The sequence below is a fragment of the Taudactylus pleione genome, unplaced genomic scaffold (genome assembly GCF_031769625.1).
Source record: "Taudactylus pleione unplaced genomic scaffold, aTauple2 ptg000386l, whole genome shotgun sequence".
Taxonomy (NCBI): Eukaryota; Metazoa; Chordata; class Amphibia; order Anura; family Myobatrachidae; genus Taudactylus; species Taudactylus pleione.
This window is the reverse complement of record NW_028284787.1, coordinates 6,718,401-6,862,579: the sequence shown is the minus strand read 5'-3', so window position 1 is coordinate 6,862,579 and position 144,179 is coordinate 6,718,401. Positions and strand designations below refer to the sequence as shown.

The window sequence follows — 144,179 nt, the reverse complement described above, 5'->3', positions numbered from 1 at the left end:
AGAGCCAAAATCACTCCCACTGACATCACTAGTGATGTCAGTGGGGCCGGCTTGAGACGGTAGGTGTTCCCATGGGAATGCCTCCGTCTGGCAGGCACGCCCCCGGCACGCCCACCAAAGGGGGCGTGCTGTCAATCAACATTGACAGCCCGCCCCCTTTGGTGTGAGACCAGGACCGATGGTGAGCCCGTCGCTCGCCGGGTCTCGCGCATGCGCACGACGGAGCTCCCTCCATCGTGCGCATGCACAGTGGGGAACATCGACCCGCTTGCGAGCGTCCTGCCGCTCGCGAGTGGGTCTGAATGACCCCCCGAGATTTTCTGCTTGTCAGCAATATCACTAACTCCAATGTGTCTGTCCTCCTGAATCAGACCTTCAATGCAGCTCAAATTATCATCTGTGGTGGACCTGCTTGACCGGCCTGATCGCTGCTCATCTTGAACGTCTGCCCTGCTGTTATCAGTGGTAGTGCACCAAACTCAAACCTGGTTCCAAGACATAACGTTATCACCATACTCCTCTCCAAGTAGGGCAGTGAATTCAGCTGCTGATGTGCCCTTTAGCCGCAGAAATCTGACCACACTATGCACCTCAATGTTTGACCATATTTCTGCAAGCCCCGCCATTTTACAACTGATGTTGGGACAGTATGACTGATATGAGGCGCAGTTTAATGGTTGTGGGGGGAAGCAATGACCTGCCTGCTCTGGCCTGGTGGGAAATTAGAATGAAATAGAGAACATTACACACATGAGAGGTCTTGTTACCTTACCTATTGAACCACCCTTGTAGAAACACTGTTTCAAAATTATGGTCACTGTCTCGTTAAGTGTTACTTTTCATTCGTTGCTGCATTAAAATGATATCGACAGGTGTAAAAACCCTCAAAATAAACAAATAAAAAAATGTGTATCTTTAAATGTGGTAAAAGGGAAATTGCATCTAAAAATGTACATATTTATCTTATGTTGGACTTGCCATATATGAACATATTACTCTAACATGTCTTTTTATATCCAAGAATTATTTCTGTGTTATATTGTTATGTGAACTTGACTTGCGGCAAGAGTTACATTAAAATAGCCAGATGGCCTAATTAACATAATTGACTAATTAACATAATCATGCAAAAAATGTATGCAAGGGATTTAAGCAGCTGTCTGTCTGTAAAGTTACATACCTCTTATGAAGCCGTGGCCATGGAGAAACATGTGAGGTGCCTTCACTTCCTTTTGCAAGCTATGAGGATTGCACCTATTTTAGTATCAACTACTTAGTATACTTACCACCGCTCCCCAGCTTCAGTAGGGGACACAGCAATTCACAAGGATTCCAGGAGACCTATACAACTGTGAAAAAGGATCACCTTGCTAATTGGGACTCCCCCTTGTCAAGTCCGGTAATATCCATTCAATTCATATGCTGGAGTTTGCTTCATGCGGTGTACTATCAGCTCCAATCCATTACCATTCAGAGTCACTGGGCTCCTTTATTGACTCATATGACCTCGCCATCAGCCAATGTATTGAGATTTAACTGCCCACAGAAGAACCTAGGCCTATGTAGGTTCTGTGGTTCCGCATGAAGCTGCTATTGATCCTCTGATTCTGCCTCCTGACTCCTCTCTGTCAGGAGGTGACGAGTAGCAAACATCAGGAAAGTGCTTAGCACAGAATAGTATTGATTGTTGGTCTGATGTTCTAAGGTGTTCTAAAGTTGGGCATTTGGTCGGTTTTACATCTGATTTCACTTTTGAAATGGCTGGTTTGCAAAACTGACGAAAAATCACCCCAAAACCGTCATTTAGTAAATATACACTTCAGACTCTCCCAGTTCGGATCCTGTCCTCCTTCTTAAAAAATATTTAGGAAACCATATTTTGGCCCAACAGGAGCTCGAGTCTGTCTTTGGATCTTCTACAAATGTGGTAAAGATGGTGGGATGGGATTCCCTAACTTTCAGAAACATTACCTTGCCTCCCATATTTCCTAGTCAGTTCTTGCATTCTCTTATTCTGATCCTAATGCTGCATACACACGGAACAACTTGAACAACCATAGATATCATTGATAATTTCCCTTCAACTTTCTGTAGTGCAAGTCAAACGATTTTGGTTGTACACACTGATAGATATCTATGATAGATTTTGGTTGTACACACTGATAGATACTGTATCTATGATAGATATCTATGATAGATATTTCAGTGAAGCTATCTTTTTACAGGCAAATCTTTACAAAATTGTCCAAGTTGGCCTGCATGCATGAAAGACCATAGATATCGTTATCGTTCATGTGGGAATCCGCATTGTTGGTCGTTGTCAGGCTAGTCAGGTTGGTGACTGCAAAAAAGTGAACGATATGAACGTTCTGAACGATATCATTCAAATTGCTCATAAAAGTCGTACCTTTTGTACGCACCATTAGAGTTTGGGCACATCTAGAGGCAGAATATCACAACATATTTTCCCTTATATCTAAATACAGGCCCATGCCTGGGCATCTTCTTCTCACCCAAATGGTGCATACACACAGTCAGATCTGTCTGATGAATGATGAATGATTGAACGATTGAACAATTGAACGATTTTTACCAACAATTTGAACAATTTGAATGATTTCAGACAGTATTAAAATGAATGTAATCGTCAAAATCTGACTGCAAACACAGACGTTGTCAGATATCGTTATCTGACATGCGGGAACGCGCATCGTTCACCATTGTATATCCACATGTCAGATTTTCTTTCAGATATTAACAATTGAACGATTTTTAAATTCGTTATCGTTCAGATCTGACACAAAATTTGACCGTGTGTATGCACCATTAGACTTACATGGTCTATCTAGGACTACTGTGCTATAGTCTTTCATTGTATCCGAAACCTTAATCATATTTCCCCACTCTAGAATAATCCACACATCCCCATTGACACGGACCCATCTTTATTTATCCACTGGACTAAGAATAATATTAAAGTTTAAGGAACATTGCACCATTGTGCTCCTTGGTTGATTTCCTAGACCTTCAGGATTGCTTTGGCATTCCACCCAACATCCGAAATAACAGTGCTCTGCACCCAGTGTTGAAGAATGTATCAGAGTTTAGGACATACTTGCCTACTCTCCCGGAATTGCCGTGAGTCTCTTGAATATCGAGTGGCACTCCTGGGCCACCTGCAAGAGAGGGCAAGTCTCCTGGCTGTCACCCGTAGAAAATCTTACCCTCCCTACCCTCCGCAGTCACCCACTTACTGAGTGAAAGTGGGCAGTCTGGGGAGGCCGAGGGCACAATTTGCGCTGAATCGCATTACGGTAGCCCCGTCCTCTGCTTTGCAATACCAGTAATCTCGGCATTGTATAGCATGGGTGGGGTTGTGGGGTTGCGCCATCAAATCCTGTTCCGCCCACCATTGCCATCGCCACACCCCCTGCAGCACCTACATGGCTGCCCCTTCCCAGAGGGGGCAACCAGAAAGTTGATAAGTATGGTTTAAGAGCTAGATTTATTAAGTGGCAGCTTGATTATCACCAGGTTTGACAACAAAATTTTAAATGGAAAAAAATATTGAATACAAAACTAGGCATACTTTACAAAACTGGGCATATTTTACAAAACTAGGCATATTTACAAAACTGGGCATATTTCACATTTAATATTATTGCCATTTTAAATATAACACTAAAGGCTGATTCTGAGTGGCGCGGTTCTCTATTTAGAAGAGCGCATTTTACAAATTTCCAGCCTATTCTGTCATCCACAACTTAGATGAAGATCTATTTTTCTGCAATAGAAGGTGTTTTGTGGTGGGAACTGGGTGGTGGCAAATTGACTGCACCTTGACTCGTGGGAGTGTAATGTCAGTGTAATGTGAATGTCATGGGTGGGAATCAATAGCTATGTGTGATTCTGAGTAATGCGCATGGGAAAGGGAAGCCTGTTTTAGACATCTCCTGTACTAGTGATGACGATTGTGTGCTACTCAGAATCAGCCCCTAAGTGTCACCTGGGCAGTGACTGTCACCAACCCACCTTTGCTGCTACACACTGTGGGCCTGATTTAGAGCTGGACGCTCTGACAGAGCGCTCGCTCTGAATCAGGGCGTCTTTTTTTTTTATGGAGCTGCCTCCTGGCCGCTCACATTGCTGTGGATTGCCACCCACAGCTAATGCGAGCGGCCAGGATGATGGTCGCGATGGTCAAGACCATCGCGACCATTGGGCTTGCGACGAGACCCTTGTGGTAGAGTCTTGTGGCTGCAAGCCCCAGAGAGCATTCGGCTCAAACAGAGCCGAAAGCTCTCCCACTGACATCACTTGTGATGTCAGTGGGGCCGCTCCCAGACGGTAGGCGTTCTCATGGGAACGCCTCCATCTGGGCAGCCACCCCCCGGCACGCCCACCAAAGGGGGCGTGCTGTCACTCAACATCGACAGCATGCCCCCTTTGGTGCGTGACCCGGAGCGACGGATTGCCCGTCGCTATCAGGGTTTCGTGCATGCGCACGACGGAGCCGGCATTCGCTCTGGGCCACCATCGACTCGGTTGCGAGCGCTCAGCGCCTGCGACTGGGTCTGAATCAGGCACACTATTTGCTCTGAATGTATCTGGTAGTGAAACCATTACATGTATTGAATGACTTTGACAATAGCTTCTGCTAGTCAGACATAATATCACAATAAGCCACTAGAGGTTGCCAAACTCCTAAACATAGTCTCCAGTGCAATCTCTTTGGTCAACATCATTATACAGAAATAATGCAAAAGCATCACACTTTGCAAATGGACCTCATCCTCAGCAATTATATTACAAAGAAACAGCTTGAGAGAAGCAGCCAAAAGCCTGTGTCATCTAAATTTTTGCTAAAGAACAATGTATAGTAGACCTCCATTTAGGATATTTCTCAAACTTCTTGTAGCAAAAGTAATTAACTACAGAAGGGCTGAATCTGAGGGGAGCAAAACAAAAGAGCAGGTAACTTTGTACCTTGACAAAACCATGCTGCACTGCAGGTGGGGCAAATTCATTTAAATGTGCAAAGATAATTACATTTGGGAGTACAGTGTGTCAAAACTTAAATTTCAATTGCAGTGTAAATATAAAGCTGTCCAGCATTTGTGGGCTACATGCAAAAGTTGCCAGTATTTACCCTGCATGCAAAAACAATACATATATTTTCACTCCTTCCAGTGTAACATTGTTTGTCCAAGAGCAAAGTTACTTGCTATTATTGCTTTGCTCCCAAATCAGAATCAGCCCCAGGTACTACAATACAGTTCTACAGTATGTGTCCTAACAGAAAGGCTGAGTGTGTTAAAAAATAAAAATAAAACAGCAAAGATCACTCCTGGCGCTCATCTCATAATATACAGCAGCCAAATCCTTAACCCGAGTGGTGATCACACAGTAAGGGGGGTATCCAATTAGCCGCGATCGGCAAAAAATGGGGATTTTTCACAGATTATCCCTGTTTTTTGCCTATGTTATTTTCCCCCCTATTCTAGCATTTCGGAAGAAATAATAGAATATTTCTCGTGAAAACACACAGGATCCGTGGTAAGTTCATGGAACTATGTGTTTTCACCATTTTAAGGTGAAAAAAAACGTCAATTTTCATGTTTTTTATCCTGGGACATATCAGGTCCCCAAAAAAAAGCCCAGATAAGTGGGTGGACATAGGGGCTAATTGGATAGCCCTGGGGGATCCATTAGCACCTGAACAATGGTCAGGGCTAATTGGATATCACCCTAATTAGGGATCCTTCCAACTTTGATTACACAGTCCAAAAATCAGAACAGAAAGGAGCCAACAATATAAAACTACCACTTCGTAAAGCAAAAACAAAGAAAAATTAATAAAGCATGCAGAATGTGTAGATGTAGATAATTTGGCTATCATTTAGTCTAAAGAATGCTTATTTTTAGATGAAATTAATGTATTATATAAGGGCTTAGGCTTTGTCCTGACAAGAGGAAGGCTTGTCTTTTGCTGGCCATACACCAGACCAACTTTCCTCCAACCACCCAACTAGTTGGTTGGTTAAATGAAAATCGGGTAATGCATGGGAGCAAATGACTATCAGCAATTTGCTCCCAAACACCAGAAAACACGAAAAAGGTTGTTCAGCCAAGCTGGTTAGATCTGTTTGATTTAAACAACTTGTCTGAACAACAGCTTTCATCCATTTTCTGGTGTTTGGGAGCACATGGCTGATTATCATTTGCTCCCATGCATTACTGGATTTTCATTCCAACCAACCAACTAGTTGATGGCTGGAGGAAAGTTGGTCTGGTGTATGGCTGGCTTTTGAAACTAAAATTTGAAAGTTTTGATTTTTTTAGATCCTTAAAATTGAAAGCATTTTGTTTAACAGTAATAATAATGATAAGAAAAACAGCAGAATCTATGGTAGAGGTTAAGGAGATCAATGCATCTCCTTAAAAAGGCAAATTTAAACCTTTGGTAAAGAAAATAATACTTAATAGGCACTTTTTGCAGTCTAGTTGAGAATGATTAGAATAATATAGTATGGAATACACCCATTGCTAGAAGAATTATATCTAGTAAGTAACGTCAGAATTCTAATGATGAATCAATAATAAGAAAGGCAGATAATGGAGAATCCCTTGTGGTATGGGATGAAACTAGTTATATATAAGAAGCAGACTGGGAACTTAATATTGAAGAACATTATATATTACTTAATGGGGATCCCAACTAAAACTTTTAAGAGGATAATAGATGGAGAAGTGGAGACCACAAGGTTAAATGGTATTATAGACCAGAAAACCAAAACTTTTTTTGCTAAATGAGAATCCAAAACTTTTTTTGCTACCTAGGGGTAAATTTACTAAAGCTCGATTTGGTATTCGGTTTTATGAATCTATAAAATCAACTGAAATCAAATTTAAATTTAACTGCAAAATCCCTTAACAAATCCCTCATTTACTAATTTTCGATTTTGCATTAAATTTTCAAATTGAATTCAATTTTGGTAGATTTTAAGAAGGGATTTTGTGTTCAGTTTATGAAATCCCTTCCAAAATCGAACCTCAAATATCCATTAAAATAGAATGCAAAATCGAACACAACTTCCTCATTACTTCCTATTGTACCACATGCACACTAATTAACAGGGGAAAAAATTGGAAACATTTGCGCACACTCTAGAAAATTGAAAGTGAATCATAATTTCTTCATAAATATAATATGCTCACCTTAAATAAATATATATATATAAGTTTATATATATATATATATATACATATATATATATATATATATACAGAATTTTCATATTTTGTCCTCTATTCACCACCACAATGGTTTTGAAATGAAACAAACAAGATGTGCTTTAACTGCAGACTTTCAGATTTAATTTGAGGGTAATTACATCCAAATCGGGTGAACGGTGTAGGAATTACAACAGTTTCAATATGTGCCTCCCACTTTTTAAGGGGCCAAAAGTAATGGGACTATCAACTCAAAAGCTATTTCATGGACAGGTGTGGGCTATTCCCTCATTATTTCATTATCAATTAAGCAGGTAAAAGGTCTGGAGTTGATTCTAGGTGTAACATTTGCATTTGGAATCAGTTGCTGTCAACTCTCAATATGAGATCCAAAGAGCTGTCACTATCAGTGAAGCAAGCCATCATTAGGCTGAAAAATGAAAACAAACCCATCAGAGAGATTGCATAAACATTAGGTGTGGCCAAATCAACTCTTTGGAACATTCTTAAAAAGAAAGAACGCACCGGAGAGCTCAGCAAGACCCGGAAGACCACGGAAAACAACTGTGGTGGATGACAAAAGAATTATGTCCCTGGTGAAGAAAAACCCCTTCACAACAGTTGGCCAAATCAAGAACACTCTCCAGGAGGTAGAGGTATATGTGTCAAAGTCAACAATCAAGAGAAGACTTCACAAGAGTGAATATAGAGGGTTCACCACAAGATGCAAACCATTGATGAGCCACAAAAACAGGAAGACCAGATTAGAGTTTGCCAAACAACATCTAAAAAAGCCATTACAGTTCTGGAGCAACATCCTATTGACAGATGAGACAAAGATCAACTTGTACCAGAGTGATGGGAAGAGAAGAGAAGGCAAGGAACTGCTCATGATCCAAAACATACCACCTCATAAGTGAAGCATGGTGGTGGTAGTGACATGGCGTGGGCATGTATGGCTGCCAATAGAACTGGTTCCCTTGTATTTATTGATGATGTGACTGCTGACAAAAGCAGCAGAATGAATTCTGAAGTGTTTCGGGCAATATTATATGCTCATATTCAGTCAAATGCTTCAGAACTCATTGGACGGCGCTTCACAGTGCAGATGGACAATGACCCGAAGCGTACTGCAAAAGCAACCAAAACGTTTTTTAAGGCTAAAAAGTGGAATGTTATGCAATGGCCAAGTCAATCCCCTGACCTGAATCCGATTGAGCATGCATTTCACTTGATGAAGATAAAACTGAAGGGAAAATGCCCCAAGAACAAGCAGGAACTGAAGACATTTGCAGTAGAGGCCTGGCAGAGCATCACCAGGGATGAAACCCAGCGTCTGGTGATGTCTATGCGTTCCAGACTTCAGGCTGTAATTGCCTGCAAAGGATTTGCAATAGAGTATTAAAAAGTGAAAGTTAGATTTAGGATTGTTTAGTTTGTCCCATTACTTTTGGCCCCTTAAAAAGTGGGAGGCACATATAGAAACCGTTGTAATTCCTACACCGTTCACCTGATTTGGATGTAATTACCCTCAAATTAAATCTGAAAGTGTGCAGTTAAATCACATCTTGTTTGTTTCATTTCAAAGCCATTGTGGTGGTGAATAGAGGACAAAATATGAAAATTCTGTCAATGTCCCAATATTTATGGACCTGACTGTATATATATGGATATATATACTGTATACATGTGTATATACATATAATTTTTTTAAACATCTTTTTTGTTTGCCTGACTATGTCAGCTGAACCCCACCATGGGGGGGGGCTCTGTGCAGCCATTATGCCTACAGCAAGCCTGCCCCACATGCTTTTGGTAGCTTTTAAAGGCATCACAATCAATTTCCAGCCAAAAGAATGGTGTTTAGAAGCTCAAGTTGACTGCCTCTCATTATTCTATTCATTTGAAGTTCAATTTTGTGTTTGATTTATGTTCGATTTGCAAATCGAATGTTAGTAAATGAAGGTATCCTATATTTGACTATGGAAAAACATTGATGTTTTGTCTATATTCAATTTTGAGTGAAATTATATTTTCTGGGCCTGATTCAGAGCCGCTCGTAAGCGGCCGCTCATTCGCTCTGAGCAATGTTCGCACAACTGCGCATGCGTATGGGTCGTAATGCGCATGCGCAAACCAGTTATTGAGGTCGGAAATCGTGCGCTCGCAAACAGCGAGGGGCTGCTAATTTGATTGACAGAATGTACCGTTTGTGGGTGGTGACAGGGGAAGGTGCTTGAAAACGGGGGGGTGTAGATCTGAACACAGGCGTGCAAAATGGTCAAAAGGGAGTTTAATGGGAGTGCATAATTAGTAAAGGAGCGTCATCGACCACATCACTTGGTTGTCTTTTAGCCTGAACTGCTCGCAGTGATAGCGGCAAGAAAAACCTGCCACAAGCACTGCGAGCAGTTCAGATGCCTTTCGATGTACCCGATTAATCTAATAAATACCGGAGATGACGTGTGTTGCAAACGGCAAAGGGGCGTCTTTACAAAATAGCGAGCACATTTTTCGTGCGCTCGCTCAGACATAGAGGCATCAACAAACCGCAAAGAGCGAGCCCTCAATTTAAATAGCTGGCCCCTTTTTTGGAACGATCATCCACAAATAGCGTCCGGCTCTGAATCAGGCCCTCTGTTCGATTTGACATTTGATTTTGGCTTTAGTAAATCTCCAGTATCAAAACCAAATGGAAATCGAATGGCTAGTCGAACAGAATCCAAAATCGATCTTTAGTAAATATATCCCCTAGTGTCCATAAGTCATTGACACCCGTGATTGCCCAATAGTATCTGACATTGGCTCCTGTTTGGAACCATTAGAGCAACACAGTGATTATTAAAAACATCACCATGGTGTTTTAGAGATACTACTGATTTACTTAATAGGAAAGATTTGAAATTTGTATCAGATATGTTATATTCTATAGATGTGGTGTCACTAAACACACAAATCCCTCATAATGAATGTATCATATAAGGTGTTGAATCTAAATATTGATAATAGTTGATTTATTGTATTTATATTGAATAAGATGGAATTATTCATAACCTGTAACTATGTCAAATGTAATGGAACCTGCATTTGATAATATATGTCAAACCTTGAGAAGAATCTATTTTCTTATGAAACCTTTTTGTCAGGATGTAAAGTAGTATAAGCTACATCAATAATTTTGTCATAATCAATAATATGGTAGTGGTATCCTAACAATATAAGAATTTGGAAAAAAAAAACACTTGCTGAAATCAAAACTCCACCATCAAATTTACGTATATTGTCGGGAAGGTAAGAGGGTAGAATATCTGGATGTCAGACTCTCAAATGGTGAAGGATAGTTAAGAAGCAATCTATATACTAAACCGATTGTTAACAGTGTCAGTTTCAATCAGATACTTCACATGTGAGACATTGGATAGAAAATTAGCTGTGGACATGGCAATGGGATCATAAGAGGAGGAAATGTGTCACACCCATCATTGGGATGCGGCGAAAAAATGCAAATGAATAGGAAAAGTCTGAGATCTATTTGCATAAACACTTTAGTGAATTTAAACATAACTATCACAAATTACATGTGTGTCTTAGAAGAAATAAATATTCCCCCCAGAGGTGGGGACAGAGGGCCAGTTACATACGTAGATCGAGCGATTGTTTGCCATTGTGCATGCGTATAAGCACGTGCGCATCGATCACATTGTGATTACCGATTCACAGAGGAATCCACTGCAAAGTGAGTGACAGGTTATCAGCGTTTGGGGGTGATAACAGGGGGGTGATCAGAAAAACGCAAGCTTGTCTGATCATTACATGGGAGTGCAGAAATTAGTCCTTGCGATCTCCTATGCAGCATGAGAGCCCTCTGCATGTCAGGAGAGCTGCAAGATGACCGCTCAATGTGCGTTGAAGTTACCGATCTTTACGCAGGTAAGCGAAGTCGCATGCAAATGAGAAAGCAGCAGTGGGCATCCCTATGCTTGGGTGATCTCTGCAACAATTAGCCATACTTGCCTACCTTTTGCTTCTCCTCCCCAGGAAAAGCCTGGGGAGGAGAAGCAGGTGGGTTGTGATGGGGGCGGGGCCTGATGGTTTGCGTCATTAAGCCCCGCTCCCTTTGAGACAAATTGCCGTGATTGGCTTAAATGTAAATGGGGCGGGCTAAATGATGCGATTCATGTAGAATTGCATCATTAGGCCCCGCCCCCTACATGGGGGCCCTCGATCGCTGTGGACATATCCCCATTCTGCCCACTTCACTAGGAAGTGGGCAGAATCAGGGAGAAGTGCCTATCTCTCCAGGAGTGAGGGGAGTTACCCGAAAAATTGTTAGCCTCCCACGAAAACCGGGAGGGTAGGCATGTATGCCATTAGCGATTGCATTAGTGTCCATCTCTGAATCAGGTCCAGAAATTACCTGTTATTAAAAAGAGAATGTTTTTGGATTGAAAAGAACCTTATACCCTAAAGGACTAATGATTGGTATCTTTTCCTCTAGGACAGTAACATTTGTGATCAGTACTGTATCTTTTGATAGGACATGTGAGAATGTCAACACGTGGAACTAAGAGCCTGATTCAGAGATGGACGCAATGTAGATTGACTGTTTGCCACTGCACATGCACTGCGATTGTCTTGAGATTCCGCATGCACAAAGAGCCCATTTGCAAAATGAGTGACAGGTAGTCAGCGTTTGGGGGAGGTAATGGGGTGGTGGTAAAAAAAACGGAGGTGTGTCTAACCGTTTAAGCTCTGTTAAGGCATGCATAGATTAACCATTGCAATTACATACACAGCATGAGAGCCCTCTGCATGTCAGCCCAATAAAAAAATGTATAGAACTATGAAGGGTTATGTTATCTTTATGATTCCTGCTTCTTGATGCTGTCAGAATTACAGTGGCAATGTCTTGCATTCATTTTTAGCAGAACAGTGCCTAAACTATAATTTCAAAATTTGTATAACAGAGAGGGGCGCAATGAGAAATGTCAGACACAGATACAAAGGGACAAAGGGGTCATGGCACATTGTGAATTTCAGGCAACTCCATTGGGGGGACGTAACCATAGCATATTGAATGTCCTGTGCCTCCTTAGAGTGTGGTATAAGAGATAGACAGTAATTAGTTACATCAGACACACCAAAGTTAGACATGTAAGAAGGTCGACAGGTACAAAAGGTCGACAGAGTCAAAAGTTTTACATTAAAATGGTCGACACAAAAATGGTCAACAATTTTTTGTTTTGTTTTTTAGCCCTAATCTTCACCCTAACCCTCCCTCCTGGTGCCTAACCCTAACTGTCTGGGTAAGTGCCTAACCCTATCCCTCCAGTAAGTGCCTAACTCTAAACGTAAAAAAAAAATTAAAAAATGTGTCGAACAGTTTTGTGGTGACCATTTTCACGTCGAACTTTTGACCTTTTGTACCTGTCGACCTTTTTACATTATACAAGACACAAATAAATATATACTTAGGGCGCTAGTCTATCTGGTGACAATAACTTCAAGTCAGATTGCAGCTTCCTACAGGGTATTGTTCCCTTATTCAATTCAAACATGACCAATTTCAGGAAACTTCATGAAAAAAGAAAGCACTATTTAACTTGAAAGAATAAAAATATTCAATTTATAAAAATTGTTATAAATAATAAAGAATAAAAATTATACAGACATATAAAGACAATAATTCATATTCACCATATAACACTGTATTTAATTAATATAATAATTTCTTTCAGCTAAGTGCTTCCAATATGCATACACAGTTAATTTCCAATAGTCTTAAAGATGGCCTGCAAAAGAATAAATTCCTTTTCCCAACTTATTAGTTGATATTTTCAGCCAGTAAGGGAAAAATTGTTTAAAAAAGCATGCTTATTATGCACAAAAAAATATACTTTAAAAAGGCCTTTTTATTGAAAAATAGACAGTCACTTTGTAACTATACACCAGCTATGTCCTTTTCCAAACTGGTTAGTTGTTAATCTGCACTTTAGCTATACAGATACCGTGTAGTTTCTGATAGTTTCCTTATGGTAACTGTACAAGGACACCATCCAGGCTCCCAGGGAGACAGCTGATTACTTGTACCACCTGCTGCTGGTTTGTAATACTGGATCATGCAGCCAATCTGGGGAGAAATATAACCAGTGTATGCTCTTTTCCTGGGTTTGGTATTCTGCTTATAGCTCCAACTGTGCAGCCTCCTGTAGATAATGGGGATAATAACGCATTTATCTGCCTACTTCTAGCGTCAGCTGCTCTTCAGATGTAAAAACTTGTCCCCTCTGTGTTGGTATTTATAGGGGGATTTATCCATCATCATAATTAATCGTACATGCGCTGCCCGCGCTATGCGTTTCAAGCCTCACTATGGACATTGTCCTTAAATAGACTCTGGTGGCCATCTTTAAATGTGTTTTGAGCCTCGTTTTAGAGCTCCGGTGGCCATCTTTGTTTCTCTGGAATCTGGTAAACTTGTTGTTTTCATATCCAGGATTTATAACAGCCATCTTTGTTTATCCTGGCCTATTATATTCACATAAACTTTATATTTATACCCGCAATTCTGCTTATAATAACCATTTTCCTTTTTCCATATGTAAATATATTTTTAAATACTTTTATACATATATATATATATATATATATGACTTTAGTACACATACATATTAAGAATTAAATACATCTAATCTCTAGATAATAAGGGATCTACTATCTTATCCCAAAAACACAGTGCTTTATTCCCATTATTTTTTATGTTAATTATCAATCTCATTACCTATATAATATAACATATGCCAAATATCTAATTATTCTTAATTGTCACCAGAATTATAATATACTCAATAATTACATACTTAAAACACTTTCTTTTCTTTATCAATTTACTAAAGACCAGACTATATCTATCCCCATAACTTCATTATATGCCATCTATCCTCATATGAACCAAAATCTAGGGGGGTATATGTACCAGGCACAGGGGAGGCTATACTGAATTCAGTTTGATGGTATCATTTAGTCCATAGGGGGACCAGTGTTTGTAACCTGAATATCCAGTATGCCTCCCTCCTACATAACCTGGCGTACCTATCCCCCTCTCTCATGGTTATCTCCACCTGTACAATCGCTGTAATACTAATTTTCTCAATTTCCCCTTGTAAACATTCTGTAGTATGTTTATAAAATGCGTTGTTTCTCATTTACTTTGTGATGTTCCGTTTATGTTCCATAAACCTAATATGCAAGGTTCTTGTGGTTCGTCCCACATATTGTAGGCCACAACCACAAGTCAACACATACAGTCAGGTGCATAAATATTGGGACATTGACAGAATTGTCATATTTTGGCCTCTATTCACCACCACAATGGTTTTGAAATGAAACAAACAAGATGTGCTTTAACTGCAGACTTTCAGATTTAATTTGAGGGTAACTACATCCAAATCGGGTGAACGATGTAGGAATTACAACAGTTTCAATATGTGCTTCCCACTTTTTAAGGGGCCAAAAGTAATGGGACTATCAACTCAAAAGCTATTTCATGGACAGGTGTGGGCTATTCCCTCGTCTAGAGCTTATTCTAGGTGTGACATTTGCATTTGGAATCAGTTGCTGTGAACTCTCAATATGAGATCCAAAGAGCTGTCACTATCAGTGAAGCAAGCCATCATTAGGCTAAAAAATCAAAACAAACCCATCAGAGAGATAGCAAAAACATTAGGTGTGGACAAAGCAACATTCTTAAAAAGAAAGAATGCACAGGAGAGCTCAGCAACACCAAAAGACCCGGAAGACCACGGAAAACAACTGTGGTGGATGACAGAAGAATTATTTCCCTGGTGAAGAAAATCCCCTTCACAACAGTTGGCCAAATCAAGAACACTCTCCAGGAGGTAGATGTATATGTGTCAAAGTCAACAATCAAGAGAAGACTTCACAAGAGTGAATATAGAGGGTTCACCACAAGATGCAAACCATTGGTGAGCCACAAAAACAGGAAGACCAGATTAGAGTTTGCCAAACAACATCTAAAAAAGCCATTACAGTTCTGGAACAACATCCTATGGACAGATGAGACAAATATCAACTTGTACCAGAGTGATGAGAAGAGAAGAGTATGCAGAAGGAAAGGAACTGCTCATGATCCAAAACATACCACCTCATCATTGAAGCATGGTGGTGGTAGTGTCATGGCGTGGGCATGTATGGCTGCCAATGGAACTGGTTCTCTTGTATTTATTGATGATGTGACTGCTGACAAAAGCAGCAGAATGAATTCTGAAATGTTTCGGGCAATATTATATGCTCATATTCAGTCAAATGCTTCAGAAATCATTGGACGGCGCTGCACAGTGCAGATGGACAATGACCCGAAGCATACTGCAAAAGCAACCAAAGAGTTTTTTAAGGCTAAAAAGTGGAATGTTATGCAATGGCCAAGTCAATCCCCTCACCTGAATCCGATTGAGCATGCATTTCACTTGATGAAGACAAAACTGAAGGGAAAATGCCCCAAGAACAAGCAGGAACTGAAGACATTTGCAGTAGAGGCCTGGCAGAGCATCACCAGGGATGAAACCCAGCGTCTGGTGATGTCTATGCATTCCAGACTTCAGGCTGTAATTGCCTGCAAAGGATTTGCAACAAAGTATTAAAAAGTGAAGGTTAGATTTATGATTGTTTAGTTTGTCCCATTACTTTTGGCCCCTTAAAAAAAAGGGAGGCACATATAGAAACCGTTGTAATTCCTACACCGTTCACCTGATTTGGATGTAATTACCCTCAAATTAAATCTGAAAGTGTGCAGTAAAATCACATCTTGTTTGTTTCATTTCAAAGCCATTGTGGTGGTGAATAGAGGCCAAAATCTGAAAATTCTGTCAATGTCCCAATATTTATGGACCTGACTGTATATAACAAAGATAGACCTACAGTTTATAAAGGTTTTTATCTTGAATTCCTCTAAGGATGTATAAGATCCAATTTCCAGTGTTTTATTTTTCGTGTGTTTACAGCTGTTACAATTTGATCTCCCACATTTATGGAAGCCTTTTGGGATCCAAATGTTATTTTTCTGGTCTAAACCATGGGACTTCCTACTAAAAAAACTGGGTGCTAATTCACATTTGAGATTATCTTATCTCCTTAATACTATTGTATCACTAAGTTCTGGAATCCTATTTAAGGTCTCATCAAGTTTCAATACAGAGAAATTCTTCTTAATCATTCTCTTGATCTTAAAAGCTTCACTATTATATTTAGTCACGATTACCATGGACCTATCTTTTCCCCTATCCTGATTCTGCCTAGTGTCACTTAATTATTTATTATTTATTTATTAATTAACAGTTTCTTATATAGCGCAGCATATTCCGTTGCGCTTTACAATTGTAAACATTAATAGAACAAAACTGGGTCATAACAGACAGATATATAGGTAGGAAGGCCCTGCTCGCAAGCTTACAATCTATAGGGAAATAGGCATTGATACACAAGGATAGGTGCTATATATTGCATTTGGTCCAGCCAGAATGCATAGTTTCTTGGTTGGCTGCATGATCCAGTCACACAGGAATGTCAACCAAATGTCATGAGGATGTGAGAGAAAGACAATGTGTGAGATTGTGTGTGGACTGTAAAAAGGGGATGTAATTAGATATGGAAGCTATGAAGGTTATGTGGGAGGTTCTGGAATTTCATAAGCTTGCCTGAAGAGGTGAGTTTTCAGGGATCGCTTGAAGGATTGGAGACTAGATGAAAGTCTTATTGTGCGAGGTAGTTCATTCCATAGAGTGGGTGCAGCGTGAAGAAAGTCCTGTAACTGTGAATGGGAGCAAGTAATGCATGGGGATGAGAGACGCAGATCTTGTGCTAAGCGGAGAGGTCGGGTTGGGAGATATTTTGAGATGAGTGAAGAGATGTATGTTGGTGTGGTTTGGTTAATAGCCATATGTGTAAGTGAAAGTATTTTGTATTGAATACGGTAGAAAACCGTCAACCAATGGAGGGACTAATAATATTATATTATATTATATTACTTAATAATATATTCCTATCAAAATCTCTGATCTCTTCCAATGCTTTGTCCAAAACCATTTTCGGATAACCCTGTTCCACAAAAGATTGATATAGATTTGCTGCTTGTTCTGAATATAGTTCAAACATAGAACAATTACGTTTTAGCCTAAGGAATTGACCCTTAGCAACGTTATTTCTCAATTGTTTCAAGTGGTTACTTGTTTAATTTATATATTTATTTTGATTTACCTTTTTAATATAAGTCTTTGTTATAATAGAATTATCCCTGACAGTGAGTGTGATATACAAGAAGTTAATTTCCACCGGGTGCGTATTACTAGTAATCTTAATTCCAAAGTCATTCTGATTTAATGTTTCCAAAAACAAATAACTTAATATTAGGTAATAATCTACTGCCTTTATACCTAATTCATGATCTATATTTGAATAAAGTGACTCTACATCACATGTGATAAATACATACTGTAGGTGGATTTCCACATCACCACATCTATCATTTTCAAAAATCATTTGGTATCCTTGATATAGGATCTTAGTTCTTTTACATATTTTTGCAAAAAACTATCCACAAAACATGAAAGGTGACTAGTTAAAGAACCTACCCCCGAAATAATTGGTCTCCCCGGTGGAAAACTTAAAGTCTTATGTATCTTCGGTAAATAATAAAATGTAGACGTGACCGGATGTGATATAAACAAAAAATTAAAAACCTCCTTGAATATCACACTAACTGCCAGGGCATCATCCAGAATCAATTTTAATTCCATCTGGAATACAATACCCGGATTTCCTGACAATTTTTTGTAGCACAGGGTATCATTTAATTGTCCAAAAGAAAGTGTTTTAAGTATGTAATTATTGAGTATATTATAATTCTGGTGTCAATTAAGAATAATTAGATATTTGGCATATGTTATATTATATAGGTAATGAGACTGATAATTAATATAAAAATAATGGGAATAAAGCACTGTGTTTTTGGGATGAGCTAGTAGATCCCTTATTATCTAGAGATTAGATGTAATTCATTCTTAATATGTATGTGTATTAAAGTCCTATAGAGATCTATATATACATAAAAGTATTTAAAAATATATTCACATATGGAAAAAGGAAAATGGTTATTATAAGCAGAATTGCGGGTATAAATATAAAGTTTATGTGAATATAATAGGCCAGGATAAACAAAGATGCCTGTTATAAATCCTGGATATGTAAAGAATGAGTTTACCAGATTCTGGAGAAACAAAGATGGCCACCGGAGCTCTAAAACGAGGCTCGAAATGCATTTAAAGATGGCCACCAGAGTCTATTTAAGGACAATGTTCATAGTGAGGCTTGAAACGCATAGCGCAGACAATGCATGTGCGATTAATTAATGATGGTGGATAGATCCCTCTATAAATACCGACACAGAAGGGACAAGTTTTTACATCTGAGGAAGCCGCTGACGCTAGATGTAGGTGGAGAAATGTGTTATTATCCCCATTATCTACAGGAGGCTGCACAGTTGGAGCTATAAGCAGAATACCAAACCCAGGAAAAGAGCATACACTGGTTATATTTCTCCCCAGATTGGCTGTATGATCCGGTATTACAAACCAGCAGCAGGAGGTACAAGTAATCAGCTGTCTCCCTGGGAGCCTGGATGGTGTCCTTGTACAGTTACCATAAGGATACTATCAGAAACTACACGGTATCTGTATAGCTAAAGTGCAGATTAACAACTAACCAGTTGGGAAAAGGATATTGTTGGTGTATAGATACAAAGTGACTGCCTATTAATCAATAAAAAGGCCTTTTTAATGTATATATTTTTTGTGCACAATAAGCATGCTTTTTTAAACAATTTTTCCCTTACTAGCTGAAAATATCAACTAATAAGTTGGGGAAAGGAATTTATTCTTTTGTAGGCCATCTTAAAGACTATTGGAAATTAAATGTGTATGCATATTGGAAGCATTTAGCTGAAATACATTATTATATAAATTAAATACAGTGTTATATGGTGAATATGAATTATTGTCTTTATATGTATATATAATTTTTATTCTTTATTATTTATAACAATTTTAATAAATTGAATATTTTTATTCTTACAAGTTAAATAGTGCTTTCTTTTTTCATGAAGTTTCATGAAATTTGTCATATTTGAATTGAATAAGGAAGCAATACCCTGTAGGTAGCTGCAATCTGACTTGACGTTATTTTCACCAGATAGACTAGTGCCCTAAGTATATATTTATTTGTGTCTTGTATATTGTATATTTATTGCTAATTAGGTGCAGCAGGTCTTTTTTAGGCCAAAATGGCCACTTTGAAAGGTATATCTAAAATGATTGAGAAGAGGAATTTATATCTTAAAGATGATGTGTCCATACAATCAGTAGAAAATAATGTATATTCAGATGATATGCATGCTTTATTTAATAAATTAAAAAATGTATGTATCAATGAGACCAGACACTGGTGGGACCAGAAATATTTACATCAAGGTTTAATACCTAGGGGATTGAGAATACTTAAAACATCCACATTTAAGGAGGATAAACAATTGAATGAGGATTGGAACCTAATATTAGACAACTGTTCGAAAAATCTGATAAGACTTCTTGTTAGATATCAGGAACATAAAGTAAAAGAGATACAAACAGAAATAGAGAAAGTTCAGGAATTATTAAAAGGGTTTACAGGCGAAAAAGAATTCCAGGAAAGAGACTGTAAAGTGAATATAAAAATAGAGGAGTTTGACATTTTTTTTAATTGTCAAGAAAAACAATAAATTAAATAGAGATAGAAAGGATTACGAGAAAAATGATCCTATAGCTTCACTAGATCACAGGACAGATGGAGATTAAAGATAATAGGCTTAATAAGGACTATCATTACAGACCAAGAGTCTCCAATAGAAATCCAAAACCCTAATGGGGGGGAAAAGCACCAAGAGAAATGTATATACCTGTGAGCAATAGATATGAGAGTCTGGCAGATACACCACAGAGAAATTATACATCAAAGTGGAAAAATGATAGAACAAATAGAACTATATGGAAGGACTCAGATGACCAACATGATTGGTCTCCTAAGAGGAGTAATTTTTTAGGGGTAACTCAGGGATTATAAAATCGTCCAAATCGAACCCAAACGAGACCAAAATTTTCAGTAAAAAGATCAAGGGATCTAGAAAGATAGGAACAAGAGGAGGTAGAGGTAAATCCCGAAAAAAGTGTATTCCTAAATTGAACACAAAAGGTACATTTAATCTCTCTTCTAATATATTAAGTGAAGACGAATTAAAATTATTAGGTAAATGACTAAATTTTGCCCCGACAAATAGGCCTAATTTATTTCATCTTTTCGTGGATCTAAATCGGTTCACAAGAACTCTTAGCAGAAAACGCTATTTTGCTTTAAAATCAATGAAAAGACAAGGAGAGACAGGGTCCCCTGTCGTCTTGGATTCCACTGATAATTTAGCATTAGGAATATTACAATCATTAGCTATAGAGTCTGAGGAACCAAATAAAGTCGAATTGAACTATGATGTCAAAGAAATTGATGTAAATAGATTCAAACCTAAGTTAGAATTATATCCCCTCCAATACAGAGGACCGTACATAGAGAGTTTCTACAAAAGTACCTTAGAAGAGTTTAGGAAACTATGTAGTGAGATTGAGAAATAACCTATGAGGAGTAATCTTGATAAAAAAAGAAAGAAAGGCCCTGAAAACATTGTCCAGTGATCCTATTATCATTAAGCAGGCAGACAAAGGGGGAGGGGGCGGATGTGATTTTAAATACGTCTGACTATCTGGTAGAATCTTATAGATAATTAAATGATACCCTGTTCTACAAAAAATTGTCGAGAAATCCAGGTATTGTATTCCAGAGGGAATTAAAATTGATTCTGGATGATGCCCTGGCAGTTAGTGTGATATCCAAGGATGTTTTTAATTTTTTGTTTATATCACATCCGGTCACGCCTACATTTTATTATTTACCAAAGATACATAAGACTTTAAGTTGTCCACCGGGGAGACCAATTATTTCAGGGATAGGTTCTTTAGCTAGTCACCTTTCATGTTTTGTGGATAGTTTTTTGCAAAAATATGTAAAAGAACTAAGAGCCTATATCAAGGATACAAAAGGATTTTTGAAAATGATAGATGGGGTGATGTGGAAATCCACCTATGTATTTATCACATGTGATGTAGAGTCACTTTATTCAAATATAGATCATGAATTAGGTATAAAGGCGGTTAATTATTACCTAATGGGTGATAGCTCTATAACAAAGGAAATGAGAGAATTTTTTCTACAGGTCATAAGATTTATATTATATCACAATTATTTTGTTTTTGATCACAAGTTTTACTTACAAATTGGGGGCACGGTGATGGGGACCAGTTTTGCCCCCAGCTTCGCAAACCTATTCATGGGGAGATTCAAGGAACACCATGTGTGGGGGAGAAGGCTCGGGGTGGGACTGGTCCTCTTCAGGCAGTATATTGATTATTTAATTTTTGTTTGAGATGAGGCACTATTACCTAGTTATTTGTTTTTGGAAACATTAAATCAGAATGACTTTGGAATTAAGTTTACTAGTAATACACACTCGGTGGAAATTAACTTATTGGATATCGCACTCACTGTTAGGGATAGTTCTATTGTAACGAAGACATATTAAAAAGGTAGATCAAAATAAATATATAAATTATAAAAGTAACCACTTGAAACAGTGGAAAAATAACGTCCCTAAAGGACAATTCCTTAGGCTAAAACGTAATTGTTCTACGTTTGAACTATATTCAGAACAAGCAGCGAATCTATATCAATCTTTTGTGGAACAGGGTTCTCTGAAAATGGTTTTGGTCAAAGCATTGGAAGAGATCAGAGATATTGATAGGAATATATTATTAAGTGACACTAGGCAAAATCAGGATAGGGGAAAAGATAGGTCCATAGTGTTCGTGACTAAATATAATAGTGAAGCTTTTAAGATCAAGAGAATCATTAAGAAGAATTTCTCTCTATTGAAACTTGTTGAGACCTTAAATAGGATTCCAGAACTTAGTGAAACAGTAGTCTATAGGAAAACAGATAATCTCAAACGTGAATTAGCACCCAGTTTTTTTAGTAGGAAGTCCCATGGATCCCACAAAAACCAAAAGGCTTCCACAAATGTGGGAGATCAAATTCCTAAACACACGAAAAATAAAACACTGGAAATTAGATCTTATACATCCTTAGAGGAATTCAAGATAGAAAACCTTTATAAACTGTAGGTCTACCTTTGTTATATATGTGTTGACTTGTGGTTGTGGTCTACAATATGTGGGCCGAACCACAAGAACCTTGCATATTAGGTTTATGGAACATAAACGGAACATCACAAAGAAAATGAGAAACAACGCACTTTATAAACATACTACAGAATGTTTACAAGGGGAAATTGAGAAAATTAGTATTACAGCAATTGTACAGGTGGAGAAAACCATGAGAGAGGGGGATAGGTACGCCAGGTTATGTAGGAGGGAGGCATGCTGGATATTCAGGTTACAAACACTGGTCCCCTATGGTGTAAATTATACCATCGAACTGAATTCAGTATAGCCTCCCCTGTGCCTGGTACATATACCCCCCTAGATTTTGGTACATATGAGGATTGGTGGGATCTAATGGAGCTATGTGTATAGATATAGCTGGGTCTTTAGCAAATTGATAAAGAAAGTGCTCCATTTATCTAAAGGAAGTATTTTGAGTGTTTAATTATTGATTATATTATTGATAAAAATATGACTTTGGTATACATGAGGATAGATGCCATATAATGGAGTTATGGGGGTAGATATAGTCTGGTCTTTAGTAAATTGATAAAGAAAATGTTCTAATTATCCAACAGAAAGTGTTTTAAGTATGTAATTATTGAGTATATTATAATTCTGGTGACAGTTAAGAATAATTAGATATTTGGCATATGTTATATTATATAGGTAATGAGATTGATAATTAATATAAAATATAATGGGAATAAAGCACTGTGTTTTTGGGACGAGATAGTAGATCCCTTATTATCTAGAGATTAGATGTATTTAATTCTTAATATGTATGTGTATTAAAGTCCTATAGAGATCTATATATATATACATAAAAGTATTTAAAAATATATTTACATATGGAAAAAGGAAAATGGTTATTATAAGCAGAATTGCAGGTATATATATAAAGTTTATGTGAATATAATAGGTCAGGATAAACAAAGATGGCTGTTATAAATCCTGGATATGTAAAGAACGAGTTTACCAGATTCTGGAGAAACAAAGATGGCCACCGGAGCTCTAAAACTAGGCTTGAAATGCATTTAAAGATGGCCGTCAGAGTCTATATAAGGACAATGTCCATAGTGAGGCTTGAAATGCATAGCGCAGACAGCTATTAATTAATGATGGTGGATAAATCCCCGCTATAAATACAAACACAGAAGGGACAAGTTTTTACATCTGAGGAGCAGCTGACACTAGAAGTAGGCTGAGAAACGTGTTATTATCCCCATTATCTACAGGAGGCTGCACAGTAGGAGCTATGAGCAGAATACCAAACCCAGGAAAGAGCATACACTGGTTATATTTCTCCCCAGATTGGCTGTATTATTCGGTATTACAAACCAGCAGCAGGAGGTACAAGTAATCAGCTGTCTCCCTGGGAGCCTGGATGGTGTCCTTGCACTGTTACCATAAGGAAACTATCAGAAACTACACAGTATCTGTATAGCTAAAGTGCAGATAAACAACCCACCATTTGGGAAAAGGATATTGTTGGTATATAGTTACAAAGTGAATACCTATTAATCAATAAAAAGGTTTTTTTAAAGTATATTTTTTGTGTGCACAATAAGCATGCTTTTTTAAACAATTTTTCCCTTACTGGCTGAAAATATCAACTAATAAGTTGGGAAAAGGAATTTATTCTTTTTGCAGGTCATCTTAAAGACTATTGGAAATTAAATGTGTATGCATATTGGAAGCATTTAGCTGAAATAAATTATTATATGAATTAAATACAGTGTTATATGGTGAATATGAATTATTGTCTTTATATGTACTGTACATAAAATTGGACTTTTTATTATTTATAACAATTTTAATAAACTGAATATTTTTATTCTTACAAGTTAAATAGCGCTTTCTTTTTTCATGAAGTTTCATGAAATGGGTCGACCTTTTTACATGTCTAACTTTAGTGTGTCTGACTTTTGTCCCTGTCAAACTTTTGTCCCTGTCTATCCATTTACTGTCTAACATGTGGTGTCTATCTAGACATTGTCTAACTAATTACTGTCTATCTATAGTTGGGAACCCGCCTCTTTAAAAGGCCTGGGGCCCAATACTGTATAACTATCCCTCCCCACCTTCCCTAAAAAACTAAACTTCAAGGATGTCACAGTTAGCCCATCCTAATTTTCCAAACTGAAGAATTCCACCTCTTCTGTTCACTTGAAAAAGTAATATGACTGGGTCAAATAGATCCCTCAAGGGAAATCAATCAAGTGGAAATTACTTATTTTATTTTTTTTTATTTTTGAAATATATTTTTATTAAGTTTTAGAAACAGACAAAGTCATAACAAAAAGTCCATAAGAATAATAGATATGGAAAAGAGAACATATGTATACAGCGACTGTAAACAATGTATGAAGTAGCGTTGCATAATATATCATAGACTTCTGTAAAACTTAAGGCAGAAAACATTACTAAAAACATGAGACAAGACATGGGAGAGAGGGGAAGAGGGTCAAAAGGGTAAAGTGAGGCATCTAGTGTATCTGAAAGCAATTGAGAAAATTCAAACAAACTAGTAAGGGTAAAGCAACAGGTTGCTGGAGACAATCATGCTTTAGCTTCCTTATAAGTTGTAGAGGACTTAAATTTCAACCAAGAACTTCTAAATTAAACTCCCGCTGTTTCTCAACCTTAAAAAGCCATCCATGGTCATATATAGGTCTATTCTAGTGAACCATTCCTTTATTGAAGGTGTGGAAATAGACCTCCAATGTACCGGGATAACTGCTTTCGTGGCTCTGTTAAGGTATTTAAGTAGAGATTTCTTTTAAGATGCCACTGAACCTGGATATAAATTTAACAGACAAAAAGAGGGATCTGATGGAATTTCACTGATCATGATTGGCGAGAAGAATTGGGCAATCCCACTCAATATGTATTAGGGAGCCTTCTACTGAGTTACATCTCCAACAGCTTGCTGACACTCAAGGGAAGAACTTTGTGAGAGCAAGGGGACATCGATAACAGCAGGAGAGTACTTTTATTGAGTTTCTATTACTGAATAACTTACAAAGCTGGTGAATATAGTAAGAAAGATCTTTTGCTGGTCATCCGTATCTAGTTGAACCCACAAACCTCATTCCAAAATCCCAAGGAATTTAGGAGGGTCCTGAAATAAATTGTTATACAAAAGTTTATAACCCCTGTAAAGAAAATGCATCGTGCATATGGGAGCCAGGCACATGTTGTCGAAAGGGGTTAGTGATCTTCTACAAGCCAGTCAAACCTCCCGGGTTTGAGCAAAGTGTTTAAGCTGCAGGTATTGTAATTTCTCGGCAGCCTGAAATGACACATTTTGCAGAAAGAAAGACACACCCCAACATTCACCAGCTGGCTGACTCATAAAATTTCCTTCTGTATCTATTTCACAAATTGTAGTACTTGAGATGTCTGGAGGGAAATCAGGATTGCCAAAAATTTAAAGTAAAGAAGAAACCTTGGGTTGTTTCCTTAATTTATTCCATCTAGCCAACGTAGGGCCAAAAGTAGGGTATGACACAATGGCAATGACTTGTGTGAATTTAAGATAAATGCTGCCTTTTGTCAGCTTTGTGTAATTGCCGACCAATATTACAAGTGTTTTCTTTAAAATTAAAGTAGCTCTGAGTATTTACTAATCAGAGTCAAGATTAATTAATTTAATAGCAGAATTAATTTAATTTAAATCACAGCCTTCAAAGCTGGGAATTTGTATATCAGAGATATGTTCTTCTTCATGGCAGACAGGCTACAGTAGAGAAAAGGGATGTGATGTACAGTACAAGAAAAGGGGTACCAGAATATCTTCAGAAAGTAATGATTATTTGTTAAGTCTGGAGTCTAATATGTACAGTATCTATAAAATCTAAAAGCTGATATTGTGATACAAATAACCAGAGAGCAAAAAAGCTCGAGAAGACTACTATTTGAATGGTTGTTAAATAATATTGATTAGTAAGTAAAATATCTTCAAATATGAATAAGCAATATTGTGTGTTTCAGTTGAAAAATGCTATTGTTCAAGACAGTTATTGTTAATATCTAATTATCTATCCATTTAAACAGGACTTAACGCTCAAAGAATTCCCCCCCTTCTCCAAAAAACAGGAAGAAGGGGATTGTGTTGGGGGTATACCACTAGCTGCTGGCTCAAGGAGGTGTCCTGACCTCTTTAACATAAGTAAATACACATAGCGGAGTCGAGCAAGTGCTCTGTGGTATAGGGATGTATTCTTCTCATGTATTTAGTATGTGAAAAATGTATCGTTAGATGTATAGTTAGAAATTAGAATTAATGTATAGCTGATTGAGTGAGTCTGTTAGGCAATAGCTGTGGGCAGGGTGTTCATCCTATAATACGGACCATAGTCTTGTCCCCAAAAAATGTCCAGAATAAAAAAGGGAAACTCTCATTTTTGGGGGGCACTCTGATACAAAAATATAAATCAAATTAATAAGTAACCTTTATTAAATATACATTAAAAGATGATACCCGCCACAATGCACACTTTCGGTGTAGTTCACGCCAAAGAGTATCAAAAAGCCAAAAACAGAAACAAAGGATTAAAAGTAATATCACAAGTTTAGAAAGCTAAGTGAAATATTACAAGGTGGTACCAGAAATACAGTAATGGTGTTATCATCAATTATATGTTTCTAAGGTGTTCATATATTCTAGTTTTTAGGGGTCTGGTCATTCTTCCTATATATTGGAGCTTACATGGGCACTCCAACAAGTAAATTATATTATCGCTATCACATGTGATTTTACCAGATACATGATATTCTTTTTGTGTCGATTTAGACTTAAAAGGTACTGATTGGCCTCATACTGTTGTAACCTAACTTACTGCAACCTGAGCATCTGCCACAATGGTAGAAGCCTTTCATTATCATGGATCCATCTGATGTTTTTTGTTGTAGATTGCTGTGAGATTTAGATGGCTGTGAGTTAGCTTATTCCTTAGATCTGGTGCTTTGCAGAACACCAGATCTGGTTTATCTGATAATACTTTACTTAATTTTTCATCCATTTGTAGAATGTGCCAGTGCTTACTAAGAATACCTTTGATCTTGTCACCACCCTCTGTACAGTCTGTAACAAAATAAACTTTGTCTCCTGTGTTAGTTGATGTTTTTGATGAAACTTTAAGTAGTCTTTCTCTAGGTGTGTCTTCTAATACTCTGAATGCTTCCTCCACTTCTCCCATGTTGTACCTTTTTTGTTTAAATTGTTCTCTGAGGTTGGTTCTCTGCATGATATAATCTTCCAATTTCGTGAAGTTGCTTCTAAGTCTAGTGAATTGGCCTTTAGGGATGCTCCTGATCCAGCTAGGGTGGTGGTTGTTGTCTGCCAGTAAATATCTGTTCACATTGACCTGTTTGTGATGAGTCTTTGTCTGAATCTCAGTGTTGAAAATAAAATGTCCATGTCAAGAAACTGAACCCTTTCTTTGCTATATGGCTGTACCTCTTTGATGTAGGAAGAACTCTTCCTCAAACCACATGTAATTGTGTTTTAAGATGAACTCTATTCCCTTCAGGATGAAGTTTGCCTGCTCCCACTTTTATTCTGGATCTTTCTCCAAAAAATATTTGATGCTCTCTAAACCTTGATGGTGGTTGATAATGGTGTAGAGTGAAGTCACATCACTCATTCCCAGCCAGTAGTCTTCCCTCCATGTGATGTTTTTTATGACATTCAGTGTTTGTGTGGTATTTCTAAGATAGGACTTCTGGTTTTCTATGTGTTCTTGCAAAAAATGATCTATATATTCGGAAAGTGGGGATGTGATGGAATTTATACCAGATGTTATAGGTCTGCCTGGTGGTTGTAATATATCCTTATGGATTTTCAGCAAATAATAAAAAACCAGAGTTACCTGATGAGCTGTGCTTAAAAAATGTAATTCTTGTTTGTTGAGGATACCGTGTTCCTTGCCCTCAATCAATAGGATATTAAGTTCTTTTTGAAATTTGTTGGTAGGGTCCCCTTTCAGCTTTTTGTATGTATCTTGATCACCTAGAATTCTCTGGGATTCTTTTAAATAGTTCTCTCTATTCAGGATTACTATATCGCTCCTCTTATCTGCTGGTTTAACTACCGTGCCTTTGACTTGTTGTAGTTCCCTAAGAGCCACTTGCTCTGCTTTGGTAATGTTTGGTCTTTTTGTTCCTATTTTAGGGTCCAATCTCTTTATATCTTTTAATACTGCATTTTCAAAAGTGTGCACAAAACTGTCCTTCATATGACTCGGGTTGAAGGTTGACTTTGGTCTCAGTTCTGTGTGTTTGTAAACAGTTTTGATTAAAGTTGTATCTGAATTTCTCCATGTGCTAACATTCTTATCCAAAAAATATTTGTTTAGGCTTAATTTCCTGGAAAAGTTTTTTAGGTCAAGGTAGGTGCTAAATTTGTCTAATTGATTGGTCAGGGTGAATTTCAATCCCTTATTTAGCAAAGTAATCTGGGATTCAGTCAGAGTTTTGTCACTCAAATATCCCATTGGTGGTTCTTTGTTTGTTGATCCATCTCTGTGTCTACTTTGCTTTTTTTTGCCCTACCCTGCATCCTAGTCTTGTGTGTCTAGTTTTCTTTTCCATTGTCAAACATATATATTTCAGTGAGTACCAGGGTAGAGGGGATTAGAGGAGATGATCATAATAAAGATGAAGCAGGAGGGGCCCGCACCACACACCATGCACCCATATTATTTAAAACTTACCTCACCTGTGTAGAAATACAATCCCTCCCTCACACTTGTATTAACACATTACCCTCACTCACACGCACCTATAGTAACTTATTCCCTTCCCTTATCTCTGGAGTAACACATTCCCCTCCCTCACCTCTGTAGCAACACATTAGCCCTGTTCACCCCTGTAGTAACACATTCCCCTCCCTCACCCATGTTGTAACACATTTCCTTCCTTCACCTGTAGTAACACATTTGACATTCCCATTCCTCACTATTCAAATAGGAGAGCCACACCAACTGCCAGTGATGTTTGGCAGCACTTGGCATGACAGTTGGTGTTTGAATATGAACTATGCCACAGCCATGATGAGACAGTCAGGCAGGACATTGCACAAGGAAACATTTTAGCCCTTTCCACCCTCTTAGGAGTCGAAATTTAGAAAAATTCCTTCTTAGTGGCCACCTATGTAATGGAAGGAATATACTCCCTGATTTTCATTTTTCTAGATCTAGGGGTGTCATGTTTGAGAGTTGGTTTGGGCTGGAAAGGGCATCAAAGGCTGAAGAGAAAACTTGGGAGGTGTGAATAAACCTGGGTGGCTAGAGCCGGGACTTCCTCATGTATTGCTGTGAGGAGGTAGAGGAGCTGCAGAGGATTTTCCTTGAGACTGGGAACTGCTCTCCTCTTCCTGTCAGCAAACTTTTTGTACCACTCAGAAGCCTTCACAAAGGAGCAGTGGATCTCTTTCCAAATCTTGGAGTAGTGCTGCAAGGTGCGGTCAGCAGCTGGAACCTGTGAGGCAGGAAGTGGCTGAAACTCAGGAACTCAAGGGTGGAGGCCATAAGTGGCATAAAAAAGGCATGGAACCAGATGAGGAATGGTACTGATTGCTGTGACAAAATTCCGTCCAAAGAAGCAGTTCAGCCCAGTTGTCCTGAGAGGAGGATATGTATAAATGAAGAAACGACTCCAGATCTTGGTTGATTCTTTCCATCTGGCCATTAGACTGGGGGTGGTAGGCAGTGGAGAAATTGAGTTTGACTTGAAGTGAAGAACACAAGGAATGCCAAAACTTGGTGACAAACTGTACTCCCCGGTCAGAGATGATTTTCAGAGGTAGTCTATGGCATCTGAAGATTTCTTGTATGAATAATTGACCCAACTTGGGAACAGACAGAAGACCGGTGAGGGGTATGAAGTGAGCCATCTTGGTGAACTGGTCAACTGCCACCAACTGGGAGGTCGGCAATGAAGTCCATCGACAGATGTAACCATGGTTGATGTGGAATAGAGGGGGGAAGTAACTGCCCAGCTGGAGACTGTTGATGCACTTTATGCTGGGCGCACTTGTTCCAAAAGGCAATAAAGTCTTGGATGTCTTGTCTGAGACAGGGCAATGAGTAAGACACAGAAATGAACTTGAAGGTCTTATGTATGCCTGCATGACCTGTGAAACGGGAAGCATGAGCCCAATGTAGAAGTTTTTTGTGTAATGCGGGCTTGACAAGAGTTTTCCCAACAGGTGGTGAGGATTCTACTGCAGAGAAAGCTACTGGATCAATGTTGAGATGCTTCTCAATGAACGTAGTCTCATTTTCTTGCTCCATGGAATGAGAGAGGCCATCAGCCTTTCGGTTCTGGACCCGTGGACGAAAAGACAATTTGAAATTAAATTGTGAGAAGAAGAGATCCCATCTGGCTTGCCTTGGATTCAGACAATAAACAGTCTTAAATTATAAGAGGTTTTCATGGCCTGTGAGAATGGAAATGGAATGCACAGCTCCTTCCAAAAGATAGCGCCACTTGTCCAAGGCTAACTTAATAGCGAGAAGTTCTTGATCTCCAATAGAGTAGTTGCACTCAGCTGGAGTGAATTTTCTCCTGCTCCTACAGAAGAACCATCAATTTCCAAGAAGAATGGCTGTGAGACATCAGGTTGACACATTTTTTGGAAGGCTTCCTTTGCTTCCTTTGACCATTGAGATGGATTGGCACCCTTCCAGGTGAGAGAGGTAATATGTGCAATGATGGTGGAAAAGTTCTTTATTAATTTGCAATATTAGTTTGCAAACCCAAGGAACCGCTGAACAGGCCTGAGACTATTAGGAAGCGGCCATTCCTGAATTGCTTGGAGCTTTTCTGGGTCCATTCTGAGAACAGAACCTGTAATGCTATATCCCAGGAAGGGAATAGACTTGACCTTGAAGACACACTTCTCCAATTTGCAGCAGAGATGATTGGAACGGAGACATGTCAGAACATCCTTTAGTTGCCGGTAATGTTCTTCCAGATCATTGGAGAATATGAGAATATCGTCAAGATAGACAACAACATGTTTGCACAACAGTTCGTGGAAGATCTCATTGGCATAGTGCTGGAATACTGCAGGAGCATTGCTGAGAACGAAGGGCATAAAGAGGTACTCATAGTGATCATTGCGGGTGTTAAATGTGGTCTTCCACTCGTCTCCTTCCCGAATTCGTATGAGATTATATGCTAGATAATAGGGAAATATGATATATGCCACATGGGTACGGTCTGTAGGAAAATTTCTGTGTTGGAGCTTAAACTGTATTTTGAATTGATTTAAAAAGCCGCTGCAATTTTTGGGGTTCCCATCAAATTTTCCAGTATTAAGAATGTGCAGATGAGGTGCCACTGAGGAAACTGGAACCAGAGAAATTGGAATGAATGAATTGGCAGCTCCTGAGCCTCTCAGAGCGGATTGGATGTTATCCAGCCGGTTAGTCAGTTCTTGGAGGAACTGTACCACCTGACCATGCGCCACCCCTTTGTTTTCTTGGCTAGCAACAAGATCAGGTGTAAACCCAGCAGTCTGTGTCTGATTCTTGGCTGGTTCCTTAGGGCCTATACAACCTGTCATGCCTGAGGGTAGGTTTGGGCTGGAACAGGTGTGGGAGGCAGAAGAGGAGACTTGAGAGGTGTGAATAAACCTGGGTGGCTTGAGCCAGGACTTAATCATGTATTGCTGTGAGGAGGTAGAGGAGCTGCAGAGGATGATGGGCCCGAAGGCGAGAACAAGAATTAAATGTCTTTATTAAACAGCAGGTTGGAATGAGGACTGGAGATTATAATACTGAATGAGCAGAATCAGATTGGGACCGATGATGCTGGATTGAGAGGTGGATTGTTTTGAGACCTATGTTGATGATTTGAAGAACTTGATGGAGTTGAATCTGATGTTGAAAAATTTATGAACTTGATCGGTCTGAGACCAATGTTGAAGAATTGAAGAACTTAATTGATATGAGTCCGATATTAATGAATTGAAGAACTTGATCGGTTGGGACCGATGTTGATGAATTGAAGAACTTAATCAATATGAATCCAATGTTAGAAGCATCGGATGAGACCGATGGTTGGAGGTATCAGCTGGAACCGATGGTGGCTGTAAGAACAAGTCTCAGTGGTAAAAAACAGGCTGGTCTGCAAGATGGTATAGGAGACTCGTTCACCACATATAGGAACTGGATATAATGGACTGGGGGCCTGATTCATTAACGGTCGCAACTGCAACAGCGCACGCAGTTGGATGATTGTTGCATGCTGCACATGCGTATGCATTACAGTGTGCATATGTGAAGGCACCACTGCGATCAAACAGACCACAGAGAGGCATCGCAGAGTGATTGACTGGCGGTGAGCATTTGGGGTTGGTGAATGGGGCAGTGGTCGGGGAAATGCAGGCATTCCTGTCCGTTTGAACACCATTACATGGACGTGCAATTACTGCATGCAACGAGGTTAGCAATTGCTAAGGTCAGGGCTGCTGTAATTCTGCAGGAGGGGCCAATGGTACTCAATGTTATCAATGTTTATGGAGGTTAGCAAGGTAATACGGATGTGCGATAGCGGTAGTCAGAGGCCGTGAGCGTCTCTATGATGACAGTGCAACGGCATTGTGATTGCATTAATTAGCATATTTATGCAGCAGACCTGCGTGCAATTACGAAACTGTGATTGCAATAGCGATCATTAATGAATCAGGCCCTGGGACCATTCAGATACAGAGTACATTGTAGCTCAGCACGAAGCAACATTGTACTGCAAACAGAGGCCAGTCTGGAAATGGAATATATAGGGGAGGATCCCCAGGGATTGGATGCTGTGATTAGCTGGTCTGGGAGCAGCGCTCTGGTTGGAGGAAGAGCGTCAAGTGACAGAATTCAACATGGCTGCGCCCATATTGTTTTTTAGGAGGAAACTCTGGCATGCATCCTGTGTGCCATCATGCTGGGAAGACACGCTGTAAGCAAGAGGCTGTGGAGAGCCATATCCATGCTCAGTAACAGGACACTGAGTGGAAAGGGTGGGAGAAGCACAGACAAACCTCAGCACCAGCCGGGAGCATTGTGCAGCATGAGAGGACCTCTGTGCTATTCTGGACAGGCACTGGAGCAGTAAAAAAGTGGTTTTAATAGTCCCAAACGTGACAAGGGGTTTGGGCTGGGAGTTGATGAGTCAGTAAGTCAGTCAGGACATTTGATTTTATATATATAGACTAGCTGATGTACCTGGTTTCACTCGCATTTCACTTAGATATTTACTGTTTCCATTTCCATCTCATCGCTACAATAACATATTAATCCTTCACCTCTATAGTAATGCATCACTGCTATAGTAAGACATTACCTTCCCTCACCTGTTTACTAACACACTCCACTCCCTCACCTCTATAGTAACACATTTCCCTCCCCTGTGTTGTAATACATTCAACATTCCCCTCCCTCACCTGTTTTTAAATACAATTAAACTCCCTCACACCTGTAGTAACACATTACCTTCACTCACACCTGTATTAACTTATTCTCTTCCCTCATCTCTGGAGTAACACATTTCCCTCCCTCACCCCTCTAGTAACACATTCACCTCCCTCACCTTTATAGTAACACATTACCCATGACCACCCCTGTAGTAACACATTCCCCTCCCTTGCCCGTGTTGTAACACATTTCCTTTCTTCACCCGTAGTAACACATTTGACATTTCCCTCCCTCTCCTGTGTAGTAGCACAGTTTAATCTCTCACCTCTGTACTAACACATTCTTTCCCTCACACCTGTACTAACACATTCCCTTCCCTCACCCATGTTGTAACACATTCCCTTCCCTCACCCCATAGTAACACATTTGACATGCCCCTCCCTCACCTGTGTAAGAACACATTCCCCTCCCTCACCTGTGTAGTAACATAAACCCCTCCCTCACCTCTATAGTAACACATTACTCTCCTTTACCAGTGTATTAACACATTCCCCTCCCTTACCTCTATAGTAACACATTCCCCTCTTACTGCTGTTGTAACACATTTTCCTCTCTCACCTCTGTAGTAACACATTACCTCCTTCGTTATTCAAATATGGGAGCCACACCAACTGCCAGTGATGTTTGGCAGCACTTGGGATGACAGTTGGTGTTTTAATATTGAAATCTGCTGCAGCCATGAGGAGACAGTCAAGCAGGACATTGCACAGGGGGAGGAAACATTTTAGCCTGTTTCACCACCTTAAGAGTCAAATTAAAAAAAATCCCTTCTTAGTGGATACCTACATCATGGAAGGAATATACTCCTTGATTTTAATGTTACTAGGTCCAGGGGTTTGGGCTGGGCATTGATCAGTCAGTCAGTCAGTCAGTCAGTCAGTCAGGACATTTGATTTTTTTATATACAGTATATAGATTACTATTTATTTCCATTTAAAAAGATTATTTTATTACATATGCAGGTTTCTATTTATAATATGTCTGCCTTTATTTTTGGAAATATGTGTTACTTTTTATTTATTTATTACATTCAATAAAAATATTTTGCACTAAAAAACTAAATAAAAAATTGTCTGTTTGTAAATGAGTGATTTAGCCCCAGAAACACAACATTGATGTTGATCAATTGTGATAGATTTTAAATCGAATAAATTCGATCTTTAGTAAATATATACGTAGGAGTTTCGAGGCAGCAGCATTTGTGGGATTGTCCACATGGATACTGAAGTCCCTCAGGATGAGGTAAGGTAGGTCAGAAACAAAAAAGTAGGGGAACCATGCTGCAAAGTTACCCAAGAAGTGTGACCAGGGGGACGGTAGGTGATTGCCACCAGAAGACGACACACAGATAGATTGTACCTCGAAGTAGGGTCTGGAAGGAACAGCTGGGAGAGAGGACTAGGCTAGCCAACTTTCTGGCTATCAGATTGGGCGGTGTAGAAGAACAATAGACCCTTGAATGTGAGAGCAACTGGAGATATGGGGTATATGTAATAGGCTGCAGACTTCAAGCATCTCCCATGCAAAACTGGCCAATGTTTAAAGTAGCAGTCATTTAAAAGGCAAAACCAGGTTGATTTTTCCTTTTAAATGACTGCTACTTTAAAACATTGGACAGTCTCGCAGGGGACTCGCTGATGCTTGAAGTCCGCAGCCTATTACATATACCCCATGGTGTTGGTTGGAGTAACCCAGTTTTCAGTTTGTTAAAGACAGACCATGAGTTCCAGAAGGCACAAGAGAAATGGTTGGATTTAAGAGGGGAAATGTGAAAGAGGTTGGCAGGATCATTGTTATGCAGTGGTGGAGTGGGTTGTTAGAAGGGAGAGTGAGATATTATGGGGCTGTGATGTGCAAGGGGTGCAGAGGGGAGAGAGAAGTGGCTGTTGGAGTGTTAGGAGCGTGGAAGGAGGGATGAGAAAGAGATGACAAGGGGAAGGCAGTGAGTGTGGAACAGGAAGTCCGGCAGATTTACAATGAAATATAGCAAAGTGAGAATGGGGAAAGGAGGTAGGTAAGAATGCAGAGTACCAGTTGTATGATCAGGGTGGAGGAACGCAATGTGATGGGGGGCATGGACTGATTAAGAGATGGATGCAGATGCCATTGCAACTACTATTCCGTATCTTAATTACTTAGCTGAGGTCTTGTGTACTAAGATGCGCACCTCCAGTGTCTCACATCCGACAGACAAAGCAAGACTCGTAAGGCGCCGAGGCCTCTCCAGCTGTGAACAAATTTGCAGAGGCTCAATAGACACGGCACACCTGCATTTTTCTAACCACTCCCCGTTACCTGTGACTACCTGTCACTTACTTTGCGAAGAAATCCTCTTTGCTGCCATGGGCGCTAATCCATCAATGCACGGGCGCTGTGCAGCTTTGACGAAAGTACAGTCAAAAAAAAAAATAGCTCCACTGTATTCGACATCAACATTGCATCCATCTCTGAATCAGGCCCTGTATAAGGGATGGGAAGGATCAATGGGGGAAGCAATGCATGTGAATTGATGTCAAAGTAATTCACAGTGACATGATATGACATTGATCACATTAGTTACAAGGTAAATTTAAATAGTAGTAGTGTTCTTAATATGTATTTCTTACCTTACCTGTATTTAGCATACACTCACAATCTCCAGCTAGCTAGCTAGGTAAGTTACACACATCCTTAATGTTTAGCATAATAGCAAAACCATCGGTACAATCGAGCTTCATCGCAGCCTCACGCACACTTGCACCAGGACCGGCGCATGTGCACTAGCGGCGGGGAGCTGCGCATGCCACCAGCATCCAAAGGGCTGCATCGTCTGCAGCTCCTCAGAGCCGGTTAGGGCTTGCGGAATGCAGAGTAGCGGCTTTCTCCTGGAAGCCACTCTCTGCTAATAGCAGCCCGGTCTAGCAGTCCCAGGGGGAGGAGACACCTCCCCCTGAGAGTACCTGTATATGTGAATGGCAGGTAGCACTTCCAATAGGAAGCCACTGCCAGTCACAAAATGTAGCCAGTGCAGTCACGGACTGCAATGACTACACTGAGGTGGTGGATTTTACTGGCTGGGCTGCATCCTCACAGCCCCTAGGAAAAATCCGCCACTGATACTGTTAGTTATGGTTGAGCAAAAGGCATAGAGGTTTTCCACACAAAGTGGCTGTAGCTACGGGAACCGACAGAAGCCTGATTTACTACCTTATTGTAGTAATTGTAGGGGTGTGCACCGGCCACTTTTCGTGTTTTGTGTTTTGGTTTTGGATCTGGATCTTTCTTCATGTTTTGGATCTGGATTGGTTTTGCCAAAACCACCCTTCCGTGTTTTGGGTTCTGGGTTTTGTGTTTTGGATCTGTATTTTTTTTTTAAAAAGAATAAAAACAGCTAAAATCACAGAATGTGTTGGTTTTTCTGCTCCTATGCTATTATTAACCTCAATAACCTTAATTTCCACTCATTTCCAGTCTATTCTGAACACCTCACACCTCACAATAGTGTTTTATGTCCAAAAGGCTATGCTAAGCGACACGAGTGGGCGGCACAAACACGTGGCCCATCTAGGAGTGGCACTGCAGTGGCAGACAGGATGGCAGTTTGAAAAACTAGGCCCCAAACAGTACATAATGCAAAGAAAAAAAAGAGGTGCAAGATGGAATTGTCCTTGGGCCCTAACACCCACCCTTATGTTGTATAAGCAGGACATGCACACTTTAATAAACCAATCATTTCAGCGCCAGGGTCTGCCACACGACTGTGGCTGAAATGATTGGTTCGTTTGGGCCCCCACAAAACAAGCTGGCAATTAATCTGTCCCTGCACAAACTGGCTCTACGGAGGCAAGATGTCATCCTCATCCTCCTCATCCACCAATTCCTCACCCTCTTCAGTGTTGTGTACATCCTCATCCTCACAGACTATTAACTCGTCCCCACTGGAATCCACCACCACAGGTCCCTCTGTACGTTCTGGAGGCTGGTCTCCCGGAAAGAGTTGGTAATTAATTTTTATGAACATCATCTTCTCCACATTTTGTGGAAGCAGCCTCCTACGCCTTTCGCTGACAAGGTTCCCGGCTGCACTAAACACTCTTTCGGAGTACACACTGGAGGGGGGGCAACTCAGGTAAAACAGAGCCAGTTTGTACAGGGGCCTCCAAATTGCCTCTTTTTCCTGCCAGTACAGGTACGGACTGTCTGACATGCCTACTTGGATGCTGTCACCGATGTAATCCTCCACCATTCTGTCAATGGTGACAGTATCATATGCAGTGACAATAGACATATCAGAAATTGTTGCCAGGTCCTTCAGTCCGGACCAGATGTCCAAACTTGATCCTGCCTGCCCTGCATCACCGCCAGCGGGTTGCTTAGGATACCTAAGTTTTTTCCTGGCAGCCCCAGTTGCGAGAGAAAATGAAGAAGAAGCTGTTGACGTGTCACGTTCCGCTTCAGCTGACAGTGTTTTCACCAGCAGGTCTTTGCACCTCTGCAGACTTGTGTCGGCTGGAAAGAGAGACACCACATAGACTTTAAACCTAGGATCGAGCACGGTGGCCAAAATGTAGTGGTCTGATTTCAACAGATTGACCACCCTGGAATCCTGGCAAGCGAATGAAGGGCTTCATCCACAAGTCCACATGCCGAGCGGAATCGCTCCGTCTTAGCTCCTCCTTCACTTTCTCCAGCTGCTTCTGCAAAAGCCTGATGAGGGGAATGACCTGACTCAAGCTGGCAGAGTCTGAACTGACTTCACGTGTGGCAAGTTTGAAGGGTTGGAGAACCTTGCACAACACGGAAATCATTCTCCACTGCGCTTAAGTCAGGTGCATACCCCCTCCTTTGCCTATGTCATAGGTGGATGTATAGGCTTGAATGGCCTTTTGCTGCTCCTCCATCCTCTGAAGCATATAGAGGGTTGAGTTCCACCGCGTCACAACCTCTTGCTTCAGGTGATGGCGGGGCAGGTTCAAGAGTGTTTGCTGGTGCTCCAGTCTTCGGCACGCAGTCGCTGAATGGCAAAAGTGGCGAGAAATTTTTCGGACCACCCAAAGCGTCTCCTGCACGCCCCTGTCGCTTTTCAGAAAATTCTGCACCACCAAGTTTATTGTGTGAGCAAAACATGGGACGTGCTGGAATTTGCCCAGATGTAATGCCCGCACAATATTGGTGGCATTGTCAGATATCACAAATCCCCAGGAGAGTCTAAGTGGGGTAAGCCACTGGGCGATGATTTCCTTCAGTTTCTCTAAGAGGTTGTCGGCGGTATGCCTCTTACTGAAACCGGTGATACACAGCGTAGCCTGCCTTGGAACGAGCTGGCGTTTCTGAGATGCTGCTACTGGTGACGCTGCTGTTGTTGCTGCGTAAGGTGATACATCTACCCAGTGGGCTGTCACAGTCATATAGTCCTTAGTCTGCCCTGTTCCACTTGTCCACATGTCCGTGGTTAAGTGAACATTGTGTACAACCGCATTTTTCAGGACACTGAGGACACTTTTTCTGACGTTTCTGTACAGTCTCGGTATCGCCTGCCTAGTGAAGTGGAATCTAGACGGGATTTGGAACCAGGGACACACTACCTCCATCAATTGTCTAAATCCCACTGCACTAATGGCGGATACCAGATGCACGTCTAACACCAACATAGCAGTCAAGGCCTCAGTTATACGTTTTGCTTCAGGATGACTGCTGTCGTATTTCATCCTCCTCGCTAAGGACTGTTGGAGGGTCAATTGTTTAGTAAAAGTAGTGGTGTTCCTACTTCCTCTCTGGGATGATGAATGACTCCCAACAGCAGCAGCGGTAGCAGTAGGTGTAGCAATGCAGGATCCTCTGGAGGAATCCCGGTTAGGAGAGTCAGTCATGCCAGAGACATGGCCTGCAGGACTACTTCCGATCCTGACTAAGGAGGAAATTGACGAGGAGGGAGTTGATGGTGTGGTTTGCAGGCGCTTGGATACAACAGGACAACGGGATTTAGGTGTCCCTGGACTGCTTACGGTCTTAGCCAAAGTTTCTGAACTTGACAGTAACTTTTTATGAATGCGCTGCAGGTGCCATATAAGGGAGGATGTTCCTAGGTGGTTAACGTCCCTACCCCTACTTATTTCACCTTTACATATGGTACATATGGCAAGACAGTTGTTGTCCGGATTTGGATAGAAATATTGCCAGACCAAAGAGGTGGAATGTTTGGTCTTCTGCCCAGGCATGATCGTGATGGGCTTTTTCATCCCACGGACAACAACTGTCTCCCCCGGAGCCTGATTTAAACAAACCACATCACCATCAGAATCCTCCTCGCCAACTTCCTCCTCAGCGCCAGCTACAGCAGTATCCTCATCCTGTTGTACTTCAACAGTGACATCTTCAATTTGCATATCAGCAAGTGGACTGTGGGCGCTCCTTTCAGCACTTGCAGGGGGCGTGCAAATGGTGGAAAGAGCCAACTCTTCCCGTCCAGTGCTGGGAAGGTCAGGCATCGCAACTGCCACCACACTTGGACTCTCATTGGGGATTTGTGATATCTTCTTAGAACGCAAAGTTCTTTGCTGTGCTTTTGCCAGCTTAACCCATTTGGTTTTTTTAGCTGGAGGAGGGCTTCCATCGTCATGTGAAGCTGGACCACTAGTCATGAACATAGGGAAAGACCTTAGCCGTTCCTTGCCACTCCGTGTCATAAATGGCATATTGGCAAGTTTACGTTTCTCTTCAGATGATTTAAATGTTTTTTTTAAGGTCATTTTCCTGAACTTTGTCATTTGGGATTGTATGTGCCCTCTACTATGACATTGGGCATCGGCCTTGGCAGACGACGTTGATGGCATGTTATCGTCTATGTCATGACTAGTGGCAGCAGCTTCAGCACTAGGAGGAAGTGGTTCTTGATCTTTCCCTATTTTATTTTTATCGGAGAAAGTTTGGTCCTCCATTTATGTTATATTGATTTGATATATATGTGCGGCTAAGGCGCACACAAACACAGAAAATATATATTTTTTTGCTGGAGAGTAGTGCACTTTGTGGGTTACCCCACCCTTTAAGAAATGAGCCAGCGGCTCTTTACTTATGGGACACAGGCGCACACTTGGCGCTGCTCCTTTGTTGATGCACGTGCAGCCACAGTGCACACAATTCACAAACACAGAAAATATTTTTTTATTTTGTTTGGAGTGTACTTTGGGGGTTACAGCATCCTTTAACGGACAAGCCAGCCAGCCCTTTACTAATGGGACACAGGTGCACGCTTGGCGCTGCTCCTTTGTTGATGCACGTGCAGCCACAGTGCACACAATTCACAAACACAGAAAATATTTTTTTATTTTGTTTGGAGTGTACTTTGGGGGTTACAGCACCCTTTAACGGACAAGCCAGCCGGCCCTTTACTAATGGGACACAGGCGCACGCTTGGCGCTGCTCCTTTGTTGATGCACGTGCAGCCACAGTGCACACAATTCAAAAACACAGAAAATATTTTTTTATTTTGTTTGGAGTGTACTTTGGGGTTTACAGCACCCTTTAACGGACAAGCCAGCTGGCCCTTTACTAATGGGACACAGGCGCACGCTTGGCGCTGCTCCTTTGTTGATGCACATGCAGCCACAGTGCACACAATTCACAAACACAGAAAATATTTTTTTTATTTTGTTTGGAGTGTACTTTTGGGGTTACAGCACCCTTTAACGGACAAGCCAGCCGGCCCTTTACTAATGGGACACAGGCGCACGCTTGGCACTGCTCCTTTGTTGATGCACGTGCAGCCACAGTGCACACAATTCACAAACACAGAAAAAATATATTTTTTTTTGCACTTGGGGGAGCACCCCTGATGGACAGAGCACCCCCTGGACAACACTACAGCACCCCTTTAGGACTGGGACACTGCACAGGACTTTGGAGAGGACACAGCCCCTATGGACAACTGACTGCACAACACAGTCCAGCCAGCCCCTATGGACTTTGGAGGAGTGGACACAGCCCCTATGGACAACAGCAGCACAGCGCAGCACAGCACAACACTACACTGCACTACACTACACTACACAGCCCAGCCAGCCCTAACTCCCACCCTCCCTCTTCACTGTCCACAGCCGAGTGAGAAAATGGCGCCGACGGGGGTACCTTATATAGGATCCAAAACCTGTGAGACCCGGAAGGCGGGATGATGATTTTTTGCCTCGATTTCAGATCCGAGTCAGGCGGGAAAAGTCGAGCCTGACTCGGATCGGCCTCGGATCGGGGGGGCTCGGGGGGGTTCGGATTTCAGAAATCCGAACCCGCTCACCCCTACCGTATTGTAATGGGAGATTCCATAGGGCTTATGTGGGGGATCATGTGGCTGCAAGCTGAAACCTGTGCTGCCCATTGATTTTACACAAGCCGCCACAACTGTCATCATAAGTATCGGCACTTGCACCAGCCCCATGCTAGATGCAAGAGATCTGTCAGACACAGGTTTCCCTTCTCCATACGCATTACTCAGAATCACATGGAGTTTTAAATACATGCCCATGACACTCCCACAATTGCCACCCAGTTGCTGCCCCAAAAAGCCCAAATTCACAGAAAGACAGATCCGACCGAGTTCCGTAAGACTCAAAATAGAAAATGTGCAAAAATGAAATTTGCATCTGCGTGTGTGCTGTATACAAAAACTCGCTGTTTGCATCTGTGCACATAGATCTGTCCGACTCATAATCAGCCCCAGAGTGCTCAACGGAGCACACACAAAATAAGCAAAGGAAAAACACCATCTAGAACAAATTTATGATACTCTGAAAAAAGTAATTAGAGAGCAACACAAAAAAACAGTATTAAGTGATATTGTGCAACAGTGGCTGACTGGCAAGTTTAAGTATCCTTTCTTTTTCCTGCCTCTTTGTACTTTGACCTAGTATTGTTGCTGCTAAAACAAGAGTCATTTGATTTATTTTGCAGTGACACTGCAGTACACGTCTTTACTGCTCTTGTCATAGATCAATCTATTGAACAAGAGAACCTCCGTATTAGTGCTGGCAGAAGTCCTACTTTTGTTAGTAAAGGTCATGTAAGAAGAAAGTCTCATACAGGGCTCTCCAAAAAAACACTTCCTGATCACTTTGACAACAACAGTTTTTTCAAGCATTAAGGGAAAGCATAATGATAATAATGATTGTGATGCATAGCATTAAAAAAAGAAAATAGCCAATAATATATACTCTAGAAACAGTGGCAAGCAAAGACTTAAGCTGGCCATACACGGTGCGATGTCACCATGCAACGAGATAGGGGATCCGACGTCCAACATATCGGGCGGTACCCACACACGGTATGATCAGGTGGCCGCCCGCCCGCCCGATATGCCGGCTCCCCTCTTCCGCACCCGCATAGCGCTGCATGGATCGCACATCGCATCCCCTGATTGACTGATCCTGCAGTAAGATCAGGGGGTGCGATATATATACCCCACGGGTGCGTGCTCGGTCCAACATCATGCCCATATATGGTGCGATATAGCAGCACCGTGTATGGCCCGCATCAGACTTTTGTTTTACCATACTGGTCCTGCAACTGTCATAGTGGAATGCCAACTGCAAAAAGTGAGTGCTTGCCACGGTCATGCATGGCCTTCTGGCTCAAACTGTAGGTGTGTCACCTCCAACACAGGCTTTTTTTTGGGTAGACCGCCTGTACACACTGCCCAATGGACAGATATATCTGCCATCAGCTGTGCAGCAGAGCTGACACGATATGTCTGTGAACTACGTCGTTCACAGACATATCACTGGTATACACTGGCCAACGGGCCCCCGATACATTGGCCGATCAATTGATCGACCACTATATCTGCCAGTGTGTACCAAGCATAAGGCTACAGTAATCACTCCACTACCAGGATTTCACCTACTGTTTAATCTTGCTGTCCGGCAGTACAACAGTTTTTTGGCACTGCTACTGATGTCAGGGCCTGATTGACTATGGATCGCAATATTGCGTAAGCATGCAGTTCAACTGCGTTAGCAATCGAATCTACTGCATAGAGATGCAAACTCAGCTCAACATAAGGAGGTCCACTTACCTTACACACATCCGTAATGTTTAGCAGAATAGCAAAACCATCAGTACAATCGAGCACCATCACAGCCTCACGCACACTTGCACAAGCCATGACCGTACTCAGAAATTGTTAACAACCACACACGCTATGAGACCTCACACTGCTTATGGCATCACAGTGGCTAATTTATGCACGCCCCTGCAACAGCGTGCGAATGCACTGGCACGACTCCGTTTCCCCGACCACCCCCCGTCACCACCCAAAAATGGTGCTTCCTGTATATCACTCTGCATGGGGTCTGCGAAGCCTCTGCAATCGAAATCCCGATTGCAATGGCTAGTACCGCACGGGCACTGAGATGCATACGCATGCGCAAAACGCAACAATCAGCCGATTGTGTGCGTATTAGCAACTGCGATCCTTGCTGAATCAGGCCCTCAGTCAGTTCAATTTTGCTGAGGCTGTAGAGTAGTATCTGTCATGTTAAATTTGTAAATAAACCTTTTAATACATTCCTGCCTATAAACCTCTAAGATTCACCTGCCTAGAACCTCTAAGACAAAACCTGCCTATAAACCTCTAAGATTCACCTGCCTAGAACCTCTAAGACAAAACCTGCCTGTACCTTTTAAAACCACAAGATGTCGCTATTTTGATTAATGAAATACTGAGACAGTTGAATAGCGGTCCGAAGCGCTAAAGATTATTATTCAGGTAAAAGTACAGATGTTACAACGCTATGATCTAATAATGAGCGCAAATAAATTGTACAAACATTAGGTCATAAGGTACAGTTAAAATACATGAAACGGTTATTAAAGATCAAAATACAATGAGCAATATGAGAGAGAGAGAGAGAGAGAGAGAGAGAGAGAGAGAGAGAGAGAAAGAGACATATTAAAATACAATGAGAGATATATCAATGTCTGCTGAGAGCACATGTTCAAGATGGCTGGTGATGGTGTGCGTGTTTGTGCGTGAGGGGGGTTGGGAATGCTTCCTGCCCTAATGTCCAAACCGCATGGTCTCTGAACCTACAACAGACCTCATCCAGTAGTCACTAGACCGTGGGGAGGGGGAAGGGCCGAAGCACATGTTTTTCCTTTGTTTGCAAGCCTCATGATCCCTAGGCAAACTCCATCCTGCACCAAGCTGCAACTCCGCAAATCATCCATCAATGACCACAACCACAACAAAGACAATATACCTATCTGACCCACACAACACCACAACTGGGCAGAATCACCATTTCCCTTGTTCACCCCACATGGAGGCAAGCCATCTCCAACAAACCGCAGACTACATACCCATCTGACTCACACAACACCACACGGCAACCACCCACGACCATTCAAAGCTGCCATCAATTCAACCTCCACGATACAACACGTGACACCACCTTATGATCACATTCATGAGTATACAGCACACACAAAGCCCATCTCTCCCAAGCAGAGATACCGTTCAAGCACACGGCAAGGCCCAAACACAGAACACATCGCAAGGCCCAAACACAGAACACATGGCAGGGCCCAAACACAGAACACATCGCAAGGCCCAAACACAGAACACATCGCAAGGCCCAAACACAGAACACATGGCAGGGCCCAAACACAGAACACATGGCAGGGCCCAAACACAGAACACATTGCAAGGCCCAAACACAGAACACATGGCAGGGCCCAAACACAGAACACATGGCAGGGCCCAAACACAGAACACATGGCAGGGTCCAAACACAGAACACATGGCAGGGCCCAAACACAGAACACATCAGAGGATCTCAATCAACCAGCATCAATCATTCACAAATATCACAACAATTCCACAATCAATCCCTTTCCTGCATGCTGACAACAGACCACTGTACCCTACAGTGCAGATGAAAAGCACAGACCAGACAACACATCATACACTGCATGCCAACACAGACCCATGAATATCCTTAGAAAACTACAAACCACACACCATGCTAAGCTAATAACAGATTAACACCACATAGCTACAGACACCCAAATAGGCTAAATATTGCACATTTTATACTTAGCTACAACAACCCAGGGGAACTGAGATCCATTTTCCGTTGTCTGGTCAGGGAGTGTACCTCTCTCTTCCTTCCAAAATCTCCAAGTGCCTGCTAAGCTGTGTGTGTGTTCTCAGGGTGTGCATGCTATGTTCCCGCCCCCTTTTACCTGTGAGGTCATCAGAAAGGGAGTATCCTTTTGGTTATCTGAAACTACTGTTAATTAAATTCTACTCCCAGTTAGCTAGCTCTATTGATTAGACTGGAATAACCAGTCCTTTGGACAAAAATGTAAACAGTCCTACACCATGTTATTGTCTTTTGGTAAAGGTTAGAAATCTGTTACAGGGCATTTATTGGACAATTCCAAATGGATACAAAAGGTCTCCAACCTCCTTTTGTATCCCCCAACATGCAAATCTAAGCTGCTATGGAAAACAACATTTCAAATAGATATTCTCTCTAACATTCATATTTCATAGCCGCATGTTCTGATCTTCATATTGATGTCACCGGAATGCCGTGGAAACAAGGTAGATCAGAATGGTTCCCAACACAGTCCAATTGTCATTTACTAAGCCATAGTTACAGAAAACATTCATTTCTTTATATACTGACATTGCGTTTAAACCAAGTAATAATTATCCTTTTTGCGTTACAGGACCATTGCTTTTAAATGTATGTATGCGGGGAAAACAGCACTGAATTGCATTGTGCGTCTGATTGCAAACAGATTCTGTCTTTGCCAATTATCCGGTTTTGACAGTCACGGCAAGGGTTTCTCGGCATGGTGGTCGGCGGGTATTACCTGTGAGGTCACTATGGCGGGGGGTGTCTGGCAGTGGCGCTGGTGTTTGGTGAGGGGCTTTGGCTGCATGTGATTCTGTGCGGGCACATTGTCATTCAGGGCTGGTGGGGCCTGGCGGTGTTTCGGTTTCGTTTGGCATGGGCACCGCCATCTTGCCTTCTGACCATGTGATTCAACTGCTCAATCCTGGTGAGTCATGTGTTCCCTCCAGCCAGTCATAGCGCGGCACGGGGTATTTAGGAAGGTCCAGAGCCTTCCTTCATTACCAGTGCAACGTGTATCTCAGCCTAGCTGAGAGGGAGTTCTCTGTGCTCACCTCTTGTTACCTGTGTAAATGCTACCTGCCAGCCTGCTTGTCAACTCCTAAAACCTGCCTGACTACCCTGCATCCTCCACTACCTTTTCCCCTGCCTGAGCGCCTGAGCCTGCTGACACCCTGCACCCTGCCTCCATTTCACTCCCAGCTGGACGCATTACCTCTGCCTGTGTTTATTTCACTCCCAGCTGGACTCAGCACCACTGCCTGTATTTATTTCAGCTCGCTAACCTGCATACCGGACTGTTCTTATCTGCCACTTTCTGCACATTCTCCCATTATCCTCACTATAGTAAACAAGTGCACTTTAGTGCTAAACCTGGACTTTTTGCTTTTGCCATTACTATGTCTTCTAAGCCACTCATTAAAAATTCTACCATTTTATTTAAATCTGCTTCTGTGTTTGATCCTGTCACCACCCCGGGCCCACAACTAAACCATAACATTACAGTTTGCACTGGCCACATGGATCCGGCCACGGAACAGGAGTCTGGAGTGGATTTATTCTGGTGGTTCGATTCCCGGCAGCACCTGGCCGACCACAGTAGAGTTCCCGGCAGCGGTAGCCCGACAGTGCTGGAAATCCCGATCATGGATAGGTAAGTATTGGCTACCCTAACCCTTACCCTCCTTAGGGGTGCCTAACCCTAACCTCCCCCCCAAGTGCCTAACCCTAATCCCCCCTCTAAGTGCCTAACCCTAACCCCCCCTTCCCCGCTGCCTAACCCTAAGTCCCCTCCCAGGGTGCCTAACCCTAACCCTCCCTCCCCTAGCCTAACCCTAACCCTCCCGGGGGGGTGCCTAACCCTAAGTCCCCCCCAGGTGCCCTAAACCTAACCCTCACCCCCCACGGCTGTTCGCTCGCGGCGCCTGGCATCCCTTTGATCGGGATGACGGGTGCCGTTCTCCCGGCATCGGGGAAATGTCAGGCATCTACATCTAGATGCCCGGCATTTCACACTCGCCGGCATATGACAGTTGGGAAGCCAGCTGCTGGTATTAAGGCAGCAGGTTTCCCGCTTGTATACCCCTTTTCCACCCCTGAAGTACCAGCAACTACATCCGCTCCAGCATCTGGGAATACCTCCCCGCTTACATCTCCCTATGCCAAGCAAATTCGATGGCAATCCTAAACTCTGTCGCGGATTCCTAAATCAGTGTGATATACACTTCACTTTACAGCCTGATAACTTTTTAACTGCAAGAACCAAAGTGGCTTACATCGTCTCTCTGCTATCCGGCCTGGCCTTGGATTGGGCTTTACCACTCTGGGAGCATTCAGATCCGCTGCTGGATAACTACACAGGCTTTGTGTCATCATTTAGGAGGATTTTTGATGAACCTGAACGTCTAGCATCGTCTAGCATCATGACACTGAGACAAGGAATCCGTTAAGTCACAAAATATGCCGTGCAGTTTCAAATCTTGGCATCAGAGCTCAGATGGAATGAGGAAGCCCTCACCTCAGTATTTTGGCATGGCCTGTCAGATCGACTAAAGAATGACCTGGTCACCCGTGAGCTTCCTACTAACCTAAACGACATGATTTCACTTTGTAATAAAATTGACCTGCGCTTCAGAGAACGTCAGGCTGAAAAGCACAGAACTGACTGGCAAAGGTCATTTACCCCTTCCTTTCCTACCCGTCCTATTCCTTCCCCTACAGATGAAGAGCCAATGCAGGTGAATCATACCCACCTCTCCAAAGAAGAACGTCAGAGAAGATTACAGAAAAACCTCTGTCTGTACTGCGAAGAGTCAGGTCACCTGGTGGTCTCTTGCCCCCGTAAATTGGTAAATGCCAAATCCTAACTGACCCTGGGGACATCAAGTTAGGAGTTATGAGCCCATCCCCAAATACTAAAGATTTCAAAATTACCTTAGCTTTGGATCTCAAACCTAAACCTGTCTTCGCTACTGCTCTACTAGACTCTGGAGCTGCTGGAAATTTCATGACTTCCAGTTTAATCGACAAACTACAGATTCCTTGTACATCTCTCAATCACGCAATTTCCCTGACCTCTGTAGATGGATGTCCTCTAACTAATGGAATAGTCACCAAGGAGACTCAACCAGTACTAGTCCGAATTGGGACACTTCATTCTGAGTCTTAAACATTCTTAGTGATACCAGAGGCTTCTCAAGAAATCATCCTAGGTCTACCCTGGTTACGCCAGCATAATCCCAGGACAGACTGGTGTTCCATGCAGATTCTTTCATGGGGTATAGACTGTCAGAAATCCTGTCTTGCCAAGATACAACCTGTAAGAAAGACAATAAAGACTTTAGACCTTGAACATGTGTTTCCAAAGCACAAAGAATTATTCAAGTAAAGTACAGTCAGTTACATGCTGTGATCTAAGTACAATTTAGCGCAAAGAATTATACAGACCAAAGATACAGTTATACATTACGCACGCACTCTGGACCAGATACCGGCATCAGCAAGAAACCTCCGTCAATCAGCAAGAAGACTCCAGACTGGGGTCACAACACACACATTTATACCCTCACAGAAACAGACAACACAATAGAGAAGTTTATTGCTGATCCCATTGGTTCCCAGTGCGGGTGCATCTGTTACAGGGCATTTAACACGTTGATTCAAATGGACACAGAACAGCCTCTAATAGCTTGTTGCCTCCGTTTCTCGCCTCATGCAAATCTTGGCTGTTAGTTTTACAATATACATTCTGGTGCTTTAAGTCTCTACGGTCCATAAGTTGCGAATGCATGTTGCGATCTTCTCACCGATGGTACCGGAAAGCTGTTGAGGAAATGCAGATCAGTACAATACCAAACACGGCTTACTTATCACGTATTAAACCTTAGATACCAAAATAGTCTTTATTTCACAGCATTTGTAATAAATGTATAAAACTTGGATCTTATACTTTAAAGCTATGGAACCTTTTATGTGAGTGTGCATTTTATGTGAGTGTGTATCTAAGTATTAGGGGTTTGGGAAAAGACGCTAGTTAGGTTTATCTGATTTGGGGCAGATGTGCACGCATGCAACTAATAAACAGCGTTCGCATGCAGGATATTGTGCATTCGCTAATGTGTGTCATGTTAGCAGCGCAACTGTGCGTAATGTGCGGTGTTTATGCATGAGATTCTATTTATGATGGATTTAATATATATATATATATATATATATATATATACACACAGTCAGGTGCATAAATATTGGGACATTGACAGAATTTTCATATTTTGGCATCTATTCACCACCACAATGGCTTTGAAATGAAACAAACAAGATGTGCTTTAACTGCAGACTTTCAGATTTAATTTGAGAGTAATTACATCCAAATCAGTTGAACGGTGTAGGAATTACAACGGTTTCTATATGTGCCTCCCACTTTTTAAGGGGCCAAAAGTAATGGGACAAACTAAACAATCCTAAATCTTACTTTCACTTTTTGATACTTTGTTGCAAATCCTTTGCAGGCAATTACAGCCTGAAGTCTAGAATGCATAGACATCACCAGATGCTGGGTTTCATCCATGGTGATGCTCTGCCAGGCCTCTACTGCAAATGTCTTCTGTTCCTGCTAGTTCTTGGAGCATTTTTCCTTCAGTTTTGTCTTCATCAAGTGAAATGCATGCTCAATCGGATTCAGGTGAGGGGATTGACTTGGCCATTGCATAACATTCCACTTTTTAGCCTTAAAAAACTCTTTGGTTGCTTTTGCAGTATGCTTCGGGTCATTGTCCATCTGCACTGTGAAGCGCCATCCAATGAGTTCTGAAGCATTTGACTGAATATGAGCATATAATATCTTTTGTCAGCAGTCACATCATCAATAAATACAAGGGAACCAGTTCCATTGGCAGCTATACATGCCCACGTCATGACACTACCACCACCATGCTTCACTGAGGAGGTGGTATGTTTTGGATCATGAGCAGTTACTTTCCTTCTCCATACTCTTCTCTACCCATCACTCTGGTACAAGTTGATCTTTGTCTCATCTGTCCATAGGATGTTGTTCCAGAACTGTAATGGCTTTTTTAGATGTTGTTTGGAAAACTCTAATCTGGTCTTCCTGTTTTTGTGGCTCACCAATGGTTTACATCTTGTGGTGAACACTCTATATTCAGTCTTGTGAAGTCTTCTCTTGATTGTTGACTTTGACACATATACACCTACCTCCTGGAGAGTGTTCTTGATTTGGCCAACTGTTGTGAAGGGGTTTTTCTTCAGCAGGGAAATAATTCTTCTGTCATCCACCACAGTTGTTTTCCATATTCCTCCGGGTCTTTTGGTGTTGCTGAGCTCTCCGGTGCGTTCTTTCTTTTTAAGAATGTTCCAAACAGTTGATTTGGCCACACCTAATGTTTTTGCTATCTCTCTGATGGGTTTGTTTTGATTTTTCAGCCTAATGATGGCTTGCTTCACTGATAGTGACAGCTCTTTGGATCTCATATTGAGAGTCGACAGCAACTGATTCCAAATGCAAATGTCACACCTAGAATCAACTCCAGACCTTTTACCTGCTTAATTGATAATAAAATAATAACAAGGGAATAGCCAACACCTGTCCATGAAATAGCTTTTGAGTTGATAGTCCCATTACTTTTGGCCCCTTAAAAAGTGGGAGACACATATAGAAACCGTTGTAATTCCTACACCGTTCACCTGATTTGGATGTAATTATCCTCAAATTAAATCTGAAAGTCTGCAGTCAAAACACATCTTGTTTGTCTCATTTCAAAGCCATTGTGGTGGTGAATAGAGGACAAAATATGAAAATTCTGTCAATGTCCCAATATTTATGCACCTGACTGTATATATTCTATCCCTTACTAACATATTTTTAAATCTATAATGCAAGGTGTTACAAACAGCTAGGTTCTCTTTCAAGGAGGGTGGGAACCCCAGCTGATTGTCGTTGCCACTGTGTCTGGTAAGCAAAACCTCTGACCATTGTTAACTCAGACAAATTTAATTGTGCATATCAATGTCTGGGTTATATTTCAATTGCCACAGCCATACTTGTAAAACACTCACAGTATTCTGGTGTATTGTTAGTTGTTTTCCTAGTATACTGTGTTTGTCCCCAGAATGGGCTTTGTGTACATCAGGGCATGATTTCTGGAAGGATTACTAAAAAGTGTTCTAATGCTAATAAGTAATTTTTTATGTATGTTAAACACTGTCAGTATGTGTCTGGGGAAGATTGTTACTCTGTGGTTTTGACAAAATGGTGTTGTGTGATCTACTTCTAAGATGGAGTCTTGTCGCCTTTCATGAGATGGCGTCACGCAGATTCCGATTGTAAACAGATTCTGTCTCAGCTGATTATCGGCTTTGACAATTCCCATGTTCTTTAAGGCGTTCAGTAAGTTCAATACTCTTCTCATTATATGTCATCTCATCAGAACTGTTTCATTTTAATCTTAAAATCTCCCCTTTTGGAATATTGGTTATAGTTGGAAGAAAATGGGAGCTTGATTGCTGCAAAACACTTTGTTGCTGTTTTCTTGCAGAATAGCTCAGTGGCCAAGATGTTGTTACTATCCTTGTAAATCCTCATGTCCAAGAAAGATATGTTTGTGTCACTGTACTCATATGTGAATTTCAGATTTAACATTTTGTTATTCAAACACCATGAATTCAATGAGTTGTTCCTTAGTGCCTTCCCATATAATGAGAAGGCCATCTATGTAGCGTAACCATGTGACAATATGTCTGTTATGTATCTCATTTTCATCTGTAAATACCTTCTCTCTCTTCCACCACCCCAGGAAGAGGTTGGCATGTGGGTGTCTTTGGGTTGTCCACTTTGAGAAAGTCATGTTCTTGCCTTGTGATGGTTCCACATTGTCTTGCTCGATCTATGATAGTAAAATAGATCTCTTTGTAATTCTCTGTGGGATTAAAGATTAGGTGTTGATAACAAAAGGTCAGTTATTTCTGAGCTTCTCGGATGTACATATCCTTTGGCCAAAGTACTGTATTTCCACCTTTGTCAGATGGTTTAATTACTACGTAATCCCAGGTTTTGATTTCGTCCATCGCTCTTTTCTCCAGCAGGGTCAGGTTAGTAAATCCACCTCACAAGATACCATGTTCATAAATATCCTGGTTTCTGGTGAAAAATATTCTAGGGGGAAGAAGCTCAAGTTGTTTTTGCATATGGGTCTTCTTCTATTCCCTGTGCTCTGAGGAATATCTTCATATTTGTCATCTCCTAGTAATTCCTCCAGATTTCTAAGCGCTTCTTGCTCCTGACTAGTCATCAAGGGATCATCCTCACTTTGGACCTCCATCACTTGTATATTGGGAGTATGGGTATCGTCCCTTCCATCTTTATTGGCAAAGAACTTGGTGAGAAGCAATTTTATCCCAAAAAGTTCTTCTCCCATTGGAAACGATTGATGCTTTTAGAGGGTGAGAAAGTAAGTCCTTTCTTGAGTACATTAGTCTGATCTGGCGTCAGGGTTCATTTGGACAAATTGATTATATTAAGTTCTGCTTCAAGTTCTTGTTGGTCTTTGTTTAGTAACATGCTGGAGATGTTGATTTATCTTTGATTCTTGACCTCAAATTAGTAATGTATGACTATTTTTAGAAAGGAAAAAAATTAAAAGTATTAATTTGTTGTACAGTGTTATCTGGGCCTGATTCAGAGCCGCTCGTAAGCGGCCGCTCGTTCGCTCCGAGCGATGTTCGCACAACTGCGCATGCATATGGGTTGTAATACGCATGCGCGAACCATTCATTGCGGTCGGAAATTGTGTGCTCGCAAAATAGCGAATGCCTTCTAATTTGAGTGACAGGATGAGGTGTTTGTGGGTGGTAACAGGGGAAGGTGCTTGAAAACGGGGAGTGGTGATCCGAACGCAGGCATGCCAAAAGGTCAAAACGGTCGTTTTAAGGGTGTGCATAATTAAAAAAGCAGCGTCATCGACCACGTCACTTGGTTGTTTCTTAGCCTGAACTGTTCGCATGATTGCGGTAGGAAAATCCAACCACAAGCACTGCGAGCAGTTCAGACGCCTTTCGATGTACTCGATTAATCAAATAAATAGCGGAGATGACGTAGGATGCCAGTGGCCAGGGGGCGTCTTTACAAAATAGCAAGCGCATATCTCGTTCGCTCGCTCAGACATAGAGGTGTCAACAGTCCGCAAAGAGCGAGCGCACAATTTAAATAGCCGGCCCCTTTTTTCTGAACAGGCGAGCGCAAATAGCGTCCGGCTCTGAATCAGGCCCTCTGTCTATCACAGACATACCTTTGACACGATCAACTAGCTGGATGAATTAGGAAGTCTGTGTAATCCTATATGATATACCTAGATACACAATTACTTCTATACAATATTCATATGTGATGTAACAATTACCTTAATTGCATGAAAGGAGCCGACATCATTACCAGTCTGGACTCTTATTAGTTTTATTGATACAACCTGCTAATGGGAGGATCCGTGACTAAGCTTCTTATTGGTCAAAACAATTGTCTATCAACAATACTGCCCGGGGATTGGACGTCTGTTTACATACAACAGCGGCACCCAGACGCCATGTCAGGTTGTAGGTGAACAAGCTACTGAGGTGAAACGAGCATCCTACTACGAGCCCCCGATCAGACACTGCACGGCATGACCACTTACCACCCAGGAGATCTCCAAATAGTCTGCACGCAACAGGTATCTTCCTTCTGTGGGAGAGACACTCCCACGGCGAATTTGGCCTTTGCAATGCCTACGGAAACTTCTTCCTGCACGGGACTTCTCTCTCTCATCTCAAACTTTTTTTCTATAGGCATTACCGGAGTCCCTCTCTTATCCGGTGTCCTCTCTAGTAAGACACCCGATAGCAGAAGGGACGGAGGTAACATAGTGCCGTACTATTCATCTATCCTATTTAAACATATAATTTGCAAGACTACGTTATGCATGGGCATTGTATTGTTTATTTATCTACTATATTATGTCTCTTTCCTATGTGATATTATATTGATACACTGTTATTTATTTTGCCTCTGTTAGATATGTTACGCTTTTAGATACATGTGTTATCTTTCATTGTGTGGCAAACTTCAGCACATAGGACAGTATAATTAATCACAATTTTTAAGGACATTTGCTGTCCTACCTAATATTATTGATATTATTGATACATGTACCACATGATTAAGCTATCGAATACGTACGTATTTTTCTTGTAACTAATATATTCTGGAATACCTGTGAATATACGTGTATGGAACATTGAGATTTATTTGGTATTAATACTTTTATTGTGATTAAGAATGTTCTGTGGGCCTGATTCAGAGCTGGACGCTCTGACCAGAGCGCTCGCACTGAATCAGGGCCGGCCTAGCTTAAAATGGAGCGGCCTCCTGGCCACTCGCATAGCTGTGGGTGACCACCCACAGCTTATGCGAGCGTCCAAAAAGATGGTCGCGATGGTCAAGACCATCTCGACCATCGGGCTTGCGACGAGACCCTGCGGTAGGGTCTCACTGCCACAAGCCCAGGAGTGCTTTTGGCTCTATCAGAGCCAAAAGCACTCCCACTGACATCACTAGAGATGTCAGTGGGGCCGGACCCAGACGGTAGGCGTTCCCATGGGCACACCTCCGTCTGGGCAGCCACGCCCCTGGCACACCCACCAAAGGGGGCGTGCTGTCACTCACCATCGACAGCACGCCCCCTTTGGTGCGAGACCTCGAGCGACGGCTTCCCCGTCGCTTGCCGGGTCTCGCGCATGCGCACAACGGAGGCACCTCCGTTGTGCGCATGCGCATTTGGGTAACATCGACCCGCTTGCGAGCGTACAGCGCTCGCGAGCAGGTCTGAATGAGACCCTGTGTTCCAAAGATTGACATACGGAGAAACATTAAATCATTGTATTTAAATTAGGGATGTGCAGGCTCGGTTCTACTCGGTTCCGTTCGTTTTTTTTTACCGAATCTTATTGCCTATTCAAAACTCGTGACAGCTGAAACCCAATAAGATTCGGGAAAAAAAAACAAACGGAACCGAGTAGAACCGAGCCTGCACATCCCTAATTTAAATGGACTTACTGCATGCTCTTAGGTGGTTGGAAATTTATTCGCCGCAAACCATTTTAGATCACAACATCGTTTTCATTGATCTACTAGAAATTTTGCCTTTTTAATTTAGGGGCAGACTAGTCAATTTTCATAACCCAAGTCTGGATATCTAAAACCCCTATTTCTTAACAAGTATCATTAAAGGTTACATTTAAATTATATAATCTTTACATTTCAACATAATATAAAATTCTTACAATGAGTGCCACATGAAAGGAAATTCTTCTGTTTAGCATTTCTGCTAATTTTTGTATTGGAATGATAGTTGGCCAGTGTGTGGGAGCAAACGATAATCACTTGTTTGCTCCCACACGCCTGAAACTGCAATAAATGGTTGTTCCAAGTAGTTGGGAAAATCAAACATGTTTGATTTTTTTCCAACTAATCGTTCTAATGTAGGGGGAAACTTTCCCCCAAGCGATCCATAAGTAGACAGACACTGGCTGGTAGTGTCTGCCTCCTTTTAACTTACTGCCCCTCGTCAGTCCGGGATACTGATTCCTTGGTAGTAGCAGCTCTGCGGTGAAGTGGGAGGAGGAGGGGGATAGATGCTGCTGTTGCTGCAGCACGTATCCTCCTGTCAGTGTACCACTCGGCCACAGACAGTACACTCGGCTCTCTGCAGCACTCCTGGTGCAGTGTCAATCTGCCTGTGCTCCTGTTAGATCCCCAGCTGGACCTGTGCCCCTGGTTCTTCTCTGGACCCTGCTGCCACTCTGCCAGGGTGCTGGTGATGCCAGACTGACCTCTGATCCCCTTCTCTGGAAGGTAAAGTTGATGTCCTCCCTCTTCCTGCTTTTTGCCCCCCTCCAGTCCCGTTTCATGTATTTATGTACCTGCTGCCTGCATGCTTCACATTGAGCTGTATATATATATATGTATATTTTACTCCTAATGAAAATGATAAAGATTGAAACATTGAATCGCATTGCTTTGTGTATGCTTCCATTCTTCTACATGCTCTGAGTGCCGCACCTTTGGATATATATATCCAAAGGTGCGGCACTCAGAGCATGAAAAAGCTAGATTAAAAGCTTTGAAATGTTGACTCAGTACATGCTGTTTGGAGTTTCTGTTTGTGCCAGGAGTGCCGCTCTCCAAGTAGGACTGTTTCTATCTCCCTGCGGGCACCCCTATGGACAACAACAGTACAGCACAACACAGCCAGCCCCTATGGACTTTGGAGGAGTGGACACAGCCCCTATGGACAACAGCAGCACAGCACAACACAGCCAGCCCCTATGGACTTTGGAGGAGTGGACACAGCCCTTATGGACAACAGCAGCACAGCGCAGCACAGCACAGCACTACACAGCACTACACTACACTACACAGCCCAGCCAGCCCTAACTCCCACCCTCCCTCTTCACTGTCCACAACCGAGTGAGAAAATGGCGCCGACGCGGGTTCCTTATATAGAATCAAAAACCTGCGAGACCCGGAAGGCGGGATGATGACATTTTGCCTCGATTTCAGATCCGAGTCAGGCGGGAAAAGTTTAGCCTGACTCGGATTGGCCTCGGATCAGGGGGGGCTCGGGGGGGTTCGGATTTCAGAAATCCGAACCCGCTCACCCCTACTTATTAACAATAACTTATAGAGACACAATATGTATACAACTACCACATCGTCACCTGCTAAATAAAAACATAAATGGCAAGTTAAATAATAGCACTAGTAGATATTGTGGAATAATGTATAATACAAAACAGGAGGAACTGCCTAAGAATAGGACAGCTTGTCGTGGATAATACGTGTCTACAACTATCAGGGGTGTGGGTACCAGAACTGTCTGCCGCAACCAAATAAGGTGGAGGGCCTCCAGGTGTCCCACGGGCCAACACCATAGGTACCATGGGGGACAGGCAGGTAAGCCTGCCACCCCCCCCACCCCCTCGCACCTCATTAACCCCCACAGACCAGTGAAAGGCAGCAGGGCTGTGATTCAGGAAGGGGGAAGCACAATTAGTTAAAAGGGGCAACCCTCTTTCTTCTCTCCTACATCCAGGACAAATTAAGGATGGAGAGGCTGACTTTCCAGCGCCCTGCCATATTATACCAACCAATAACTGACTCGATACTAGTAGTTTTGACAAAATAAATCGGTCATAGTTTTATTTTAAAAGAACACAAATACAACAAATCGCAGGGCAAGGAAAAGAAAGCAGTGTGCAAAGCACTCACAAGTTCTACGTGTTACCACCTGGGCGTGCTCAACCCAACCTCATAGGCATGCAACCACGCCCCCTGCCATGTATACTTACTGGGGTGTGCTCGGCCCAACCTCGTAGGCACTCAACTACGCCCTCTACCACGTTTACCACTTGGACGTGCTCGGTCCAACCTCGTAGGCATGCAACCACGCCCACTACCTTTGGGACCAGCTACCATGCACATAATACCCTCTCCTGGCACGCAGCCCATATGGGCCTGCCCAGAGCTGGCCCTAGGCATAGGCATTCTAAGCAAATGCCTAGGGCATCTGGAATTCCTGGGGGCATTCCACGGCTCTGCTGGCTGCTGCAGTGATTGATAGGAGCTCAGCTCTCTGATCAGGCCAGTGGAGGGGGGTGTTGAGGGTAATTCCTCCTCTCTGTACGCTTTAGGATTCATGCAATTTACAAGGAAGTGCATTGTTCTTCAGCAACCCCCTCGAGGGCCCCCCAGCACCAGCAGTGTCTGGCTAGTGGCTACAGCTTCCCGGCTAAACAGTGAATGGAGTGCAGTACTGCTGGGGAAAGTGATGCAGTGTTTCCACTGCCCCCATTTACCCCCTCACTACCTGGGGAAATGGGCATGCATTTCGGTCACTGTGCCAGCTGTTGCAACTAGCAACAACTTACATTATACAGGTACCAGCTACAACTTATATTGTCCTGTATATGAATAGGAGGCTGTGTACAGGATATGTCAGAGGTCTGTTATGTGTGTCAGTCTGGAAAGACCACACAGTTCAAGGTGGGTTAATAGAACTGTACTCTAAGGGGGTGCAGAGGGGGTTAAATGTATTGTAGCAGAACTGTCAGATCTTCTTGACAGTGATAGCTTCATATATGGGCAGGGGGGAGATAAGAGAATGCTGCCTGGAAGGGACACTCACCTACACATGCACAATGCTCCAAAAGCAGCCTGAATTCCAAGTTTGTTGTACTTCTATGGCTGACATAACTGTAGTCCTATGCCAGGGTGAAGAGGAGGGCTCTCTGTCATGTGCTATAATAATAATGTGCACTGTATTTTCTGTATGGTAGGTGCAGAGCCTCTAGTGCCAGCTGCAGGACAATGAGCCATGAGGTTCTGCAGATAATACTTTTCCTGGTCCTGTTGGACTGCTGCAAGGACCGATCTGGTCCCTATTCTCAGAGGCTTCTCCAGCACCAAGAATGTCCCTGTTCTCAGTTAAAGATACATATGTATGTACTGTGTCATGGCATGTGTATTATGGAGCATGTGTATGTACTGTGACATTAAACAAATAGAGACATCACACATTTTACATGTTAATTTCAGCATTGTGAAGCAAGGGGCGGAGCTACGATGACGCGATTCAGCACGGATCGCATCACCGCCCTCTCCCCCTGGCTGCGAGGTTTTTTTTATCATTACTGCGGGGGGGGGGGGGGCCGGGTGGGTGGCTTGATATCTGCTAGGGGGCACCAGCCAAAATTTTGCATAGGGCACCAAATTAGCTAGGGCCGGCTCTGGCCCTGCCACATTTTGCTGGCACCAAGGTGTGCAGCCTACTAATTGGTGAATATGCAAGGCATTCTGACAAATACCCCACTTACCATGCCTTGTGCACCGATTTAACCCACCACCTGAGGTCCCAGTAACCTGAGAACCGAAGCCCCGCCCTGCTACCTATACCACTTCACTTCTTCCAGCATCTTTTGAATATGACCAGACCTGTGTCAGACAGGTGCACTCCATCACTTCTGTATAAACCTTTACACTTAGCTGCTAAATCCTTGTGCTGAATGGTGCCTCCACCATTATAAGATGCTACTTTACTAATGCTGCATTCGCACCTGAGGACCAAGGCACTGACCTGCAAGTTACTAGTGCCAAGCTCCTTCCAGCATCTCCTGTGCTACCTTAAATGTTAAAAAAATGCCTGTTAATGATAACTGCCAAAAGCACTCCATAGTATAGAGCGCTACCTTTGAGAAAGATGTCCGTATGCTGCATAATTCTGCCCGCCATGATAGATTATAAACCTGGGCATGCTGCTTTCCCATATTCTGCTCACATGGTTCCAATTCACCTTTTTATTTTTCCAAATGCATATGACACATTTTTGTGGCAAATAGCTTAAAGCAGAAAATTTCATGTAAAAAACTCTCCATGGGGACTGCATTCTGTCTCCTGTGCCCCAAGCTTTAACCATAGCTCTTCCTAGTTTGTTCCTGACAGCTGCTGTCCTTATCAAGGGTGGCTGCTGCTTTATGACCTTGCGGAAATTTCATGATAGGGAACTTGTTATCCCTCTTCCGCAGCCTAATTTTGAGAGCCGACACTATTGTCCTGTGCCGTGTCCGAACCATGGCTGCATCTCTCAAAACCAAGAGACAACTTGTTTTTTCATACCGGAATATTCTGATCAGGGATCGCAGTACTTGCAACTGCTGTCCCTGCGAAATCTTCTAATCTATAGCTATATGCTGATTGTGATACTGCTTGCTAATGTTCCTTATACTGCTGTGATTATTGGTACATGTCCTAAATCCCTATGAATGTGCCTTACTGACGCCAGACTTTGCTTACCCCGATTGTACCTCCTGGTATAATGCCAACACACCAAGCTGCCCTGTAATTCACTCTGCCTCTGGCAGCTCACTCCTAACATCTGCCCCTGTCCTGCCCTTTTATAACACCATGGACCAGTACTGCCTCCTGTGATATCCCAGGCTGACTCCGGTAATAATCAGCTGATATGACCGCCCTTTTACATACTAAAGTTTCTAGCCCTAATCTCCATCCGAATACATTTGACTGTCTTCTGGGCCGTCCCACTTCAAGGCCACTATCTGTGCAAACAATCCTGCACCTTAATCTGGAACAAATTTAAAATGACCCACCATGAAATTGTATCACCATTCACTAGCCACCCCCCTTGCTTCATTCCTTTTTTGAACATCCCAGCACCTCCTTATTTGATCCCACAAGTAAAAGTACAGTACCTACTCTCCTATGATCTTCCTACTCTGCCACCTCTCATCACAATTCACTTAAGCTCTGTGCCCCATGCTCAACCTTCCCCCCAACTAAGATTTGTATGTTCTTTTATTCTACTGGTATCTGTTCATTAAGTTTATCTTCCTAACTTGGGTGAACAACTATATTACAACAACACAATTCTTTGCGAAACTCTCCTCCAAATTAATGACAGCTTTCTCTAAGTTGCTTGAAAGACTTGCCTATCCACCTTGCACTTAAAGAGCCCACTCCAGTCTGGAATCAGTTTTCAACCTTCCCCAGAAACTGTACTGGCAAGGGTGACTGCTGATTTGATCCCTGCTCATTATAAAGCCATTACCTGCTTCAATTCCTCCTGGTCTGTCTGTTGTCCTTGACCCTGCTGACCACACTCCTCTCGTACCATGCTACCTTTCTTAGAGCTGCTTTACACTGCCCTATCCTGGTTGTCCTATCATTCTTCCCTTCTCTGCTTCACCTCATCACCAGTTACTCTATTTTTTGGAGACTGCAAGATTCAGCCCTACAACTGAAATTATGTTAACTACCTGCCAAGCTTTGGATGGGGAGCATTCTGCACTGCCTTCATCCCTTAACCGAAGAGCCGGCAGTCTCTAGGACTCACCAAAGCTCTTTTGGAAGTCTGAACTCTGACATGTACTACTGCGCATGTGCGCTTCTCTGCACATCTTTCTCCAGCACCGTCTGCTCTGTATGAACGTGCTCCTAAGACTCTCTGCTATACTGCAGCCGTACAAAGCACCACAGGCTCCTTTATTGCCCTATAGCAGTACCTCTGATACTGCAGAGCATAGCGCTACTGGCCACCAGGGTGTATAACACCCAGTGCCTCAAACACCCAGCATACCCATTCCCGGTTGCACTTACAGTAATGTTCAACAGGCCATACTTTGCTTTGTGCCAGCTACCTGTATACTATATGGTTAATCAACCTAATCCCTGATTAAATTGCCTCTTGCGCAGACTAACCGCCACTCACACACCACTGTGTAACTCCATCATGCTAGTACTTCTGTGGGTCAATTCTGCTAAACACTGTTAATAGGTAACCAACCCGGTACCCAGTCCTACTGCGTTCCTTTATCTAGACTCTGCAACTGTGGCCCACAAGACTCTGCAAAAGTAAACTTCTATTTGTGCGGCCCTTATCCAAACATTGATTGCTGCCACAGTCTCCTTTTTACCCCTATAATCTATTTTTGAATGCAACTGCAAGTATGAACAACTTGCAGGATCTTCTGATGTGCCGCTCTGTCGGTACACAGTCATTGTATTGTTCCGCTTTTATATTTTTGTATTAATGCTTTGCTCCTGATTGCAAAGTGCAAAGAAATATGTCGGCACTTAGCTAAGTAAATATTAACAATTAAATAACCTTTATCCCCTCGATTATTTCCCGCTGTGCCTCATCTAGACCCCTGTGCTCTGCACCTCATTCACCCTCCTTACATGCTTACAAGACTTTTCCCAAGCTGCCCCCGCTCGGAAGAATGCTTTCCCTTGGACAGCAAGGCTTTCTTGTAGCCTTGAAACATTCCCTGAAAAATTTATATCTACCACCAAACTCATCAGATTCAAGAACCCCTGCATAAACTCCCAATGTTACTTTCCACAAATACCTCATTTTTACCAGGTCCAATCCCACTATACATCTTTCCTCTGTCTACACTCCCAGGACTCTGATCCTAGGCGGCATTGTGACTGGACCTTACAATCTGGTTGTACAAATGTACTATATATGTTGCTTGTTCTTGTATATCAAATGCCCATTTTCTTAAAGGTTGCATAAAGTCTCGTATTGTCCTGAAGTGTGATGGATTACGCTGGCTCAACTCCGGTTGTTGCAATGTTCATATGTGTGCTGACCTTGGTGACATCTCTGCAGGTATTGGTGTCCCGCTGGCATTGGCGTGGACCTTGTGACACCTGTGTGCTGGCTGTGCTGTCCCTGGTCCTTGGTCAGGCACATTTGGCATTGCCCGTCTTCTGTGATATGCTGTCCAATGTTAAGTTTGCTTGGCCCCTGTCGTGGACCTTAAGATATTTTGTTGTGCATGGGCCTGTTGTGCATGCTGGCTCTCACGGGTCCATGTGACCTCTTCCCTGGAGCATTGTGAGAGTGCAAAATGCCAGCAGATCTGCTTCCCGATACCACTGATCATACAGAAAGAAAGACAACATGTACATGAATAGATAGGTAGCAGGTATACTCATTATGTCCCTGAAAAGACTCTTTATACCATGGCTAACAAGGTAATCCCCATATAAAATGCCTTTGGAATATGAAGCAAACATTGTTTTGATTCACACATGCACTCTGTCCTTGTGCCTACCTATACTCCTGTACCCGTACATACCGATACATGCGCAAACACACATGCTGTATATACAAATACGTGTGCCCACACATGTACACCTATATTACTGCATATTCCTAATACACATATCCATTTGGGATAAAGAATTAGGCTATTTGCTTAATCTATTTAAAGCTCGTATGACCCTAAATCAAAGTATATAACCCTATCAGATTTTGGTGACATGTTTTACATTCATCTATTAATCATTGTTTTTGAAATGTGCACTAAAATTGCCTTTTCCTGTGCTTATAACCCAGCAGAAAGGGAATGGTTGCATCACTGAGGGAAAGCCTTGGTTTGGGCTGGCGAGGGGTGATGGTGCGAGGATGTGCAGTCATGCAAGGAGGGGGTTTAGAGTGGGAAGGGGAAAATTATTGGGAAACTATACAAGGGCCTGCCTCATATACTGGGATTTACAGCGATATTGATTAGTGCACCAAAGCTTGCTTACACTGTATAGTAAAGCAAAGAATGCCTATTTTATATCAAACATTAATGTTTATGCCTGCTACTCCCCCACCTGGCGGATGACTTACAATGTAGTGAGGTTTTTATCATACTTGCCTACTTTTGAAAACGCATTTCAGGGAGCTTGTGAAAGCACCACCTATGAGCACGCGATAAAGTGGGTGTGTAGTACTACATCTGAGGGGCGTGTCATAATACTGACTTACTGACTGCTTTTGGGCTTGTTTACATTTGGATGTAAGATCTATCTGTTCATGAAAACACACTAATACTTTTCAGAAAATACATGTAACCGTAGGGATCATTGTGCCTTATAACCAATGCAGGGAAGTTATACTAATGATCCCATTTGAATGTATATAGCTCTGATTTTTTATAAATATAACAGCTACATAATGGGGGTAAGGTGCAATCAGGGAGATTTATAGACTCTTCAGGGAGACAAGGAGATTGCTACTATTTCAGAAAGTCACCCTGACAATGAGGGAGAGTTGGCAAGTATGGTTTTTATATTTTATGTTACAGAAGTGTAAATAACACAAAACCATAAAATGAAGGACCTGATTCAGACCCGCTCGCTAAGGGGCGATCGCTCGCTCTGAGCGATTTTCCTACATCTGCGCATGCATATAATTTGCAGTGCACATGCGCAAGCCATTCATTGCGATCTGCTTTTGGCAGCTCGTAAGCCACTATCGGATCACTGTTTGGAGTGACAGATAGTGCCGTTTGTTGGTGGTAACAGGGGACGGTGCATGTGAACGGGGGAGTGGTGTTGCAAACGCAGGCGTGTCTGGCCGCCAAAACGGCGTTTAAAGGGCATGCATAATTAGCAAAGTAGCATCACTGTACACGTCACCTGCATGTATTTCAGCCGCACTGATCACAGTGCTAGCGGAAGGTTAAGGCAACCCCAAGGGCTGCGAGCAGCTCCAATGGCTCACGATGGTCCCGATTAATCATACATTTCCAGGAGATGACGTGTGTTGCAAGTGGCAAGGGGGCATCTTCAGATACTTGCGAGCACACTTTGCCATAGCTCGCTAACACACAGTGGGCGTCCTTACGCGACGCAGTGCGAGCGCATAATTTACATATCCGGCCCCTTTCTGCAAGCGAGCGATCGCATCTTGCGTGCGGGTCTGAATCAGGTCCCAAGTCCTTTGTGCTGAGCAAAAGGGGATTTTATCAGCAATGTGCGAAGTTGTGGGTGGGTGAAAAAGGCCTGGTTGCTAATGCTATCCAGGCACATCTTACAGCAAAATGTGCCTTTTTTCCCTCCAAGTGAGACATATCTGTATTCCCAATATCTCTGTGTTGTGCCAATGTTAACTCGCCCTCCCTCCTCTGGTAGTTAGAAAACTATGGCGGATCTCACTAACCCCCCCATGTCTGCACTGCAGTTTCCAGACAGTGGCACACTCCCTGACTAAACCACTTTCCCATAGTAGGCGCATTTCTCCCTTTAAATCAGTACCCTTCATTAGATTAAAACACATAGTAGTACGTACTCTTTGTGCTGGCAGGGTCTCTCCATCCAGATATTCATACTGGTCTGCCTGCTGGATTCCTGTGACAGCTTGCTCAGCCTGCAGTCTTGCTCAGAAGGCTGATAATACAAAGCCTGCAACAGGAAGGGGGCTGGGCAGCGTGCAGTGTTTAGTCCTGTGTCCTGGACGTAGCAGAGAGGAAAGAGTTAAGAAGTGACATTATTTTGTTTTTATATATATATATATATATATATATATTCTACAATACACTAACTTTACACTAACACTAACATTACTTTCCACACAAAACTGTCATAATAATGTGTAGTTTAAAAGGTTTTCCTTCCTCATCATGACCATTAATTATTAACAATAACTTTATAGAGACATAATATTTACACAACTACCACATCGTCACCTGGTAAATAAAAACATAAACGGCAAGAGTTACATAATAGCACAAGCAGATCCCGTGGAATAATGTGTAATACAAAACAGGAAGACCTGCCTAAGAATAGGACAGCTTGTCGTGGATATGTGTAAAATTCTCTTCTAAAAATACGTGTCTACAACTATATTTGGTTTGGCCGGATCACAAACTGCGTCCTAAAATAGAGCCACTCGTCTTATAGTGAATGGATCTGTGCTATCTCAGCCGCCTGAGAACTAATTTTAGCAAGAAAAGCTTACGTCAATCACGTGTTTATATGCGTCACCCACCACATCACGTGGCCCCGCCCCTGGAATATGTGACAATAAAATTCGTATCAAGGCTTGGATCTTGTGACAAAACGAAGGTGTCACATGGTCAAGTAAGCGAGCTTCAATTGGATCTTTATTCTTGGAAATAATTTTGTGTTTTCAGTCACCGCCTAACTGTTTTTTTTAGCAGACAACATAAGTAGTGTTTCCTTCCTTTATAACTTTATGGGAAATGGAATATAAAACTACGTAATGTTTGTGGGGGGCTTTACAAAAAACTTCAAACATTAGTGTCATAAATAGTTGTTTTTCCAATGATCATTTTAGCCATAACGTAAATGAAAGTTATGTTGCTAAACAAGTGGGGAAATTTACACTGAATGTAACTTTGTTTCCAGGACAAAACAGATCATTAGAAATTATTGTCACACTCTGTCATATATGTTCTGAAAACGTAATTTTCAAAACATTATTTTACACAAGGTGACCATTTCTCTGCTGTCTTACAGAGGTAAAACCTACATATGAACATTTATACCACAGTATCGAGCCAACACTTTACACTTTGCTAGTGTTTAGGGCAGGCTTTCCCAACCACGGTCCTCAAGGCACACTAACAGTCCAGGTTTTAAGGATAGCCATAGTTGAGCACAGGTGACTTAATGAATACCTTAGTTATTTTGATTTAACCATCTGTGCTTAAGCATGGATATCACTAAAACCAGCTCTGTTAGTGTGCCTTGAGGACCGAGGTTGGGAATCACTGGTTTAGGGAGTACCACACATCTAGTGCACTACTGTTAGGAGGTAAGCTTTTGTGCGCTACATGTCTCATAGGGCTCTATTTATGAAGCAGAGAAGAGTTCTGTTTATTTGAGAAGTAAAGCGATCGCTACGGGGAACTTAATGAAAGAAAATAATATTTCTGTAATTAGATACTGTATATAGCAGGTCACTAGTGTGACAGAGACCTGCAATAAACAAGACTGTATACAGTACATACATATTACTCATCCACATGAATGAAAGTTTACCACATAATGTCATACTTGCCTACCCTCCCGGAAGTCGCAGGAGGCTCCTGATTTTTTGGGTAACCCCCCACACTCCAGGAAGAGTGGGCACTTCACCCACCTTCTGCCCACTTCCTAGTGAAGTGGGCAGAATGGAGAGAATATTACCGTGGATCGGCGGGTCTGTGCACTGGGGGCGGGGCCTAATGATGCGATTCTATGAGAATTGCTTCATTTAGCCCCGCCCCTATTTTAAATATCCAAAGTTCGAGACAAATTCCTGCAAGGGGACAGGGCTTAATGACATGCCTCGGTCCGGCCCCCAACTCCGCCCACTTGCTTCTCCTCCCCGGGCTTCACCGCGGAGAACTTATAAATCGGCAAGCATGCATAATGTTACTGCTGAACGTGTCATGATGTCGCTGTCTTTTTGGTACCAAAATGCTTGAACGAAAGAAATACGTTTGAATTTAGTAATTGATCATCTAGATAATTTTGGGTGATGTCTGTAAATCTGCCAGACAACTGCACACATTGACAGATGGGACCTGATACAGAGCTGATTGCAGACGCAGCTGTGTCTTTTGGCAGTCACCCATCTGCGATTTTTTACAAATGGCGCTGCAAATTCGTCCCCTGTTGTACATCCATGTGTTAGGAAAGAGCACTTACACTGTCTGTCTGGACAAAAGAACCCACGAACTGCTGGAGGTGCGACCTCGTACTACTGCGCATATGCGGCATGTCCATGCATCTTCAGCTCCTGTCCTCCATGCTGGTAGTCTTCAGCGATACCTCAGTAGAGACGATGTTACACAGACCAGTAACCCCAAATAGTTTCACTGCACCACCACTGTTATACCGCTATATATGTACAGAGCCAACGTGCATACTCCACTGCCACTACTGTGTATACAGACACATGTGTGTACTCCAAACCTGTTGCACACCACCTGCGCTCCCATACACAATCCTTGCTGGATCTGTATACATCATATACACAGCACTAAGTATCTGTTATACATACCTGCTGCATTAACCCTGTGTCATCCTGTAAACATGTTCTGTCTGTTTAATATACCTAAGACCGGGTTAAGTAATCTACCATGTGGACTAACCTCCATCACAAATTGCTACCACCTATACCAACGCCTACAGGATCTGCCAATACTATGCAAATGAATGTGCAAGGACTAAGATGCCGACTTCAGCATCCATAGACGCTGTTATACCGTCTGGTACATCTTAAGATGCCACAATCTGTTGCACCATCGAAACTTGCACCAGTCCTATGGCAGGTGCAGATTTACCATCTGAGTATGGCCTCCTATGTGAACTATTGAGCATTTATGTACACAAATATTTTAGTGGGATGAGCCCGCAACACTCCCATTACGTCCATAAGATAGACCATCTCTGTGCGTCTGCTTAGCCACTGCCCAGGAAAACCCAGCACTCTCCCTAGACATCTTTTATACTGTACATCTCAATTGCAACAGCATCTTTGTGTGTACACTGTGTCACACATGCACCTTAGGTGTTTTTTAGGGAATTTCTCAAAAAATCACTCAACTCCATGAACATCAGCATTGTGTAAGGCTCTGAATCAGGCCCATAGTCTTCTTTTGCAGACCATACAATTAAATCCAAACTACTGAGCGGTCCACGGTGTCTTACAACATACATAAACAGGAACAGTATGAACACACACACAAAAAACATGTATAAAACATTGCAGAACAAGGACAAATTTATAAGCATTGCCGCATCAGCAGTCATAAAACCCAAATCAGCAGTGGGACAGCTGAACCCAAAGGTTTGGTGCTGTTGTTCGCAGTGAGGAGTTGATGGTATGAGTAAGGGAAGGAACAGCACAAGAGGGAAGAGGGCCCTGCTTGTGAGAGCTTCCAAAGAATGGGGGAGACAAAGGCATTCTTGAATGCAAAGGGAACAGTGCCTGATGAGAGGGAATGATTGAACAAAATGAGAAAGATGGGAACTTCCAATGGGAGAGGGAGCGGAGGAGGCAGAAAGGTATAGGGTCAAGCAGGGATGCCGAGAGGGGGGGTACTAATTACCCGGGCCCGAACTTGCTGGAGGGGCCCGGAGAGGGCCCAGGTCCAGCGTCGCTCCCTCCCTCTTACATCCCAGCAGCCCAGCACAAGCTGCTGAGTGCTGGGCTGCACTGGGAGACTTCTTGCAGTAGCCGCAGCAATCTCCTATGCCTGTGGGGGAAGCGATCACACTGATCTAGCCCCCCACTGGCTATGCGCTGGGCTGAAGGTCTCACATCACCCCCCCAGCGAGCATCGCAGCTTTGCGGCACTGCAAAAATTTTTTGTTTCGTTTTTCACCTAAGGGGGTGTGACCACGCCTCCCACGAGACCACACCTCCCATGATTAGGCCATGCCCTCACCCAGGCCTGGGGTCAAGAGGGGAGGTGGAAGGAGGCGAGGATCAAATTAGGGCCATAAATTAATCTCCAGATACTGGGGAGAAGGAAGTCACAGTAGGTAAAAAGGATGGGGAAAATGGGGAGAGCAAGGCTGAGAAAGATGCGGATGGGATGATTAGGGTTTGTTGGGATTTGATGTCCTGACGAAGGGTATCAATTTTGATGTGAAGTGGGTGGCAATATCAAGGGCAGAGAGTGCGGAGAGGAGACAAGGAGGGGGGTTAGAGGAGGGTTTTGATTGTGGTAAAGAGACGACTTGGGTTGGAGGACTGCGAGGATATAAGAGTTTTAAAATAAGAAGGTAAGGGCTGCACTGTAGGTGGAAAGCATACATTTGAAATGGAGGAAGTCTGCATTGGAGCCCGATTTCCTACACTGATGCTCGGCAGTTCGTGAACATTTTTGCAGATATCTGGTACATTTGGAATGCGAAGGTTGAGACATGGATCTGCCAAGGTAAGTAGTGACCGCCAGAACAACAGAGTCTAGAGCAGTGGTAAGAGAAACATTACATAAGGAAACAGTATCGGACAACTTGCGTGAACATCGGCCATCATCTGAGTAACTCAGGATGGGTGGTGTTTTCACGCTGCCTGGGCCAGTGAAGCTGCGTTGCAAAACACAGACACTGACCTTGTCACAGGCAAAAAACAGGACCGACATGCCACTGTTTTCTGGGACGCTGGCTGTCTCAGCCCCATCCCAGGTCATATTTATTAATTATCAGGTTTTTTACCCGATAATTATAATTTCTTATTGTGGCAATCAGTGGTCGAAGTGGGAATTTTTAAGTGGGGGTATGGAAAATTTAAGGCTGTACCTATGTACGTGCCGAAGGTGCTTGCACATCGTAAAAAGGCATTTGGCCACTCAAAAGAGGTGAGCTCTTAAGGTACGCCCCCATGTCATCAATGTAGTGTACCACACTGAAGTACCCCTTATACACATTATGCCACACAATATATAGTGCCCTTATAACACATTATACCATGCAGAAATAGTGCCTCTTCTACATTATGCCACACAGTATTGCCCCTTACACATTATTCCACACATAGTAATGCCTCTTACACATTATGTCTCATAGTAATACCCTTTGCAAATTATGCCATGTAGTATTAGTGCCCCTTATACATCATGCCACAGTTAAGCTCTTGCGCAGCCTTTTACTGCCCCATGTCCCTAAAACATCCTATAACCTACCTCTGATGAGCAACCAGTAGTAGCCTCTTACCTCCCAGTCAGCAGCAGCAGGTGTACAGCACCATTGTGGCCTTGAAACATCAGCTACGTATGTATGAGTAGGGTATGGGATGCCGGCGCTCAGTATCCTGACAAGGTTAGGACACTGATACCTGCCGATAAGTATCCTAACCCTTCCCCTAAAGCTAACCCTCCCTTCCTGCAGCCTAAACCTAACCATCCCCCTAGCAGCCAAACCCCTCTCAGCACAGACCACCCCCTTCCCTCACAGCACAGACCCCTCTCACCTCTCAGCACAGACCCCCCTCACAGCATAGAGTCCCCTCATTCTTACATCACTGACCCCGATCACCTCTCAACACAGACCCCCCCCTCACATCACTGACCCCTCTCACCACAGAACCCCCCCTCACAGCACAGACCCCCTTTTTCTCACATTTATTGACCCCTCTCACCTCTCAGCACAGACACCCCCTCTCACCACAGACCCCCCTCACATCACTGACCCCTCCCCCTCACAGAACAGACCCCCCTCGCAGCACAGACTCCCCCCTCACAGCACAGACTCCCCACACACAGCACAGACCCCTCCCCCTCACCACAGACCCCTCCCCCTCACAGCACAGACCCCCTCTCACATCATTGACCCCTCCACCTCACAGCACAGACCCCCCTCACAGCACAGACCCCTCTCACCAGACTCCCCCCTCACAGCATAGACTCCCTCTCACAACACAGACCCCCCTCACCACAGACTCCCCCTCTCACATCACTGACCCCTCCCCCTCACAGCACAGACCCCTCACAGCACAGACCCACCTCACAACACAGACTCCTCCCCCTCACAGCAAAGATCCCCTCTCACATCACTGACCCCTCCACCTCACAGCACAGACCCCCCTCACAGCACAGACCCCTCTCACCAGACTCCCCCTTCACAGCACAGACCCCCCTCACCACAGACTCCCCCTCTCACAGCACTGACCCCTCCCCCTCACAGCACAGACCCCCTCACAGCACAGACCCACCTCACAACACAGACTCCTCCCCCTCACAGCAAAGACCCCCTCTCCCCACAGACCCCCTCTCACATCACAGACCCCTCCACCTCACAGCCCAGACCCCCCTCACAGCACAGACCCCTCTCACCAGACTCCCCCCTTCACAGCACAGACCCCCTCTCACAGCACAGACCCCCCTCACCAGACTCCCCCTCTCACAGCACTGACCCCTCCACCTCACAGCACAGACCCCCCTCACAGCACAGACCCCTCTCACCAGACTCCCCCCTTCACAGCACAGACCCCCCTCACCACAGACTCCCCCTCTCACCTCACTGACCCCCCTCACAGCACAGACCCCCCTCACAGCACAAATACCTTTCCTGACATCACTTACCCCACCCCCTGCTCAGACTGCTGTCCCCTTAGCACTGGGTCAGGAGCACCTTACTCCGCTCTCAGCTCCGCCCAGAGCCTGATGTCGGAAAGGTCCCTCCAAATAAGACGGTGGTGGGCAGGCAGCGTGAGGGCAGTGTGGCGGTGGGTGGGCCAGCGGCGGGTCTTTGAACAGTTTTGCCTATGCGGCGGTGGGTGGGCCAGCGGCGGTGGTTGCAGCACACAGCGCCATCATTTCTAATCTGGGGCTGTCCGTTGGCTAATTAGCTCATGCACCGGCAGCCAATCAAGAGCCACCGCTGTGGCTGCTCCTGATTGGCTGTCTGTCCGCGAGCTCCAATTAGCTCGCGGACAGTCCCAGATTAATAATGATGGCTGCGCTGTGTGCTGCGCTCTTTCCATGGAAACCGGTTTGTTCTTGCAATCTTTTCTTTTTGCAAGAACAAACATCTTCATGGCGGGCAATGGGAGGCACAGCAGGGCTCAGTGCTCGAAGGAAGTGCCGGTATATCATACCGCTGTATACCGGCACACTTCGAGCACTGGTGGCAATAAGATATTAGGGCTCACCAGCTTTTCATTAAAAAACACATGTAGGGACAGAGTCTCTGATTGAAGCCAATCCCTGCGATGTGTTAGAATTCATAACGTGATCATTACCGTACATCTTCACCTACATATCTACATGAACTTCTACGTGTATTCTTCAACTTGCCAGGACAGCTCTAAAATACTCAGCTGTCCCAACAATATCAGTCACTTCTGGGTTTATGACCCAAGTAATGTAATGCACATTCCCTCTATGGTGACTTTTGTGCAAAGTAACCCATAGGCTGCAATAGTCAATAACACAGATGGCGAGAACGGTGCTCAATAATTAACTTGGTATAACCTTAGTAGTATAGATGGAACGAGGTGTCCAGCCCCTTCTAACATATGGCAACAATAATACACCCTGCTTTCTGGGTAAATGTGTCAAAGGGATGTTTGAGCTGGGTTCTGTGGTAACTGGTTATTGTGATTGATAACGTAATGTGTGCACAGGTGCTGTTAAGGTATACTTATACATTTATCAAAAATTGTGGAAGATTTAAAATTGTAAATACAACCAAGGCAGCGGAAAACACAAATCAATAAACCAAAAAAAGACGTCTGTGTCCAATCATTTATAGCAATGTACAGGTCATAAATCCATAATGTCCATAATACTTTAAGTCAATAGAGGTGAAAAATCTCAAAGCAAGTAGTGTATGGCTCCTATAGTAGCAATGTATACTTCTGTTGCAAGGACCACCAATAAAGCTGAGGAAAACAAATCAAATCCAATCCAAAAGCAAGCCAAAACAGAATCAATAAAACCAAGTTAGATAAACAGAAATTCCAATAGAGTGACTTGAACCATGTAATGATGTTCTGATTGCTCCTTATTTCCTCCACTCTCGGAGTGTTACTGCAACAGATAGAAATAGGTAGCATCAGTATCAGGACACTGTGGCTAGCTATGTAAGGAAGGGATTCCCAAACTCAGTTCTCAAGGCACCCTAACAGTCCAAGTTTTAAGAATATCAATGCTTGTACATACAGTCAAGTGCATAAATATTGGGACATTGACAGAATTTTCATATTTTGGCCTCTATTCACCACCACAATGGCTTTGAAATGAAACAAACAAGATGTGCTTTCACTGCAGACTTTCAGATTTAATTTGAGGGTAATTACATCCAAATCAGGTGAAAGGTGTAGGAATTACAACGGTTTCTATATGTGCCTCCCACTTTTTAAGGGGCCAAAAGTAATGGGACTATCAACTCAAAAGCTATTTCATGGACAGGTGTGGGCTATTCCCTCGTTATTTCATTATCAATTAAGCAGGTAAAGGGACTGGAGTTGATTCTTGGTGTGACATTTGCATTCGGAATCAGTTGCTGTCGACTCTCAATATGAGATCCAAAGAGCTGTCACTATCAGTGAAGCAAGCCATCATTAGGCTGAAAAATCAAAACAAACCCATCAGAGAGATAGAAAAAACATTAGGTGTGGCAAAATCAACTCTTTGGAACATTCTTAAAAAGAAAGAATGCACCGGAGAGCTCAGCAACACCAAAAGACCCGGAAGACCACGGAAAACAACTGTGGTGGATGACAGAAGAATTATTTCCCTGCTGAAGAAAAACCCCTTCACAACAGTTGGCCAAATCAAGAACACTCTCCAGGAGGTAGGTGTATATGTGTCAAAGTCAACAATCAAGAGAAGACTTCACAAGAGTGAACATAGAGGGTTCACCACAAGACGTAAACCTAGCAGAGCCGTAACTAAACTTTTTGGTGCCCTGTGCCAGCATTGCCCCCCCCCTTCATTTTTCAAATAGGGAGATAGTGCACCTGAAAAAGGGCCATGGCCTCATGGGAAAGGGCCAGCGAAGAGATAGGGGAGGCCAGGAGATGCTAGGAATAAAAGAAGAGGAAGCTACAAGTGAAAATGATAATAGACAGGAAAATTGACAGGCCCAAACAGCGACCCCGTGCCCTGCGGTGCCCCGTGCCATGGCACTGGTCGCACCACCCTAGTTACAGCCCTGGGTCCTATCAAGCCCTCCCCACATGATAGTCCCAATGCATTTCATCACAATCCATTGACTTTTTGAGGGAATGTGCTGAAGGAGTCATGTGATCATGATGAAATGCACCAGAAATGCCTAAAGAAATATGTGAACCTGCAGCAATTGCATAGCTGAAATAAGCCAGCGTCCAACATAGATTCCCCAAGAGATGGTCCATAGAATATTTACTATTCATATAGGGCTATATAACTGCCTATGCATAGGCAAATGCAGGGGGTTTTCCGGTTGCCTGGAAACCCCCCTCCCCAGCCCACACCATGACCACAATAGAAATAGTAATATAATAGATGTTACAATTGCTGCCTGTTCTTCTCAGTATCACAAATGAAATGATTAGCACCACCTGTGGATCTTTTAACATTTGTCAGCCAGTAATAAATACACCTGTGTACCAACTAGGAGATGTGGAAAACATGCACTGTTAGTGGTGCACTGCTATAGACCATCAATAGGGTTAATTATTATTATTGTATAAAAATACACTATCCAGAACATAAGGAGACCAATATGTACATATATGTCCAGGGCAGTGCTAGGTTCTTCTGCTGCTCCCCCAGACTCCCGGACTTGCTCCAATGCTCTGGAATGGTGTCTACATCTGAAAAAAACATTCTGCTCAGGCATGATGGCCCTACTGCTGCATCTAATGGCATACTGTGATTGCTGGTCCTGTATATGCTGGAATTATGACACATAATACACTTTGTATGATGCATATTAAATCTGGATAAATACTAATTATGCCCTCTTCATGGACAGGCCACTCTCACTCAATCAAGCATCTGGAAACGCCCCTTTAGAAATCCTGCGTTTGCCGCTGCTATGAGTGGTTAAGACTCACTGTGGGCTCCATTTAACAACAAGACATAACCCATTTAGCTAAAAGGGACATAACCTAACCTCTTTGAACACAGGGCAACCCAGAGGAGGAGAATGACTCTGGACCTTGCTAGAGGGGTAAATAATATTATATACTGGTGGCACATTCGTTTCTTATCACTGTGATACTAAATGGTAGTATCATTGAGAAATGGAGCAATGAGTAACCAATGATTGACAAGTGAGCTCCCTCTGTAACATAGTGCCCAACACTTTGCTCCCTATACACGTGTTCTGAGTGCACATATAAAGCTGTCCATTAATTTATTGTAATTAACCTTGTAAATATAAACCGTTAAGCTAGCTTACAACTAATAAAAAATGACAAGACACCACTGCATTGGTTTAAAGTCAAACGGTATTTATTTAATTCATTTTAATTTAAATAATAAGGGTGGCAAAGAAGGACGCTACCACACACCAGCTCTAACCAAATTGACTACATAAAAAAATTGGGGGACGACTAAAACGCCCCCCCCCATATAACGGCATAACCTGCATTGTGCAGGACTCACCACCCCTTACTATGTCATAGTGTGGATGCTCCGTAAGCAAATGCCCGCTGTCCTCCCGCAGGGGTAGGACATACACGCCGTCTTTCAAAAGGGTAAGTGCCCCACAATGACCACTTATGCCACGTGTGGCCGCTGGCTAGTAGCGCCTTCCCACCTTGTGTCACCTCTATACTTATTTTAAAGGTTAGTAAGACAAATGACATATAACTTAAAAGTTTTGGGTGGGTGGGACTTCCAAACTGCAAAGAGGCTGAACCCTATTCAAATTCCCCCTTAAATAGTTCCTTAAAGGTATACGCCCTAAAAACCATTCATAGGCTAAATCCTATGTCCATCACCATAGACAAAACCATTAAAATACCTAGCAACAGGAGTCACATGTCACACCAGAGACCCCAGGATCAGCCCCCATCACTTACCATTGCGGGCGCTGACTCGCAGTGTCTTCTGGCTCCCGCACTGTGTGCTGCTCTCTTCTCCCTCAGGGCGGGCCCCGGTGTTGTTCCCCAATGGGTCCCGCTGCTGTTCTGTCTCCATGCCGGCTCCTGCTGAGAGCCTGGTCCCCGCTGCTCACATCCAGGAAGCGCTGTCCTCCGGTCCATGGGCGCAGCCATCTTGGATTTGCCCATGTGTCTCCACTACCACCAATGAGGAGGCTTCTCCTTCTCTCTCAGCCTACCAGCACCCTGCGTTCCCTATAAAAGGATCCCTACGGCTGACACAAGTTGCCAGTGCAACAAGTCCCTTAGTCTAACTAAGTGAGCCTCACCACTGCGCTCCGTAGGTGTTGTCACCACTCTATACGGCTACCCAGCTGCTCCAAGTAGTTTCCACGCTACCACCTTCTCCAAACGGTTATCCAGCCACTCCAAGTAGCTTCCATGCTACCACCATCTCCAAATGGCTATCCAGCTGCTCCAAGTAGCTTCCACACTACCACCATCTCCAAACGGCTATCCAGCCGCTCCAAGTAGCTTCCACGATACCACCATCTCCAAACAGCTATCCAGCCGCTCCAAGTAGCTTGCACGCTACCACCATCTCCAAATGGCTACCCAGCCACTCCAAGTAGCTTCCACGCTACCACCATCTCCATACGGTGTCCCTGCCACTCCAAGTAGCATCCAAGCTACCACCATCACCTTATGGCTCCTTAGAGGCACCCAGCAGCCCGCGCTGCCACCTTTACCATACGGCTCCTTAGCCGAACCTAGCAGTCCGTGCTTCCACCATCCATTATACGGCTTTCCAGCTGCATCAAGCAACTTCCATGTTACAGCAATCCCCTACCAGTCATCTGCACCCTCTCATGCGGAGGAACTTCATCAAACCAAATCTCCTCCAGTGAGCATCTGAACTGAGTAATACAGGTCCAAGGCCCAGCCTGGGAACACAGCCTCAAAATCCCATGACTGTGACAGTTTGCACTGGCCAGATGGACTCGGCAAGTGGTCAAGGATCTGGAGTAGATTCCTCTCAGGATGTGCTATCTCGTCTGGGAAGACAAGAGACCTCTCAGGCCCAGTTGATTCAATTCATCCAGGATATGTCATCACATCTGGACAACATTCAGGCCTTGCTAGCCCACCCTGCTCCAGTTGGCGCTCAAGCCGCCTCTCCACCTGCAGTGTCACCTGCTCCTCCGGTACCACCTTCTGCTCATCTTCAGCTCTCACCTCCAAGCAAGTTCGATGGCAACCCCAAGTTATGCAGAGGTCTCTTGAATCAATGCAAAATTAATTTCGAGCTTCAACCCGCCAACTTTCCAACAGCCAGAACGCGAGTGGCGTATATTATCTCTCTACTCTCTGGTCAAGCACTCGATTGGGCCTCACCCCTCTGGGAGAAGTCGGATCCTTTGCTCTCCAACTATCCTGAATTCGTTGCCACTTTTCGCAGGATTTTTGATGAGCCTGGAAGAACCACTTCCACATCAGCTGATATTCTACGCCTCCGTCAGGGCAGCAGGACCGTCGGCCAATATGTCGTCCAATTCTGGACCCTGGCTTCGGAGCTCAATTGGAATCAGGATAATCTCATTGCTGCCTTCTGGAGTGGCCTTTCAGAAAGACTCAAATATGATCTGGCTTCCTGTGACCTTCCAGACAGTCTGGATGATTTAATCTCTCTCTGCAATAAGGTGGACCTCTGACAGAGAGCGTGCCTTGGAGAGAGGCAGATTCGATCGTGGAAGGCCACGTCCAGCTTCTCGACTACCTTCTCCTCCCATGGCTGAAGAACCCATGCAGGTCAATTGCTCCCCTGAGGAATGGCAGAAAAGGCATCTCTCCAGGCTCATTTGAAGCTCCCTCGAGGTTCCAAACCTGTATTAGCCCTTCTGGACTCCGGAGCAGCAGGAAACTTTGTCACTACAGACTTTGTCCATAAACATCAAATTTCCATTGAAGTATTGCCTCGAGTCATCACTTTAACCGCCATCGATGGTAGTTTCATTACTAGTGGAACCGTCACTCATCGCACAACACCACTTAAACTTACCATCGGGGTGCTCCATTCCAAACAACTATCCTTCCTAGTGATTCCCAAAGCCTCTCATTCTCTAGTTCTTGGGTTACCCTGGCTACAGAGACATTCACCACAAATTGATTGGTCAACCATGCAGATAACCTCCTGGGGTTCTGACTGTTTCAAGAGCTGCCTTCATCGGGTAGTACCTGTTTGATCTTCTGCTCTACAGAGTTCTACAGACCTGCCCGAATCTTATTTGGGGTTCCTGGACGTCTTCAGCAAACAAAACATGGATTTATTGCCTCCCCATCGTGATTGGGACTGTCTCATAGACCTGATCCCTGGGAAGAATCCTCCCAGGGGCCGAAATTACCCTCTGTGTCTTCCTGAGACTCAAGCCATGTCAGAATATATTAAGGAAAATTTAAATAAAGGCTTCATTCGACCTTCCACATCTCCAGCTGGGGCTGGATTTTTCTTCGTAAAAAAGAAAGATGGTGGGTTACGCCCGTGCATTGACTACCGGGGTCTTAACGACATAACTGTCAAGAATCGCTACCCTCTTCCCCTCATTACCAAATTGTTTGATCGAGTCAAGGGGGCCACAGTTTTCACCAAGCGCGACCTAAGAGGAGCCTATAATCTAATAAGTATATGCCCTGGGGATGAATGGAAATCAGCCTTCAACACCAGGGATAGGCACTATGAATACCTCGTTATGCCCTTCGGCTCTGCAATGATCCAGCTGTTTTCCAATTTTTTGTCAATGAAATCTTCTGAGATCTCCTGTACAAGTGTGTGGTCGTCTACTTGGACGACATCTTGATTTTCTCTCAAGACCTCAAAAGCCATCGTGATCAGGTGAAAGAAGTTCTTCTCAGATTACGCTCCAACCAATTTTTCTGCAAACTGGAGAAATGCCTATTTGAAGTCTCAAGTGTACCATTCCTGGGGTACATCATCTCCGGAACAGGTCTTCAAATGGATCCTTCAAAACTACAAGCCATTCTTGATTGGTCTCTCCCTTCATCCTTGAAATCCATACAACGATTCCTAGGATTCGCCAACTATTATCGCAAATTTGTGAAGGGTTTTTCGACATTGGTAGCCCCTATCACAGCCCTCACCTGCAAGGGTGCAAATCCAACTAAATGGTCTGTCGAAGCTACTTCCGCATATCAACTTCTTAAACAAGTATTTATCTCTGCTCCCGTCTTGAAGCAACCAGACTCTACCCGGCCATTTATCCTGGAAGTGGATGTCGGTGCAGTGCTCTCCCAACGATTTGAAGATGAGAAACTTCATCCCTGTGGTTTCTTTTCTCGGCAGTTCTTGCCAGCAGAGAAAAACTACACTATCGGAGACCAAGAGCTGCTCGCCATAAAACTGGCGCTCGAGGAATGGCGATATCTTCTAGAAGGGGCACAGACCACAAGAATCTGCTTTACCTTAAATCTGCAAATTGCTTGAACCCTCGGCAAGCCAGGTGGGCGATGTTTTTCTCCAGATTCAATTTCAAACTCTCCTACCATCCCGGCTCACAAAACCACAAAGCCGACGCACTCTCTCGTTCCATGACGGGTGACTCTGATCTACCCATGAAACAGTCTCATCCAATCCTGGACCCAGCTACCTTCGCTTCTACCAAGCTTTCTTCGATGCCTTCTGTCGGGAAGACTTTCGTTGCTCCTAAACTCTGCAAGAAGTTACTTCAGTGGGCCCATGCTTCTCAGTTCTCTGGTCACTTAGGTATGGATAAGACTCTTGAAGTCATCCAGCAGTCCTATTGGTGGCCTTCGATGAAAGGGGATGTTTGGTCCTATGTGTCGTCATGCATCAAGTGTGCCCAGTACAAAATACCCCGGCAGGCTCCACTTGGACAGCTCCAACATCTAGCAATTCCATTAAAGCCATGGACCCACTTATCTATGGACTTCATCTCTGATCTTCCTTAATCTCGGGGCCACAACACAGTTTGGGTAATCGAGGACCGATTTTCCAAAATGGCCCATTTTGTACCTCTTACTGGGCTTCTGTCTGCATCCCTACTCGCCCAGAACTTTATAAAGGAGATCTTCAGACGTCACGGCCTTCCACAATAGATCATCTCCGACAGAGGAGTGAAGTTTGTGGCAAAGTTCTGGAGGTCACTCTGCTCAGCCCTTCAAGTGAAACTCAAATTCTCTACCGCGTATCATCCCCAGACCAATTGTCAGACCAAAAGAGTCAATCAGGACCTGGAGCAGTTCCTGCGTACTTTTATCTCCTCCTCCCAAGATGACTGGATTGAACTTTTCTCCCTTGGGCCGAATTTGCTCACAACAACCATTATCACACGTCCACCAATTCAACTCATTTTCTTACAGTTTTTGGTAATCATCCTCGGGTGCCAGATTTCCCTCTTCTTCCAACATTGTATGTGCCTGCCACCAAAATGTTTCTCCAGCGGTTCTCCAACATCTGGAAAAATGTTCATTCCTCTCTGACTAAAACCTCAGCCTGGTACAAAAGATTTGCTGACCACAAAAGACGAGCGGTTCTAAGTTTGCAAACTAGAGATATGGTCTGGCTCTCCACTCGAAACCTAAGACTCCGAGTACCCTCAATGAAATTTGCCCCATGCTATATTGGTCCATTTCCAATCATTAAGTCCTGAACCCCGTGGCTTACAAACTAAAGCTTCCTCTGTTTCTTCGTATTCATAATTCATTCCATATTTCTCTTCTGAAACCATTGGTCTTAAACAGATTCCAGAAGGACCTTCCTAAAGCTTCTAGTCTTCAAACACAGCAAGGAGAGGAGTTCAAAGTTGACAAAATCTTAGAATCCTGTTGTCGATGCAACTGTCTTCAATACCTCATCGACTGGAAAGATTATGGTCCGGAAGAACGAATCTGGATAAATGCTTATGATGTCCATGCGCCCCGTCTAGTCAAGGCATTCCATATGAAATTTCCTCATAAACAAGGAGGTGTCCGGTGGCCACCTATGAAGAAGGGGGTACTGTCACACGCCACACCAGAGACCCCAGGATCAAACCCCATCACTTACCTTTGCGGGCGCTGACTCGTGGTGTCTTCTGGCTTCCGCACTGTGTGCTGCTCTCTTCTCCCTCAGGGCGGGCCCCGCTGTTGTTCCCCAATGGGTCCCGCTGCTGTTCTGTCTCCATGCCGGCTCCTGCTGACAGCCTGGTCCCCGCTGCTCACATCCAGGAAGCGCTGTCCTCCGGTCCATGGGTGCAGCCATCTTGGATTTCCCCATGTGTCTCCACTACCACCAATGAGGAGGCTTCTCCTTCTCTCTCAGCCTACCAGCACCCTGCGTTCCCTATAAAAGTATCCCTACGGCTGACACAAGTTGCCAGTGCAACAAGTCCCTTAGTCTAACTAAGTGAGCCTCACCACTGCGCTCTGTAGGTGTTGTCACCTCTCTATACAGCTATCCAGCCGCTCCAAGTAGCTTCCACGCTACCACCATCTCCAAACAGCTATCCAGCCGCTCCAAGTAGCTTCCATGCTACCACCATCTTCAAACGGCTATCCAGCCACTCCAAGTAGCTTCCATGCTACCACCATCTCCATATGGCTACCCAGCCACTCCAAGTAGCTTCCACGCTACCACCATCTCCAAACGGCTATCCAGCCACTCCAAGTAGCTTCCACGCTACCACCATCTCCAAATGGCTATCCAGCCACTCCAAATAGCTTCCACGCTACCACCATCTCCAAACGGCTATCCAGCTGCACCAAGTAGCTTGCACGCTACCACCATCTCCATACGGCTACCCAGCCGCTCCAAGTAGCTTCCACGCTACCTCCATCTCCATACGGCGTCCCAACTAGTCCTTAATCAACGAAGAAATGAAAAAATATCTTGAAGGAACAATTCTAAACCAATGTCAGAAAGATGCACCCCATCCGACCTGAAGTATTGCGAACTCTGTAACGTCTAACGACTACTCCCCTGGAAGCAGACACATACTTAAAAATAGCAGCATTGACCTTTTTCCTACATTTGTCTATGGCCACCAGATTCCTGGAACCTCTCCAAACAAATCTAGGTATCATTTCTGACCACACTACATGAGCATCTGGCCAGCGTGAAGCCACCTCTGCCAAATCCGCCTTCACTTTCAAAATCAGGTCGATACCTTTCACCTGCCCTACGTCATTGCCTCCAAGGTGCACTACTAACCATCCTGGTCTCCCCCAAAGACGTTCTTTCTTAAAGATCAAATCCAAAAACGCTGCCCACTTTAAACCACGCACCCCTATCCATCTAACCCATCAATGAAGCCTTCCTAGCTAATGGATGCCTTTCGGACCAAAATATGTAGGAGTGACCTATAATCCACACTTGCTCCGTTGACGTATGGGATGCTGTAAAAGAAGAATTCCTAAATGTCAGTATCCTTACCCAGAAACCAAGTAACTGAATGATTAATACAGAAACTGAGTTAGTAACGAACTATAAAAAACCCAAGTGAAGGAGAAAAATAAAAACCTCCCGTGGATCTTGATGTTCAGCCAATTTTAATTAGGCCCCCTCAGAGGAAAATTAAAAATCCCTTCACACACCCACTTTTTGAATGCTAGCCATTCAAAAACTGACGGGTAAGCAACGTCTTTGGGTTAGCGCAACAGGGTCAACTTCAAACCTTATCAAAATGAACATAAGACTTAAAGACCGCTGGCCGCTGCGCAAGTAGCCGCTCCAATGCGAAATGAATGGGCACCGTAGTCCTCACTCTTCAATCCCAATCTAACTAGACATCGCTTAAAAACTGCTGCAAATTGAAATTTAGTAAGGGGCAGAGAGTCTGCATGTAATAAAAACTGTCCCTTTACCGCCGGCCGCAACTGCAAGTAATGCCTAGCTAATCGCAATGGGCAAATATCGGCCACTACATTACTTTCTATAGACAATCAAAGGCCCTTTCCCATTTGATCAGTTTTAGAGCAAGGGATCTTACAGAGAACCGCCTCGTCCTTTACTACATTGTTTTTAAATTATAAACCGGTATCCCTGGAACATTTACTTGACGCCACCAACTCAGTAATTCTAAGGGCCCCGAAGAAAGCAAAAGAAAAAGCCACTTGAAACAGTGCTGCCTCAAAACCTGAATCTGCCACCAACCGAAGGATTGCCAACAAATCTTTTAACAATCCCAAATCAATGGGTCTACGCGAATCTGCCGGCGATGGCCTCTCTTTAGTCCACCCTTTCAGACCCCTTGACAAAGCAAATGACTTAGTGGGATCGGAAAACTGATTAATTTTAGCAAAAAAGGAAATTCCTGCCAATGCTGAAGCCATGGAAGATTTTGACCTCCCCTGACTATAGTTTCCCAAAACAAATTCCATCAAACAACCCTCTGCTGACTTACCCTCCTGCTGGTGACTATAGCAAAAAGCTTCCCACTCATGCCAAGCGGACGAATAAGTTCGCAGTGTAGATGGCGCCAAGAATTTCCGTGCCAAGTCCACTATGCCTGATCGATAATCTGCCAGACATAAGGAGGACACGTTAATCCACAGGTTTCAGCTCCCGGCACCAAGTTTCTAAACTTATCGAAGTTGAAACGGGATAAAGCATCTGCTATCCCATTGTCAACACCAGGAATGTGTTTTGCAATAAAATTAATATTAAACTGTAGACACTTCAAAACAAGGTGGCATAAAAGCCGTAGTGCTTGTGGCGACGAAGAACGCTGGTTATTAACCGCATGAACCACTCCTAAATTGTCGCACCGAAAGACAATGCTCTGACTCGACATTCTTTTTGCCCACAGCTCCACAGCCACAATTATTGGAAACAATTCCAACAAAAGCAAGTTGGCCGTGAAACCGCGTGAAAACCAAGATGGAGGCCAAGGGCCAGCACACCATTCCCCCTGGAAAAAAGCTCAGAAACCTGAAGAACCAGCCGCATCAGTGAACTGAATAACCGAATTTGAGACCGACCTGGAGGTCCAGATCAGTTCCAAATTGGAATTAATCAAAAACGAGGACCACACCCGTAAATCGTCCTTCATCTCTTTAGAAAATCTTATGGTATGATGCGGTTTGACAACTTCCACAGTTGCCCTCTCCAACTTCCTACAAAAAACTTTCCCCATTGGAATTACTCAACAGGCAAAAATGAAGAAGCCGAGGAGGGACTGAACCTGACGCAGTCCCACCCTCTCCTTGCTCAAGCATTCGTCTATCTGGGCCAAAAGCTTCCGGACCTTGTCAGCCGGAATGCAGCAACAACCTACTTCTGTGTCTACTTCTATACCCAGATATGAAAGGCAACATGTAGGGCCCTCCGTCTTGTCATATGCGATCGGAATGCCCATGACCTTGAACAATGCGCAGGCTGAAACAAAAGATCCTGACAAACGTTACTGTCTCTTGGGCCTATAAAAAGAAATTTGTCCAAGTAGTGTGCTATGCCGGCATGGCCGGTGCCCGCTTGGATGTACCAATGCAAAAACGTGCTAAATTTCTCAAAATATGCACAAGAGACAGAACAACCCATGGGTAAACACTTATCTAAGTAAAAAAGGCCGTCCAATTTAAAACCCATGAACCTCAAGGAATTGGGGTTAAGCGGAAGAAGACAAAAAACGGACTCAATGTCCAATTTCGCCATCAAAGCCCCGGGGCCAAAAACCCGAATCAAATCAAGGGCTTCCTCAAATAACTGGTAGCAAACTCTACAATACTTGTCAGGAATTGCGTCATTAATAGAGGCCCCCTGGGGGTGAGACAAATGCTGGATCAAGCAGAACTTCCCCGGAACTTTCTTGGGCGCCACCCCCAAAGGAGAAATGCACAAACCGGGTAACAGTTCGGATAAGAAAGGACCGCACATCCGGCCTAAATTGATTTCCACTTCCACCTTCCGTCTCACCACCTGAGGTAACTCCCTTGCCGACCTAAAATTCCTGCGTGCCACCACTTGTACAGAATCAACAATGGGCAAACTGAAACCTGAACTAAAACCTGCCCGCAAAAATTCAGCATCTTCATACTTGTGGTATCTTGCCAACCATTTATTTAATTCTGAAAGAACCACTGGGGATGACACCTTACTTATTACCTCCACTGCCTGTAACTCGCTCGGACTGACCTTCCCTAGTTGACGACTTACACTCTCTTGCTGGGTGACCTGCTCCACAAATTCTACATGAGTGTCGAAAACGACAACTGGTGCCCCTGTGACATTTAGAGTCATTGTATGCAAAGCATTTTCCTCTAGCTACATACCCAGGCCCTGCCTTAGCCGTGTGTGTGTGTGTGTTTTTTATCTTGGCCCTCAAACGTATTTTTGCTCTGCTGCGTAACCTCCAACCACACTTCGACATCTTTAAATCCTAAAGGCATGGTCGTGTTTCCATCTTGTTTTTTACGTAATTTTTCGTCGTATTCCCTCCAAACATAACCCCGCGACTTTATAAACATTTTGTGTACCAAAAATAGATATTTGTAAGTTGAAAGTAATTAAATACTGCTCCTTAGATAATATAAATTAATAAATTGCTAGTGACAGGGAACCTACAAAAATATTGCCTACATCTCCATGAGGTCTTGATGTGGTTCTAGCTTACAATAAAAACCTTTGGCACATAAGTAGAAAATAAAAAGTAAAGAGAAAAAATATATATAGGGGAGATGTATCAAACCTTATAAAGAGGACAAGTGAAGAGGATAGCCATAGTAACCAATTAGCTATCATTTATCTGTCAGGAGTCGGGCTGCCAGTTCACCGCGGAGGGCCCAGACAGCCGCGCTCTGCCTGACCAGGACCTGGTGCACTGTGCGCCATGCCCGCCTTCCCCGCAGCCGTGAGCAGCATCCGCTGCACGGGACTCTCTAGCTAAGTTGGAGAGATCAGTGCTCAGTCCTGCTATCTGCCACTGGCTCCTGCTTCACTTACCTGCACTTGTCCTCACTGCTTGGCTCTTCTTCACATTGTCAACGCTGGCTTCTCCGGTCCATGGGCGCAGCCATCTTGGTCTGGTCACCAGCTCCTGCACCTGGAAATCCTGCTCAGCTCTTGAGGTCAGCTGAGTGTATTGTCCAACCAGCAACAGGCACTAGGCATATAAATCCTTCCTGGACTCTCAGTCAGTGTCAGTGCAACGTCTCCTAAAGGTTTTCCTTTTGGCTCCTGCCAGATCCACATTTGTTCCTGACATAGTACACCTAGCTGTCTATTTACTGAACCTGGTTCAGTACTCCTAAACCATTTCTCTAGAACTTTGCTATCTTTTGAATGAGTCTGTCTCAGTAAAGTGCACTGCCTTTATACCTGGGCTCAACTCAGTGTTCCAGCAAACAGCCCACAGTTTCAGGTATCATTTGCAGAACAAGGTTCCCAGCGTATATCTAGTGGAATATTCCCAGTACTGATACTATGGATCCCTGCTATAAATCTATACCGGGACTGGTACTCCACCTTTACCACTACATCCAATATCTGCAATCATCCTGAGCGTCTCGTGTCAAGTTCCATCTTCTATACAGCCTGCCTTTGCCTATTGTCCCTATAAGCAGTTCTCCTAGCCCTGTGCCGTCCTATGAGGAAAACATATCTCAGATCTCCTCAGTTTGCACTGCTGGTATCACAGTTAGCAAAGCCTGTTCCATCACGGGAGACCAATTTCCCTACAATCGTGACTTTTATCAAATACACTCTATAAAATGACAGCTAGAAACTGATTGACTGCGCATGGCATCTCCGCCTGTCCTCTTTAGCAAGTTTGTTACATTTCCCCCATAGACATTTATTTTTTTTAAAAACTTCAAATATTTAATTAAAAAAAAAATGCATTTAATAAATCACAGCATTAATCTTAACTTAAAAAGGCAAATTTATAACAAATCCATATAGAAAAAATTTATCATGGTTTAAAATTATATCAAAAATGTCTTCTGTATGAAATGGGTATGAAGTCCCGGCGGCTGAACAGCCGCTGGTTCATATCCCGATGCCGGAAGCCAAAGGGAGAAGATGCCGACAGGGGAGGTAAATACCCTAAACCCTACCCCTCTCCACCCTCTAACCCTCCCTTACTGGTGCCTAACCCTAACCTCCCCCCGGCTAACCTACCCCAGGGGGTGCCTAACCCCCCTTCCCGCACCCTAAACCTATCCCTCCTGTGGGGGTACCTAACCCTAACTCCCCCCCAAGGGTGCCTAACCCTAACCCCTCCTTCCCCTAGCCTAACCCTAACCCTCCCGCGGTTGCCTAACCCTAAGTTCCACCAAGGGTGCCTAAATATAACCCCCACTCCCAGGTGGCTAATAGCTAGAAAGCCCCGCTTACCTTCAATCGGGATGATGGCTGTCGGGATTTTGTCATCGTGCTAAAGATAGGCATTGGTATTTCGACGCCTATCTTTAGTCCTGGGTCGGGATTCTAACGTTGGGCCGCCGGTAAATTAACTACATCCCTTCTGTATCGATCAGTAATATAAGGTGGATGAGCCTGTTAACAATACCCACTCAATGTCCATGAGCTATTTAAACAATATCTATTCTCGCAAAGGTGCTCTAAGCTTCATCCAATAGAAGCTTTCAGTGCGGGTTAGTCTTTTCCCAGCAGTAGAGTTAATCTGAAGATGTTAAGTATCTGTGGTGCACATGGATTTAAGTGTAGAAAAACAGCTTTGCAAGAAAAAAGTAAATCACATATCAGCAGGATGCTCCTCAGTACCTCTGTCAGTTTCCCATATATTGCCAGACTAGTACTGTAGCAACCTCTACTAAATGTAGACTGCAGCTATGGTCTAGCTGACACCACTGATTCTCCTGCCATCCTTCCTGGCTGCCACCCACCCTCCCTGCCTTTTCACCTGGAGTCCCCTGGACTCATAGACTTCTTAGATTAAGTTTTCTACAGAAATCAACCCGACAACTCACCTCTGCTAACCAAGACTAGATGGGCCAAATGGTTCTTTTCTGCCGTCAAATTCTATGTTTCTATGTAAGACCATGATTTTGGCTTATCATGCCTTCCAGCCTCCTGGATTCCTGCCTGATACCTCTTGCACTGCCACTATTTCCTGGACCCTGATCTCTTTGGCTGGTGACCAGCTTCCTCCTGAAACTGAATGTCAACCTTGGTTCTGCACTACTCCTGCAACAATACTACCATGTTTTGGAATTTCCTCTGCTTCCCCCAAAAAGTCCTTGGGAAAATAGAAAAAAACTGAAACGACTCAGACTGAACTGAATAGGTCAGAAATTCCGGCACTTATAGTAGATGAATTCATAAGGACAATGGATATAAAAATGAAATATATAAAAAAAAGATGTATGTAAATATAAATATACATATAAAAAATAATAAAAGATATACTGATAGAGATAAATAATGAAAATATATTGGCAGTTAAATAACTAATAATTAACTTGAACAATGCTGCTGGACTCAGTGTCAGTTGCAAATCTGACACAAAAAAAGCACCAAGGTAAACAGAAAAAGGAAATGAGAGACCGCACTACTGATAACAGAAAAGTTTGAGGTATATTAAATACAATTGTTAGTATGCTTGAATTGACCAATAAGAAGTCCTTCTCTGAGTCAAGTTTTAAAACATTTAATCACACAAAAAGATATACCACTTAATGGTATATTCTTAATCGCAGGACCTGTTCTGCACACAGAGGGGGTCATTCAGACCCGGTCGTTAGCGCCGATGCACTCGGACTGGGTCGATGGCCCCCCACAGAGCATGCGCACGATGGCGCCGGCGCCGTTGAGCGCATGCGTGAGACCCGCTACGACCGACAGCGCCGGTCGTAGCGGGTCTCGATCCAAAGGGGGTTAGCTGTTGATGTTGATTGACAGCTCGCCCCGTTTGGAAGGCGGGCCGGGGGGGTGGCAGCCCAAACGGGGGAGTTCCCATGGGAACGCCTACCGTTTGGGGGCGGCCCCACTGACATCACTAGTGATGTCAGTGAAGAGCTTCCGGCTCAGACAGAGCCGAAAGCTCTCCGGGGCTTACGACAAGGGAGACCCTACCCTAGGGTCTCGTCGTAAGCACCAATGGTCGCGATGGTCTTGACCATCGCGACCATCACCTTAGGCGGTCGTAAGGCTGTGGGTGTTAACCCACAACCTTACCACCGCAAAGGAGGACGTCTTGAAAATTCAAGAGGTCCTCCCCTCATTCAGACCGACCGCACGCTCTGTGCGACCGGCTCTGAATGAGGTCCAGACTCCCTTAAGGCTTTGAGTAGTGTAGTAGTGTAATCTTAACTGCTGACTCCTGGTGACTGGTCTGATATGCTTTTCTCTGCCGTCTCTGATGCCTCAGTGTGGTGCTAGTCATGGCTCTGTGTTAGACTTAAGCTAAGCTGATTTACCAACCTCTGCGGACGCAGGTTGTGGTTGATGCTAGGGAAAGGACTGCCAGTGCTGTGGGATTCCTTTGTATGGAATGTCGACATGCTTCTCCATGCTGGGACTCTCTCCTTAACTCAGCTGCTCCCCTGCTGTAGCGCTGTGGTAGCTGTGAGTAATTGCTGTCACTCAGACCCAGGAAGCCAACTAAAACACAGGAGGAACAGTTCCGACAACAGTCCTCACGATGCACTCCGTCACCACACCCGCTGCACCTCAGGTATCTGTAATGGCGCTCCTCCTCTCTCTGAATCACTCCTAACGGTTCTTTTCAACTGTCTTTCTGCCCCTGTGGCTTTTCACCTGTCCCCTGCAGACAGTACTCCCCCATATTAGTCTTATGGGAGAATCCTTGCCCAGTACCCCTATATGATCAAGCTGCTGGACAGTTCAAGTATAGGGAGGGGGCATGGCATGAGCAGCCATAGTGGTGAACCAGTTATCCATGGGCCCGTGTGCACTGCACACCCTCTACCCATGATATGCCTTTGGGCAACAATCATTAACACTTGTGTAATGCAAATGAATTATTGAGCAGTATAGTGGCACACAGCCGGAAGTAGTTGCCTTGCCAATAATAAGAGTGTCGACTTGCATTGTGATGACACCAGAATGCCTACACTGTGATGTCAGCAAGTGTGAAATGCTACTTACAGCATTTTAACTACCATGATGTTGACATTTATTCAACAGGAATAGCAGGAGGGGGGTTGGAGGGACCCGTTTGCAACCAGAAAATGGAGAGTCTCTCCAGTGGATCTGGATTAACCCATCCAGGTCTTACTTTACTAAACATATTGGAAAAGTCCATGTTACCTATGGAATTTTCTCAAATGCATAGTAAAATACCATCAGGGCGGGCTATTCCATTTGTTTAATGTTGAGACAGATATATCAATATCCTATCTTTCTTGCAAATGCTACTGTAATTAAGTGTGATTTGTATTCATTACATTTTTTACCTGTTCTATTGGAAGTTTTTCGGTCTGCCTTATTCAGTGCACTTTGCTCTTATCTATTGTACTTAACTCTTGAGTTCAGCATAGTACAGGAAGCCAACCAAGTATCAGCCAGAGATTGAACAGGTTGATAACTACTCCAGAACTATACTAGTACTTTTTAAATACATGCAAAAACAACAGTATACTACTCTGTTTCCAATAAAGTTTACATTAAACGTCTTATAATTATATTAGATAAAAAGCATAAAAACCCTAATGCTATAACCTCATTAATGGTTATTTGTCTTGTTTACTCTTTTGGATAGAAATCATTGTTGTTACAAAGCAGTTGTGTTGGGAGGGGTAAATACAGTGAGATGTAAATTACTTGCCATGCTCAATTTCCTAATTGGCTATTACTGGTTTTGTTTGGGTTTGAGTGGGATTAAAATTCTACACTTGTTCGGTTTCCACTTTAACAATATTAAGGAGTTCTGTAAGGGGACACTTGCCACATTTACAGTGACATAACAGGATGTGTGGCAGGTGGCACCATATTTTTGTGTGTGGGGGGGACATTTATATGTGTAAAAATTACACTTCTCTTTTACAACAATCTCATTTATCCCACTTCACCTCTATGTGTAGGAATGTGGAAATTGTAGGAAAGACTCAGGTCATGGTGTGCTGCAGAGCTGAACAGCACCAGTTCAGAGAGTTTTGTTCGGAAGGGAATGGTTGGATGAAGTGAGTAGATACAAGTCCATTGGGTTGCATCATTTGTCAGCAAAAGGAGGAATGGAAAAAAGGTGAAGTACAGATAAGGTTCTTTGAACATTAAAAAGTTTTTGGAAGTGTAGAGCTTTGGAAATACGAGCGAAGGGAAGGTTGCACATTCTTGTAACAATATTTGCACTGTTTAGATCCATGTTACATCTTGTCAATTTTTTCTACCATGTGAGCAAATGGTTGAATGTCATTTGCTCCTATACATTACCAGATTTTCATTCCAACCAGCCAGATTGGACAGATATCTGACAGATAATTGTATGGTGTATGCCCAACATTAGTAATGAATGCACCTTTGCACCTGCTAATGCTGGCCATACACCTATCCGACCAGCATAAGATCCGATTCATCATACGATTTCCCTATGATTCCCCGGAGCTCCCTGGCAGTCCTGGCAGCATGTTTGTTGTTTTTCTTAGCACACGATCTGTCGTAAGATCGATTCTGTGTCTCACAGGCTCATTAGAAAAACAGTCATTGAAATGACTTGAATTGCTGCACGATGGATCGCATAACAAATAAACGGCATGATCTGCACACGGTACGATGGACAAGATGTGCTGTACATCTGATCATAAGATCCGATTATAGGAGCTGCGGGAGCGCACATCGGATGTCATCTTACTAAAATAATACACGATTTTCACAAGATCCATCTTATGACTCATCGAAAATCAGGCAATCGGCCCGAAATGGTGCAGGTGTATGGCCTGTTTAAGTGACCTGGAAAACATGAACTGTGTGGGGTCCTGAAGACCAAGTTTGAGAACCACTGCTCTATAACAAGCCTCTAAAGGAACTGTTTACTAATTATTTCGGTATAATCTGCAAGACACTCTGCTTACTAACAAATTGTTTGAAGCTTGGAAGGAGCGATATAACCTTATGCTATACAGGTACTAACAACTTTTTAAAATCTGCCCACTAATAATAGACTCTAGATATGATGACTGATAAATGCTAGTGTTGCCATTAGGGATTTTATGTATACAGCTATATGTCAGTTGCATGTAATTTGTTTTAACATTGAGATTAATTTTAGATAAAAAAAATTGTGTTGAATAATGTTTAGGATGACAGCTGGAAGGCCTTGATGAAGAAGTGGGTCTTGAGAGCCTGTTTGATGATTAGTAGAAGTTGAGAGTCTGATAGAGGGAGAGAATTCTAGAGGTAGGGAACAGCATGGTCAAAATATTTGAGATGGGAGTGGGAGGAAGTAATCAGTTGGCAAGAGAGGCAGCATGCATTTGTGGAGCAAAGTGGGTGTGCAGATTGAAGGGAAATGAGGCAGAGAAGTAAATGGGAGAGGGATGGGCAAGGGTTTTGTAAGTGAGTGTGAGATGCTTGAATTGGGTTCTGAAGGGGATGACGGGGTGCAGTGTAGGGCTTGTAGGAAAAGGGGAGGCAGATGTAGAACGTTTGGAGATGAAGATGAGCCGAACAGCAGCATTAAGGACAGATTGGAATGGAGAGAGGTGGGAGTTACGGCCATGTGCCCTCCGCATAGCGATTTAGCGGAGGACATCGCCAATAAGGTAAGTTTTCCTGAATGGCTATCAAACATTACAATATATTGCATTAATATGATGCAATATTATCAAGTAGCCTCTTCATTTTGTACATAAATAGAGCCCATAAAATATTAGGAACCCCTTTTGTGAAAGGGCTAAACTGCTTAAAATCATTTCAAATAAAACATCCTCCCTCCTTTGATTTGAATAAATTGCATTACAACAATCTAAGAAATGAAACGTGCTGGCAGGCGATGGCAGCGTGGAACTGCAGCGCTACTGTACAGCGTATCAGTTCCTCAGCTGGAAGACACACTGTACACACGGCTACACACGCGGGGAAGGACGGAGGTGGGAGGGGGCCGGTGACGTCAGCCTCCCATGCTGTCACTATTGACGTCTCGCATTCCAGCCACTCCACGGGGAGACTTCTAGGGTTCCTCTCTCATAAATGATGGTCACACTCACACTACACTACTGGGGAACTGTCCTTAGCAGGATCCAGCTCAGCCTTAGCTGAACATTTATTATTTATACACCAATGCACAGTACAGCAAGTCCCACCTCCGGCTCCCTGACTACTCCAGACGCTCGCTTGAACATCTTCAATGTGGAAATCATTTATTTACTAATTAGCACTTGCTGTTCATAAAAGAAGCAGGATTTTTGCTAGACATAAGGGAAGACCGCATCACAATTATTTAATTCATTTTTTTTTTTTTTTTAAAGAAGACTTTTCTTATAGTGTTGTAAAGACGGAATCTTCACAGCAACCAAGTAGGTATTGTGGAATCCCTTATTAGCCAAGCCAGAGAGATCCAGCGCTAGCGCTGTAGTTGCTGGGAGTGATAGATAGCAGCATTTATGATGAACTTGACATTTGTATCTGCTCTACTTTTAAGCGAGACTTTTAATTCAGCTGGAGAAGATGAGAGTGGAGGCGATATAGCGAGTTACTCGCTGCGGTTACCATGGCGATGATGCTGCCAGCCAGGGCTCTGCTGATGAACAGCAGCAATTTGTCTTCTCATTGAAGTATACTTGAGAACTAGGGCTTTTGTTAGCCTTTAAGAAAACAGTCCAAAGTAAAGTGATATTGTTTGTGAGATGTCAGCATGCCTTGTGGTGATTAGATCGCCGCACTGATACCTGGGGCTCACTTGTAGGAGAGACCTGCTGAGCATGATGTTGCTTGTGAGTAATCCACAGCAGTTTGCTAGGAAACCTGGCTTCATTTTATATTTATTAAACTCTTGGTAAAGGAATAACCACAACCGTTTAGGATCGTATTCAGATTTTACTTAAATGTCTGTAATAGCGATTATTTTTTATAGGCAGAGAGCATGCTGTATTTGTAGAATGCTTCCTTCCTTCCTTCCTTTCTTAATACAAAGCATTATCATTATAATGCACCGATAGACAATATAAAATGTATATATTTTTTTGGACATTTGCTGAATAATTAAAATGTATTTATTTGTAGGATTGTAGATTTAAGGACATCTGATATTATCTCTCTTCTGTTACCATACGTTAGCTCTCAGTGTTTAAAAAGTTCCGTACACATGAAAGTCATGGAAGGCTGACAGTTCACTCTTTGCTAATTTACTGCACTTGACGATCTTTTTAGCCATGTGAAGAATGTACAGCCTGGCAGACATGGGTTTAGTGTGGTGGGGGTAGAATGGGGCTGTTGCTGCAGTAATTAGGTGCATGCTTAAAGTCCCAATGACTGTTCCTTTGGTAACCAAGGATTTGCTGCTTCTCTGGAGGAAAGACAAGCAGTAGGTTTGGTTCAGTGTGTAAGAATCAACCTCTGTAGGGACAAGTTGGAAAGGTAAATCCTCAAATTTCTCAGAGCATGTAGGTTATTTGCAGCATAGAATAGCATTTAATAGTGTGTGGTTCGGCATATTCATTATACATTTAGATGTAGTCATGATTTTAAAGTCCACCAAATTATTTTAACTTGTATATTGCATGCTTATTCTTATTGCCACTTATTGTAAAACAAATCTTGCTATCTAGTAAACATTCTGGAAATGCAAAATGTATGTCATTATTTGTACAGTATGTGTGTAAAATACAAGACTAAGTTGAAGCTACATGAGTATAAATGTCCTTAAAAGTAACCCATATTAAAGCTTTAATTTAAAAAGTGATTATTTTATTGCAATAATATTGTTTTGATGAAATTGTTTAATTCCCCCCTTTAGATTGCAGGTCGAAGGAACGGCCATCACAAGGCACTGACCTATCCACTTCTGATCCAGATCCAAATTTAGTTTCTCCTCAAGTTCCTTTTCTAAGCAGCCAGCCAAACATTTCCACCATTCAGCAAGAAAGATATCCTACAGGTAATGATTATTATTATGCAGCGTTTAATACTATGTTGGTTCTGGTTTTCATATTGATACAAGACTTATAAAGTGTATGTAAATTATTGCATAATTTATTTTTAAAACAATGTCTTAAACCAGGGGTGGGCAACTTGTGACACTCCAGCTGCTATGGAACTACACATCCCAGCATGTCCTGCCTCAGTTTTAGCATACCAAAACTATGGCAACGCATGCTGATATGTGTAGTTCCACATCAGCTGGAGTGCGACAGGTTGCCTAACCCTGTCTTAAACGGTGAACCCCATATAGCAACTGCTATAAGTGGGTGTTGCTACTTACAGACATAAACTATCAGTTTATGTGGTTTAATTCACCTTTTGTAAAGCATGACATGCAGTTCTTGTAAAATCACATACATGTTGTTTTATCATTTTTGAGTGTTTAAAGATTTTAATGTTAAGTAGTTATGACTGTGCTCAACGCTTTTAAATAGCTTAATGAATAAGTCAAATATGTATACTTTGTAGCCTGAAAGTTGTATTTTTTTATTTATACATAATGCTTTAATATCTATCCCCAAAGGATCCCATATTGGTTTGGAATACATCTCTAACCTCTTCTCAAAACATTAATATTTGAAACCAGCTAAAGTACATCTAGAATAATATTAGTTTTATTTTACACACTTAATTTAACAATGGTTGCATACTGAGAGAGCTTAGCTAACCATATATAAAATGATTGCAGTGTTTCCAGACCAGTGCAATGCCACCATTATCTGTCATAGCTGTGCTGGACAAAAGAGACTAGCGATAACCAGGGCACACATTACCTCAGTCTTACATCTGGCAGAGAGACGTATAGTGCCTCTCTTTTCATTACTGCTGTGAGTGCTCAAACCCAACTGTTTTATTGTGATCCTCTATTCTGGCTTCCTGGAACTGCTGATGCATGTCTCTATCTACAGTATACACAGAATAACCCGACCTTAGTCCAAATCCTTGATTATATGGAAGGGTCCATGGTGCTATTCAATGTCTTTTCCACCATGTTTTAACTTACAACAGTGCATTAATGGTGCATTAAGGGATTACAATGTTTCTCTGCACTTGTCACCCTACTGAATGACCCCTCAACTTGACATTTGCATATAATTTGGCTAAAACTCTCACTGATTATTTTTTAATCATGGTCTGCATACAACAATTTTCTCTTTCTCCCCCTTTTTCTCCATATACTATATAAAACATATAGCAACTGGTAGCATGAAGTATGCATGCTAACTAATGTAGCAAGTTAACATTATTGTTTAAAATCCTTTGCTAAAAAGTGAAATTTTAGTGTGCCTCTGTGTTTTCTGCTTTCACACTATGGTGAATCATGAATTGCAACTGAGTAAAAGCAAGCCCACACACATAGCAGCTATTACAATTAGAATTATATCTATGGAAATCTCCAATTGTAAAGCGCAACGGAATATGCTGCGCTATATAAGAAACTGTTAATAAATAAATAATAAATAAATAAAATCTATAGTACAGGCATACTTGCCTACCATAATTAACTCCTCTCTGGGAGAGTAGATGCAGCTGACATTTTGGGGATGGGCTCAACACGTCATTAGTTCATGGGGAAAACTGCAGCAATTTGTGGGTCCATGCGGAAGGGACAAGGCTAAATAACGAGATTAGTGTCATTTTTTCCCCTCCAAGTGGACTCGCAAATTCCCTTTCTAATCACCCCACCCTGCCCACTTCACTAGCAAGTGGGCATAATGTATGAGATCCACCTACTTTTCCGGGTGTGTTTGGTAGCCTACCCAAAAAATTGGGAGCCTCCAGCAACTTCCGGGTGACTAGGCAAGTATGAGTAACAGAGATGCTTTGGGGATAGTTTCATTAGGAGCAAGTTTGTTTCTTGAAACTCGCATACATCACACACAAAAAATGCAAGATTCAATTAAAATTCCAGTTCTTGGTACTCGCAGCAAGGTTGTGCAAGTGGCTTTTTTAATCAAATTAAAGTATTTCCAGCAAGGGCAGTTTAAGATAGGAGAGGACCCGAGTTCAGCCCCCGTGCGGGCTCCTCCCTCTCCAGCAGCACAGTAGACTCTGACTTTGTGCTAAACTCTACTGCGCCTTTAGCAGGTCTCCGGGAACATGGCAATCTGACTATAATCACGGAGACTTCTCTATTGTGCATGCGCAAATCTCAGGGAGGATGACCACCACACCGTCTTTCCTGTGATTTCCGTCTGCAGTGCCAGCCGACGCGGTACTCCAGAGAGGTAAGTATAATATAATATGGGTGCAGGGTGTGAGGTGTGGGCCCTCCTGGACTCAGGGGCCCGTTTGCGCTACATACACTCCACCCTTTAAAGATACGCCAATGCTTTCCTGCATTTTGGAGTACAGGAAAATGTGTGTATAGTGATTTTCAGTATTTTCCTATAAGTTTGAATAAACTCTAATTCATTCAAACAGTCCCATTGATAGGAGAGGTAAAACTGTCATCTGCAAATTCAAAAACCCTTCTCCCATCAATACAACACCTCCACATACCTGTCCCACATCATGTACACCTCCACATACCTGTCCCACATCATTTATACCTCCACATACCTGTCTCACATCATTTACACATCCACATAGCTGTCCCACATAATTTACACCTCCACATACCTGTCCCACATTGTTTACACGTCCACATACCTGTCCTACATCATTTACACCTCCACATACCTTCCCCACATCATTTACACCTCCACATATGTGTCCCAAATCATTTACGCCTCCACATACGGTGCCTTGCAAAAGTATTCACCCCCCTTGGCTTTTTACCTTTTTTGTTACATTACAATCTGGAATTTATATATTTTTTTTATTCTGAATTTTACGTGATGGATCTGCACAAAATAGCCTAATTTGGAGAAGTGAAATGAAAAATATATATATAAAAAAGAATCTTCATAAATAAAATTCTGCAAATTGGCATGTGCACATGTAATCACCCCCTTTGCGATGAAGCCCCTCAAAAGTTCTGGTGCAACCAATTACCTTCAGAAGTCACATAATTAGTGAAATGAAGTCCACCTGTGTGAAATATAAGTGTCACATGATCTGTCAGTATAAACACACCTTTTCTGAAAGGCCCCAGAGGCTACAACAGCACTAAGCAAGAGGCATCACACCATGAAGACCAATGAGCTCTCCAAACAAGTCAGGGACAAAGTTGTTGAGAAGTACAATTCTGGGTTGTGTTATAAAAAAATATCCAAATCTTTGATGATCCCCCGGAGCACCATCAAATCCATCATCATCAAATGGAAAAAACATGGTACTACAACAAACCTGCCAAGAGAGGGCCACCCACCACAACTCACAGACCGGGCAAGGAGGGCATTAATCAGAGAGGCAGCACAGAGATAACCATGAAGGAGCTGCAGAGTTCCACAGCAGAGACTGGTGTATCTGTGCATGTGCGTGTGACCACAATAAGCCGTACACTCCATAGAGCTCGGCCAGAAAAAAGCCATTACTTAGTGATAAAAATAAGAAGACACGATTTGAGTTTGCCAAAAGGCATATGGGCGACTCCCCAAATGTATGGAGGAAGGTGGTCTGGTCAGATGAGACTAAAATTGAACTTTTTGGCCACCAAGGAAAACGCTATGTCTGACGCAAACCCAACACATCCCATCACCCCAAGAACACCATCCCCACAGTGAAACATGGGGGTGGCAGCATCATGCTGTGGGATGTTTTTCAGCAGCAGGGACTGGGAAACTGATTCGAGTCGAGGGAAAGATGGATGGTGCTAAATACAGGGATATTCTTGAGAAAAACCTGTTTCAGTCTGCCTGTGATTTGAGACTGGGACAGAGGTTCACCTTCCAGCAGGACAATGACCCGAAGCATACTGCTAAAGCAACACTCGAGTGGTTTAAGGGGAAACATTTAAATGTGTTGGAATGGCCTAGTCAAAGCCCAGATCTCAATCCAATTGAGAATCTGTGGTCAGACTTGAAGATTGCTGTTCACAAGCAGAAACCATCCAACATGAAGGAGCTGGAGCAGTTTTGCCTTGAGGAATGGATACAAATCCTAGGGGCAAGATGTGGCAAGCTCATAGAAACTAATCCAAAGTGACTTGCAGCTGTGATTGCCACAAAAGGTGGCTCGACAAATTACTGACTTTAGGGGGGTGAATAGTTATGCACGCTGAAGTTTTCTGTTATGTTGTCCTAAATGTTGTTTGATTCACAATATAAAAAAAAACACAACTTCACAGTTGTAGGCATGTTTTGTGAATGAAATGATGCACACCTTCAAACTATCCATTTTAATTCCAGGTTGTGAGGTAACAAAAATGCAAAGGGGGTTGAATACTTTTGTAAGACACTGTACCTGTCCCACGTCATTTACACCTCACATACCTGTCCCACATAATTAACCCATTATTGAGGTTTTTAGAGAAATTCACCTGAAAACTGAAAGGTGTTTATTGGGTAAATAATGCTATAAACCCTTCCAGGTGAGAGATTATTCACTGGGAAGGGTGTACCAGAGGTTCTGCACAGTGCCTGACAATTTTACTTTAAATTAAAGATTTTCCCTACCTTTTCACCTGCTCAGGGGGCTGCACACAAAAAATCAAGGCGAGTTTGGAGGTGAATTGCAAATGTAAACCACAGTGCATGTGCGCTATGAGAACGGCTCACAGGGCCCAACTTGCACCTAATTGGATTGGCCCCTGTCAGAGACATGCACAGAAATTCCACCCAAATATCTGATCAGTTATGTGAGCATTTCCAAATCTATCGCTTTCCAGTAATTGGCAAAAAAATCTAAATAGAATAATGAAAATATCTACGTTGAAATTAAGGAACTATGTAAAACTGTTGAACCAGCACAGAACAGTACCTGGTCACAGTGCTTCCTGTTGATTGCTGGCATTTGTCTCCAGGGCCGTTAAGGGCTGGCCCAGGCCTGGGTGACCTGGGGCGTGACCTAATTGTGGGAGGTGTGGCCATGCCCCCTTCTAATACAAAAAACTAGTTGCTGCACACTGGGGAGGGGAGCCTCTCTCAGCCCAGTGCAAATCCAGGGGGGGCACAATCAGGATGATCGCTCCCCCCCACAGGCAGAGGAGACTGCGTGTGCTAGGGTTTCTTAGCTGATAGGGAGGAGCGACGTTGGACCTGGGCCCCTCCTGAAAGCCCAGGCCCGGTAATTAGTACCAGCTCCGCCCCCCTCTCGGCACCCCTTTTTGTCTCCAGGAGAAGGCTCATTGCAGCATGGGGAGTGGGACAGAGCGAAGGCTCCAGAAGGTTTGTCTGTATGCTTGTGCCATGGGTAGATGGGTTCACCTACAGGCTAGTGAGGACCAGAGTTATCAGCTGCTTGCCATTATAGTGGGAATGGAGAGGAATAGCTCACTCATTTATTTGTCATACTAATGATTTATTCCTTCATATAATTAAAAATTTTTACAGCCTAATATAATTTCAATATTTTTTGTACATTATATTTTAACCTTTCATTATCTTTCAATGTCATATAAATTGTAGGGCTTTCATACCATAATGCTGTATCAAATAGGTTTTGGGGTAGTGCATCTATATTTCCCCCTGATGCTCAGGTATATGGAGTAATATTACTGCATTTGTATAGTGAATTTGTTGCACTGGTGCACCTTATTTTGAAGAGCACTATAAACCAGATTTAATTTTGCTGAGTGAGATTAATATAAAAACGTAGTGGAGAGAGCGCATTTTAGGGACGATCCTCACTATGCACGACCGTTCCTGGTGTAAAATATGCAATTTAAAAAAAATGCATTTCATTAACTAAATCCCCAAATGATTATATCTCAGATTGCCTGGTATTCTTCATCACCACCGGGGTGCTTGAGGGTTTTTGGAGTCTTTTATGCAATTAAAGTTTATCTGAAAATTGTGTATGTTTTTTACAATACATGGCACCTCTCATTTGGACTGTTTTATTATGGGTGGTGAGCTCTCCTGTAAATGCATCACCACAAAGCAAGTTCCATTAAAAGAAGAGGCTTTCGGCATAGAGATGCATTCCTAAGACAATCTGAGGAATGTAATAAAAAGGTTTATACACAAAAGAGACAGAAGTAATAAATGCAGTCCTAATTTGGCATCACTCTCAGATGTATTTCAGCTACCCTATAAGCATCATAGGAGTTTTCAGGTATTATGAGGAAAACTGAAAAATCTATTCAATTAACAGGAGCGGAACTAAAAGAGAATTTGACCTTGATTTATGTTTAACCCAACCAGAAGAGGGCAGCATAAGCTTTAGGTTACCATTGCTGCATACAGAAAAGGTCTAACTCAGTGTAAATGGCCTATGCTGGCTTTAAGCATGGTCCAACCCCTGAAACTGGTCACTCACAGTGCCAGACATCAATTCTGCAGAATAGGACATTAACAGCAGTAGGTGGCCAATTATGCAAATATAACAAGATGAATGTAGTGATCAAGAATTTCATTTGAACAGGTCATCCACAGTGCCAAGTACAGTAAGTGTGGTCTTGCACCCAGCACAGAAAAACAGTGTTAGAGTGCTAGTTCCTGCATTCAAAAAAGAGCAAACACACTAAACCTAATTTACAAAGTACACTGGTTGTCCACAATTAAAAGCTTGGTTGCACCTGTGTGCCAAGATCAGGGGCATCCAAACTATGGGCCTGATTCAGACCCACTCGCGAGCGGCTGTCCGCTCGCAAGTGGGTCGATGTTCTGGACTGAGCATGCGCACGACGGAGGGAGCTCCGTCGTGCGCATGCGCCAGACGCGACGAGCGAAGGAAAGTCCTTCGCTCGTTGTGTCCGATCAAAGGGGGCGTGCTGTCAATGTTGATTGACAGCACGCCCCCTTTGGTAGGTGTGCCGGGGGCGTGCCTCCCTGACGGAGGCATTCCCACGTCCCATGGGCCAAAGCAGTCCGTCATCTGTAGCAGGGCACCATTTGTGTTAAAGAGGAAAGCTCTCTGTGCTGCATGCTGAGCTGTCTGATGAGAATCGGGGAGAGACTGGGGGAATTGGGCCTTTTCCAGTGCCAATCTGTAATTCAGGCTATCCATGGCCATTCAGATTGCAGGACTCCACAGCATGCACTGTACATCTGCAACAACTTGATCTGATGTACTGTAGACACGTATTTATATGGGGATGTAGTCAGGATGCCGGCAGACGGGATGCCATCCACCGAGGATGAACATACCGGCACCGGCATCTCGGAGGTAAGTATCCGGCTTACCTTTAGTGTTAGCCTGGGGATGGGGGGGTTAGGTTTAGGCACCCACAAGAGGAGATTAGGGTTAGGCACCCCCGGGGGAGGTTATGGTTAGACATCACCCCGGGAGGGTTAGGGGAGGAGAGGGGTAGGGTTAGGGTACTTACCAGCTGTAGTCGGGATTTTCAACAGTTGGGCTTCCGGCGTTGGTATTTGAACCAGCGGCTATGCAGCCGCCGGGATATCATACCCAACCCTTTACATGTGTTTTGCATATTCCATTGATGACACAGCAATGTAGCACATTTTCAAAAGGGGACACTGTAGTGTGGCATATTATCAACTGGGTGCATTATTGTGTGTCATATTATGTATTGGGGGCATTACTGTGTATCATATTATCTCGGAGGCATTATAAATATGTTTATTTCAATATATTTGTATTAGTTTTAGTGTGACATGAATTTGTGGCACAAATTCTGTCATATTACTAATGGGAGGCATTACTGTGTGTCATATCAATTTGGGGCACAGATGTGTCATTAATAATTAGGGGTATTACTGTGTTCCATATTATCAATTCAGAGCACAGATGTGTGTTATATTGTCAATTGGGGGCATTACTGTGTATCATATTGTCAATTGGAAGCATTATAATATCAAGATATTTTTTATTAGTTTTAGTGTTTTTTAGAATAAAATTTCCTGAGCAAAAAAAAGCCTTACCAAATTGTTGGGAGGCTAACTGTGAGATGGTCCTCCAAGTATACTTTAAGATGCCTTCTTTCTGCTATCAATATACCCGCAAAGTAGAGGTACATTTAAGTATGCAAAAATGGGAAAATATCTTTGCAAAAGTGTAAAGTCCAACATCCTACCACTTTAGAACCATCTCTTTCATTTAACAGAATTGTTGTTTTTCTCCTAATTTTTAGCTTGAATAGGCCAAATTTACGGCTTTAATGAACATTGGACAAAGTGTCCTTTGAATTGGGCTTCACCAACGTAAGCTGGGGACAAATTCATGCCATGTTGGACGTTGCAAGTGATCTCATCCCCTGTACCTTAATTCAATAATTATCTGTTGCATAATTAATTCTCACCAGTGTTCCCAATCCATATTTAGCAAAAAAAATGCCCTTAGTCTGCCCATTTACTCCCTCAGCTCCTGCGCAAATACAGTCATTTTGCTAAATTGTATGTTCAAATGTAGGTGCCCAGTACCATAAAATATGGTAACTTGCATGAACAGCAGATATCGCTGTCACTGTCCCTGCGAGTTAACTTTAATACATGTACGGGACACTTTCATTCAAAATTAAATATCCATCATGATACTGACTGTTAATAATCGTGGCAGTGCCGCATTTATTAATACATAGGTCCCTAAGAGTTTGTCCTGGTACCTAGAACTGGACAGCTCCATTCCTGCACCAAGAAAAGGGCAAATGCATTTCTGAATCTGTTCTTCCATAATAGCTAAAATAAAATAGGAATTGCATCCCTTTGTGCACCACATATATACATAAGGTATTTATTCAAGAACAGCTGGATCTCACCTATGACAACCTGGATTATAGAGACATTTGCCTTTTTTTGCAACAGTATGCCCATGTCTGGGGCACTATGTGTGTTCTCTGCCATACTGAGGATATGTATTAAGTAATATGTTATATACAGTATATATTTATATATGAATAAAGATCATAAAAATGGCAAGGAGTCTTTCAGTTGTGAATGGTAGAAATGAAGTTTCACCATCAGCACAAGAAGGTGTTCTCGTGTTCTTTACTGTAAGGGATATAGTTACTAAAGGCCGATTTTGATTGATTTAAAATTGATCAAAATCGATCAACATACAGAAACAGAGCATCTATATTGTTTGAAAGACTCCTAACCAAACATTTGCTTTACATTTTCTTTAATTAATTTTATTTCATATAAATAGTGGAATCCCTCTTATTAATTCATGAGTTGAGGAAAGGCAAGATTAATTACATAGCAGCTTACACTAATACTAGTACTGTGATATTGTTGAATATTCTATTACATTGCTACTATGATGATAATATTTAATTTATCCAAAACAAAGATTAATAATGAATTATTTTCTATATTTAATTTAATACATTTAAATATACGTCCATGCAAATCAAATCTGCCCTTAAAGTGAGCAACTGTCAATTTTTTGAAACACTATGGGTTAGCAATCTAATTACATATTTTGTTGATCATTTGTTCTGACAGTATAACATTATTAGATATTGCATCTTATAAAATAACTTACGGGCCAATTTATTATTTTCCCCCGTTTTGCCTCAATAGCTATCATTTCTTATTGCAGCATATCATGGCAATAAGAAAAGGTTTTTTTTCAGTGCAATTTATGAAGACTCCTTTTTGTGATAGGGGCTCTGACATGATCTCATCATGACAAAGAGTAAAAAGTGTCAGGTTCAGGCCATTAGCATGCGCACGTTGTGTGCTCTATTGTTGGACTCTGTCTTCGGTGTCAGCAAAATTACTGATGCCACCAACATTCCAATGATTGACAGTAGTAATGCCCTACCCTTCACGTACGTGGCAGAACTTATATATGGCATAATATGAATTGGGGACAAACTTCAGAACATACTGTTATATTTTTTAAAAGTCACACCTACTCAGAAGTGCGCTGTTCTCGTCTTCCCTGAGAGAAAGTTACAGAGTGTGTGCAGCGAATACATGAGCGGGAGGAGAGAGCATAGGCCGGCTGGCCAGGTCATAGGTAAATGAGGCAGTGAGTGAGGCACTTGGGGAATATGATGATATAGGGGAGACTGGGTTGGACATGACATAGAGGGAAATTAGGAGGACATGATAATTAGTTAGAGGGGCAATTATGACATAAAAATAATGCTAGACACTGCTGAATCCCTCTCCGGAAAAATGAGTGACAATGTAGCCTACAGGCTACCATAGCTAACAGCCTCTCAGTTCACCTACCAAGCTATGGGGACTGCTGCTGTAGTCGGAAACAGAGGGACTGCTGCAGCTATCTCTGCTGTGGTACCCCCTTGTTAAATGGCCCTCATTGTTAAATATTGCATAAATTGATTGCAAAAAGACTTTAATAATATATGTCCCATAGAATAGTAAAAGTGTAACAATTTACCATTTTCTATTACCATTTTTATACAACTGTAGGTCATTTTTGCATCATTGCTCCTGATTTTGCACTGAACACAAACTTAAATTTGCAGCCATGATTTAGCATGTTATATTTTACTTTCCTACATTATTTGTGATATGTCTTATTAAACTGAACTAATCCTTATTTTCATGAATGATTCTTATGACCTTCATTAAAGCATCAGGACATTTATCTCAATGCAGTCCTAAGAGTATGTATTAACTCAGGAAGGTTAGGGGCAATAGGACTGTCATTATTTTCAGTGTCATATTTGTTGAGTTGTAATATAAAATACCCTATTTATGTGTGCAATACTATAGTCCATGTGTAATTTGTGCAGATTACTCCACAAAATATAATGTTTAACATCATTTTTAAATATGTATGGAAAACATGGCTCTTTGTGCTGTGTACCAGTATACAAATTAAGCACATACTTGCCAACTCTCCCTGATTATCCGGGAAACTCCCTGAAATAGCAGCAAACTCCCTGAAGAGTCTACCAGTCTCCCTGATCGCACCTTACCCCCATTATTTAACTGTTACATACTTGGTGAAAAAAACAGAGAAAAATACATTCAGATGGGATCATCAGTGCCATTTCCCTGCATTGGTTATAAGGCACAAAGATCCCCATGGCTACATGCATTTTCATATAAGGTTTCTCTTGGCTCCTTATATGGAACCCCTAGTAAAACACAATACATGAGCAACCCCTGAAACATATCAGTGTTTTTTCATGAACAATTAGATCTTACAGATATTACTAACTACTTTGATGCTCTTTTACATTTAGATATAAGTCAGTATTATGACACGCCTCTCAGATGTACAGTACACACCAACTTTACCGCCGAGCCCATAGGTGTTGCTTTCACAATCTTCCTGAAATGCATTTTCAAAAGTAGGCAAGGATGGTTAAGGAACACCCTTAAATTTAAATTCTCCTGTCATTTAAATATTTCAGACACAGCGGTAAAATATAAATATATATCTAAATAATTATGAATACTGAACTTATATATATATAATTATTAACTGTCCATCATCCAGTGCATTTTGCCCCACAAAAACAGTGTGTTTGTATGTAATAAAAAGAGGGGGGTTTTACAGCGCTAAGGAAATCTAAACGACATTAAAATCAGTATCATACAGCTTAATAAAAGTACATAAAAAATTTATAATATTTAATCTGGAAATTACAATGGTAACACAATTACAAGCATAATACATATAGATCTATGGTATTCAGGAAAAATGTGACAAGATGTTGTGGTGGGCAATGATATGTCCAAATAAGTGGATACCAATAATAATAATAATAATAGATGGCGGACCAGCCGCAAGCGGTAACTTCAAAAGTTCAAAGGTGTTCGAAAGAAGTACTGTGTATATGGGTAATTTCCAGTTAGCAGATAGTTATATTACCAGCTCGTAGTGGAAGAATTCCATCCAGACTTTAGCAAGAAAGCTTGCAGTTCAATATCTATCACTCTGTGGTACAGGAACACACAACTTTCACTTTGAAAATTAAGACACATTTGGTGTGTTTATGATATTTTTCCACTAGGAGGTGTGTTTTTTTTATTTCAGATTACAGCTTGCCATAGCAAAATTCTACAAATTGGGCTGGCAATCTGATAAATTAAAGGACATATTCAGGTCTGTAGAGAGCAGGGTCGGGCCCTCCTACTGTAGGGGGCATGGCCTAATCGTAGTGACGTGCCCATGCCCCCTACAAAATATGGGAAAGATGTTACTATCGGCACCGCAAATCGCTGCCAGGGGGTTGCCTTGCACCCCCAGCCAGGGGCAGATCCAGGGGGTGGGGTGGGTGTTTTGAGGGGAAATGGTCAGTGGCAGCAGCTTGGTAAGAAGGGGAGGTAATAGACACAGCCCTTCATTGGGCCCCTCCAATAAACCCAGGCCCAGGTACCCACCCTCTCAGCGCCCCTGGACGTATTTGGTGCATATTGGTTTATAGTATATTTAAGTATTGGATATTCCTAGCGCCATGGTTGTTTATTAATATATATATTATATATATATATATATATATATATATGTGAGGACAATGTGGTTAGGTCAGAGCACCTTAAAGTGCTTTGAAGTGCAGAAAATGTGCAAACAATCACTAGATAAACATGCAAAATGAGCAATATATACGTCTACCAAATAGATCTAGACCATAAACAAGTATTTATAAAAATACAAATTTAATAAGTACAATCAATATAAAAACATGAATGGAAAGACATAATGACACTAATAAAAAATACTGTATAAAGATCCTGCACCCCACCTGACCATACCCTCCATATATATGAAATAAGATAAGCTTTTCATTTTTAACAACTTTGCATTTATTTATATATTTTTTATTTATACAGTATAAATAAAAAATATATAAATAAATGCAAAGTTGTTAAAAATGAAAAGCTTATCTTATTTCATATATATGGAGGGTATGGTCAGGTGGGGTGCAGGATCTTTATACAGTATTTTTTATTAGTGTCATTATGTCTTTCCATTCATGTTTTTATATTGATTGTACTTATTAAATTTGTATTTTTATAAATACTTGTTTATGGTCTAGATCTATTTGGTAGACGTATATATTGCTCATTTTGCATGTTTATCTAGTGATTGTTTGCACATTTTCTGCACTTCAAAGCACTTTAAGGCGCTCTGACCTAACCATATTGTTCTCACATCATTTTAAAAAAGTCACTGACCACGACTTAGACCGATTAGGTTGAGCTGACACCCCATTTGTTGTGGGGGATTAGGCTTTGTCTCTAGATACTGATATCCAAGTTACATCACATACCACTGGCGCTGTAAAACCTTATAGACACATATATATAATATATATATATATAAAAAATAAGTGGCACTCCCAGTCCAAATATTCAGAGAAAAAACAGTGCTTTGCTGTGCAACGTTTCAGGGTCAGCCCCCCGTCGTCAGGACACACCTGTTTTTTCTCTGATTATTTGGACTGGGGGTGGCACTTATTTATTGTATATGTAACTGGAGGGGTACTAAACAAAAGAATAAAGTGTGTGCAATCATACAATTTTTTTGTAACAGAAAAGTTCGCAATCCTTTTAGAGGCATTTGATTCTGGACCTAAACAACGGATATCCCAGGTATTCTAGTTAGGTAGTTCTCTAGTAGATCTCTCTCCAATGTTCATCAAATAAAGATGTCCATAAAATCTTTGAGCTTGTCTGTGATTTATCTTGGGGTACTAAAAATACATCCTCACACCAAGAAACACTCCAAAAAATCAGGCCAATGGCCAACATTAATCAATTTAAAAGAATTTAATTAAAAACTAATAAATTCACAAGATGGACAAAAAAAGTGCTTACACAGTGTTCACCGTGCTGTTATGTTCTACATATGGGGACATTCCCCGTACCCTCAGATTGGAGATGTGGGTTCACAATAACAGCCCTAACTGCTCTTAAAACTGTGTGTGTGTGTGTGTGTGTGTGTGTGTGTGTGTGTGTGTGTGTGTGTGTGTGTGTGTGTGTGTGTGTGTGTGTGTGTGTGTGTGTGTGTGTGTGTGTGTGTAAAATCTGATATATATTAAGAGGGTTTATTTTCACTCTGTTTGCTTTAAAATTTAAAATGTTGTATTTTATTTACAGAGATGCCCTGTGTACAATATAATCCCATGCCACCTGGTTCCACCTACATCACACAACTTTATGGTCATGAATTCAGTACAGAAATGATGAGCACTACAGGTACAAAATGTAACTCAGAATTAAGCAGCACAGAGATTACAGCTTCAGCCACCACATCTTTGCCAAGTTTTAGTACTTTCATTGAGGGATATTCAGGAAGCTATGAACTCAAGCCATCCTGCTTGTACCAAATGCAAACATGTGGACAGAGGCCACTGATAAAAATGGAAAACCCTCAATTGGCCAGCTACCAAAGTCCAGTTCCTCAGCAAAGAGAAGATGCTATACCAAGCACTTCAATGTATTTTAAATCATCTCCTACATCAACATTATCTACATCTGGATTTTCTATTCACCAGTCACCACAATGGGAAGAGCCTCACACTTTGTCAGGTACACATTCATGTGTGACCTCAAGTCATTTGATGGATGCTTCAACTAGGACTGTTTCCCCAAGGTTTCCAATTTTTCATGTTAAGAATTCTCCACACACCTCAATGCCTAACCCCCAGGTGTGCTACGATTCTTCTAAAAATTTACCAGTAGGCCTTCAAAGAGACTCATCACAGTTATCTATGGAATCTTTGGCATTCAGTTTACCAATAGCAAAAGTGTCAAATCTAGTCTATTCCCCTCTTGCAAGTGGCCCAGCTATTAGCATGGTAGGTGAGAGCAGAATTCCATCACCGCTCAGTAGAAGTTCTTCAACTGGTGAGGGAACTTGTGCAGTGTGTGGAGACAACGCAGCATGCCAGCACTATGGCGTTAGGACATGTGAGGGATGTAAAGGCTTCTTTAAGGTAAGTTACTCACATGTACTTTGTTGTATATATGGAGAGAGTGAGATTATATGTTGTATTCTTACTAGTGTACTTTTATCCATTGTTTCATAATCTGACCAGAATAAAACCCATCAGACCCTCAGGCTCCAGTGCCTAAAGCTGACTTTAAGTGAGCCACAGCAATATATTTCATACATGTGTTATAAAACTTTGCTGATACCGTTTAAAAAAATCTTAAAAACTCTAAAACAGGTTTTTTATTATTCAATTTTAAGGGCAAGTGTACAGAAGGTAATAAGGTTAGGAATAGTAAGGAAAAGAGGGGAACAAATAAAAAAGGGTAAATTACTGCTTATATTCAGTTTAACAGCATTGATATACATCCCTAGATATATATACTATGTAAGAGAAAGCTGCACAGTATACACATATTTCAGCAGCCATGACATAAATGTAAAAAGGAAATCATGACTGTCACTGAAAAAGTTATTGGGAGTAGTTGGCAGGAAACTAGTCTTGTCTCAGTGGTATAGATGAGGATGAAATTACAATGTAACCATGTAAAATACGGTTTTAGTGAGTTATGGTAGTGTCTTGGCAAAAGAATATTTGAAAATGTTACATTGAAGCTTATGCTTCGTGTCCACTAGGCGATTAAAATGAGCGATTGAACAATAACGACATCGTTATCGTTCAATCGCTCATTACATGTTCACAAATCGGGCATGAAAATGTAGAATTTGACCAGCAATACGCGCTCCCGCTGGTCGTTTTCGACATGAATCATCGCCTGAACATGCAGGCCATCCTGCCGATAACGACAGATTGACCATGTTCTGGAATGAGGGAGGGTGCCTGCACTGAATGACATATAGTTCAGTGTAGGCACTGCACATCATGAGGAACGACTGTACGATTACAATGTTGTAATCGTACTGTCATTCCTCTATCTGCTAGTGGATACGCACCTTTACAGTTGTGGTGTTGTGCCTCATATTTATCAAGTAACAGCTTACCTCAATTTAAATGTGTCCATTCATGTTTATTCTACATATTATGTTTACATTGGTATGCCCGTAGACATATCTCCACCCCGCTATACCTAACACCACCTACAATCATTCACAACACGCAATTCACATCGGATCAGCATCCAAGTTTTTTATACATACTGTATACTTTAAAAAATTTATACATGTTTTCTACTGAAATATGACCCCCTGCACAAAATCACACACACAGAAATAATTTCTCACATTCACATACCTTGCCAGATATTGCTGTATTATTTAAAATCCCTATCAACAGATCCATATAGTGGGTAATATATATGAAACCTTCGAAGGAGGACAGGTGAAGAAGTTTCCCATAGCAACCAATCAGTTTGAAACTCTTATTTCATAGAGTGTACTTAAAAGTCGTTTGGTTGCTATGGCCGGGTTTGGTATGAGATCCTGGCGGTCGGGATGCCGCTGGTCAGAATACCCACAGCGGCATCCCAACACCCATAAGGAAATAAGGTAAGACTCACCCTAACCCCTACCCCTAACACTTCCTCCCCGATGCCTAAACCTAACCTCCCCCTCCCCTCACCCTAAACCTAACACTCCCGGTGCTTAAACCTAACCTCCCCCCTAGTGCCTAAACTTAACCTCCCCCTCCCTGCACTCTAAACCTAACCCTCCCCCTAGTGCCTAACCCTAATCCTCCCCCTAATGCCAAAACCCTGCATTCTAACCCTAACGCCTGATACTTAACCTTCGGGATGACGGCGGTCTGGATTCTGGGGCCAGGGTCCCTACTCTGTAGGGATTTTGGAGCCGGTATTTCACCCATCGGCATCACACATGCCGGGATGCTGACTACATCCCGCTATAGCCAAATTCTCCACTTGTCTTCTTTAGAGATTTTCATAAATTTCTCCCTGTGTGTGTCATGTTCAGTGAGTGACCTGTGGTGTACCTAACCAGGGCATATGTACAAAATTGAAAATTTTTTAATTTTTATTTTGGTGAGCATTTATTCACACTGTGCTTGTGTAATAGGACAACTAATACCCTTAAGCCAATCACACATGAGCTTGTCACTCGGCACAAGCACTGGACTATAGGGATAATGACCACTTTGATCAACAAATAAGTGGGCAAATTGGACGAGTTCTTGATTTCAGCCATGTAGGGCAATAATTAGTGTGTGCCATTGGGAGGTTGCCTATGTTGACTGATTACTATGTTTGATTTACTGGTTTCTTTATCTTATTTACAGTATACCTAAATCAATTCTATCTGCAAACACTGCCTGTTCATATACAAAGGCAGAATACAGACACTTTAATGCACACTCCCATAGTTTTCAGATGGATCTGTACATTGCTATTTAACTATTCAGATGACAATTTCACACTTGGCAGGTCAATTTTCTTTTATGCTATTTAGATAAGTAAATTTGTTACTCATGAAATGTAAAAGAATGATTTATACAGGGTAGCAGGATAGAAACCTGTTAACTTTTAACAAATAGATGAAAAATACTAAATTTTACAGAAATAAAGCATTAAAGCAATACATACTTTTTTATGTGTAGCAATTTTTAACTTTTGGCTTTGTAACTGTTTATTTCATTTTTTTCTTCAACTTCATTTTTGATCATTTAAGAATTTACGCATGTTTAAATATGACTGTAAAAATATAACAAATAACATGCAGTTAAATTGTAAAATAAAGCCATTGTACACCTAAACCTACCACCCCACCAAATGAAACCCCTTGGGAAAGGTTTGCAAGATGAGAATTCGAAATGGTGTAATGTAATGACTGATAATTTCAGATGCAATTTTAGAATTTAAATTTATTGTTCCAATGACTTTTCTCAAACTCATTGTTGATAATTTCAATGACAGCAGCGAGCTCTAATACATTTTATCTTCCTGCAGGCTACTGTGTTAGGAAATTAATTTTATCTAATAATACAAATTGCGTTGTTTGCTTATTGAATGGTAAATTGCATGCCTTGTTTTATCAGCGTCTCCTACTTTTACTTCAATTAGTATTCTATTGTATATATTTCTTAGAGAACAGTACAGAAACATGCAAAATATGTTTGCTTGGCAAATAAATCCTGTCCCGTGGACAAAAGACGAAGGAATCGTTGTCAGTATTGCAGATTTCAAAAATGTCTGAGTGTTGGCATGGTTAAAGAAGGTAAGAGCTTGGGGAATGCGTAGTTAGCTAATTGAGTACAATTAACATGCATATACTTTTATTCTATTAAATTGCTTAAATACTTAAAGTGCAGTGGGGGATTTTTATATTATTACATACATGTCACAAAGTCTATCTGCAACGATAAAAACGTAATAAAAAGTAAGTTACTGTATGTTTTTATTACAGCAAATATATTTGATTCTGGTATATTTTATAAATTCACTTAGTGGTAAGAACAGATAGTCTTAAAGGAAGAAGAGGAAGACTGCCTTCAAAACCAAAGAGTCCCTCTCATCAAGAATCACCTCAGCCGACTCTGTCGTCTCCTCCAAGCAGCATGTTAGATGCGCTAGTCCAAGCGATAGTAGACGCTACACCCAGGGAACTCGACTACTCTACAGTAAGATCATTAAATGTATCAATAATTCCCTCTCAGAAATAAAAGTGCATTTAGATAACATGTGAAACCCATTAAAGAATGAGAACAAGGATAATGAATGGATATTAATTAAAGGAGCCATATACCTATAAACATTCGTTACCTCTCACATTTCCTGTTATCAATCTTACAGTTAACAGGTGTGTAAGATGTAATCCTGCAGCTTTTCTTTTTTCTGCAGACATAGCAAACATCCTAACATACCAGTCTGTACTAGCATACAATCCAGTGATTATAACTTGTTTCCAATATTACTTCAAATAAACTACAGGTACAGCATCCCTGTAAAATGCTTATATTTGGGTACAATCTATACACAAAATCTAATCAGATACTTCTGCACCATGAGATAACCTTATTTCACAGTTCTCCACAATAGACAGGGGATAATAGAAAATTTGGCATTGCGAGGGGTAGATTTGGTAAAGCTTCTAAAATGAAAAGTTGGGGTGTTGCCCATAGCAACCAATCAGATTGCATCCTATAAAATGATAGACAGAAGCTTTAGTAAATCTACCCCCAAATCTCAATATCTGCAGAGATGCGTGCAGTATCCATTCAGCTACTCCGGGGTCCGGCACCACTGCACAGCTGCGACGGTGGGGGTGCCCAACTTCATCCCCCCCCTCCAGAACACCCGCGGGACACTTCGTCCCATGGGTGGAACAGTGGGACAGTGCTGTCCCGCTGAAATCGGGATTTTGGGAGGGGTGCGCCCTATATGGGGTGGTGCCCCTGTTCGACTGCACTGGTCGAACATACCTTGAGCCAGCCCTGCACTAACAATTCTGATAGTAAAGGGAAAGGCTGGTTTGTGTTAAACAAGTGTCAAGGGCAGACATCCCCTTTAACTACTGAATCAATATTCTGATAGATGACAAAAGATAGTAATTTGCGTGTCTTATATAAACTAGTAATGACTTAGGTCCTGATTCAGAGGCGCTCGCTATTTGCGAGGGTTCGCTCTGAATCAGGGCTGATTTAAAAAAAAAAAAAAAATCCGCCTCCAGGCCGCTTGCAGAGCTGCTTGTGCAGACGGTCAGGCACTGGTCGCGATTATCGCGACCATCGGGCTTGCGACGAGACCCTTGTGGTAGGGTCTCGTCCACCGCAAGCCCCAGTGAACGTCCTGCTCTAATAGAGCAGGAAGTTCACTACTGACATTACGTGTGATGTCAGTAGGGCGGCCCCCAAACGGCAGACGTTCCTTCGGGAACGCCTCCGTTTGTGCAGCCACCACCCCCACCCGACCCGCCTACAAAATGGGGCGAACTGTCGATCAACATCGACAGCCGCCCCGTTTTGCTGCGAGCCCCGGGCGAGTGAAGTTCTCACTCGCTCTGGGGCTCACGCGTGCGCACTGCCCGACCATCGACCCGATTGCGAGCGCTATGCGCTCGCGGGCGGGTCTGAATCAGGCCCTGAGACCTGATGATTTCTGCAGATTGAAATTGTCATTGATAGAGTTAAAACATAAATAAAGTTTGTCTGTCACTGTTGATTTGATGTGTGCCATGTGTGCTTGACTATGGGCCTGATTCAGAGCCGTTCGCTATTTGTGGTCGTTCGTTCAAAAACAAGGGGTGGTTATTCAAATGATCCGTTCGCAAATTGCAGTCTGTTCCCACCTCTAAGTCTGAACGAGCGAGCAAAACATACGCTCGTTTATTTGATAAAAACGCCCCCTGGCCGCACGCACTATACGTCATGTCCGCTATTTATTAGATTAATCGAGTACATCGTACAGCGTATGAACTGCTCGCTATTCTTGTGGTTGGTGTTTTCAACCGCTATTTTGCGAGCAGTTCTGAGTTAAAAAAAACCAAGTGACGTGGTCAATGACGCTGCTGTATTAATTATGCACTCCCTTAAAACGCCCGTTTTGACCTTTAAGCACGCCTGCGTTCGGATCTCCACTCCCCGTTTTCAAGCACCTTCCCCTGTTACCACCCACATACGCCTCATTCTGTCACTCAAAATAGCAGGCCCTCGCTATATTGCGTACCAACCATTTTCGGCCGCACTGACTGGTTCGCGCATGCGTACTAAAAACCGTACGCATGCGCAGATGTGCGAACATCGCTCGGAACGAGCGTACTGCCGCTAGCGAGTGGCTCTGAATGAGGGCCTATGTGTGTATATATTTCTGCCTGGGATGCGTCCTGCAGAAAAGGAAAAAAACATAAAATATATACAATTTTCTTTGTTTGATAGTACACAATATTTATTTGTTCTATAGTAAAGTTATGCTATGATATAAATACTGTGCCCCTAGCCTGTATTGTCATAGTTTTAAAATCTTGTGACCACCGAACAAAACAATTTCTACCAAAACAAAATTATACAAATGTGTATTGATTTTAAATATTTGCATAAAAAACTCCCATTGCTTTTAATGATCAAAGATATTGGAACAAGTAGCCTGATTCGTACATGAGTTGCACGCTATTTTCATCGTTGCTGCATCTTTGGACGCAATGAGAAAATATTCTAATGCTGCAGGTGGCATCTTGTGTAAATTGACGCCTCCTGCAAGCTCTATGATCCGCAGCTGCATTCAAGGATGCAGCCATCGGATCATATGCAAAAACATTGGCCATCTGAATAACCCTCAGGTTGGTGTTTTCACTCTGCCGGGGCCAGTGACGCTGCGTTGGAAGACGCAGCCACTGGTCTCAGCACGCCTTAAATACGGGGCAGACTCTCCCCCGTTTTCAAGAACGCTCTCTGACCCTGCCCCTCCCAGCCCCCCAATCCGCTGCAGGGGGGCTTGCAGCCATCGCAGTCAGTGATCGGCACATGCGCACAGATCCTGCACAAGCACCAGTCATTAAATGTCGAACTTGTAAGCAAACCATCAGGCTTGCTCACAAGTCTGAATCAGGCCCAAAGTACAAACAATTTATAACTAGGCGCATCAATTTGCAAAACTACTATATCAATAAATATATTTTTTAATAATCTCTTCAGCATTTTGTATGCAGTCCTTGATTGCAAACAAGACACAGAGACACCCATTTAAGGCCCAGAACTTCTACAGTCATTATGCTGGTGGTGTCATTCCTCCACAGAGTACATTTTTTGAGCACTTTAGACAAAATAGGTCAATGGGAAATTTGTTTCTGGAGCCTGGTGGACCAGTGTTTAAAGTTCTCATCCATCATTGATAACCATTTGTCCAGCTAGGTTATTCTCGACTACTGACCCCCACAGTTTTATATATATATTTTATTTTGAAATGCATCTGAGGCACTTAAGTATTAAGTCGTCTTAACAAATATGTCCAATATCTTTGAGCCAACTCCAAACCTTAAAATCCTATGTATAGTGAGCCCTATCTGTTGCCAAGTGTACTAGGATCAATTATATTTGGTGTCAATTACAATATGCAGAGCCAGGACTGATGGAAAGTATTTCAGATATAGATAATTTGACCAGTCCAATATGCAGAGCTATAACTGTTGTGGACAAAATATGCAGAGCCAAGGCTGGGTCCAAAACCTATTAATACAGAGTGACATCTGGTGTTAAAAGCATACTTGCTAACCTTCCCGAGTCGTCCGGGAACCTCCCAAAAATTGGAAGCCGCTCCTGGCCACCCGGAAGGGCAGGCAAGTCTCCGCCCCCTCCTCCGCGATAACCTGAGAAACCCCCACAGCGGGGGGGGGGGAGAGGGTGACGCAATTCACTCTGAATTGCATGATTTTGGCCCCGCATTCTGTCTCACAATGGCTGTAATATTGGCATTGTGTAGCATGAGTGGGGCCAAAATGACACAATCAAATGGCCATGCCCCCGCTCAACCCACAAATGACAGTGAGCTGTCGTTCCTGCCCCCTTGCACCACGCCCGCCCTGCCATGCCGATCTGGCTGTTCCCTCCATGGAAGGGGCAGACAGAATGTCTGCAACCATGGTTAAAAGTAATATGTAGAGTTATATCCTCTACCAATAATAATATACAGAAACATATCTGGTGTCAGTTACAATGTATATGTTTATATCTGGTGCCAATTCTAATATACAGAGCCATACCTTGGGCCAAGTCTGATATGCTGCCCCACCTTCACTGACACACACAGCCAACAGCATCTCTCCAGAAGACACGCATATGCGAAAAGGGTGTGACCTTGAGCCTGCAAGGCCATTTCCCCTGATCTGTGCCATTTGGGGGGCGTGACTGCGCATCACGCACCAGTCCTCATCATGCTAGGGGCTTGTCCAGTGCTCCGGAAGCTGCTGGGCAGCCCCCAGCCTCTCCCGGCACAGTGTGGATGATGCCCGCTGCAGCTCTGCTTGGTAACACCATGGAAGGGAGGGGGGATACCAAAATCGCAGAGCAGCTAAGCTATTTTGGTGTCACCCTCTTGGATGGTGTCACCTGATGCTCTTGCACCCCCAACACCCCCTTAGGGACACCACTGATCTAGACACTTCCTCTGAAGAGTGACTGCGTGGTAGGATGTATACATGTGATATCATGTACTCTCTATTTACAAACTGCCCGATTGTTACTGACTCTTTACATTGTTTGCCAGCTTTGCTTCACTTGTTACATGTTGCAGAACATTTTTCTCTCATGATTACCATCACATTCCTGTGTATTGTCAGCTGCTGCCTAATAAGTCTAATTATTATTATTTTTTCTTTTATATATCCTTTTATTATTTTAATTTCAAGAATTACAAAAACTAAGAAACAGAAAAGACAAGGAATGAAAAAATAAACAGCAAAAAAAAGAAAAGAGAAAAATAAAATTAAAAAATAATTCCAGGATCTCCTATCACAATTTTCAGTATAGTTCATATAGCTTATACATAGGCACAAAAATGTCTTAATATTGCTGATTGAGTATTTTAATACATTTATGTATTAACATGTGCATTAACCTTTACACATCTCCTCAGATAATATCTCTTCCTCGTTCTGCATATATCTGCCAGTTGCACCACTTCCATATGGATGTATTGAAAGTTTCATTACAATTATTCATTGTTTCCATTCAATAACTATAATTTATCTTATTTACTATCAATGAGATTTGGGGGGATTTTCTTGCTTCCAATATTGAGCTATTGCTGATTTGGTAGCTATAAATATATGGCCAAGAATGTATTGATAGGATACCTGGATCTCTGATGGATATACAGTCAGGTGCATAAATATTGGGACATTGTCAGAATTTTCATATTTTGGCCTCTATTCACCACCACAATGGCTTTGAAATTAAACAAACAAGATGTGCTTTAATTGCAGACTTTCAGATTTAATTTGAGGGTAATTACATCCAAATCAGGTGAACGGTGTAGGAATTACAACGGTTTCTATATGTGTCTCCCACTTTTTAAGGGGCCAAAAGTAATGGGACAAACTAAACAATCCTAAATCTAACTTTCACTTTTTAATACTTTGTTGCAAATCCTTTGCAGGCAATTACAGCCTGAAGTCTGTAACGCATACACATCACCAGACGCTGGGTTTCATCCCTGGTGATGCTCTGCCAGGCCTCTACTGCAAATGTCTTCAGTTCCTGCTTGTTCTTGGGGCATTTTCCCTTCAGTTTTGTCTTCATCAAGTGAAATGCATGCTTAATCAGATTCAGGTCAGGGGATTGACTTGGCCATTGAATAACATTCCACTTTTTAGCCTTAAAAAACTCTTTGGTTGCTTTTGCAGTATGCTTTGGGTCATTGTCCATCTGCACTGTGAAGCGCCGTCCAATGAGTTCTGAAGCATTTGACTGCTAATAATATTGCCCGAAACACTTCAGAATTCATTCTGCTGCTTTTGTCAGCAGTCACATCATCAATAAATACAAGGGAACCAGTTCCATTGGCAGCCATACATGCCCACGCCATGACACTACCACCACCATGCTTCACTGATGAGATGGTATGTTTTGGATCATGAGCAGTTCCTTTCCTTCTCCATACTCTTCTCTTCCCATCACTCTGGTACAAGTTGATATTTGTCTCATCTGTCCATAGGATGTTGTTCCAGAACTGTAATGGCTTTTTTAGATGTTGTTTGGGAAACACTAATCTGGTCTTCCTGTTTTTGAGGCTCACCAATGGTTTACATCTTGTGGTGAACCCTCTATAGTCCCTCTTCTGAAGTCTTCTCTTGATTGTTGACTTTGACACATATACACCTACCTCCTGGAGAGTGTTCTTGATTTGGCCAACTGTTGTGAAGGGGTTTTTCTTTACCAGGGAAATAATCTTCTGTCATCCACCACAGTTGTTTTCCGTGGTCTTCCAGGTCTTTTGGTGTTGCTGAGCTCTCTGGTGCGTTCTTTCTGTTTAAGAATGTTCCAAACAGTTGATTTGGCCACACCTAATGTTTTTGCTATCTCTCTAATGGGTTTGTTTTGATTTCTCATGATGGCTTGCTTCACTGATAGTGACAGCTATTTGGATCTCATATTGAGAGCCGACAGTAACTGATTCCAAATGCAAATGTCACACCTAGAATCAACTCCAGACCTTTTACCTGCTTAATTGATAATGAAATAATGAGAGAATAGCCTGTCCATGAAATAGCTTTTGAGTTGATAGTCCCATTACTTTTGGCCCCTTAAAAAGTGGGAGGCACATATAGAAACCATTGTAATTCCTACACTGTTCACCTGATTTGGATGTAATTACCCTCAAATTAATCTGAAAGTCTGCAGTTAAAGCACATCTTGTTTGTTTCATTTCAAAGCCATTGTGGTGGTGAATAGAGGCCAAAATATGAAAATTCTGACAATGTCCCAGTATTTATGCACCTGACTGTATATACAAAAGGGCCATCTGGGGAGTTATGTTTACATCCAATTCAAAGACTTGAGATATTAACCTTTGTATTTCCAGCCATAAAAGGCGAATTTTAGCACAGTTCCAGAAGATATGTAAAATATCTCTGGTTTCTGTTAAGCATCTCCAACAGACATCAATCTGGGATGGTCAAATTCTATGTATCCTATCTGGAGTTAGATATGTACGATAGAACAAATTTATATATCTCTCTAAGTGGGATATACATCTCAACATCTTATGTACTGATTTAAATAATTGAGACCATTCCGTTTCATCTAGTGCTATTTTTAATTCTCTTTCCCATTTCATTTGGGCTATTGTCTTATCTATTAGTTTAATCTTTATTAATATTGAATACCAATACGAAATTCCTCCTTTTCGCATAGAGGAAAAGATTTTGGTTAACATTTTATAAGGGATAGTTCTAAGGGTTCCTGTGTAAGAAGGAAAATAATACAACCAATGACTGATCTGCAGATATTTATAAAATTCAGTCATAGGTATTGCAAACTTTACCTGAATTTGAGTGAATGACTTAAGGATATTATCCTGATCTAGATCTTTCATTATACAGATTGCCTTAGATACCCACACATCCAAATTTAGATCTGGGATATAATTTATCAAAGCCTGTACTGACAAATAAACAAATGGTACTATAGTTTGATCTTGATAGGTCTTTAATTTATCCCATGCTTCCAAAGTTGCTTTTGTTGCTTTTAGTGTATTGTTTGACAAAATTCTATATTTAGGTTGCATCCATATTAAATCTTTTATAGAAAACCTACCTATCATCACATCTTCTATCTGGACCCAAAGTTCAGAGGTGTCTCTTAATACACCAGTTACTTATCTGATTTATTGGTGTTGAGATTTGATATAATTCTAGATTAGGAAATTGAAGTCCTCTGTGTGATTTCTTAGGGTTAGATATTTTTTGCTAGTCTAGATATTTTATTTCCCCAAATATATCTATTCAGTATAGCGTTAAACCTACATAGCCAATATTTTGGGAGAAGCTTTGGTATAGAACAGAATAGATATAACATTTTGGGGAGGAAAAACATTTTGACCGCTTCTATTCCTCCAACCGATGATACCTCATAATTTATCCAATCCTTTATAGATTTTTTTAAATTGCTTTAAATGAGGCTAATTCTAAGTACCAATCCCTGAGGGATTCCCACAGCGAAACTCATCACTCTTACAGGGGTCTTTATTGAAAATATCCATTAGACTATTTGTCTCAGAACTAACCAGCACAGTTTGAACACATCTAAGACTGCTTGTTACAGTTTTCTCAGGCCATAGACCATTATGATGCAGTACTACTGGTCATGATTCTACAACACTGAGCAAGTAGATAAAAAAGAAAGCAAACAGGACCTAATAAATATCTTGCAAAGCCTCTCTAGCCTGGAGAAATATGATTACAATGCTTCTCTTCCTGTGGCATCCATGGAAATACTCTTAGCTTTTCTAATTTATTAGTCCCTCCTCTCTAATGTATGAAATGCAGGAACCTGCAAGCCTTCATATGATTGTACTTATGACCTCATGAATGGTTCCTCTCCAACTAAGAGTCAGGTATATCTGTAATTGATTGCTTAAGCCAGGGCAATGTCTGAATAAATTAAGGAAAGCCAGATTTATCCTCTCCTGATGATGCCAGCTTTTTCTTTGCTGAGAAGAAGGACCACACTGTAATTGACTACTAAGAGCTCAAAAAAATCACTGTCAAAATCCTACTCCTTTGATATCTGTTCTGCTTTCTGAAGCTACCTCTGCTGTTCTCTCTTTATAAATAGCTTTCTCTACTTCTCTGGTAGTACTTTACCCAGAACAATTTATCCTTAGAGAAATGTTGTCTTAGTGCAATAAAAGTTATTATTTTGGTTATTTTCTAAAATACTTTTCCTGGAAGAGAAATAGAAGAACAATTTCTTCTGGCCATTACACTTGGATTAGATGAGTGATTGAAGCTTAAGATGGGTACACAATATCTGATATATCATATGATATATAGTGTTCTGATGCAGATCGGGACAATATATCGTAACATTGTACAGTGAGTACGTCTGATCCATATTTAACAATGGTCGTTCATAACATCGTTACATCTTATATTCTACACAGCAGATGGGACGATGCAATGCACATCGCGGTTCTGTTAAAGCACATAATGACACATTGCGCCATCATCAACCGGAAGGTGCAGGGTGTACAGCACACCGATGTATCGTTGCATTGCATTGTCACTGGGTACACACATCATATAGAGTGTACCCAGCTTAAGAAGCAGTAACATTCCCTATCACTTTTCTTTCCCCTGTTCACTTTTATTTGTTTACTTGTTGTATTGATTCCAAAACATATGAAAAGGAATGGCTTTCCCAATGATTTTATAGTAACAAATTTTAATCATAGGAGGAACTCTCCAACATTATTATTATTACATTCAACCCAATTCATTGTCATTGACTCCTTCACATTTTTTATTGGAGTCATTGATGGTCATGTTTTTGGATAAATATTGCAGAATATATTATAGCAGAGGTTCCCAAACTCGATCCTCAAGGTATACCAACAGTTCAGGTTTGAGAGATATCCATGGTTGATTACAGGTGGTTAATTTAAATTGACTGAGGTACTAAACAAGTAACCTGTGGTCAAGCAAGGATATCTTTAAAAACTGGACTGTTAGGGTGTCTTGAGGACCGAGCTTGGGAACCTCTGCATTATAGCTTGTTCTAGTGGTAACTAACACAAAGTATCATGTGAGACTTCCAATGTTTACACATTCTAATTAAATCCTAGCCCATCAACATCATGGTTTAAATCACTGCTACCAAATTTCTAAAGGCATTTATGTTCTTAGGTTTCTAGTAGATCATTTTTCCAAAATGTCCCATTTTATTTCTATGGAAGGTTTGCCTTCCACCTCTTTGCTTGTCTTCACCTCAATCAAGGACATTTTTCATTTGCACTGGCTCCTATGAGTAATTATCTTGAGACACAATTTGTTGCTACACTTGAAGAATCCTTTGTAAGAAATTATGCATCAAGCTATATCTTACTTATTTTTTTTCTCCAACTTCATTCTTCAAGACTTGATGATGATTGAATATCAGTTGTCTTAAATATGTCTTTGTTAAAATATATTTCTGTATGATGCAGTTAGACTGTGTTTCTGTGCAGTGGAGTTTTATATGTGTTCACTGAGATGGGGGTTGTGTAATGTACATACAGAGATGTTTGCGCCATGGGTGGTTTGGGATAGGAGGAAAGGGTGACTTAAAACTATCCTGTCTAGGGGTTAATTTCAGACTTAATTTCAAAATAAGTAACGGTAATAATAAAATAATTATAATACATATGTGACATTAATATATGTAATTTATATCCTTGTGTTCAACAAACGAGTAATGATATAGTTGGTGCTCAGTTATAAAACATAATTATTATTAAAAGTGCTTCTTCAGGGAATGCACCAAAATTGCTGCCAGTATTGCTGTTTGACTCTATCATATAGCCCACTAAGCACTATCTATTTTTTCCGCAGGCTATTAAGGTGTTAAATAATTGAGGGGGGGGGCTGTTGTTGTAGCATGATTGATTGTTTTTTCTTGTTGTGTGTTCCAAGGGATGTGTTAGCCCGGATCTAATTGAAGTAACATTTTAACCTTTTTGGGGATCCCGGCACCGGCTTTCTACATAGACACTGTTGACATATGACTGTAGACTTCGTAACTGCATCCTAGTTCCATAATTCATATTACAGCAATCACAAAATTCCATGGTACCTCTAATTCCATTATTTAATATTCTAGTGGGTACCATATTTGAAATAAAATGCATGAAAATGGATTTAAAGTATAGTTATACATTTTGGTACATCACCAGTTACACATTTTACTAATTTCTTTCAGCATTTACTATATAACCGTAGCTGCTGATGCCCATTATGAAACCACTGTGAGTTGCTTTTCTAGGACGGTCATTTTCTCTACACACTCAATTGGCTGGGTTGAGTGCAAGCATCTAACACTACCACTATACTATTTATTAATCTGCAGACTGTCATATGCTTCCACTTTACCTAATTCACTTGGGAGTGTGGAAGGAATGGTTAAAGTATGGTGTGACAGTTCACATTAATCACATGATCAGTTGCAATTGCTACCACTACTTAACAAGGGAAATTAAAGTGCAGGTGGGATCATAGTGTGTGGTGTACTGTACATCAGTTGTAAAATAAACTATACACAAAATAACAAAAAAAGCAAGTATTACTTAAAAAAAAAATCTAAAAATAAATGTGCCAGTGGGGGCCTGTTTCAATTATGTCTTTCTCTATAGAATCTATATAGAAAGACATAATTGAAACAGACAGATTTTTTTTTTAAAATTATACTTGTTTTCTTTTGTTATCAGAAATAGTGACAGACAAAATACACAAATAAACATACTATAGTGTTTGTCAAATAATCTATAGTATAGAATAGATTATTTGACGAACACTATGGGCCAAATGTAATAGGGTGAGAGTTTAGAAAATGCGAGGTTAGCAGTAAACTCTCACATTGGTTGAGTTTTATCTTCAAAATGGGAAAACATCTGGATGTGAGTTTAAATCGGGAGTTTTTTTAGTCTAAAAACATGTGAGTTTACATTTTCTCAGACTCTTATTACATTGGCCAAGTTTAAAAAGTATGAGAGGTTAATCCTAAACTCTCACATTTTCTAAACTGTCACCCTATTACATTTGGCCCTATATATGTTTATTTGTCATGGTTTCTGATGTTTTTAATAAAACTTTTTAATTATAAGACACTGCATGGGATAGATCATAAATGAAAACTGTAAGGTGCCTACACACTAGACGATATTTTACATGATTCGTCCAATTTCGACGCATCTGAACCCCAAATCGTGTAATATATGTCCAAATTGTGAGTGTCCACTCACGATGCCGATGCGCGTACCCGCTGGTCATACATCGCATCTTCAGATCTTGCCTACTGCAGGTAAGATCTGCCAATCTCATACACGATTTTGTGCAATAGACAGATTTTGTGCACAATAGATCTTAAGTCAGATTGGACACTTTTTAGCACCATATCGTGGTGCTGGGGAGCTGCCGGGGAGAGTCCAAGGTAAATCGCTCACGGTATCGCATCGTGAGCACATCGTCTAGTGTGTTGGCACCTTTAGGCTTCCCTCTAGGTTATTTTTGGTACTGAAAAATTATATAGACAGAGGGGACATACATGTCAATCGTGGCACAATAAACCTATTGGGGCTGATGCAGAGTTGGCTGCAATATAAGCATCATTTACAATTGAAAAGCTACATGCAAAAATGTGTATTTGATTTTGTACCCATGTGCAGAGCTCAACATGCATTCTGGTTATCAACAGTTGCATATATATGCATTTACATGTCACTGCAGAGGGTATTAATGCACTCCACCCAGGGTGCAGCAAAGCCCCATACCTGCTGCTGGTGGCTATCTATTGGATGATATTTTTTAAAAGATGGCTCATCCACAGTTGTTCACAAAACCTTTTGCACGTTTCCAGAGTATTTAGATTTAATGTGCTGATGTCATCTTTCAGAATGTATCATCATAGATGGCCACCGGTAGCAGGTATACTGTAGGTGGGGTGCAGTCTAATCTGGGTGCAAGGTGTGTGGCACGTGGTAGGTCCCACTTGCACCTATGTTATAAACTATTTATTTTAAGTATAACAAATGCATTTGCCATTAGACATCTATTAAACTGCAAAAACCTCTATAATTCAACATAATCAACTCCCTGCTTTGCATATGCAAAAACTAAACACATGAATAAAAAATTAGCTTAAATGCTGCTTGTAAAAGCTATGTACGAGTGATAAAGAACGAACCAATCAGTATATGCCGAGGTTTATGTTGGAGGTTTATGCTTATGTAAGAGACGGAAAATTGGGCCTATTCTAATGTAGCCTATGTATGTTTTATTACATTAGTTAAAAAGTGCCTAGAAATAATGGATGGCAGGTACAAAATATGTTATATTGAAAGTAAAGGAAGAGTCCGTTTTCCTGACAACTTAATCAATTTCCAGAGCGTAGAAGGCTTTGCACCCAAAGCCAATAATACCATGCTAAATGGTTCTAAGCTCATTTAACTCTGTGAAATAATCTTGTTTCATTAAACATGTATATATGTACGTATGCTGTGCCTAATCCACACACGGCAAGGAACACGCCTGATTCACCTAGCTTCTTCCACCTAGCTCCTTCCTCAGAAGATCCCAGGTGTTGGTTTTGCCTGCAAATGCATCACTTCCCTGTAATAACAGGTGCTTCTGCACAAACATGAGTGTGTGGCGTCACAAACTTGCATTTGTGTTGCACTTTCTTAAATTGGACATATTTTCTTACCTTTCTTGGAATTACAGAATCAGTGTTTAAGTAGAAGATTTATCAGAAATTTTTCAGTTGTTTTTTTCTGTCTTTCTCGATATATACACACTGTTACCAAAACTAAATTAAGAAAATGTAAACAAAGCATTTTGATAACACACAATTTCCTTTAATGACAGTTTTTGAAAGCTCATCAGAAAGCATCAGTCACATGCAGTTGATATTGGGAAGACAATATCAATAACCCTTTTAGCAGTTTGTTTAAATCAGGGGTTCCCAACACCAGTCCTTAAGTACCACCAATAGGTCATGTTTTGTGGATTTCTTTAGCCCTGCACAGGAGAGTTAATCTAATTATACTACCTGCTTACACAGACGGAGATCATAAAAATATACCCTGTTGGGAGGACTTGATGGTTGAGGATGAGAAGCACTGGTTTAAATGAACAAATTAACCTTATGGATCCAGTGGGTGATTTATCAAACTTTCTAAAGTAGACTAGTGGAGGTGTTGCCTATAGCAATCAGTCAGCATTTATCTTGTACAGTCTGTAAAATGTAGCTAGAACCTGATTAGTTGCTATGTATTGGGAAAAATGTGTTTGGTTGATTTGACCTATTAAAACCCATAAAGCCCATTGTGTAAATAGATGCTTGCTAATGAAATAAAATTCAAAAACTTTTTTGTAAAGGCAGTAGCTCATATCTTTATGGGCATGTTTTAAAACTAACATAGGTCATACAAGCTACAGCTTATGTATTAATATGACTTGTTTTATATGTTGCATTTTATGTGCTTAAATAACAGCTTTATTTACATTGAACACATTCATTTTTCCACTTCTGAATTTTAACACCAATGATAATAATTCTTTACAGCTCAGTTACATAATCACAAGTACTCTTTGTCATTAACCCTGCAGTTGACCTCCGTTTTGCTCACCATGCAGTGAACAGAAAGCAGAGACTATACAATAAGTAACACTGATTTCAATTGTCAAGGGTCGAATTGTCAAAGGACTGTGAAAATGAATAAAGCATGGAAAGAGCAAGATTCCTGTTGTGTCCACACTCTAAATCCACTTTCAGTAAAGTTGGTGTGCTGCATATTAACTATCCATTTAGCCTAGGGACCAACTGCTATTTTATGTTCACTTTTCAATGGAATTGAGGTTAAATTACACCTGTCACCCACTAATGTCTTTATGATATTATATAAGAATTTGTCTGAAAGTGACTGTTGTAATTAATCTTTATATCCTCATATCTAAAATTCACTTTAAGGTTTGTCTACATTTTATTTTCCTATTAATATAGTATATATTAAATTATTCAGTTTATACACATTAAAACTAGAGATGAGCGGGTCCGGATTCCAGAGATCCGAACCCACCCAAATTTAGCAGAACCAAGTCGGATCCAAGGAGGCTCGGAGTTTCCCGCCTGACTCGGATATCGAAACCGAGGCAAAACGATAGAGTCTGAAATCTCGCGGTTCGCGAGCTTTCGTCTCTATGATCAATGTAATATATAAGGGACCACGCAACGGGTGCCATTTCACTCTGGCTGTGGAGACTGAACAGGGAGAGTGGGTAGTGTAGGGCTGGGAGAGGTGCTGGTGCTGTCTGCTGTGTCCTGGGCTGGTGACTGCTGATCCATTCTGGGCTGGTGCCTGTGACAGCTGTCACTGTGCTGTCTGCTGTGTCCATCTGAGCTGTTGCTGATCCATATGGGCTGTCTGTGCTGTCTGCTGTGTCCTGGGCTGGTGTTTTTCATGTCTGCTGTGTCCATCTGGGCTGGTGCAGAACTGTAGATACATCTGGGCTGGTGCTGTGTCCATCTGGGCCCAAGTTCTGGACTCAAATAAAAAAAATATATAGTCCAAAAAAAAAATCAAAGTGTCTTTTATATTTTTCTGTGTGTGTGTGTGTACGTGCGTGTTAGGCTAAACCGCAGTACCGCACAAGATCCAGCCAGCAACGCAAGTTGCAAGCTAGTGCTGCCCGTCTCCAGTCGTGATCAATCTGTGTTCTGGGCCCAAGTTCTGGAGCATAAAAAAAATTAATATCAATTGTCTTTTTTTGTAATAATTGTCCGTGTGTCAGTGCTTGTTAGGCTTAGCAGCACAAGATCTAGCAAGTCGGCAACGCAAGCTAGTGCTGCCCGACTCCAGTCGTGATCAATCTGTGCTCTGGGCCCAAGTTCTGGACCTGAAACCCCCCCAAAAAAATAGTGTCTTTTGTCTATTTACTTTCTGTGTGTGTGTGCGTGTTAGGCTTAGCCACACAAGACACAGCAACGCAACCTAGTGTTGCCCGACTCCAGTCGTCACTAATCTGTGCTCTTGGTCCAAGTTCTGTGTTTTATATCAATCAGTTTTGAGCCAGCAAGCTGGATCCAACCTTTTGCCCCTTTAACTGGATGAAAAAAATCAATATTGTGAGCTGTGAGGTAACCAAAATTGACTGGAAACAAGTGGAAATAAATGTTATTGAGGTTAATAATACTGTAGGAACAAAAAAAGGCACATTTTATGTGATTTTAGCTGTTTTTTTTTTTTTTAAGAAAAAAATTCAGATCCAAAACCAAAACACGAAAACAAAATACTCTAATTAAAACCAATATTTATTTATTATGCAAATAACAAACTTGTATTTGTTTTATATATAGTACTCCGCAGATACTGACCAGGCTGCTGCAGGCACAGATACGGAATGTATACAACAATTCTACAGTCTTCTCACTATCTCCTTTGAAGTCTCTAAAAAATGGGCTGAAAAACTTCCTGGATTTGCAGATCTTCAAAAAGATGATCAGGCATTATTGATTGAAACAACATTTCTTGACCTTTTTGTATTAAGGCTTTCAATAAGGTAATCTATATCTCAGAATTATTTCTTTCCTATTGTATTTGTACTTTGAAGGAAACAAAACATTATAATATTTTGGAATGTTAATGCCAAATATATTGGTAAATGTAAACTTTTTTTTTGCTAATTTTTTCTCATGCTCCTATTCTATCTATTAGCAGGGTAAGCATAGAAATCCGAATATTTTTTTTTAGAGTTTCACAAGTGTAAACAATAGCAACAGTCACAGAGAAACTACTCAGGGAAAAACAGCACTTCACTGTATACAAATATCTGACAGAAAAATAAAGAAAAGTGGCAGAATTACCACATACCTCAAAGGACCTGACATCAATTCTCAGCAAAGATGATTGTTACAGTGATGAGCTCTTCAAAGAATTTGAGAAGAACCATTTTGTAAAATAGATATAGCACTCTTGGGTGTGCGGTCACGCTCTGATATATGCATGCCTTTGGTGGCTGAATACCAAGGTGTGCGTATATCAGAGCGTGTCCACACACCCAAGAGTGGTATTTATTACATATATATTATTGAATTTCAAAAAAATGGTTTATTCTTAGAATTAGGTGATTTATTGTCATCATCCTGTTATGATGGTAACCATTATTATAAATTGGGCCATGTGATAACAAGACCTTTTTGCTGGCAAAAAGGCTCTTTGCCTATTAATATGTATGTTACTAAGTAGGCCCTCTCACTCCTGCCTCTAAACAACAAGGATCACTTCACTTGCCCTTATTCCACATCAGTCATACTGTAGCTCTTGTGTCCTTCCGCACTCACAGATGGACAGTCTCTACACGCTTACCTGATTGGATGCATCTCAAAGTGGACATTAATGCACTTGGCATACTTAAGCTGGGTACACATTAGACAATGTGCAAACGATGCAATATCATCAATTATTTCCCTTGAACTCCCAGATCAACGATATAGTGCATACACACAGTGAAATCTTACAAATGACGGAACAATATATTGTGCATCGTTTGGTGGTTAGATTGTTAACTATACAATGTTAACATATCACCTGGTCGTTTGGTAGAGCATACACATTGCACGATGTGGTAAAAATCGTTAACGTCATCCTCAGATTGAGCAGCATGTAGGGCTGACCAAGAGACGCAACGAACGACTCACGGGAGTGCGCGATAGTGCGTACACACTGAAAGATTTGTCGTTCTGATCCGTCGGAAATTGTCAAATTGTCCAAAATATCGTTTAGGGTGTACCCAGTTTAAGTCAGGCTGGAAGCTCCCAGCTTGGCTGTGCATCTCAACTTACCACAACTCACAGCAGTACTCCCGACTCTTCTCAACATTGCGGTGGTACTTGTTACATAAGAATATATTATTGGGAGAAATATTTTTGCATAAAAATGGTTACCTTTTATATATCATAAATTAATTTGCTTTATAATTTATTTTTTTGAATATTTGGCTTTATCATGTTGTTATATTTGAACTTCTTTAATATTCTGAAAGAATCTGCAACACAACCTGGAACAGCTGTAGAGTAATTAGCATTTTTGAATTATTAAGTAAAAAAAACATATTTTTTTTACTGTTTTACTTATATCCAGGTCAAATATTGGTACAGATGAATTTGTGTTTTGTAATGGACTTGTGCTGCATAGACTTCAGTGCCTTCGTGGATTTGGAGAATGGTTGGATTCAATTCGAAATTTTTCATTACATATACAGAGCCTTAACCTTGATATCTCAACCATAGCTTGTCTATCAGCTGTGTGTCTTGTTACTGGTAAGTAACGTACATAATCAAAAGTGTTTGCCAAAAAATGTGATTTACTTGGCAGTTTAGCCCTCTTACTGACAAATGCAGGAGGTCTGTGAAGTAGGTAGAATTTAACAATAGGAGATTATGGGCCTGATTCTGAGTCGCAATCACTGCTGTTATCGGACACAGTGGAGCAATGTTTTTTTACTGCGTATGTGTCTGAGGGATCTATTTACTAAGCAGTGTTAGGAGACAGAGTGAAAAGTGATAAGGTGCCAGCCAATCAGCTCCTAACTGCCACCTCACAGGCTGTTTGAAATATGACAGGTGGGAGCTGATTGGCTGGCACCTTATCACTTTTCACTCTGTCTCCTAACACTGCTTAGTAAATAGACTCCTAAGTTGCACCGTGCATGCTTCCCAATTGTTTGCGAACAGAGCCGTAGTACAGATTCAATCACACTGTCTCTGTAATTGAATACAAATTTAATGGGCGTTCCTTGTCTGTGACTGGGACAATATGGCCACGCCCATTCGGCTGGACTGTTTGTTTAAATGGCGTTTTTAGTGTTTAGGAATGCCGGAGATGGCCACACGAAGCATGGATGACCCCGAAATGGCACTGCTGGACATGATAAGGGGGCTAGGACAAATGGCAGTGGACTTGGGGACAACCAAGGGGGGAGATGTTATTGACAGAAAGAGAGAGGGGGAGAAGAAGGGGTCCTGGAAGAGGGAAAAATTGTGTTTGGATGAGGACATATTTAATTTTTAAAAGTGCTGGATCGCTCTGAATTAGATAGTAGAGTGGATCAAAGAGACCCAAGTAAGGATAAAGGGAGAGAGCTGAGGGGAGAATAAGGTATTTTGATTGTCAGCAGCAAAAAGGTGGTATTAGAGACCAAAGTAAAATAGCTGATGAGATTTCCAAAGGAGTTGTTTTAAAGGGAGAAGAGGATAGGGCCTTGCAGAGGAAGTCTGAGGGGGTGTACTTAGAAATAGTCAGTAAAGGAACAGGTAGGGAGGTACAAAGTGACCAATGGGAGAGCAGGTGGTTTTAAGGAGACCAAAACAGTTTGTAGGAGAAGTGGGTGATCGACAGTGTCAAAGGTGGGCAAAGTGGGAGCAGGCTTCAGGAGAGAGGAAGCTAAGGAGCTGAGTGGGAATGGTTCCAGGTGGCTAATTTATTTGTGAGATGAAGAAAAGACATGGACTTCAACCCCTATGATGGCGGAGAAGGAAGACAAGGTGTAAGTGGAGGTAGGGGAGGAATTGAGAAGGTCAAAGAGATAAGATATACTTGTGGATGGTGTCAATCTTATATGTGAAGTAGTTTGTGAATAGAAAGCTACAGAAGGAGAAGAGCAGGAGAGTAGTGGGTGGCGGCAATGATTGGGGGAGGTTAGAGACTTAAAGTAGGACTATTTAGTATGGGTAATAGAGCTGTATGAGGAGAGTATGAATTTGAAGTGGAGAATATCATTGCAAGAGTGTCATTTTTTTCCAGTACCAGTCAGCACAGTGTGAACATTTCTGTAAGTAGTGTTTAAGTTTACAGTGCAATACTTGCACTTGGTAACAACCTTGAGAGAGGGAGGGTATTGGTAAAGATTAAAGCAGGGAAGATGGTTGGAGAGAGGGAAGGTGAAATTAGTGAAGCCCCAGATGATGCAGCAGTGTGACTGCTGGAATGTGAGAAGGAATAATATATGTTTTTGAGCCAGAAAAATCTTTTTTTTTGTGAGAGTTAATATATAATAGTAGATCTGTGTGCCAGATCCCAAAAATAGGGACTGTCCCTCTAAGAAATAGACAGTTTGGAAGTAATAACATGGGAATAAATTAGTATAGGGATGAATTCACATTCACAGGTGACCAAGGAGTTTTGTTTCTATTGAAGTTTTTGTAAAATTCCTTGTGGTACTTGAGTTACTGCGTTGACATGGCTGGCAGGCTATATTGATCTTTACTTGGAATCACTGAATAAATAATGGTTGCCATAGTAATTAAGCATTCATGACAAGTAGAGAAGCAGAAAGAAATCCAGAACACCTCATGTGTCATTTTTATCACAAAGCAACTACGCTGATACTGTCTAGCTTCCTTAAAATAGAAAAGAGATCATGAAATATTAAAAAGAACTTAAATATAAAGAATTCCTAAAATATTACAACAGACAAACGTTATAGGGTATCTGGATGGTAGGTCTACAATAAAAGGTTGACAGTCAATAGGTAGACATCAGAAGGTCGACAGTCACTAGGTTGACAGGATCATTAGGTCGACAGGTAATTGGATGACAGTGACTTAAGTCAACAGGTTTAAATGGTCAATACACACAAAATTTGACACACAAAAAGGTCGACACATGGTTTTCATAATTTATAGGGTTAGGATAAAGTTTAGGGGTTAGGTTTAGGCTAAAATAAAATAGTGTGTTGAACTTTTTTGCGTCGGCTATGGCAATGGCGACCTTTTATTCCTGTCTACCTGTTGACTTCAGTCACTGTAGACTAATTACTTGTCGACCTAATGTCCCTGTCGACCTATTGACTGTCAATGTTCTGGTGTCTACCCATAACTGTCGACCTTTTTATTGTAGACCTATCAATCCACACCCACATTATAGCATTAGATACTTGTTACATTATAATTTTTAGACCAGTGGGAAAAACACTGTACAGCATGTGAGGGAAGGAATATTTGAGCAGTATGTATAGTCAACACTGCAAATAATATCAATCAAGTGTTTTTATCAAAAATTACAAAACTATAGACATATTGTAACTATCATTTGTGGATTTTCAAAGAAGTTTGCACGTGGATTGAGGAGGGCAGGATGAGCAGCTAAACTACTGTGGGGGACACAGCAGCAGAAAGATTGGAGTGGAGCTAGACATAGCAGAGTGAGGGAGGGGCAGAACGAGGTCCAGGTCATATATACTAGTACTACATTAGGGGGAATTCAATTTAGCATGATGGTGAATAGCCGCGGGAGGGAGCTCCAATTCAATGCGCTGTGTGCCTTGTCGGGAAGCAGGTAAGTCAGAGAATGCCAGTTCTTGCGACTTAACCTGGGTGTTAAGGCACGGTAACCATCATTCTCTGACTAAACTGCCAGGCGCGCGGCAAACAGCTGCGTGCCCGGTACTTTTGTCGGATTTCTCCTCGCATACCCAGGGGGGTGCGAGAAGAAATCCTTTGCCCACCCAAACAGCGCGTTGTATTGAATAGCTGCGGGAGCTCTCTCCCGCAGCTATTGTACATCGCACTGAATTCCCCCCATAGAGCATTTCGGCAAGGGCAGCTCCCACAGGGGAAGTGGGCTCTCCTTTTTTATGTCAGGATGACAGGATCACAATGCACATTTTTTCCATTTTATAAATTACCCTAACTGGTAAGATGTGATGTGAAAATGAAACTTTGTCTCACATACATATCCTTTATTTGATTACTGCCAATTTGCTATGACTCTGAATATTTCTTCAATAAGATTCCAACAATCTGTATGGACGTACTGTATTTTATGCGGTTTTGTTTGTACTGAACTGTGGGCCTAATTCAGACGCGCTCGCAAGCGGGTCAGTGTTGGGCCAGTGCGCCTACCGTCTACCGTCTGGGGCCGGCCCCACTGACATCACAAGTGATGTCAGTGGGTGTGCTCTTGGCTCTGATAGAGCCGAAAGCACTCCAGGACTTGCGGCCACGAGACCCTACCACAAGGGTCTCGTCGCAAGCCCGATGGTCGCAATGGTCTTTGGGGTGCAACATTGCGGGAACCCCCGTGCAGCCTTCAGACAGTCCCCCCAAAGGTAAACTGTATCAAAAAATACAAAAAAAACACTTAAGAAGTCCACAAAAAATGACTTTGAATTTGGGGGCGTACAAAAAAATGTTGTGGTACAAAGTTAAAAACTAGCAAACTTGACTCTGGGAGGGTCCCCAAGTATACCCCAAGTGTTTTCTTGATTACAGGTGCTTGCGGCAGGTGGATTTTTCACAATTTTTTTCAACTTTATTTTAGCAACTTTTAAATATACTGGTCCCCATTTTCACGTACCCCAAATTTACTGGGATAAGTTATTTTCTGCCAAAAAAACTCCTGAATACTATTCTGCACCACTTATTAAAAAACGCTATTTAGCAGCTATTGAGTCCGTTTAAAAACACCAAATACCTTCAGCAAGCCAATTTGGGGGGTACCATAGTGAACCCCCATGTCAGAGCATCATTTGGGGGGTGTCAGGCTGATTTCCAAAAATCTGACAGTACTTTCCGCCTGTTCAAGTTTTGCCAGGTCCCGTTTTCGCCTACTTTCACATTGAATACGGCGATACGCGGGCACGCGTGCTATACTTTTCCATCTGCAAAACAGGCGAAGTAGACGGAAAGTCCGGGGAGGCAAAAAAGTATTGCGGGTCCGCTCTCATTGAATACAGCTCATAGATGGCTGGGACTTACTGACAGTTGGTGTGGCTCCCCTTTGGACTGTGCTGCAGCCTCACCTCTGGAGCCGCCACTGCCTATAAGTGACATGTATATTATGCTAGTAATCTTTACTGACCATATATTAGGAAGCCTTAACTATAAATTAAATGTTGATAATAAAACATTTGATCTCAAATGTGCATGTAATATATTGAATGCTCATTAACTGGCAAGCTGGTATTTCTGCACTATTGTTGTTTACAACTGGATGTTAAAGGACATATAATCCTAAATCTATACCTATACTGCCTATACTGATGAACTGGCAGGCTAGTACTCCTGCACTATTGTTGTTTATATTTAAATGAGAACTGTGTATTTGTCTGCAGGTTATCTTATAATATTTACTTTCCAATATGAGAATCAACTATTGTTAATTATAAATAGAACACCTGCATACATTCCCCAAAACTCAAGCTACTATAAATAGGCAACAATATTCAGTTGCCTTGTGTATGTTACAATGTTACAGCTTTAATAGCTAATGTATGCTGTGTACTGTGGCATTTCATTATAAGCGATACAGAGTTGCAGGTGCCGATCAACACATTCTATACAGAATGTAATCATGTTCAGGCTAAATCATACTGCTGGGCATTAATCAGTATAGCTAGGATAATATGAGTATGAAATGACCTAAGTAATTTACCTGTAATTTATTTATTATCATAAAATTATCCTTTCACAGGTAAATACCTAATCTGAAATGGTCAGACATATATTGAGAATAAGGGACCGTTTTACATTTATGTAACTGTTACTATGCATTAAAGTCAGTGTGTGTTTTCATTTAACTATACACTCAATCTATTAATATACACACAACGTCTGTCTGAGTCTCATAAGCTCTTCTGCAGCCACAATCAGACAGAATACTTTTGTAACATTTCTCTGTAGTGATGTTCAAACAACATAATCAAGGGATCGTGTTACATTAATATAGCTTTTCACATGCATTAAGGTCGATGTGTAGTTTACATCCCTATACATTGAATCTATTAGTATGCACATAGAGTCTCTCCGGGTTTAATAAGCTTTTCTGAAGCCACAATTATATGGCATATATCTGTAAAAAAATTCTACAGTGATATTCAAACAGCATACACTTATAATCTTTATCTGTAGCCTTAATGATACGGCATACATATTTCAACTTTGGTAACTGATTGTGAGCATATCAGTCTATTAAAAGGAAATACACTAAAGGTGTGTTATTCCCATTCTCCTGATGCGCGTTTTGCCATTTGCTTTCTCATAGGTGCCAGGTGATACCAGATGACCCAGAAAGCCCTCTGGTATCCTTCTGCCCATACGAGGGCATCTACACCGCAGGGGGTGCTGGGAGGAATCTGATTGGATTCCTCTCATATCTCTTTGCGATTAGAAGCCCATAGGCTTCTATAGGGTAACGCCATCTGAAGATGGCTTTACCAAGCGCATTCTGGGGCTGGGTGCATATGAAAAATGTGGTCAAACCCCTGAAAACTGCATTTTCTGGGGTTATGACGGCATTTCTGACATTGCTGCATCCACCCACTGTACTTATTTCTATATTTAACTCAAAACTATCATGGAAGTTTCAGCCTCCGATGCTTATCAAGTATGGAGTAGATCTGCGTCTGGACCTATTTAAGTAAAGCAGTACAGAATTGACATTAGGGGGTATATTTACTAAAGTGTTGGTTTTTAATAGTGAAGTTGTTGCCCAAGCTACATCTGTTACTTCACCCAGCTCCTCCCCTCAACCTGTATAAACTGCAATTTCCTGCTTGAAATAAGACACTGGAGGCTGAAACTTTCATGATAGTTTTGAGTTAAATATAAAAATAAGTACCTCTAGAAGCTAGATTGGGTGAATTTTTAGGTGTGGAGGGGCTCATGGCCATTTTTATCTTACTAAAGAACTATTTTTTAAGAAGCTCAGAGCTGACTCTCTCCTGATTCTGTCCTATGGTTTTAAAGAGACTTGTTTTGGCATCCAGGACGGTGCTGGTGCAGTTCATTCTCAGAGCAATGTGATGAAAATCTATGCACACATAAAATGACCAAATATAAAAAACACAGTCCCAAATATTTTAAATTCCTCTGAATTTCTCAAAAGATAAATTCTAAAAACTTGAACATGTTTGAGCTAGTTAGAACATAGGGGAGCTAATTCATGTATTTTATTGTACTTTATTTTATAACTGAGGATACTTGTAAAAGGATCCTAAAGGGCAGATACTGAGTTGGTGGTTCGCTATTTAGAGTAAAACATGCAAATTGGTAATTCCTCTAAGAAAAGCATATGGCATGGACCGTTTGCTGAGTTTGTCGCATCTTACTCTTAAGCCTCTTTATAACTGGAAAAACGGGATGGGTAATGTAAGGGGCATTTAACTGCATACTGAGTACATTAAAGGACATTTTTATCTAATTGTGCCTGAGACAGACCCACAAGGAGACACAGATATGCCTGTCATTAGCATTTGCACTAGAGGTTGACTGAGGGATCATGCAAATACACACTAATGATGGTTGCCAGCACTATCTAGCTGCCTCTGTTTGGTTGATTGTGGATTCACCTCTAAATCTAGTAGAGAGCTCTTCATTACACACATAAAGATTATCTGTCCAACCATCAAACTAGTTGATTGGTTGGAATAAATATCTGGTAAGATATGGGAGTAACTGATGATCAGCAATTTGCTCCTAAATGCAGAAAACAGATGAAAATGGTCGTTCAGACAAGTGTGTTAAATGTTTGATGTAAACAATTTGTTCAAACAACAGTTTTTGTCCATTTTCCGGTGTTTGGGAGCAAATTGCTGATTGTCATTTGCTTTCATACCTTACCAGATTTTCATTCCAACCAATCAAATAGTTCTATGGTTGGACAGAAAATCTTTACGTGTGTATGCACCTTTACTCTTTCATATACTATATGTTTTTGCGGGTGTATTTTAACAAAAATTTCTTTGACCTAACAATGAATATGCATGTTGCACTCAAAACAAATGTTAAAAATGTTTCTTATGTTTATGACCGGGTTGTATGTGAGTGTTTCTGGCATATCCCTGAACATATCATGTAAACCTGGTACATACGCTACTGGTGCAAGACTGGACACAACTTGCCAATCATCCACCTTGGCTTATATGCATAAATATGTCTTTTTAATGACTGCGTTTTATGCTTGCTTATTGCTTTTAATCGGATAGTCAGAAGTTGGTGAGTTGGGCTTCTTTCAGAGCTAAGATCTAGAACTAGTCAGTGTTAGGAAGAAAATACAAGATTTCATTGCAAATTGAAATATTATTGGGCTTGGAGTAAATGGGGGTATTGAGCAGAGAGCATTTTCCCTATCAGTGTTCAGAGTCTGGCCAACACTGGCAGGACTACCAACTGTGATCAAATGTATCCACCTCCCCACTACCCCCAAATACAGCATCAGAAGAATGAAAGAGTGTTAATGAGAAAAATCTTAGATATTTTGGTTGATACATTTTTTAATCATCACCCAGATGGAGGTCATTACAGAAATGCACTAGATATCAGATAAGAACTTGTCTTTGATGGTAATTGTCATTCAATGTTCCAAAACAGCCATTCATATAGGACTAGGTGGTGAGAGCTGAGGCCAACAATTGGTAGATTCTGATAATGAGCACAGGCCAAAGATGGCTTGAAGCAGCCCCAAACTGGGGCTAACTACCAGTAATTTGATGAAAGGTACAGTTAATTTAGATGGTGGTCCAAAAGTAATTCTAGGCAGTGCTTTCAAGTGACATTTGTATTTTTGCTAACGTGCAATCTAATCCTTGATGTTAATTACACAAATTATCATGCAAAATGCATACAGGCTCTTCCAGAAACATTGAATGACATTATAGGACTATATACCTTAATACTGTATGTGTACCATGGACAAATGGGGGCTTATGTAATTTTTGTGAGCTTGTGCCACTGCGGGAATTCATGCGAGTGTTCCCGTATTTTTAAAGTGCCAATCATTTTAAAGGCAAACCTTTGCTTTTAAAATAATTGCTGCTTTAAAAAAAAAAGGGAACACTCGCATGAATTCCCGCAGCGGCACAAGCTCGCACATTATTACATAAGCCCCATAGTCTCATTAACACAGAACTTAAACATTGTGCAAGGCTTTCTTTCAAGTTTGTAAACGGCACTTGTTATCTTCATTTTATTCTGTGTTATTTCATTAATAATTTAAAAATGTATAATTATCTTCTACTTTATTTACTTAGATTTTCAGTGTCTTTTTTTCGTTCTAGAACGACATGGTCTAAAAGAGCTCAAGAAGGTGAATGACTTGCGCAACAAAATTATCTGCTGTTTAAAAGAACACTTAGGTTCAGATGGCCAAAACAAAGGACACAAACTAGATATTTCAACAGTATTAAGCCTTCTTACAGATCTTCGTGCTCTTTGTACATTGGGACTGCAACGTATATTTTACTTGAAGCTCGAAGATTTGGTTCCACCGCCTCCTATGATTGACAAGCTGTTTCTAGACACATTGCCCTTCTGAAACTAGTGGACCAACACCATTCAAATAATATGATGTAACTGATACACCAAGGACTATATAGGGACTTATGCATTTTGTTGTGCAAAAAATAGAATTTTATGCAAACAAAACAGATGCACAAATTAGCCCCAACTGTAAATGGCCCACACAATAAATGAATCTCCTTTAGACATTTAAATTAAATGCCTTTTGGAAAACAACTAATATTGTTGAAGGTTTGTGTATTAATGAAACATACATAGCACAGGGCTCAATCAAATAATAACATTTGTCTACACTGCCATATATTATACTTTATTTTCTCCAAATATGTATGAGTACAAACCAAAATAAAAATCTGATTTTGTATCACTACTGAAATGTAAATGGTTACAGATATAGAGAGCACCATATAGAGAGCACCATACAGTATAGAGAGCCTGTGATTGTATTTGTTTTTTTTTCACTATTACAATAGAAATGCATTTATTAAATGTGTTACGTACCTATTTGTAATCATGTTTACACATGTGAAAATCTGCTTATATTCAGCATTTTATAGCTCACCAAAGTAGTGATAAAGAGTTTAAAAGGAAAGTTCATGAAAATGGGATAAAAACAATTTTCTAGTTAACATCCAAACCAGCCTCTCCACTGGTCCAAGTGCTTGATTCAGACATGGGCGCTAATGCCGCCACCACCACTGCTGTGAATTTGTATGCAGTGGATGTGCGAAAATATGAAAATGTCACAGTTGCCAGGATTTGTATTGAGATGCCTATCGTCGGCTTCACAAATCCAGATGACTCCATACAAAGATGCATCATCAGTTGCAGATCATTTAATTATCGTCCATCTGATTAACAATATAGTCATCAGAATGGCTGCAGGAACTAAGACACCAGAGCTATTTTTAATGGGATTGCAGATGCAGGCTGTGACACACCCTGAAAATGGTTGTGACACGCTTACGTTTGAGTCGCCACCCCGTTGCCATCCACAAACAGTCCCTGTCTGTCAATCACTTTGCGAATAAATCCTCACTGTGAGCAACTACGGTAATGTAACTTGACGTATACACAGTGCAATTCAGACGCATGCACAGACCACCGATAATCACTCAATTGCGTCCGTCTCTGAATCAGGCTCCAACTGCTGAAATCCTTTCTCTTACAGCTGTCTACCTGATTCCAAGATACTGTAGTGTTGTTTATACCACCTCTTGTGAACTTCCTATTCATTCGGGAATCAGTATGAAATACCGACAGTCAGGATCCTGTCGGTCAGAATCACGACACTTGTTGGTCGGTATGCTAACCCTCCCCCTCTTTCTACCCTAACCCTCCTTCTTTGGTGCCTAGCCCTAACCTCCCCCCTAGTGCCTGAACCTAACCTCCCCCTCCCCGCACCTTAAACCTAACCTTCCCCCTAGTGCCTAACCCTAATCCTCCCCCAACCCCACTACTTACCTTTGGCATCCCGGCGGTCGGGATGCTGGCGCCAGGATTATGTCCGGCAGCAGTATTCCGGCGCCGGTAATGTAAGCGTCGGCATCCCGACTGCTGGGATGCCGAACGTATCCCATTTATTCGAATGGGATGTTACAGAGGGGAGAGCCTAAACAACACTACTATTAATTTATAAAAATTACTGCTTTAGTAAGAGAGCATTAGTCAAAGGTGGACCCATGGGTTCTTTGTGAGCACCCGAGGACCCCAGGTTAGAACTTTGTACTTTACCTTAGTAAAATCTACCCAAAACTGATTTGTATAGGGTTATCTTTTACCTGTTTATATACTGTAGTACTGGGCTATGGAGTACCTGACATCTGCCAAAGTCCCTGTGTGCAAGGAATATATAAACAGTACATATACCTGATATGCACAAATACACTTGGGTGATACAAATCACTTACAAGTATCAAAAATAAAAAAATATACATATTTGTTAACCATGAAGTAAATACACGGGTTGTTTATAAAATAAAAAAAATTTACCTACTGAAAGCAGTTTATTTATAGTGAGTTGTAGAGCATGTGTTATTGGTACTTTTGACATATCTGTCATGTTTTGCTAGCTATTTGATACTTGGAAATTTTAGTGGAAGATGTTTTTGTACGTTCACTAAATGTTTGTTGGATCATTTTGCAAGGGAAATTTTGAATGTCAACCTAATGTTTTTGTGTTTTACGTTAGATTTGTAATGTTTGGCTTTTTGATATTTTTTTAACACAACTTTGCTTCTTTGGTAATTAAATTATATGCAAATTGCAAATGTCATATGTAGTGCTTTAAAAATGCAAAAATAATGTTTTGCATACATGATTAAAATTTGATAAATAGTAATTAAAGTATTTTTATAGCTTTGATGTATTTTTTCTTTGTATGTTTGTTGCTTGTGGTGTTTCTTTTAATCTACATAGAATATCTGCTCTGGTAGTATTAGAATGTAAAGATAGTCATAATACTAAAGAAACACTGCTAAGCTCAGAGTTATTATTATTATTATCATTTATTTATATGGTGCCACAAGTGTTCTGCAGAGCCTTACAAAGTACTTAAACAAAAAAGTAACCAGTGACTTACAATGCAAAACAATGTAGGACACAGACATGTATAATAACCATTGTTAAATTAGCGACCTTTACACCCACATAAGCATCCAAGTATTTGTTGCCCTAGTGTGGAGTAAGAGATAAAATAAATTACAGTAGGGAG

General features: G+C 41.8%; 1 protein-coding gene across 1 annotated transcript; it reads left to right on the top strand.

Moving 5' to 3' along the window:
- Positions 1–94,312: 94,312 nt before the first annotated feature.
- Positions 94,313–143,743, top strand: NR4A3 (nuclear receptor subfamily 4 group A member 3). Its single transcript, XM_088445639.1, has 8 exons — positions 94,313–94,526; positions 95,966–96,106; positions 110,187–111,025; positions 114,078–114,207; positions 114,438–114,610; positions 130,529–130,731; positions 132,312–132,490; positions 141,226–143,743. Exons 3-8 carry the CDS (start codon positions 110,189–110,191, stop codon positions 141,480–141,482), a joined length of 1,779 nt encoding a protein of 592 aa, XP_088301765.1. The 5' UTR covers positions 94,313–94,526; positions 95,966–96,106; positions 110,187–110,188; the 3' UTR covers positions 141,483–143,743.
- The last annotated feature ends 436 nt before the right edge of the window (positions 143,744–144,179 follow it).

Coding starts and splice junctions, on each gene's coding strand:
- NR4A3 (XM_088445639.1), top strand. CDS start 110,189: ATGCCCTGTGTACAATATAATCCCATGCCACCTGGTTCCACCTACATC. Junction 114,611..130,528: donor GGGAACTCGACTACTCTACA/GTAAGATCATTA, acceptor TTTTATATATAG/TACTCCGCAGATACTGACCA. Junction 132,491..141,225: donor AGCTGTGTGTCTTGTTACTG/GTAAGTAACGTA, acceptor TTTTCGTTCTAG/AACGACATGGTCTAAAAGAG.